This window comes from Neoarius graeffei, chromosome 15, assembly GCF_027579695.1.
Source record: "Neoarius graeffei isolate fNeoGra1 chromosome 15, fNeoGra1.pri, whole genome shotgun sequence".
NCBI classification, from domain to species: domain Eukaryota; kingdom Metazoa; phylum Chordata; class Actinopteri; order Siluriformes; family Ariidae; genus Neoarius; species Neoarius graeffei.
Genome location: NC_083583.1, coordinates 5,321,674 through 5,451,724, shown reverse-complemented (window position 1 = coordinate 5,451,724; position 130,051 = coordinate 5,321,674). Strand labels below are relative to the sequence as shown.

Here is a 130,051-nt window from a genome sequence, read left to right as displayed (position 1 = left end):
CTACATTTCACTGAAAATGGTCCAAAGACAGCATATCAAATGTTGAAACTGAAATTTTATTGTTTTTTGAAAAATATAAGCTCATTTTGAATTTGATGTCAGCAACATGTTTCAGAAAAGTTGAGACCGGAGCAACAAAAGACTGAAAAAGTTGTGTAATGCTAAAAAAAAAAAAAACCTTATTAGGTTAATTGTCAACAGGTCAGTAAGATGATTGGGTATAAAAAAAGCATCCCAGAGAGGCGGAGTCTCTCAGAAGTAAAGATGGGGCGGGGTTCATCGCTGTGTGAAAGACTGTGTGGGCAAACAGTGCAACAATTTAAGAATAACGAAACATTCTCAATGTAAAATTGCAAAGAATTTGTGGATCACATCATCTATAGTCCATAATATCATTAAAAGATTCAGAGAATCTGGAGAAATCTCTGTATGCAAGAGACAAGGCTGAAAACTGACACTGGATGCCTGTGATCTTCAGGCCCTCAGGAGACACTGCATTAAAAGCAGACACGTGTCTGTAGTGGAAATCACTGTATGGGCTCAGGAATACTTCAGAAAACCATCGTCTGTGAAAACACTTCATTACTGCATCCACAAATGCAAGTTAAAACCAGATATAAACAATATCCAGAAACCCCGCCCCCTTCTCTGGGCCCGAGCTCTTTTACGATGGACTGAGGCGAAGTGGAAAACTGTCCCGAGGTCTGATGAATCAAAAGTAGAAATTCTTTTTAGAAATCGTGGACACCATGTCCTCCAGGCTAAAGAGGAGAGGGACCATCCGGCTTATCATCAGTGCGCAGTTCAAAAGCAGCATCTGTGATGGTATGAGGGGGCGTTAGTGCACATGACATGGGGAGCTTGTACATCTGGGAAGACGTCATTAATGCTGAATGATAGTAACATGTTTCAGAGCAACATGCTGCCATCCAGACAAAATCTCTCCCCCCCCCCCCCCCCCCCACCCCACCCCTTCCGGGAAGGCCTTCCTTCTTTCAGCAAGATAATGCCAAACTGCTTTCTGCACGTATTAAAACTGCATGGCTCCATAGTAAAAGAGTCTGGGTGCTAAACTGGCCTGCTGCAATCCAGACCGGTCTCCCATTTAAAACATTTGGTGCATTATGAAGAGCAAAATACGACAAAGGAGACCCCGAACTGTTGAGCAACTGAAATTGTATATCAGGCATGAACAGAACAACGTTTCTCTTTCAAATCTACAGCAATTGGTCTCCTCAGTTCCCAACCGTTTACAGAGTGTAGTTAAAAGTAGAGGTGATGCAACACCATGGTAAACACGCCCCTGCCCTAACTTTTCTAAAATGTGTTGCTGGCATCGAATTCAAAATGAGCATACATTTTTCAAAAAAACAAAATTTCTCAGTTTCAACATTTGATGCGTTGTCTTTGTACTATTTTCAATGAAATATAGGGTTTCCATGACTCGCAAATCACTGCTTTCTGTTTTATTGACAGTTTACACAGCAGCCTTACTTTTTTGGAATTGGGGTTGTAAAGCTGAGGACTTCATGATGTAATTTAACACGTTACATTATTTCAATTCCTTGCTTATTATATAAGGAATAGAGTTTCATCCTCTTTTTCCACAGCAATTTGTTGACAATTATATTATTGTTATTAAGGAGCAGTGAGGTTGTCTTTTATATATAATAAAAATAAAAAAAAATTCCTGCTCTCACTTCTTATTATAGCAGGGCGGCACGGTGGTGTAGTGGTTAGCGCTGTCGCCTCACAGCAAGAAGGTCCGGGTTCGAGCCCCGTGGCCGGCGAGGGCCTTTCTGTGTGGAGTTTGCATGTTCTCCCCGTGTCCGTGTGGGTTTCCTCCGGGTGCTCCGGTTTCCCCCACAGTCCAAAGACATGCAGGTTAGGTTAACTGGTGACTCTAAATTGAGCGTAGGTGTGAATGTGAGTGTGAATGGTTGTCTGTGTCTATGTGTCAGCCCTGTGATGACCTGGCGACTTGTCCAGGGTGTACCCCGCCTTTCGCCTGTAGTCAGCTGGGATAGGCTCCAGCTCGCCTGCGACCCTGTAGAACAGGATAAAGCGGCTAGAGATAATGAGATGAGACTTATAGCAGCTATAAACGGTCGTTCCCTCACTATACGCCGCCCCCCCCCCCCCCCCCCCCAAAAAAAATACAGCTGAGAAACCTCAGTGTGTAAAGTCCTATTTTCTGAACATGTCCTAAAACTTGGTTCCAGCTTCATCTCTGACACTGGAGACTCCTTCCTTCCGTCAGTGTTCCATAAATTTAAGTCCATTAATTTAACCCTGTAATATTGCAGTTATAGAAGGTTAATTCACACCTGACCAATCGGAATGCAGAACTGAGCAGCGACGTAGATATTAAATGAGCTTCCTCAGCAAACGTACAAACTAGAAGTTTTGAAAGAGTCAAACTGCGTTTAACTGATTTTGTTCTTTCTTTCTTTCTTTCTTTCTTTCTTTCTTTCTTTCTTTCTTTCGTTCTTTCTTTCGTTCTTTCGTTCTTTCTTTCTTTCTTTCTCTCTCTCTCTCTCTCTCTCTCTCTCTCTCTCTCTCTCTCTCTCTCTCTCGGCAGTAACGCCGAGTGCAGCGTCTACCTCTTCTTCTACACCATGGCCTCCAAACCTCCCCCTCCTCTCATGAAGAAGCACAGTCAGACCGATTTAATTAGCCGCCTCAAGACTCGGAAAATCCTGGGTGTTGGAGGAGAAGATGATGATGGAGAAGTTCACAGATCAAAGGTAAAAAAAAAAATTTATAATAAAATTAAACCAAATAAAATGCACATTTATCTCCGAGCACAGTTTGAGCATAAACAGGGCACCGGATTGTTTATCCTGCACCGAACAAGCAGACATGCAGCACATGGTTCAAAACTCCACCACTGGAAGCAAGATCTTTCATCACAGACACGATTTAGTTCAAGCTTGGAGCATTCAGACAGACTTTAAAGACATGATAAAACATTCCAGGGTAGCAGAAGGTGCTGAGAAAAATACAGCTATAAATAAATAAGCAAGAAAAAAAATCGACATTAGAGACGTGTGAATTGTTAAACAAGGACTTGATCACTTCCTGATTGCTGCACCCAGATTTACTCTCTACAGCCAAAAGTATGTGGACATCTGACCCTCACACCAGATGTGGCTCTTCCACAAACTCTTCTCAAAAATTGTCTTGAATGTCTTTTAGCTTTACAATTTCCCTTCACTGGAACTAAGAGACCCAAACCTGCTCCAGCATGACGGTGCTGCTGTACACAAATCGAGCTCCATGAAGACCTGGAGTGGAAGAACTTGAGTGAGCCCTGACTGACCTCAACCTCACTGAAGACCTTTGGAATGAACTGGAACACCGACTGCACCCCAGACCTCCTCGACATCCCAACGTCAGTCCCTGAACTCGCAAATGAACACTCACCCCTACAGCCACGCCCAAAAATCTAATGGAAAGCCTTCCCAGATGAGAAGAGTGGAATGAATCTGGAATGGGGGTTGTGTGATGGTTAGGTGTCCACATACTTTTGGCTGTGTAATATATTACTGGAAAGGAAAAACCAAAATGCAGTCTTCATACCATGTTCGCTCACTGGGGCTGAAGAACTCTCAACAAAACTGAAAGAACATGCACTTTTTTTCCTTTTTCAGGAAGCTAAGAGCCATTAATGATCCAATCAACCCATAACGCTGGTGTTGAAGAACCGTTTTTCTAAAAGTGTCCCAAATGTTGAACCCCATGACAGGTTCTAGGTGTTGAAAAGAAGATAATGAGAGATAACTTGGACTGGATTTTACACTGCAAGAATAAATAAAGAATTATAAAGACGCTCTTAGAAAAAGGGTTCTTTCAGGGTTGGGAATGTTGACGGTGTGATGGTCAGGGGTGCACATATTATCGTATCATTTCTTTCAGTACGAGCCTCTGGATTTGAAATGTCTGTATATTGAGAGATGCGTTCAATACACTGCCTTATAAAGTCAGATATTCAGCATTAAATGGTGCTTTTATGAATAGAGCAGTGGTGGCTGGTAGTCTTTCAAACAGGGGAGGCTGGTCGGTTACGATATTTCCAGATTTTAAAAGAAAAAACATCAATTTTGCCCATACTCTTGCCTCTGATCTGGCTGATTGTTGGCAGCGTCACAAACTGTGAAATAACAGGTTCTTTTGGCCCATTAGCCTACTGTCCAATATACATGATGGTGGTGTTGGGGGGGAGGGGTATATTTTAACATTTTATATTTTAAAATTGTGGCATGTTGTTTAAAAATTGATCATTATTGAAAGCAGCTCTTTGTCAGGAACCTCAGCAGTAACAGCAGAGTGTTCTGGAATAGGCACAAGCACTGACCTTGGGGAGCCAAACATAGAGCCGGGTGCCACACATTTCATTCAATGACACTTTCCCTATATTTTACTTATTTTGACTGAGAAATGTTTTATTGACAATTTTGATAACCCTTCACTTTTAATCCAGGTCTGTAGTGTGAAATGTTCTCGGCTGTGTTTTTGTTTAAAAATGTTTTCCAAATTGTAGCTGTGTTTAATTTGTATCCAGAAAAATATATATTCCAATATAATATACTCAGCATAAACATTTTAAATAGATTCTATATTTTTGGTCCATCCATGACATATTACTAAAGTAGCCTATTTACTGTTGTTGATGTGGGTCACTTGCTGTTAGCCAATTCACTTTCTCGTACCAGGAGAGCTGAAAGGAACGAGTGTTATTCCCTACCTTTTTCACCAAGTCAATTTGAGGCGTTGGTCTACCCTGCTCTTTAATTTTAATTTTTTCCTCGAAAGGAAGACTGGCAAATGGCTTCACCAAAATTAAATCAGCAATGCTTGGCTTCCGTGCGCAGCTTTCTTGCTAGCTGACTAGCCCCCTCAAGTTCAAGTTTAGTCACTCAAATAAACGAAATTTCTGGAACTAAGAAAGCAAACTTGACAACACTATATTTACAATGGAAATATATACAAACTAAAAAAGCTGGTAGAAACCGTATGTAATGAATGAAATCGAAATGTAAGCTGATCTCTTACAATACACCACAGCACTCGCGAATCTGCATGGGACTGAACTGAAATTCACCGCTGCCTGTCTATATTTGAAACGAGCTGTCAATCAAAGAAAATATCCGGCCGCTTTCACCAATCACCAGTCTCCTCGCGGAAACTGCCATGTCCCTCCCATGTGAGGCTCGGAGTCCGTAGGCGGGCATTTTCGCAGTATTTGTCCAATAACCATCTTGCATTTTGAGATTGAAAAGCGCAGAGCTCCCAAATGCCATTGAAGTGCACTGAGGCTGCATTGCATCGCGCTGTCACGAGGGGGAAAAACTCACGCACACATTAAAGTTATAAGGGAATGATTTCGCACTGTAGTTGGGTTGAGCACATATATTTCTATGATTCTGGATCTGAAATAGCAATGTTATAAGGTCGGCTATAACATAAGCCTAGCGCAATTCATCCTACACGATGTTCGTCATTTTTAGAGGAGGCTGAGCCTCCCTCGTTGTCTTAGAGCAGTCGCCCGTGGAATAGAGGTGTAATAAACATGGCAGTCTCGTGGACTAACTCGAGGAAAACGAGTGATGGCTTCAGCTTGGAGGACTGGAAGTCTTTTAAAGTCTGGTGTTCAGCTTCCCAGTTAATTACAATGCTGCGGGTACCAGTTTTGGATCAAAACATTACGTTGTGCTGAATCTGAAATTCAAATGCTTTTAAAACCTATCCATTTTAATTCATTATGTAAAACACTCAGCTTAATGTGTTTCCATTAACGCCGTCAGGATGAATCACTCCTTTTGCTATTCAACGGCGGAGTGTTCGGTGTTTAAGATCCCAAGTTCTACTTTTAATCACGTAAAATAAGTTGACTGGAAGATGCTTCTTGATGGGTTTTATTTTAAATTTTAATTTATTTTTTTAAGGAATGACTCTCATTGCTTGACGTGCCACTAAAATGGCTCTTAAACTGTTTTATTTGACGTGCTTATATTTTCACATACTTGAAAATATGTGATGTTTTATTGCACTAACAGTGCACTGTGAATTTTCTTCATTTGACAGAATTCAAATAAATGATTTTGAAACAAAATGGCCGCCTGCGCTGCGCTCCCGAACACCCGAGTGAGCCAAGTTCAAGACTCGCAAATGCCTTTTTTTTTTTTTAATTAATGTGTTTATTAACTTAAATTAATAAGAGGCTCTGTTTTGTCAGTCATGTCCGAGTCCTCTGGCTTTAAAGCACATTTTATCGAAGTGCTCTAGTTTTAATGGCATCAGACAGCACTGTTTTCACTGAGGTCCTTTAGGAAGGTATTTGAAACAGTGTCCCCGAAAAAGATTTTTAGACACTTTTATCCCCAATTAATTTGAAATCGCATGGATTGGTTTCTGAACCTATTATTTTCACTGTTTTAAAATGTTTTTTATTCATTTCTGTGTTTAGCCCTTACTTGCAGACGGACAGACAGACATGGCCTTAAAAATTGAATACCTCGTGCCAATACTTTAATCCTTATTGGAAATACAGAGGAGATTGTGTGCAGTCCGTATCAAACAATATTAAAAATGTGCACAAATACACAGCTGTTCGTTTAAAAAATTTTTTTTTCCAAATCTTAGATATTTTTCCAGTAATAAAGGGCATCAGGAAGTGCACTCATCACATCCCGTATTTAGGGCACAAAATTAATTTGGGATTTGCTGGAACTAGATGGCAGGTTTGAATTGGATCAGTGGGATCAAATCTGATCAAAATAAAACAACTTTTTGGCGTAAATCTGACACTTCAGTTAAATTTGTGTTTAAAATTATATTTGTTAAATCCACAAAAAAAACCCTTTTTTTTTTGGACTGTGAGAGAAACTTTGGACTCGACACTCGATGAATCGGTGCGACTCTTTGGCGACCACCAGTTGTTCATTCGTTTTAGCTCCGCCCACCGGTCCTGACACGGAACAGAGTACACAGTGGTTAGTTTGGAGGTGATGATAGGAACACCGTGGAGGATGATGGGTAATTCAGTGATGGAAGAATTTATTTTCCCCCCCAGCTTTATTAGACGCGATCAGTGCGTCTGTCTCTGTGGCCGGTGAGAGACCCTGTGGCTGACACGGCAGGAACATCAACATGAAACGCGGGTCGTATTCGGAAGCAGCTGCTCTCCAACCTTTGTGTTGTGCATCATCTTCCTTCTCCTCGGGGCTCCAGGCGGCTTGAATGAAAGAGATCACCCGTTAAAGCTCGTCTCACTCGTCCCCTTGCTATTGAACAGCGATGCTGACCTCATGACTGGATATAAATACAGCTACAGAGAGCATTCACTACCTTTTAATAACATGAAGGAAGAAGAGCTAGCTCGCTCTCTCTCGCTCTCTCTGTCTCTCTCTCTCTCTCTCTCTCTCTCTCTGGTGTGTGAATTATTCCTGATATACTACTGGAAATCAGCTTCAACAATGGCAGGAAATTTATGTGGTTTGTGTTAGTTTTAATAGCAGTGTTTTTATGTACTTCCTGTCAATCTTTGTTTTTGGCTTTAATGTGCTTCGAACATGTAATCTTCATGGTTAAAAAAAAAACTTTTCGCTTGACCCGAGGTAAGGCCGAGAGAATGACCCTGATGGACCCTGAATTTGTTTTCAGTTTTACACTCAAGCTTTCCAGTGATGGTCTGGCTAACTACAGAGGGTCTGGACAATTTATAAGCTTTGAAGATTCGTCAGTGTTTCCGAATACTCGTTCTCAAAACCGCCGTTAAAAGAACATTTGTTACTGCAGTTAAAAATGTGTCCAGTAGGTGGCAGCGCTTGATGCAAATTAGCCATGCGGTGAAGAGTCGGTTTTAAAAATGTCGTCTTTATTCCCACACAAAGTCAAATTCAGAGTTTGAACAAATAACGTGAGATGCTGCATCTGACTGAGATATAAACCACGGAAATTATACCTTCTAGAACTAGACATGTTAAATAGTTTACTGTCTAAATTGTATTTTAATACGAGAACAGGAACATGTTCTGTTTAGTTGGTAAAGTTTGGCTCTTTGAGTCTGCCATTACACGAATGCGTTTCTGGGAGGTTATGGCTAATTAGAAGGAAGTGACTTGTGCAATGCTTGCAAGTTGGTGGCATTTCTGGCTTTGTCTGCTTTGCAAAGTGTAGCATTTTTTTTTTTTTAAATTTCGAAACAAAACTGAAACCAAAGCATGCCTCCTAAGAGGTGTGTCGTTCAAGTGGAGCAGATTTATTTTAAAGAAAAAACAAAACCCCAAATTTTGATCCCTTATAATCCAAAGTTGGCAGGACACCTTGCGGAATAAATAGGTTCGATTTGTACGGGCAAAGAGAGGTAACTTCAAGCCGACAGGATGGTTTGGTGTCTCCTCCGTGCATAAATTTGTGAGGCAGATTCACAAACGGGTCAGCCAAGATCGGATGGACCTTATAGGTTCCAAAATAACAAAAAACCCAAGGTTACCCAAAATGGTCAAAACTGTGATATTATGGGCTTGAACATATTGGGGTCCCATACCTAAAATTTCATGTAGCATTCTCTTTCCGTTTTGAAAATGTACCTCATTTTATACATGCCCCATTCTGCTAGGTTGTTGACGTTACGGACACTACATTAAAAGATATAACGGGATAGATCCACTTAAAACACCTCAAAAGCAAATGTTGATGGGGCAACGAACCGTTATGCCATAAAGTGCCCTGTCGAATGTTACAACTGAGTATAGTTACATATATTTGCTGGGTCTTCTAGTTATGTGACACGTTATCAGGGACCCCGATATTAGACAGAGAAACACAAAATTTCACAACACTTTATTAAAGCTCCAATTATTGGGCTCACAAAACATCATTTTATGCATAGTATCGGCTTATTATACTAGTTCCTTAATTAATTGACAGTTGGTTGTCCTTTCCATCAAAGATTACATAGCTTATATACTTGTTGAACAACGTTACACATAACGTTACGGACACTACACAATGTGTCTTGGGTTATTCCCAAAGTCACAACATGGGACGTGTTTCAGAGAAATGTTTTTAGTACAATTAGTCATGACACACTGTATCTACTACACATTACACCTTAACGAATTATTAAAAAAACAAGGGTGACTACTCGAACATTGCATCATGCAGCAGAGCGAAACCTACCGGGTAATACTAGTATATTAATATCAACACAGGATCAACACCACATGTTATACATACTTAAACACGCTTTTGGAAAATACTAGTAATTGTAATACCTCTCTAGAGAGGTCACTTATGTGAGCAGCCACCTCTTATGAAAGGCCACATTTGGCTGTCTCATGGATGCATTTGGACCTCTCGTGAACAGCCACCTCATTTATAAGGCCACTTTTGGCCGGCAATAGGGGAGGCCACTCAAACGAGGTTCAACTGTACATAAATAGCCGTCTCAAAAACAAAAATGTTAAAAAGCACATTATGTAAAAAAAATGGGTGGCACGGTGGTGTAGTGGTTAGCGCTGTCGCCTCACAGCAAGAAGGTCCGGGTTCGAGCCCCGTGGCCGGCGAGGGCCTTTCTGTGTGGAGTTTGCATGTTCTCCCCGTGTCCGCGTGGGTTTCCTCCGGGTGCTCCGGTTTCCCCCACAGTCCAAAGACATGCAGGTTAGGTTAACTGGTGACTCTAAATTGAGCGTAGGTGTGAATGTGAGTGTGAATGGTTGTCTGTGTCTATGTGTCAGCCCTGTGATGACCTGGCGACTTGTCCAGGGTGTACCCCGCCTTTCACCCGTAGTCAGCTGGGATAGGCTCCAGCTCGCCTGCGACCCTGTAGAACAGGATAAAGCGGCTACAGATAATGAGATGAGATGTAAAAAAATGTTATTAACAAGCCAGGGCTGTATCTTGAATGGTCAAAATACATTTTGGTAATATCTTGATTTTAATAATTTAATGTTCAAATAGTTGGCCTGTGGGGTCTTAATTCAATCAATTACAACTTTGAGAGAAGAATGATTAATTTGCGTCATTCTCACATGAAGGTTTCATTTAAATTTGTCAAGAAGTCTCAATTAACTGGCTTTACCAAAATATCAATTTGGCGTTACGGACACTACACCCGTTACGGACACTACATATTGCAAATATATCTATTAATATAACAACTAAAGACGTATGAATATGTAACTAGAGCCCTACATGAGGCCAACAGGACCAATGCATGTCATAATCACCAAAAATGGTAAAAAATTCTGCAGCATTCTGTTACAGCAAGACCGTTACGGACACTCCAGAAAACAACGGAAATGACACGCAAAATCTTTGGCATGTGAATTTTGCAAACATGTGCCCCCAGCAACAAGGTTTTTCTATCAAATCATATCACATACTACATAAAATGTCTGTATTTAATTTAAAGTGTTTATTAAAATGCATTAAATAAGATTTCTCAGGTCATTTTCAACTTTGCAGTGACGAAGAAAACAAATTAGGTTCAGCACCCCCCCATTGACAAAACTATTGTGAAAGATTTCATTTTTATCGGAATTCCGTGATTCAGCTGTCAATTTGTTCCTCAAAAATCTGCTGATTTACCAAAACAGTTAGTGTTTGACAAATTATTGCCAAGTTTAAGCAGCAATGATGCATTCTGGGGTATTAAATCAAATGAACACGCGTTACATGGTGAAAATGTGCAATATGAAGAGTTTGTCTGATTAAAAAAAAAAACTGAAACATGGATTCAGTGGTGGTAAATTATGATCTGGCTTTGAAACGTCATACATTGGCAATGATAGTCTACCATTACAACATAAATAGTTTAATAAACATAAATAGAAGGCTGTTACATAGTGTTACATGATCTCAAACAAGTAGGTACATCTGATTGTGGCTGACCCGAAAGGATTTGATTTGAGCGACGTCTGGGACGCGGAGCAGTTCCTGCGATCTGGAAACAAAAGTCAGAAGCGCCGTCTCAAAGAGCTCACCGCCGTACAGGAAGTGTCCAGCTTGTCTTTAGCCCGTTGCTTGAATTGATTATTGATCTGACGCAGGACAACTAATGTTCTAAGGTCATTTCTATGTGGCCAAATATAATACTTGGATAGACGACAGACCTGATCAGACTGATCTAAAAGCAAACCAAAACACGCTGACTCTGAGTCACTACTACTACTTCGTCCTTGTTGTTGTAAAGTTGTGTAGAGAGCTTTACAAAAGAAGGCAGCGGCGCAGATGATGTCACACATGCAGCACCACTGACCAATAAATTGCTGCGATCTAATGGCAGACAAGCTTGGTGGTTGTTTTTTTTTTGTTTTTTTTTTATTTATTTATTTAGGAACGCAAAAAATGTCTTCTTCGAACGGGGTGTGTTTAATTTATCTCTGAATTTGACAACCTATTTGAACATATCACACACAACCTGGGATTTTATGATGTCATTTTCGTAAGACTAGCACTTCAACCCTGTTGTCTGAAGATGGTGAGTTTGAATCCTGGCAGTGCTGCAGCCTGGGAGCGAAGATGGCAGTACTGTCGGTGTTCTGTCTGGGTGGGAGGGGTATACCTGGTCTCTCCAGTCAATCAGTGTCACCAGCCAATCGTACGCATCTGTGAGCTCCTGTATGAGGAAGAGGGTAGATAGTGCTTTCCTTCAAGTGTGTTACGTTGCCCTGTGATGCAGCATGAGCAGCAGTTTGAAGATGCGCACTGTGCTGACTTTGCAGGTCTCAAATGAAGCACGCATTCGTGTTCACCCAACTCACGGAGAGTGTGGGAGTCGTAGCTGATTAGGTTGGAAAAATACTGTAACAGGAACAAAATAAAAAAAGGGGTTGTCGGTGTTCAAGCTCGACTGCAGTGCCCATTTACTTTTTACTTTTTTTTAATATAAAAAGCTCCCTGGCCATAGCTGATGAGCTACTGCTGTCACGCGGCGTCCTTCCGTCCGTCCAGAGTTCACAAAAATCTCTCCTGTTCTCCAGCTTTTCAAAGGATTTTGATTTGTATTGTTTTGATCAATTTATTCTTCTAATTGTTCTCTTGAAGATCAGCTTTGCGAATTATAAACGAGTCTGGTTTCTGACGGTACAGCCGTGTGAGCTGCTGCACCACTGACGCTCTGGTCATCTCATCTCATCTGTAGCCGCTTTATCCTGTTCTACAGGGTCACAGGCAAGCTGGAGCCTATCCCAGCTGACTACGGGCGAAAGGCGGGGTACACCCTGGACAAGTCGCCAGGTCATCACAGGGCTGACACATAGACACAGACAACCATTCACACTCACACCTACGCTCAATTTAGAGTCACCAGTTAACCTAACCTGCATGTCTTTGGACTGTGGGGGAAACCGGAGCACCCGGAGGAAACCCACGCGGACACGGGGAGAACATGCAAACTCCGCACAGAAAGGCCCTCGCCGGCCACGGGGCTCGAACCCAGACCTTCTTGCTGTGAGGCGACAGCGCTAACCACTACACCACCGTGCCGCCCCGCTCTGGTTATGTTTTACATTATTTTAAAGCAGGAATACAGAATGCTCCTTCCCAAGTGCAGGACGAACAGACTTAAAAACTCCTTTGTCCCTCACGCCATCAGACTGTACAACTCCTCTCTGGGGGGGAGGAGGGGGAACAGGAGGACAGAGGACGGGAAGGAGCAGCAGCCTAGCCTGACAAAAACCAATACCGGACAATGTGCAATATAAAGTGCAATATCTCTCCTGCTGCCCCCCCTCCTGTCTTCCCCATATCTTTATTCTTTTTATATTTGTATATGTGAATACTTATTTTAATTTATCTAGAAGTTTTCTCTATTTCTTTTCTCTGTTTATCTGTAATGATGCTGCTGGAATCTTAATTTCCCTGATGGAACCCTCCCAAAGGGATCAATAAAGTTCTATCTAATCTAATTTGCTTTTATTAAAAAAAAGAAAAAAAAGAAATGGATTTTGGTGTTTAGATTAGTCTTCGGTCAGACTGCTCAAGAAAAGGAAGGGGGGGGACGACTCCCCCCCCCCCCCCCCTTTCTGGTACTTGCTGGATAAACTATGGAGAGATTTGGAAGAAAGTTGCGTGGCGTTGTCGTGATGATAGGACTTTAACAGCAAGCTGTGTCTAAATTTAACTTTTCTCTAAAGCTCTATCAACACTCTCACCCACAGGACGAGCACTAGGGAGCGTTCACATTCACCGTCCCGAAATATCCCACCACAACACCCGGGCCGAGGTGATGAAGGAATCCTTTATTTCTTTCCATCGTAAACTGCCTGAGCCTCCGTTTAGTAAAGCAGCACCATGTTTTTCCAGGACACCACTACTTTTCTCTTTTTTTGAAGCACTCTCCCTCACTGTTTTCAAAAAATTTTGAACCCTACTCAGATTTTCCTGGCTACAGTTTCACTAAAACCCCTTCAATCCTTGTGTACTACTTGCTCTCCTCCAATCAGCCCTTCCTAATTTCTCCACTTCTGCCAAAATCATCTTTACGCAAGAGCATTTAGCCAGCGTTTCAAAAACGTTCTCTCTCACTCACTCACACACACACACACACACACACACACACACACACACACACCCCAAAGCTTTTATCTGAGCTTGACAGAGCGAGACGCAAACCGTTCCTTCACTTTTATTGTTCTTGGAGAAATGGCGAGTCCACAACGACGTTTAATGATGCTTTAATACATCACTGAAATTAATTAGAGCTTTTAAAGCAACTCTCGCTTCCATCTTCAGAGAGCTAATCAGAAAATAATAGCTAGAACTTGCGTCAGGATTATCTTTTAATCTGTTATGGAACACATCCAAGGCATAGAATTAAATTTGAAGAACTGGTTACGAACAGAGTGTTTGTTTTGGTCCATTTAGTCGAGGCTTTATTCATTTATCTTTAATTTCTTCACCACACTGATGCCTGACGCCAAGATTGAACCAACATGTGCATGAGATATTTCGGCGCGCACCAACCATTTACTTGTATCGCATTTGTTTGAGGAATTGAAACCTAATTACGGTAAATGATGTGTGCATCTTTGAAAGGAACGTAAACACTCCACCAAGTATCTGGAGTCTTTTTAATGAGGGGAAATAAAGTTAATTTTGTCAGAAAAGAGGTCAGAATTGGGACTAGGGATGAGCGATATGACCAAAATCATATATCGCGATATTTCAGGACATTTCTATGATGCATGATATCGGTTTTCGAACAAACTGCCAGAAAAAATAGTCTCATTGCATTTTAAAAAGAAACCTTTATAAAATGAATTCAAAACAGGTGTTTATTTTTAAAAAAATATTTTAAATAAAGTCTGCTTCCAGAGTTTCTAGTTTAAAAAAAAAAAAATCAGGATCCCCATGATATCTCAGTGTATCGCAATTTGTCACGATATAAGCATCGTCATATCTTCCAGTGCCAATTCAAACACTGCTGAATTCTGGACTGTGATTGGTCCGAAGGTGGTGTTTCGTTCCCTGCTGTATCACAGGTTTATATACATTTAACACGCACATTCTAATACAGGATTGTTTCCATAGTAACAGCTCGTTCACACAGTCTCATGTAGCAGACGCTTTTTGGGCTTATTAACATCAAAAGAAAGTGATGAGCTGAAATGATAATGGGAACTTGCTTGTTTCACGGATGTCCCACAACTTTTAAATGTGGATAAAAAATGCATCAGTTCATTCTTTAAGAAGGCTTTCCCCAGGGGAGAAACATCAGAGCGGCGCTACTGAAGCAGAGCCTGGCCCAGAGAGCCCTGAAGGCTGCTCGGGGGGGTCCAGGAACATGTTCCCCTGGAAAATTTTGAAATTGGAGACTGCAAATGGTGCATTCTGGTGGCATCGAGGGCTGATTTACGGACGGTTCAGCTTGGAAATTTGCTCGGCGGTTTGTTTATTTATTTACTTATTACCTTGCCAAATATTTAAGGGGACAAATTTAAAGGCCAAAATTAGATTTTAAATGAAAACACTTAGGCGCTGTTTACACATGCCCGGGTATTTTTAAAAACGCATATTTTCTAAACTCCGTTTTCCAAAATAACTTCTTGCACACAGCGGGGTTTGTTTGTTTTTTTTTTTAAACTACATTTATATTGATCCGCATAAATACGCTGTCAAGAGCTGTTAAACTACGCCAGAGTGTGCAGGCAACTTTTTTGACGACATTGACAAAAGCGCGCATGTGAGTACACTCACCCTGTATGTACGGACGTACCAACTCTGCGAGTGACAGGAGTGAGGATCGCGACATTCTGAAATTTTCCTGCCATTCCTCCGGGACGACAACGCCATTCTCGAAATTCTCCCACCAGATAGCAGTCCGTCCAGGTCGAACCCAAAATCGCCGACGCTGGCGGTGGTACGGTCGGGCTCTTTTGGTCACCAGAAGCTCCGCAATTGCTGCCCTCCGAGCCCTAATGCGTCTCTGCTGGTCAATGAGCTTTATGAGCTTTATTCTCAAAAGCAAACAGGCGAATATAGCTCTTAACAGAAACGCTGCTACTCTGAGTGTTTCCATGCTTGTCATATGTACAATGGTCGCTCTTTTGTGGCGCGAAGATTGCCTAAAACTCCGTTTTGGTCTCTTTACACACAAACGCAAAACGGAGTTTTCAAAAAATCTCCACTTTTGCCGGGGTTTTTAGAAAGAATCGTTTTCAGAGGAAAAAACTCTTTGTGCATAAACGAAAGGCACAAACGAAGGCAAAGGTCTGCGTTTTTAAAAATACCCAGGTATGTGTAAACGGCGCCTTAGTAGCGTGCCTCTTCATTTTCCAATTCCAGGATTCCAGGAACAGAATAGAGGTCAAATCATGCAACAGCGCCATCTAGCAACCAGCACAGAGAATGCGGTTTTATGTCTGATTGTGAACAGCAATCAGTGCACGCACCGAAACCCTTTATTTTCACTTCTGAGTTGAGTTCCAGGATCGTCAAGACCTATATATTACAACATCGTCCTCTTTCTATAGTTATTAGTCATTTTCAGAGGGAATAGGAGATATTGAGATGCAGAAAGTACTCTGCATTGTTAACTTTATGATATTGATTGATTTTTTTTTTGGGGGGGTGCACAAGTGACAGCGTGGTGCCGACGTCTCTCAGCCCGGTGGAGCACCGCTAGGGTGCATCAGTTGCCCTCACTTTCATAAAATCCGATGCATTTTTGTTTGGGTGTTCCTTTTCACCAATAAAGACATCCTGTAAAATTTTTGGACCATATTCAAAAGTCTAATGGTGGCACCATGAGGTTCATTTTTTTTGCCAAAAAATGCTTATTTTATGTTTTCGCGTAAGGTTTGAATCACAATGTTGGACTCCATTTATTGATTTCCTGTGAGCCAGAGATCATGTTAAGAACCTTTGCAAGGGATTGAGAAGCATTAATGTGATTCATAATACATTTGTATTGTTTAAAAGTAGTTGAACAATGATTCAGTGAGCAGCTAAAACTCAAACTGTGCTTGATAATATATTTAGAATATGGACTAAAAATGTATATCTAAGATATTTGGTATACTCTATAAGGCGCCATAATGTTTCATGAAAAGTGATCGAAATTTTGTCATAAAAGTCATAAAATAGCAGCTTTTTCCATAACTTTGAGCTCCTGGTGCCACCATTAAACTTTTGAATTTTGTCAAAATATTTCACCCAGTGTGTTTTCTTACCAAAAGGAACATAAAAACAAAAATGCATCATGATCGGAGGAACTTTTCATTTTTAGGGGGCAACTCATGCACCCTAAGCACAGCGTATCTGCGCTTTAATACATTGTCATTATTGACAAATTGCTGTGATAGAAAAATAATCAGCTTCAGAGTTGGGAGCTGTCGCACCAGTCACTCGGCTTCATCGCACCACCTTACTGTTGATTTATTTTCCTCTTACAGTGTGACATGGAGTGTTTTTACTTGTATAATACGGTCAGATGATTAGGTTGCACGTATAAGAGTACTGTTTCTGGACAAACGCACAAGACCAGTTTGAAGTGTGTGTGTGTGTGTTGGTCTTGTGCTGTGTTGTCATCTTTTTTCCTAAAGGCGTTGCATTTCAGCAGCATCTCTCAATCTAGGCAGAGTTCCAAATACATAACGGGGCTTTTTATCCTTTTTTCACTTCCATCCCATCTTGACAAACAAATAAAACAAGATGGTTCTGTTCTTGGACTGGTTTTTAGCCTGACGTCAGCATGCTATCAGTCAATCTGTACTGTTTTGAAGTTTCGAAGCCCACTGAGGAGTGACACACTTCTTCTGTGTGTTTGGATTGTCTTCGTCTTGTGACAGGCTGCTGGAGAATATCTGACATTTTCTTCATCTTTTTTTTTGTGAAAATGCCAGAAATACCAGAAAAGCTTCAGAAAGTCTGTCAGAGTTTAGAAGCTGCCCAGCCCCTCCCCGCTTGTCCCCTTCCCACTCGGAGAAATCAACAGTACTTTGTGTTTGTGCTCGTGTCCCAGTTCGCAAAGATGTTGTACATCTGTTCCATCTCTGTGCCGGTGATTTTATTCTTAATCGGTTTCATTTCCACACAAATATTTATCTGAATGTCAAGATATCATCTCACAATTCTTCAACACGCAATATCCTTCACCTCGAGGCGGCACGGAACCACGTTTTCATTTGCGAGAACGATACTGAAACCTTGAGCAGAGGGTTTTCATTTTTTTTTTTTTTAAATTAAACCTAAAGTGTTTTAAAAATGCTGGAAAATACACAGCTAAAAACACAGGTTTGCACAAAATTAAGTTTTTTTTCTTTTAAATTCAGTTGCACTGTTTCACATGACTTGCATAACAAAAAAAATTTTTAAAGTATAAATATAATGCAAAATAAATTCTAACAAACAAGAACGAGCAAGTCTTTATATGTAAATATTTTTCAAAAAATTAAATTTTACTAAATTACCCCCCCAAAAAAATCTAATTTCAGTCTTTTCCATTTGTTAGAGGAGCAGATTGATGGATTTTATTTATTTATATATATTTATTTTCCCCCTAGTTTAACAAAAAAAAAATTTAATTGCATGCTGTTATCTGTCTGATACAGATCCTGGGTATCGGGTTGCTACCTTCTCTGATATCATGATGTACAGGTTTGTGAACAAACTGGGATAAAAATTTCATTTAAAAAAAAGTTTAATGATACAGTGGTGATTGAAAGTTTGTGAACCCTTTAGAATTTTCTATATTTCTGCATAAATATGACCTAAAACATCATCAGATTTTCACACAAGTCCTAAAAGTAGATAAAGAGAACCCAGCTAAACAAATGAGACAAAAATATTATACTTGGTCATTTATTTATTGAGGAAAATGATCCAAGGTTACATTTCTGTGAGTGGCAAAAGTATGTGAACCTCTAGGATTAGCAGTTAATTTGAAGGTGAAATTAGAGTCAGGTGATTTCAATCAATGGGATGACAATCAGGTGTGAGTGGGCACCCTGTTTTATTTAAAGAACAGGGATCTATCAAAGTCTGATCTTCACAACACATGTTTGTGGAAGTGTATCATGGCACAAACAAAGGAGATTTCTGAGGACCTCAGAAAAAGCATTGTTGATGCTCATCAGACTGGAAAAGGTTACAAAACCATCTCTAAAGAGTTTGGACTCCACCAATCCACAGTCAGACAGATTGTGTACAAATGGAGGAAATGCAAGACCATTGTTACCCTCCCCAGGAGTGGTCAACCAACAAAGATCACTCCAAGAGCAAGGCGTGTAATAGTCGGTGAGGTCACAAAGGACCTTAGGGTAACTTCTAAACAACTGAAGGCCTCTCTCACATTGGCTAATGTTCATGAGTCCACCATCAGGAGAACACTGAACAACAATGGTGTGCATGGCAGGGTTGCAAGGAGAAAGCCACTGCTCTCCAAAAAGAACATTGCTGCTCGTCTGCAGTTTGCTAAAGATCACGTGGATGAGCCAGAAAGCTGTTGGAAAAAATGTTTTGTGGATGGATGAGACCAAAATAGAACTTTTTGGTTTAAATGAGAAGCGTTATGATTGGAGAAAGGAAAACACTGCATTCCAGCATAAGAACCTTATCCCGTCTGTGAAACATGGTGGTGGTTTGGACCTGTTTTGCTGCATCTGGGCCAGGACGGCTTGCCATCATTGATGGAACAATGAATTCTGAATTATACCAGTGAATTCTAAAGGAAAATGTCAGGACATCTGTCCATGAACTGAATCTCAAGAGAAGGTGGGTCATGCAGCAAGACAACGACCCTAAGCACACAAGTCGTTCTACCAAAGAATGGTTAAAGAAGAATAAAGTCAATGTTTTGGAATGGCCAAGTCAAAGTCCTGACCTTAATCCAATGGAAATGTTGTGGAAGGACCTGAAGCGAGCAGTTCATGTGAGGAAACCCACCAACATCCCAGAGTTGAAGCTGTTCTGTACGGAGGAATGGGCTAAAATTCCTCCAAGCCGGTGTGCAGGACTGATCAACAGTTACCGCAAACGTTTAGTCGCAGTTGTTGCTGCACAAGCGGGTCACACCAGATACTGAAAGCAAAGGTTCGCATACTTTTGCCACTCAGAGATATGTAATATTGGATCATTTTCCTCAATAAATAAATGATCAAGTATAATATTTTTGTCTCATTTGTTTAACTGGGTTCTCTTTATCTACTTTTAGGACTTGTGTGAAAATCTGATGTTTTAGGTCATATTTATGCAGAAATATAGAAAATTCTAAAGGGTTCACAAACTTTCAAGCAACACTGTACACTATCTGTTTTTAAAAAAAAATACAGATTAAAGAAAAGTACACGTGAAAAATTACAAAAAGATAGGAAAACTTGAACACCACATCAGCTGCTTCCAGTCAGTGTGTAGTAATAAATCAAAATGGTATCGCGATATCCACGATATTTCAGGAAAGCATATCTTGACCGAAGTTATGACGATATTGGTTTTAAATAGTCACATCGTTCGTCTCAGATCTGACTAAGAAAAGTTCCTGACTCTGATGGTTTAGTGTTTTTGTCAACTTGTCTCGCACGTCACACCCAGGAGGTGGAGTTCTGTGGGCGTGGCTAAATGTAAATCGGCTGTACAGTGAACGTGCGAGAATTCATCGACTTACGCATTTGAATAATGACGAGGAAAATCAGCCAGACATTTGTGAATATGGAGGAAATTTAAAAAATGAGTTTTTGTGTAAAAATGTAAAAGATTCACGTTTTTAGTAAATTTGAAATAAATGAGTGTAAATAAATATAAGAAACTCTTGCTGATGAAATGACCTCATTATCTCTTTGTTTTATTTTCAGATCAGTCAGATGTTGGGGAATGAAATAAAGTTTGCAGTACGAGAACCCACAGGCCTCAGGTAAATTGAAACTAATGACTTGAAATGTCTTTTAAAATCATGACCATCTTTGCATGCGTGCTTGATACATATTCCAGTCCTCAATATATATTTTATCAAGAGTTAGGACATTCTGTGGGAAGTGAGGACTTTTTTTTTTTTTTTTGGGTCCTCACTTCTTCAGAGGACTGTTTTGAGGGTTAAAGGAGAACTGAAGGCTATTAATTTTTTTAAATAAAATTCTACTTCTCATTTTATTAAATATCGGAATGCATGTTTGATCACACTTTTGTCGCTGCTATAGCAAGTTATGAGTGTTTGAAATATGCTCTGTAATATATCAGTCCATATGTCAAAGCGATGGCCGGAAACGAGATTCGTTGAGACCTGTGCAAGACATCGTAGGACGGAAGTAAAACGTACGGCGGAAATCAAAGTGACCAACATCTGCCAACGTTCCCCGTGTCCGAAATCGCTCACTCGTTCACTACTCCTTACTCCCTATATAGGGAATTACTATATAGAGGACTATATATTGAGCTCATTGGTAAAATGAAAAAAACACTTCGGACACTAGTCCGTCGCGCTGGTATTTACGTCATTACTGTCGCACAAATAAAACGTGCCAGATCAGTCGGCTGGTGGGGTTTCAAAATAATAAATACATCCATGTATTTTTGTGATAAATCCATATTATACTGAGCGCATTTCCCACATTAATCAATACAAAGTACCTGCAGCTTTCAGGGTTTTTTTTGTTTTGTTTTGTTTTTAAAATCAAGGCTGAATAGTTCTTTGCTGCTGCCTTTTATTAAATCAAATTTGAGACTTTTAATTTGATTTCTTTCAGCGTGACTGCAAAAAAAGACACGCGCGCCCTCTTTCGAATGCTGATGTAATCAAGCCGGAAGTTTTGTTTGTTCTGATAGCAAATCAGGAAAGTTTGAAAGAAGTCGGCAGTAATCGTCATTTAAACTCGTTTTTGTGCAATATTTCGTTTGGAAAACAGTTTTCAAAATGGCGGCACTGACACCTGGCTGACGCTTCACGTTTCGAAGTCTCGCACAAGTCTCGTGAAGATCGCGTGGATAAGCGACGCCTGCCGTGGACCAAACGAACTAAATTCAACACGGCTAAAAACCGAATAGGCCGATAAGTATAATATTTAATCACAATTAGTTGCCAATACGAGTCACGATATAAGGTTACTAAAACCCAAAACGTAATTGAATAACACGTTAATTAAGAAATAAAGCAAGTTTAAAAATGACTTCAGTTCTCCTTTCAGACTGCGTTTTAGGGTTCAGGTTAGAATGAGGCTTAGGGTGCATCAGTTGCCCCCTAAAACTGAAAAGTTCCTCCGATCATGATGCATTTTTGTTTTTATGTTCCTTTTGGTAAGAAAACACACTGGGTGAAATATTTTGACAAAATTCAAAAGTTTAATGGTGGCACCAGGAGCTCAAAGTTACGGAAAAAGCTGCTATTTTATGACTTTTATGACAAAATTTCGATCACTTTTCATGAAACATTATGGCACCTTATAGAGTATACCAAATATCTTAGATACACATTTTTAGTCCATATTCTAAATATATTCTCAAGCACAGTTTGAGTTTTAGCTGTTCATTGAATCATTGTTCAACTACTTTTAAACAATACAAATGTATTATGAATCACATTAATGCTTCTCAATCCCTTGCAAAGGTTCTTAACATGATCTCTGGCTCACAAGAAATCAATAAATGGAGTCCAACATTGTGATTCAAACCTTACGCGAAAACATAAAATAAGCGTTTTTTGGCAAAAAATGAACCTCATGGTGCCACCATTAGACTTTTGAATATGGTCCAAAAATTTTACAGGATGTCTTTATTGGTGAAAAGGAAAACCCAGACAAAAATGCATCGGATTTTATGAAAGTGAGGGCGACTGATGCACCCTAATGAGGCTTGAGTTCGGGTAAAGGGTGGGGTTTGGCATCGAGTTGTGATGGTTAAGGTCAGTGGAAGGGGCTTGGAAATGTATGATGTTAATGAGTCCCTGCAAAGAAAGTGTGTGTGTGTGTGTTACTGAGGACCAAATAGGTCCCACAAGACGATGAAATCTGACAAATTTGACATTGTGGGAACCTTTGGATGGTCCCCACAAGGGGTGTGGTGGTGGTGTTAACTGAATTGCCTTCATCACTGTAAATGTATACAGCCAAATGAAAATTGCTTCTCTGTGATGCAAACATGGAAACACAGGGCATTGAAGACACAAAAAAAGCGCCGTAAAATGAGAATTAAGATACTAGAAATTAAATTAATTAATCTGTATAAAAAAAAAAGTGCAGGTGCTTCGCAGCATGAGTGAATTGTTGTTAAGTGTAAATTGCTTTTGGTGTAAAAAAAAAAAACACTCAATCTGGAGGTGCATGAGTTGGCTGACCTAGAACACCTTTTATTTATTAAGTAAATAAAGAAGAGCTGAAAAAGTTTCCTTTTCATTACTGAGGTTAAGGTTTGGTTTGGATGCAGACACAGGTTTGATTAACTACATTCATAATTGCCAATAGAAGGTCCTCAGAAGGAAAGGTGTGTGTGTGTGTGTGTGTGTGTGTGTGTGTGTGTTGGCTGAGTTTTTATGAAATCTTGAACGACGGCACTTTCCTCAGTAGTGGGTCTCTTCAAATCTCGAACACCTGAACGTCATCTCAGTCCTGTAATAACACGTCTTTATTTATTTATTTTTAACATGAAGTGTTTCTCATTATAGACTCTGGATCTTTGTCTCTGCAGTTCTGTTCACAGCTACAGCTTTAGTGGTGAGTTTTTGCACACAATGACCATTTCAGTTTAAAAAAAAAAAAGGCATATTTTGATCCAGTGAACAAATGAGTCAGTGGCGAGGCGTCTCCATCCACACCATTTAGCATCGAGTTCTCCTTGTTTGTCCACATTTGAGTCCAAAACTCTGATGCCACACTGACTACGTTTACATGCACGTCCAAATCGAGTTGCTGTTGGTAATCGAGCAAAGGGTCCCAGCAGGGGTGCCAGAGAAATCCAATCCTACATGCATAAGTGAAATCGGGCTATTATGCAAGGTGCATTGTGCACCCGAGCCACACGTGGCGCTACACGCCGCATTGTGTTGGTACACTTCCGGTTGTTGTCATGAAGAAGAGCTATAGTGTTGCCAGATACTGCTGACGTTTTCCAGCCCAAAACATGTTAAAATCCGCTAAAATGCACTTAAAACCCCCAATCTGGCAACACTGGCAGTTCCGTGTTCAAGCTGTTAGGCTTGCTCTAACAGACTGTATGGCTACAAACTGTCCGGCGCAGACCACTGTTTTGTAAGACAACTTATTTTGCACAATAATATTTTTCTAAAGTCCATTTTTTGCTTACAAAAAAATATTTTTTTTTCTTACAATTTAACTTATGTCTTAATAAACACACAAAAAGTTCAATTGTTTTGTTTTTATTGACGTTCTTCAGATGTTGGACATATATACACACACACACAAATACAATGACTTGTTTATGTACACAATTCACAGCTATGCAACAGCTGTACAGATGTATTTGGTGATACAGTAAGTGAGCTAAATTTTAACAGTGCAAACAATGCCACAGAAAGAAAAGATTCATGCCGTTGTCATGATTCGTTGTCATGCCGACCGAGGCTGTTGTGTTTCCCGCTTGTCACTTCCGGAAGTAGCTCGACAACTAGCTCGATAGGGTATACATGCACAAAGTAGCTCGGCAGAAATCGCATAAACTAGGTCGTGTAGCTCGATTCCGAGAAATCAAGTTCGGTTCAATTTCAGCCGAATTAAGGTGTATACATGGCATTTTTAACTTCGATTTCAGTCGAGCAACGGCAGAAATTCGATTCTCTCTATGCGCATGTAAACGTAGTGAATGAAACTCTAGGACACCCCCCCCCCCCCCCACCCACCCATTTAAAACTGGAAATAAACAATTGTGAAATATTTCAAACAAACAAAAAACATTCAGTATCTTAAATATTTTATTATTTCTTGGTCCCTATTTTAAGGTCAGAAAACGTGGTATTAATTTTGACCGTATTACAATAATTCTTTGTACGAAAGATCAGATGACCCTCCGATGGATTTGACCTAAAATGGATCATGAGGTTTTGGACCAGTTTGCGGAGTCCACGCAGCTCAACTGAAAACTAATTAAAGCAGAAAAGGAGACGAACCAAATACCAAGAGTCTGAAATTCTTGTAAATATTTCTCAGCTTGTAATTTTCACTCAAGTTATTGTCCTTTATCATTTTGTAATGAAAATCGTTGTCTTGAAATGGAAGTGTTTTCACGACTCAGACTTTTGGACGCCACTGTGTACCGAGCGATGCATGTTTCAGTTGACGACTCTGATGATGATGTGAGCAGTGTTGGTGCTGATGCTGTGCTGTGTGTTCCAGGCCCTTGTTTTCCCCGCCCAACTCTACGAGATGGTCTTTGAGCTCGCCACTACGAAGGTCTCCATCAGACTCTACGGAGGAGCTCTCTTGAGTATGTCAACTCTATTTTATTTTTATTTAATTTTTTCATCTGTTTGAACCTGCTGCATCTGCTCCTCACATGATTATACCAGAGTCTCTTTTGGCTGATGATGGTGCTGAACAGACGGTGGATCATATTTTGACAGATTTGCCTGCTGTTAAATAAATCACTGAGAAAATGATGACACAAGGCGTGACCCCGATACTGAAATCCCACTCGTGTTGATCTGTGAGGAAAGTGAGCTTGGTTAGAAGCTGGTTAAGGACAAAACTGATGCATCACAGGACAAAAATGATGAAGGATGGAAAGATCATAGAGCATTTAAACACTTCATGGTTTCCAAGGATACTATAAAGATACGTCATTTTTTATTATTATTATAATAATAATAATAATAATTATTATTATTATTATTATGTCTTTCAGTCCTCTCCAAGCCTAAAACAATAAAATAAATGTATGCATGCGACCAACCACCCACCCACCTGGGAGGTCCGTATGGTGAAATACCGTGACCGAGGTCTTGAAAGTACTGAGCGAGGCCCTCTGGGCCGAGGTCAGTCTTCAAGGCTATTTACCAGCTTATTTACCTTAAGTTGGTAAATATTTTATTTTTTTTCTTTACCAAATTCTAACAGAAAACGAGAACACCCGAAAGGGAAAACCGAGCCGAGCCGCCATTTTGAATCCTCATTCACGGCTGTAATGCAAATGGCTTCCTCCTCGGTATACAAGTGCACTTCCGTGGCAGGAAAACAACTACATTTTGCCACCTGTGTAGTCCCAAAATTGAGTCATTCAGGATTCAGCCATGTTTTTGCTTGGCGTGAGCAAATTACAGGTTTTTAGCTTTCTCCTGAAATGTTTTATTTTATTTCTTCTACCTCAGGGTAGTAAAACTCGCTTTTGCTGTGAACACTGTCGTTATCGCTATTCATGCTGTATAATTAATGCTATTCTCCTGAGAAATGCTGGCAAAAATTTATAAGATTTTTGATAGTCTTGTAAATAAATCTTGTTAAATAAATAAATAAATGTTGACACAAAATTCTACTATGTTTGTTGTTGTGAACGAGCGAGTTGCCAGAGGTCCGTAACCAGGGTCCGTCACCGGGGTCTGTACCATAGGATACGGACCCGCTCGCCAGCCAATCAGAGCACAGGATTTGGACCGCAAAAAAATAAATTGCTTTATTTTCTAAAACTTGAATAAATAGAAGAATAAGAAGAATGATAATGTTGATGTTTCTAGGCCATTTTACTACTTCTTAGTAGTAGTAATATTTTGTTTTATAGTTTTAGAAAACAAATTTTATTTTTTAGGCTTGGGGAATATTTTTGACTATTTATTTATTTATTTATGTGCTGTGGTGTATCTGTATAGTGTTCTTGGGTAACATGAAAAGTGCTTTAAATGTTTGCTGTCTATCCATCCAGCTAGGTGATTATTATTATTATTATTATTATTATTATAATAAAGAAGCGAAATTTATTTTATATATATATATATACACACATGAGTGATTCCACGCTTATGGGTACTGAAATGGGGACATGAACTTATTCACCTAAAACCATTTCTTTTTTTACCATCAGGTCACAAAACATGTAATCTTTAATGAATGATATGTTAAAAGATAACTTTAATTTTCTGAGATGTAATAAAAACATATTTATATGCCAAAGTCAGAACGTAACAGAAGTGTTGTGGACATATATATTCTCAATTTTAACAATGTAGAATTACTTTTTGAAGCATAGGAAGGTGATGTTTTAGCAAATATAATTAATAAACATGTGTAGTAGAATAAACATACACATTCTTTCAATAAGATTAACATGGTATAGAGCTAGACTGTAATTAATTTGTAACGGACGCGAGATGGACAATCGTAACAGAAGTAATGTAACAGACATCATTTTGGAACTCATAGGCTTGACTTTGGCATATAAATATGTTTTTATTACATCTCAGAAAATTAGTTATCTTTTAACATCTCATTCATTAAAGATTACATGTTTTGTGACCTGATGGTAAAAAAAGAAATGGTTTTAGGTGAATAAGTTCATGTCCCCATTTCAGTACCCATAAGCGTGGAATCACTCATATATATAAATTATTTATTTATTTTTATTTATTTTTAATGCTTGGAAAACATTTTTTAGACATGATCGTTTGTTAAGTCTAAAATATTTCTAAGCCTAATAAAAATTTTTTTGTTTTCTTTTTGCTTTCTAAAACTTTAATAGTAATTAATAATAGAAAGAGACAGAGGAATGATAAGTATAGAGGTGTTTTCTCGTCCATTTTGCTTTGTAGTAATGATTTGTAGTCGTAAAAATATCAATCAATAGCTTGTTGGATGGATGGATAGAAAATATAATTTTAAGTCCTTTTGATGGTACCTAAGGACACTATATAGATGTAATAGTGTAGGAATAAATTTAGGAACAGGAATAGAATTGGCAGTGACTGTCGGACTGGAAATGAATGAGGTCAGAGATTTTATTTAAAATAAAGTGCAAGTCTAGAGATGGAGTCTTTAAAAAAATATAGATATTTTCGTTGTTTTAAAATGACACATTTATGCATCCGATTGTTGCCTTTTCTAATTCACTTCCTACTGCTTGTGTGTAAATTTCCAAACATGTCTGGCTGTCTTGTTGGTATTGTGTCTCGTTGCTCTGGAGTTCCTCGCAGGATTTACAGGAGTGACGGTGAAACGTCGGCTCGTATCTTTACCCCTCACTGAGCGACCGACGCGCGCGCACGCACGCGCACACGGCATATAATTTCAGGCCTCCGCAGACATGAGCGCTGCCCTGGTTTTTATTTTCCCTGCTATAGAAATGCCGGAGTGGTGTAAATATTTGAAAGCCTGAGCTTTTTAAAAATGGATGACTGGTTCGGTTCCCACTTGCTCTCATGCAGAGTGGAGTTGCAGCAGTGGGTTTAATAACAGCTGCTCCCCTGCTAATCCCGGGTCATTTTAGGGAGACGATGCTAATCAAACCCGCAGGAGGGCCAGGAACTCTTCATGGAAGAACGATGAATACTGCCTGTGAGGAAAACTGGAGATCTGATTTATTAAAGCGAGTACATTGTTTGTGCAAGAGTGTGTGAGAGACAAAGAGACGGCAACACGGAGAGAGAGACAAACACAGAATGAGAGCGAGAGAGATGCACAGTGAGAGAGAGATATGTAATGCATTTTCCTCATCTGTTTAGATTTGGTTGTTCCTTTGGGTGCAGACACGGACTTGATCACTAATGGGATTATATGCACTATTTTCATCCGAGTGTTCCCGGGACACAGCAGGTCAACATGCACGCACTCGCTTATTTCACCCTTTCCTGCGTAGTGTCCCTGCTGAAAGCTGTTCTGAGGAAAATAAATATAATATTATAATTTTTTTTTTAAATGGAAAGGGCACATCAGCTTTTTCCTTTCTGATATTCGTGAGTATCGGCTGATAACGAAACCCATCGGAGATCATTTTAACTGCTTCAGAGACCAAGCTTATTTATTTATTTAAACTGAAACACTTCGCAGGTAAACTCTAAATGTAATAAAAAGGAGTCTTGACAAAAGACAAAGTCAGGTCTCTAAGTGTAAACATTTCCAAATAAAAAAAAATTTATAATAAATTTCTTTTTCAAACCTCGGTCCAGTCTTTGGCGTTTACTGTGTTACAGGATCCGATATCTGTTTTCTCTTGTTATCCATTCCAGTGTTATTTTTTTGGCTGGGTATCAGATAAGTAAAAAATAAAAACTTGAAAAATTCTCTCTGGATTGTTTGTTTGATTTTGTTCGGTCTTCTGGATTATCTTTGGGTTTGTTTTAAAACTTTCTACACAAATTCATAAATTAAACAGTTCACTGCACTCCAATGAACACTTCAGCTGGTGAGTTGTTTTGGTTGTGGTTTTTTTTTTTAAATAAATTATTTTCTTTAAGAATTTTATTGAAAGCTTTTTGTAACTTCCAAAGCACCAGTATGGAATATTGCTGTACTGTGTTTTGTTTAAGAATCTCATCTCATTACCTCTAGCCGCTTTATCCTGTTCTACAGGGTCGCAGGCGAGCTGGAGCCTATCCCAGCTGACTACGGGCGAAAGGCGGGGTACACCCTGGACAAGTCGCCAGGTCATCACAGGGCTGACACATAGACACAGACAACCATTCACATTCACACCTACGCTCAATTTAGAGTCACCAGTTAACCTAACCTGCATGTCTTTGGACTGTGGGGGAAACCGGAGCACCCGGAGGAAACCCACGCGGACACGGGGAGAACATGCAAACTCCGCACAGAAAGGCCCTCGCCGGCCACGGGGCTCGAACCCGGACCTTCTTGCTGTGAGGCGACAGCGCTAACCACTACACCACCGTGCCGCCCCTTGTTGAAGAATATTATGTAAAAAAAAAAAATTCTAGAAATGGATCAGTATATTTTACCCTGTGGGGTGGGTGGGTTTTTTAATTTTATTTTTTTTTGTGCGTGTGTGTATTTCAGATATAATCTCCTAATCTTTTTCTTGCTCTTTGTATTGCTTCACACAGATGATCCATTTGTTAATCTGTTTTTTGGACAAAGTGATGTTTGCACGTAGCTAAATGTGTATGAAGATTCTTATACTTAATGCATGAAGGGGTTAATTTATCCAGTCTGTACATGTTTGGATTTTTTTAGCTCTCGTTATATAACCCTCCCTCCGTGAGCCTTGGTGACTCCTCAGCCAGCTCGGATTATCTTTATTTCATAACTGGCACAAAGCAGGGAGGTGTATCTACTAATGGATTGGGTGAAAGTCGGCTGGAACGTCACGCGAGACGTTCAGGGGCCGAGATAATCTTTTATTACCAGATGGTTTATAGGAGGGGGCTGAGAAGCTGCAGCTGGTCTCCGTGTTCTTTATATCTGGTGTTATAGGAGGAGATCAGAGGGATTCTCGACGTGTTCCTCAGCTTCGGGGCAAAAATCATCAAAAAGCCCGGGCATCTAATACTCAAACACTCAGTCCGAGTCCTGTGTTTGTCCTGCTTTAACACGTACACTTCATAGTGCGTGTGTGAGAGAGAGACATATGATGATCTTTTCGGTAATGTAATCAGAGAGAGATTAAACGAGCGCTTGCCTTTTTCTCAACAGGTATCTCGTTAATCCTGTGGAATGGCCTCTACACGGCAGAGAAGGTCATCATCCAGTGGACTCTGCTCACTGAAGCGTGCTACCTGGGTGTACAGTTACTTGGTAAGACGAAGGTCCCACGTAGGCGTGTTTGCTATTTTAGTTTTCTTCCCTCAGACACGATTTCATCCAAACCAACCAGAGACAGCTTTCTAACATTCCTTCCACACGCTTCTAGAAGGAATAACACACGGTGTCATGCTGTTATAGGAAAATCATCAGCGGCAGGGTGGTGTGATGAAGCAGAGTTACTGTTACCACGCTGAAGTTGATTGTTTTACTTTGATAGCACGTCTTGAAGCACTTTATTCCTCTTCGATCGCAGCGGTTTGACGACTTTTATTACAGAAGGCAGAGATGGACAAAGTACCCAACTCCATTACTTCAGAGTACGGATCCCACTGGTCACATGTTCCCCTGATACAAGCGAAAGTTGTCCAGTCAGATTTTTACTGAAGTTAAAGGGCTGTAGTACTTGCTTTTTAAAAATACTTCAGTACATTTTCTGTCAAAATGGCGGTGGTGTTGTATTATTGCCACAACGCTGACGCAACCTCATGCCTCTGAAACAACCGACTGGATTATTTTTTGTGAATTCATGAACGCGTGCTGTGCCATCATGGTGGTTTAACGTTAAGCTAGCTAGTCAGTGACGCTCCACCTGACATGCTAGCGAACTCTTTCAAACCCGAAATCATATTGGGTAGCTAATGTTATGAGAAAGATTTCTACATTGTTTATTTGGCAAGATTACGCTAAAACATTTCTGAAAGGACTTTGGATAAGTTAACGTTATTCATGTTAGTATAACTCCGGTTTTACATGCTAACTAAGTGTCCAAGTTAACTAGCTATGCGTTAACGTTAGCCGTGGACAAGCACAGACAACTTCATTGCAAGTTTCCTCTTGGAATGAAACATTCACAGACCTCGATATGCTTCCGCAGGCTGGACTGTGAGTTTTTGTAGGCTGTGATGTGGTTTGTTTTAGGCAAACGTTGAAAATGAAACGAATCTTTAATCCTTTTGGAAAACCGAAACATGGCTTCATGGGCCGTGTGTGTGCGTGCCCCAGAAGAACCGCATCCTTCCATTCTGCCATCAACAGACTGTGTTCAAATAACACTGTTGAGAAATCACTGAGCTTGATTTGGTCCAGTCTATGGACGTGACGTGACCCGAGTGATTACTGACAGGTTGTCTCACTGTCACCTGTGGGGGGAAAAAACAATCGCATTTTAGAAAAGAAAAAGGGGAAAAAACCTCCACTTTCAAAGCTGCTTCATAGTAACGAGGACCTTGATATCGGCGTATCCAGTGAAAATTCAAGTTCGATCCTAATTGCTTGAAACTGCTCTCACTGAATGCAGAACAACATACTTTTTTACAGAATTAATGTTTATCCGTTCGTGAGATATTACAAGTCTAAGATTGAAGAAAGGGCTTAATTTTTCGAAAGCTGCTGTATGATTCTGTCCGAGGATCACATGATCCAAAATGGGCCTCATTAGCCAATGAGATCAAAGGTTTTTTTTTTAATTATTATTAACTTTATTTTTCAAGATATTTACACAGAAATTGGCAGCACGTAGATGGTTGTATGCTGAATACAAAGTTTGGAAAAATTAGTAAAAAGAAATTATGCAAATTAGTATTTAATTAGTATTAATTGTGCTAATTGGTTAAAAATGTTAAATCGGTACACTCCTTCAGAGTTTCACCAAATGGCTTTATTTGTGCAATATAAAACTGATCTTAACTCTCATTTATACATCACAAAGAAGGAGAAATCAATGTTAATTATAAAATCTGCATAAATAAGCACTGAATGTCTCACATCTACCGTTCTCTATCAAAATAAAGGAATAAAAGATTATTTCTAATCCCCTCTTTGTGCTCTGTAGGCCTTTGTGTTTCTCAGTAAGGCCTGCTAGTGTTTATATGAAAGAATATAAATGATTCTTATTTCGGTTAATATTCACAGCTTTCAAGGCGAACCTCGAAAAAACTGTCTGATCCACATCCAATAACCAATTCACATTAACTGAACTGAAATTGACACTCGCGTTTCTGACTTCTGGTTTTTTTAAATCTCATTCCGACTACGAAGATCTCAATATTTAATAATAATAATAATAATAATAATTGCGGCACGGTGGTGTAGTGGTTAGCACGGTCGCCTCACAGCAAGAAGGTTCCGGGTTTGAACCCAGCAGCCGGTGAGGGCCTTTCTGTGTGGAGTTTGCATGTTCTCCTCGTGTCTGCGTGGGTTTCCTCTAGGTGCTCTGGTTTCCCCCACAGTCCAAAGACATGCAGTTAGGTTGACGTGGGGCAGCCTTGGGCTGAGGTGCCTTTGAGCGAGGTACCGAACCCCTGACTGCTCCCCGGGTGCTCTGGTGTGGCTGCCCACTGCTCTGGGTGTGTGAGCGTGTGTTCACTGCTTCAGATGGGTTAAATCCAGAGGATGAATTTCACTGTCCTTGAAGTGTGCATGTGACAAATAAAGGTTTCTTCTTTTTCATCAAAACAACTCGTTATCTTCTCAAATAGTTATTTATTTACAGGAATCAGTTTGATTTGAAAAAATAAGTAGGTAAAGCTATGAAAACTCACTCCAAAGTCTGCCGTGAATCAGAACATCAAAACTAGCAGAGGGAAAATTTTACTGAATCCTTCATCAGAAACAGTGAGAGCGAGAGAACATCCCTATGAAAGTGATTTTGATTGATATTGACGTGTAATCCAGTGGGAAACCGATCAGGAGAGAGAGAGAGCCTGACCGCTTTCCCGTGACTCAAAAAGAAACGCGCCGGCAGTTTCCTGATGTCACGTGAGCAGAGTTTTTACTCTGTTGTACCGACTTCAACCCGCCGTTACTCCCAAAATACTGAACAGATCTTAACCAGATACATTTCTTTGGAAAGCAGAGATTATAAGCGTTTTAATGAGAATATTCACGATCTAAAATATTCGAGTTAAGTAATGACAGATTTGGAAACTTAAATGAGCGTCTGCATGGACGATTTTCACACCACGGCCAGCGAGAGTCTGATACGACTATTTGGTGGAAATGTAGTGGAGTGAGGGCGGCACGGTGGTGTAGTGGTTAGCGCTGTCGCCTCACAGCAAGAAGGTCCGGGTTCGAGCCCCATGGCCGGCGAGGGCCTTTCTGTGTGGAGTTTGCATGTTCTCCCCGTGTCCGTGTGGGTTTCCTCCGGGTGCTCCGGTTTCCCCCACAGTCCAAAGACATGCAGGTTAGGTTAACTGGTGACTCTAAATTGAGCGTAGGTGTGAATGTGAGTGTGAATGGTTGTCTGTGTCTATGTGTCAGCCCTGTGATGACCTGGCGACTTGTCCAGGGTGTACCCCGCCTTTCGCCCGTAGTCAGCTGGGATAGGCTCCAGCTTGCCTGCGACCCTGTAGAAGGATAAAGCGGCTACAGATAATGAGATGAGATGAGAATGAATGAGATGTAGTGGAGTGAAAAGTGCAATATTTTTCTCTTTCAAATGTCTTGAAGTTAGTCATAAGTTTCCAAGAAAAAAAAAAACCTCAAGTAAAGTACAGATACTCAAGTGAATTTACATGGTTACTGTCCACCTCTGACAAAAGGACGTTTTATCTGTTTATAGTTACATTCAGTGTTGTGGAACAGCAGCAGCAGGAGTGTTCTAGTAGCTGTAAACGCCATGATCTTTCTCTCTCTTTCTAAAGTTAGAAAACATTTAATTTCACCAAGAAACTGCAAAGTGTAAACTCTAAGATGTCCGGAAAAAGTTACATTGTCATCTTGGAGTCTCTTACAAAATGCTGACCCTGGAGTCCCTGTGAATGAGTTGTTAATCCAGAAAAGATAATGTTTTAAAATGAGCTATATATTAGGGTCCAGTCCCACAACACCGATAACTATAACTCTGACTCTCCCTCTGCCTAAATTTAGTTCCAGTCTGGAGCAGAAACACCACAGCTATAATCCCAGTTGGTCCTGACACTCAGGAAGGGAAGTTTTTTTTCTGAGTAGTAGCACATTATTCCGGGTCATACTGTACAGCTTGGACTTCAAAACAACCCATGCACACACTCCGGTGGTTAATAAAATACAGACAGATCACGGGTTACAGAAATATAAAAAAGGATAGAAAATACGGAGTGGTTACGGATTTTAATACGGATGCTAATAATTCACGGATTGGTCACGGACGTTTCAGTATATTACAGACTGCTTACGGATTTCAGAAGAGTGATGCATCACAAATAAAAAATAAAAAAATTAAGAATTCTAAAACAATTAAATGTTTGGACTGCTGAAATTCATAATTAAAATATCTTGCCTGCATTTATTTGTTTACTTTATTAATTTACTACTGATATTTCACAGAAAATAATCACACATCTGTGAATAAAAGATTTGTGCTTTGTATTTTTTTACACACACACACACATTATTTATATATATATATATAAAAAATAAAATACACAAACGTGTGTGTGTGTGTGTGTGTGTATATATATATGTGTGTGTGTGTATATATATATAATAAAAATGTTTTATAATGCAACAAAGATGCCTGGGGGGAAAAATAGCACGTGCTCAAAAATGTCACATGGAAATAATTCCCTGATGGGTCAGATGTTTTATCGGATCAGGTCCAGGTCTGGAAAAATGGCTCCAGAAGCAATCTCAGCGATATGGATAAAGCCGGGCCTGGGCTGGAGGGATCGAGGTATCGTTATCAGTCTGGTGTGAGCGCCGACCACATAATGCAAGGGCACTGATTTATTTATTGTTCTCATTGTAGTTATCGGTGTTGTGGGAGCGGGCCTTTAGCGTTTACAACTTTTATTTTTTGAAGATGAATAAAGTGCTTTCATTATAGGAGTTGTAATCTTGGACATGTTTAGTCTGAGTGCCTGATTCTGTCTCTCTCTCAGCTCTCACTTTGCCTCTCTGCGGAATGAAAACTAAATTGTGTTCTCTCTCTCACACACACACACACACACACACACACACACACACACACACACACACACAATATTCCACTATATTCATATCCAGGGAATTTACTGTAAACACCAGGACTGTGGCGCCCTCTGCTGGTTTCAGTGTTGATCGCAGTTGCACTTGATGATCACAAGGGGGCGGCATAATGATGTCATGACCCAAATTCACACAACACTTGGGCTCTCAGCCTTCTGGCTGCTGAACGTGTTTCATTTTCACTTGGCTTGTCGTTTTCCTGATGTGAGCCAGCATTGTGTCTAAAGCGATGATGTCTTCACAGTGACGTCTGTCTCGCTCCTGGAGATGGGCACGCTGTCCAACGGAGCCGCTCTCCTCCTCCTCAGCGACGGCGTCTTCCTCATCGTCACCCTGTCGTACTACGGTCAGCTCAGCCGTCGGCCCAAGAAGATCTGAGATGTACGTGTGTGTGTGTGTGTGAGTGAGTGATATGAGTATAATACGAAGTGCACGTTACAGGATTTGTCTTTCTTGACATGTTTACAAGATCAGTGACTCGGGTCACATGGTGGTGGTTTTATTTCATTATTACACAAATCTTTATTTTTTGCATCTACATAAATATTAGGAACATTCTCAGCTTGGATGCTCAGTTTAATGCTTCTGACCAATTCGTAATTTCGCTTCAGAACAGCTTTTGTTATTTATTTTTGTTGACATGAGCATTATGGTAGAATTCTATCATGACACTTTTTTTTTTATATAAAATATAGTTATAATAGACACTCATGGCCACTTTATTAGAAACACACATCCACCTAAACAGTTTTCTGCAGTTCTGTAATCAGCCGATCCCTCGACAGCAGCACGACGCATCAAATCCCGCAGATACAAATCAAGAGCTTCAGTTAACATTCACAGTGTTCAAACATCAGAATGGGAAACATTGTGATCTCACAGTGAAGTGTGACTTCCTTTCACTGTGGTATGGGTGTTGGTTTGAGCCACATGAGTATTTTTGGTTTGAGTGTAGCACAACTTTTATTCATCACACACTTGTGAAATTTCCTCTCTGCATTTAACCCATCTGAAGCAGTGAACACACACACACCCAGAGCAGTGGGCAGCCATGCTAACAGCGCCCGGGGAGCAATCAGGGGTTCGGTACCTCGCTCAAGGCCGTCTCATATTAACCTAACCTGCATGTCTTTGGACTGTGGGGGAAACCGGAGCACCCGGAGGAAACCCACACAGACACGGGAAGAACATGCAAACTCCGCACAGAAAGGCCCTCGCCGGCCCCTGGGTTCGAACCCAGAACCTTCTTGCTGTGAGGCGACAGTGCTAACCACTTACACAACTGCTGATCTCTTCCTGGGGTTTTCTCACACAACAAACAGCCTCTAGAGTTTACACAGAAAAAATGGTGCGAAAAACATTGAGTGAGCGAGCGACAGTTCTGTGGGTGGGGGAAAAGAAAAAAACGCCTTATTGATGAACGGTCAGAGGAAACTGGCCGGATTGGTTCGAACTTTTTATTTTATTTTCTATTTTATGCCAGGAAGGATATAGGTAGTAACAACTGCGGTGAGCAGAAAAGCATCTCAGCATGCAACTGCAGAACACCCCATTGGGTTCTGCTCCTGCAACCACAAACAAGTTCCTATTAAAGTGGCCGACGAGTGTATACGTCACAGTACTTGGTTTGGATAGAAAAATACCACCAAAGATTAAGCTTACAAAGTTCAGAGGTCATGTTTGCTTGCTTTTTTTTCCCTTTTTATCCAAAGGTTTATGAAAAATGAAAGTGTAATGTATGCATGTATATAACGAGGAAAGGGCAATGAATTAAAATTTCGGTACCAAAATTTTCGTCGAACCTTCATGCAGTTGCTTGGGAGAGTAGAGAGTTCTAAACACAAGCATTTCATAAAAGTTTATCAAAAAACAAACTTGCCTGAGTTTCCCAAAAGCATCGCAGCACAAATAACGCTCTCTGTCCTAGTTAAGATGCTCTTAGTGTTAAGAGGCTTTTGGGAAACCCATCCCAGTTTGTCTTGTTCATTTGGTGTGATTTGGTTTCAGGTTTCTGACCAAACTTGATCGTCTGTGATGCGGTCTTATTCACGCTAACGTATGAAGAAAAATATTTAAATGTTTCTAGAAAAATTAATCTTCTTAGAAATTTGCGTGGAGGTTTGAGCGACAGCTCTTTTTTTTGCCTCTCGTGATCAACACTGGCTCTTCGCTCCCTCGGCTCTAAGCAAGATCTGTTTTTAGGATTAACTCCAACATTGGCCTACTTCTAACTTCTGCTTCATCCAGCTGAGCGTTTCTGTCCTATCTGATGCACAACCATACGAATTCGATGTTGTTTCATGCACAAGAATGCATCACTGGCCTAATATCAGTGTTTATAAGCAAGATTGCAGCATGCTGTATTCCTTTTTTTTTTTTTCAACATCTATGTTTTGTCCAAAGTTGTATTTGTTGGTGTTGGGGACGTGAAAGAATTAATTGAGATCTCTTTCACATAGACGCAATAACAAGACAGCCTTCAGAAAGAAGCACATTATTTACAGCTTTTATTTTTTGTTTGTTTCTCTCTTTCTCTTTCTGGACCAAACAAAGATTCCCATCCCTCACTAGCAGCGCTTTATTGTCCAATATCAATAGTTTGAGCACCTGGACTCTGAGGTTTGCTTTCTGTGCTTCATGTCTGAGCAAAACACGACACAACACTGACTCCCACATTCCAGAGTGATGACTAAGGTGCGTGGGACCAAATCTGTGTCCGATCTGTTCATTGAAACACTTTGACCGGCCTGTAAAATCCGAAACGCTTCAATATTTTTTTTTCGAAGAGGAGTGAGAGAGTGAAACAAACCACTGACTCTTAGCCGAATTGTGCCCAGTCAGTGGAAAAGGGGGCCAAAACTTACAGGAACTCTCGCTCAAAACACTGTTGGCTTCCTGACTTTATAAAAATTGAAAGAGACGAAACTAAGTTTTAGGGAAGATTTTTTTTTTCGAGGCGCTTCTGAGACTGAAATCAAATCGACACTTTCAGCTGTGCCATCAGTTTTCAGACGGCTATTTCCTGATCTCTTCTTATTTTTTTATTTTTATTTTTAAATCAGTTGCGTAATCCTGTACTGTGTGCTCAGTTTGTTGAGGCTGTTTTAACACTTGGCACATTTATTTTCATCCCCCAGCATGTTTGTCATGTTTATCCCATGTGAATCAGCTGCTTTTAAAAGCCACTGATGCTGCTGGGAAATTTTTTTTTTTTTTTTCCCCCCCACAGTCAAGCTTCCACAAGTTGAGGAAAAAAAAAAGTCCTGGTGAAAGAGTTAAAGACTGAGTGAGTGAATATGAGGAGATTCGGACACAATCTGATCAGTTTATCTTGATTTTCTTCCTGCAAAGTGACAGTGAAGACAAACAGCCTCCTGATCTCCAGAGTTATTAATCCTGATTTCATCTGATTACTGAGAATCATGAATCTAATCTACAGAGCGAGGCTTAAAAAAAAAAAAAGTATGAAAGCAGCCATGGAGAGTTTTTGGTTTGTGAAATGACTTGGCAGAACGTTCTCTGTTTACTGTCGCTCTTCTGTCAGGAGCGAATGGAATATGGTTTGTGTAGCACCGCGTGTTTCTGTGGGCGCTTTCAGTTTCACTCTGTGACGCTCCGATACAGAGTGATGCGTTTGGGAATGCAGGGGGATTTCTGGTCAGGACTTCTTCAGGTGTTTTCCTCAACATGATCTCCTTTTGGTAATTTTGTGCACTGGGTTAAAAAAAACAAAACCTTGAGTTTTCGAGATTTATTTTTTCAATCGTAAACTTTGTATGTATATAGCAGTTTAACTAAAGATGTGTTATCCGTTGTGAAAACTTCAGACCTGTCAACCTTTACGCGTTTTGCGTCGGAGTGCCGCATCCCCAGGAAAACGCCATCCGCCCTCTTCCGCATACATAACCTCGCGTCGCGCTATTGCCGAAAGTCTCTGTGATTTGACAAGGCAGCAAGGGTATGCCCCGCCCATCCTGAGAGCACATTTTGCTCTCCTGGATTCCTGGCCGCAGATGGCTGTGGCATTATCAGGATTTGAAATCACGATCTCCGGAACACGGCATTTTAACATCCGAGTACTTTGGGTTATGAATCTCTGGAAAAATACAGCATCTTCTCCCACTCCACATGAGCCAATCAGCTCATCCAGGTGAATTTGGAATGAATGACAGTTGTAGAGGTGTTTTTGAACTCTCCGATATTAACTGATCCTCTCGAAACCCCACCCCCGTCCGTATTATCTTCCTTCTCTGACGGGACATGGAGAGAGATTTTATTCCACATGAATGAACCCAAAATAGTGTGCATTTGATTTGGCTAACATTACACATGAATAGTCAACATCACGAGAAGTTATTCCACGAAACGGAGTCGTACATGAGCCGATGGCTGACGAGGCGCGTAGCACTGAGTTGTCTACAATCCATGTACGATGAGATTGAGTGGAATAACTTTTTATTCTATCCACATTCACTGGATTTTGAGAAACAGATTTTTTTTTTCAAATTCGATTAATAAAAATTTTATACAAAACGTCTGACAAAATAACTTTTCTGCTTAGAATGTAAACAAACTGGTGAAATGACAGGAGCGGTTTGTGAAAAATGCGATAATAATTCTAGAAAAATAAATATGTTCTTGCCATCAAATACGCTCATTCCATTTTTTGGGGGAGGTGGTTGTTTTCAAGGAGAGTTTTTATTTCGTCCTTGTTTGGTTCAGCAAAACGCTCCGCCATTTTGTTTTTCTCTACTCATGGTATATGAGCTGATAGCCTAGTAGTAGAGTATCCAGTCAGAGTGCATGATTGCTCATATCCAGTGAATGTGGGTAGAATAAATATATATTGGATAGACGCGAGTGTTTTACTGAGAAATACGCCACTCGTATTTTTCATCCGGGACATGGAGAAGCAAAACCGGGACCTAAATCTCTCTGTGACTCGTGAGGAAATTGAGGAGTGAGTTTTTCGATAAATTTGGGGACTTTTTTTTTTTTGGTTTGTGAATGTGTCGATATAATAAGAAAATCACACGCTGGCTTGAAGATCTGAAGCTTATTTTCTCATGTTGGAAAAACTCACATTTTTCATGAGTGACATTTAAATAATATTGTCTGGCTTTTTTTTCGCAGTCTATCAGATATATTCCATTCAGCGAGCGTGATGCTGAATGGAATGTATCTGATAGATCACGAAAAAAGCCATTATTATTATTATTATTATTATTATTATTATTATAATACATTCCTTTCAGGTGTTCGACGCGTCTTTCTCTTTCAAAATTCTCTCAAAATCTTCCGTATTTCACGAAGCAAACCTGGCGGCCGTGTTTGTTTACAAATTGTCACAGTCGCTCACTCGCTAGTGCGGAAGTTTTACGTCTCCAACGTGTGACATCATGTCTTGACAACCGTGCAATATCATAGACCATATTCAACGCTCATTCTCCATTGGGTAGAGTGACGTAATACACGTAGGATAAGCGATATGCTAACAATATTGCATGCTATCAAACCAAATGAATGAAACTCGCTAGAAGGGAATAGAACACGTTTTTATTCCATCGAAAAAGTGTCCCGTATGGATAATAATCACTGATATTTCACTCCGTCACTCCCCAGTGTTTTCCCCACTGACTAGACGCGTGTTGTCAAAATGGCGAACCGGTTCAAAATTAAAATTCTTTTGACTAACTTGTGTGGGTTTATTTATTTATTTTGGTGGATGTGTCCATATAATATAAATTACATTATACATTCACCACTTGAAGATAAACTTCATATCTTTGTGCCACCATGTAATATCCTCTATATATATTATGGATGGCTCTGAATATTTTCAGACATTTTCATCACTTTTTTTTATTCCCCCCCTTCTCCCCAGGTCAGAATTGATTTTAAATAGGCTAAATCTAACGCATTTATAAATAGATTTAATGCTCACAATAAATAGAAAGTGATTTAAATATGATGTTTGCTCTCTTGTGGCAGAATTTAAGCATCATGGTCAAGCCTGCTGCAATCGTGTGTGTGTGTGTGTGTGTGATTTAAAAAAAAAAAGTTTTTGCGTAAACAACCAGGTGATTGTGGGGGCGCTTTTCATCTAATTGCTGTACGTAACATCTTTATCCTCGAATAGTTTCTACTTGGACGCATGATTGACTGACTCAATAACACATCGCTCCTCTTTAAGGTCGGCAGGTCCGATGTGTTGAAATGTCATTTTACGTTTGGAATTTGTTACTGTTACGGTCAGATTAATGATGTTATTTCTCATGAAAAATAGCAAAATGTTGATTGTCGAGCTGTTCTTATAAACGGTCAAAGTAAATAAGTAACACTTTGATGCCGTTTTATCATTTTAAAGCACAGTTTGGTAAAAAATAAGCTCGGAGTGGTGTTCCTGAACCCCGAGTGCAGGTTCTCGATCGTTTGGAAATTGTTGTATTGTTTGTGAAAAGAGCATTCAGTGCATTAACTGCGTTACTCGATTAGTGTTCAGACTGAGAACAGTTTGTCCTTTTAGTTTATCTGCGTTAATTAGTCAGGATATTTGTGATTAGCGTAGATCAGGATAGAGCTTCGATTATTTGTGTGAAATGTAAACAGATGGTTTTTTTTTTGGGGGGGGGGGTTGTGCTGCGTAGTCGTAGTGTAGCAGGACAAATGTAGCATTAACGAAATCTGTAAATGCACCAAATTAAAAAAAAATAATAATAAAGGTTTTGCCTTTGTGCTGTTATGTCAAATTTAATCCTGATTAATGTTAACGTTGACATTTAACACTTTTTTTTTTTTTTCCCCCAACTTCAACCTCATGTTCTGACTCGAGTAATACTTCAGTACTGGTAGTGTTTTGACGATAACCTGCTGCTCTTGCAGAATTAAGCAGGTTTTTGACTGTAATGATGTAATTAAGAGCATTCTACTCAACATGGATGGGTGATGATTAGATGTTATGCACTTATTTTAGGTCAGTATCAACTGATGTCAGGTTCATCAGGACTGAGTTTCAATAAAAAGCTGAAGTTTTTGTGTTTCATTAACACGTGGGTTTTTTTTTGTCCATTTATTGCTACTTAAACACATTATTTCCATTTTGTATAATACAGACATGGTCACTAATGTATTAACTTTTGTTAATTACAGGTTTTGTCTCACAGTTATGGTTATTTAGTTTTCACAAGAAAGGGGTTAAATCTCAGTAACTGAGTATAAATAATGTTAACTTTAGTCCAAGTACAATTTTAACAACCAGGAAGTGTTTCACTGTGTCTCAGATCTCCATCTGTGTGTGAAATGAAAAGCTTGAATAAATCAGCATGATGATACACGTTCGCATTATTGTTCTGAAAATGAAACGTTCTGTGATCATCATAAAGGCGTCCTCGGGAATGATCTCTGAAGTAACCAAAAGTTTCACCATGACCTCACCAAATTTTCAGTTCTGAACACATCTGGGTTATTGTTGTGTGTTGAGTTTGTGTTGTTTTGCACGGTGACGTCGCGTCTTGAGCACAGTGTGATTTCACAGAAACAGCACGACCTTCACTCTGCCTCTTTACTCCTGATTGCGTTGTTTTTCATACGAACATACTTAGAGTTCTGTATATACTTTTTGTAGCAAGAATGTGAAGTGCTTCGAAATAAATATACAGTTTTGCAAACGACTTCTGTTTAAGTCTGAGTTTTTTCCATCCAGGGTTTAAAAATGATGAATTCACAAAAGTTTGTGTGCGTGCGTGTGTGTGTGTGTAATTGAAATGTACACGGATCAGCCATAACATTAAAGTGCTGATGACACGTTTTTGACATCTTGGCGATGTTTGATAACATAAAAAGTAATTCCCGATGATCCATATATTAATTCACGAAGGCGCCTATTTTACAAGTTATGATAAAAAACGTGGCTATTTGGGCAAATTTGACGGAGCTGCAGCACCCAGGAGACGAAGGAGGAGGAGGAGCTATATGACGTCAGCGAAAGAACCTTCCTCCTAACTTACCAGTTTGTTGTTGATGCGACAGGTGTTCAGTTTATCATTATTAGTATTTTTATTAGACATTTTATATATATAGTTATTATGCCTTCGCGTTGTGTTGCCGGCTTTTGCTCCAAAACCCACAAGGATGGGGTAAGTTTATTCAAGTTTCCCAGAGATCCCGAGCTGCATGCGAAGTGGGTGAAGCAAGTCAGGCGCACTCGTGACAAGTGGGAGCCCTCACCAACATCCGTCCTGTGCTCTGAACACTTCGATTTGGATTGTTTTGACACCCTTCCCAGCTTAAAGAAATCTCTTGGGTGTTCAGTTCAGCACAAACGTGTGTTACTACCATCAGCAGTGCCTACACAGTGTTGCCAGATTGGTCAGCAGTATCTGTTGCCAGATACTGCTGAAGTTTTCCAGCCCAAAATATGTTCAAAACCCACCAAAATGCACTTGAAACCGCCCAACTGGGCGGGAAACCTCCCAATCTGGCAACACTGCCAGTATTCCGGAGGGGGTCTACTAGTAGCTATGCCGGATCCAAAGACAGTCCTCCTGTCAGAACATGTGTTGTGAAACGACATAAGATAAAGGTACGTAGAGCTATAGATTCTACATGATAATCATAAATGTAATCATAAAGTCGGCGTGATATCAGTCATGTATTTGCTTGTGAAAGCTTGCGGCTTTCATGTAACTGCCGCCTAGCAACGAGAGGCAAAGGGTAAAGAGGGTAGGCTATCATAGATTCTATTCGGAAGAGATCAACACAATTCTAGACTCCCAGAAGAGGAAGAGCTAGCACTAGAGAGTTCACCGGCGTTTTCATGCGCCATTTCCATTGAGTAGAACCAGAGTAGAACAGCCAATGAACCGCAGCGTGTTCTCCCGCTGACGTCACAACATGGCCGCGAGTCACGGACCCAGTTTTCTTGCGCTGTGCAATTAAAAGTTGGATATTCGCGTAACAACAGCTTCTTTTCACGTAATTATAACAGAAATCTAACATGTTTGCCATGTTGTATAGTTTATTTAAGAAATTGCATAGAGTCATGTTCGTGTCATCAGCACTTTAAAACCACTGAGCGGTGACATGATTAAGTTATTCTACAAAATCGAGTTGTACATGAGCTGATGGCGCTATAATCCGCTTACGACAAGATTGAGTGGAATAAATGTTTGATTCAATCCACATTCACTGGATTTTGAGAAACAGCATTTTTTATTTTTTGCAAATCCAAGAAATAAAACTTTATCCAAAACGTCCAATAAAATAATTTCCACTTAGAATGTAAACAAACCGGTGAAATGACAGGAGCAATTTGTGAAAAATGCAATAATTCTTGAAAAATATTTTTTAAAAAGATATGTTCTTACCATCATACTTTTATTCCATATTGTTGCTTTTTTTTTTTTTTTTAGTAGTTATTATTTCGTCCTTGGTTGGTTCAACATGCTCTGCCATTTTGTTTTTTTCTACTCATGGTACAGTATATGAGCTGATAGCCTAGTAGTAGAGGAGCCAATCAGAGCGTGCGATTGCTCATATCCAGTGAATGTGGATAGAATAATATTGACTATCTCATTCCAGTGGCACCTGCCAAGAGGTGGGATATATCAGGCAGCAAGAAAGAGAACAGTCAGTTCTTGAACTTGATGTGTTTGAAGCAGGAAAAATGGGCAAGTGTAAGGATCTGAGCAACTTTGAAAAGGGCCAAATTGTGACGGTGAGATGACTGGGTCTGAGCATGTCCAAAACGGCACACCTTTGGGCTGTTCCCAGTATGCAGTGGTTCATACCTACTAAAAGTGGTCCGTGGATCTGAAGGACAACTGGAGACAGGGCCATGGGTGTCGAAGGCTCGTTGATTCACATGGGGCATGAAGGTTAGCCCATATGCTCCAATCCCACAGAAGACAGGGTTCCCCCTGGGTTCTGAAAAATGTTCTCCACTTTTTTTTTTCCTTGAGAAATAAAATTCAATAAGTATTCATTTTTTTCTTAGTTTTAGTTACCAACTTATCAAACTGGACTTATTACAGGTTTATACCAACCAAACTGGTACAGTTCAAATGTTTGTAGAGCTGCAGCTCGGCCTCTCCATTACAGGTAAAATTTGGGCCCCATTCCAGACTCTAATGAGACAGACTTGATTCTGGGCAGCCTGTGCACCATCAAGCTAAAATAAACCTCTGGAGTTTGAGCTTACTTAAGGTTATTTTAGCATGAAATTATTAAACAGTGGTATGAGGACTCCCTTTAGCCTTCACTTCAACACAAAGCCTGTTTTACAATTGAACAGAGTCGAGAAGAATCTTGGAACAACCAGTAGTGAAGGAATCCGAATTTCCTGTCGATTTACGAACCGAATACAATCACACCGCGCTTTACATCATACGGTTCGTTAGACCAGAGCCGTTTCTCGCTGTTGAAGAGACCAGGGATAAGTCAAGTTTTCCTGAGGATTGGAGGTTTGGGGGTTTTTTTTTGTTTTTTTTTATAAATGGAGAACACCCATAATGTATCAGGAAACTGAAGCAAGACTAATTCCAAGCTACATTATTATACAGGCTTAGTCAAAATTATATTAACCAATCAGCTCTGTAGTGCAGCGGTCTCAAAAGTAGCCGGTCACCTGCGGCAAATCGCTGGCTATGGCTTGTTATGCCGCCGGCTATTGTCAGTCGAGTCACAAAATTTAATATTAAATATTTCTGACAGCAAAAAAAGTTGTGACCGTAAATTACATCCACCATGTCATGTATATTTTGAACATATTTTGGGCTGTAAAACGTCAGCAGTATCTGGCAACATATTTTTTTTACTTAATACAAGAAATGAATGGATGCCAACGTTTTTGCCAAAATGGTATTTTATTTTCCATTGTTTAGGCAGCTTCATCATCATACTGTGAGATTCTGTTCCAATTGTTTTTTTTCTTCTATGAAGCCTGAGCCATTTATTTTATTAGTTTATAATTATTGTTTAATTTAGTCTTCAGGAGAGACTGCCTGCACACAGTACTAGTATTAATAGTTTTTTTTCTTACATGAAAGCTGGGGCATTTATATTATATTTTAAGGTAACTTCATGTTGTGCTGTGAGGTTCTCTGCACTTTAACTTTTGAACCAACAGGTGCATTTGGATAAGTAAAGCCTATTTTTCTGCATTTTTGTAGTCCTGGCAATCTTTTATATTGGTAAAGTTATTTATAGGACCATTTCTCAGTGTCTGTTTTTTTAATCAATAGTTTTTCAGTAATAACTTAATATTTAACATATCACTCAATTTTAAACAACCCCCGCGCCTCCCCCATGGCTTGCCCCCATAGTCTCCAAAATTTCTGTGGGAAACACTGGCGTGCGTAACAACTCTAATCAAGCTTAAGCTAGACGACCCGCCTCAAATACCTGTCCCGGGTAAATGTTATCCCAATTTTAGACGACCTGTTCCAAACCATCCCGCCCCATGAAAAATTCGTACTTGCATATCTCTATCCATCCATCCATCCATCCATCCATGCACGCTTTGCGTGCATTATGTCTGCCGCTGGCAGACATTTTACCATTTTGCACCCTGCTGTAAATTATTTGTACCCTGCTATTCTCCCAAACTTTGAAGCCCCTGGTAGTGGAAGTTCATCAGTGGCGTACTATCTGTAAGCAGACTTCCGACGTCGCTGTTGGGGAGTCAAAAAAGTAGGGCCCAATTACACCAGCAGTGGTTACAGCGCACCACACGTTCAGGAGAAAAATAATCCATGAGTGTTTAACATAATTTTGACTAACCCTGTATTACAACATTCAAAATCCCAACTGGCATCCAAGTCAGCGGTTTTCTATTCATCTCTTACTTTTTTGAGGGTGAAAATACCCAGAGGCTACAGCTCTGAGTAATGGAGCCTAATGACGCCACTGCTTTAGCCACAGGGGCTCAACACATCACGCCGCCCAAAACATGGTTCCCTTCAGTCGCTCGCTGGCTGACTTTTTTTTTTTTTTTTTAATAACCGACCCCTGTCTTACTGATGTGCTGTCCGATGTGCTCGGGGACGGTCGGGGCTCTGAATGCACCTCCCCGTGGCTGTTTCAGCCCTTCAGTTATCTTTAGTGCTTGAAGAAGCCCAATAAACTTCATCTTCGATTGCGCCGCTGTTTGGTTCATGCAGAGATAATTACACCACCACGCCAGGCTGATCAAGACGCACTGCGATTGGTCAAAAGCTTGGTGCCCATTTGGTCATTGTGTCGTCAATTTTTATTGGTCACGAGCACACGCTTATTGTTGACACTCTGGCTTCCCGCTGTCTCTTCACTAGGATAGGATTTCAGCAACCGGAGGGATTTCTATAAAAGATGACAAATACATTCGTCACTGTGATGACTGCTAGTAATTTTCTCTTCATCACTGATGGATTATGTTCGTCAATGATGAGCGTGACGAGCGCCAGCGGGAACCCTGAGAAGAGCTACTGTAGCACAAACTACTGAAAAAGTTAATGGTGGCACTTTTTATTTATTTTTTTTAAGCCAGCATTGACTGTTTTTCAGCAGTTTGTTCAACAGTAGCTGTTCTGTGGGATTGGACCATATGGGCTAGCCTTCATGCCCCATGCAAATCAATGAACCATCAACACCCATGACCCTGTTGCCAGTTCACCGGTTGTCCTTTGGATCCTTGGAGAACTTTTGTTTGGTACTAACCACTGCATACTGGGAACACCCCACAAGATGTACTCAGACCCAGTCGTCTCACCATCACAATTTGTCAAAGTCGCTCAGATCCTTACACTCACCCATTTTTCCTGCTTTAAGAACTGACTGTTCTTTTGCTCCCTAATACAGTTAGGTCCATATATATTTGGACACTGACACAATTTTTTTTTTTTTTTTTTTTTTTACCTGTTTACTGAAACATCTTCAAGTTATAGTTATATAATGGACATGGACATAAAGTCCAGACTTTCAGCTTTCATTTGAGGGTATCCACATTAAAATTGGATGAAGGGTTTAGGAGTTTCAGCTCCTTAACATGTGCCACCCTGTTTTTAAAGGGACCAAAAGTAATTGGACAATTGACTCAAAGGCTATTTCATGGGCAGGTGCGGGCAATTCCTTCGTTATGTCATTCTCAATTAAGCAGAAAAAAGGCCTGGAGTTGATTTGAGGTGTGGTGCTTGCATTTGGAAGATTTTGCTGTGAAGAAAACATGGGGTCAAAGGAGCTCTCCATGTAGGTGAAACAAGCCATCCTTAAGCTGCGAAAACAGAAAAAACCCATCTGAGAAATTGCGACAATATTAGGAGTGGCAAAATCTACAGTTTGGTACATCCTGAGAAAGAAAGAAAGCACTGGTGAACTCATCAATGCAAAAAGACCTGGACACTCACAGAAGACAACAGTGGTGGATGATCCCAGAATAATTTCCATGGTGAAGAGAAACCCCTTCACAACAGCCAACCACACTCTCCAGGAGGTAGGCGTATCAATATCCAAATCTACCATAAAGAGAAGACTGCATTAAAGTAAATACAGAGGGTTCACTGCACGGTGCAAGCCACTCATAAGCCTCAAGAATAAAAAGGCTAAATTGGACTTTGCTAAAAAAAAAATCTAAAAAGCCAGCACAGTTCTGGAAGAACATTCTTTGGACAGATGAAACCAAGATCAACCTCTACCAGAATGATGGCAAGAAAAAAGTATGGCGAAGGCGTGGTACAGCTCATGATCCAAAGCATACCACATCATCTGTAAAACACGGCGGAGGCAGTGTGATGGCTTGGGCATGCATGGCTGCCAGTGGCACTGGGTCACTAGTGTTTATTGATGATGTGACACAGGACAGAAGCAGCCGGATGAATTCTGAGGTATTCAGAGACATACTGTGTGCTCAAATCCAGCCAAACTGATTGGTCGGCGTTTCGTAATCCGGATGGACAATGACCCAAAACATAAAGCCAAAGCAACCCAGGAGTTTATTAAAGCAAAAAAGTGGAATATTCTTGAATGGCCAAGTCAGTCACCTGATCTCAACCCAATTGAGCAGCATTTCACTTGTTAAAGACTAAACTTCAGACAGAAAGGCCCACAAACAAACAGCAACTGAAAACTGCTGCAGTAAAGGCCTGGCAGAGCATTAAAAAGGAGGAGAAACAGCGTCTGGTGATGCCCATGAGTTCAAGACTTCAGGCAGTCGTTGCCAACAAAGGGTTTTCAACCAAGTATTAGAAATGAACATTTTATTTACAGTTATTTAATTTGTCCAATTACTTTTGAGCCCCTGAAATGAAAGGATTGTGTTTAAAAAATGCTTTAGTTCCTCACATTTTTATGCAATCATTTTGTTCAACCCACTGAATTAAAGCCGAAAGTCTGAACTTCAACTGCATCTGAATTGTTTTGTTCAAAATTCATTGTGGTAATGTACAGAACCAAAATTAGAAAAATGTTGTCTCTGTCCAGATATTTATGGACCTAACTGTATATCCCACCCCTTGATAGGTGCCATTGTCATGAGAGAATCAATGTTATTCACTTCTTCACCTGTCAGTGGTTTTAATGTTCTGACTGATCAGTGTCTGTCCCCGAGTCTTGTGGTCTGTTCAACGTCCTGTGGATTTACAGGAACAGACTGTTTTCCTGAAATCACTCACTGTATTAATAGACATGGAGGAAACACCGAGCCACTGGGATTGATGTTATTTTCCCCAAACACTACCAGGAGGCACCAGTAGTTTCCCCAGGCCTGATGAACTTTCCAGCTATCGTGACAGAGCTCTTCCTCGTTCCCGATAACGGTGCTGTCAGGACGAACTCACTCAGCATGATGATCTCACAGGGTTTTTTTCCTCTTCCTGTCCTGCAGGGGTGGGGCCATCTGGCCAAAGAAAATCATACCACACTTCTCTGAGACATTTCTGTTATACATACTGTATGGGTCATGATATTGCTCATAATCTCAAACAATTCATAAACAATAATACATTTTGTTTATAAGTAAAAAATTTAACACTGAAATAAAAAAAAAATGTGTACAAAGTACAAAATTTTAACATCAGCTACTTCCAGTCAGTCTGGAATTTATTATTTAGCTTTGTGAGAGTTTTATGAATTTTTAAATATTGTACGCTGTGACAAAATTATAGCAATATCAATATGATGTCATTCAATCTTCCAGCACCGAAGCTTCAGAAACAACAGTCTTTACTCATACGAGGAAAAAATCCAGCGAGGTTTTCTTTATTTTCCATAAAATGTTAAAGAAGCAATTTGGTGGGTTTTTTTTTTCCTTTTTCATCTTTAACTATTTTGAAAATGCTCCAAAAGCAGTGTTTAATTTAGTTTAATTACATACAAATAAAGTTGTATGAAAAGGTATAAACCAAAGGTCACCTCTCCTTCAGCCTAACGTCTGAACCTTCATCACTTCTCTTATGAATCAAGTCATGTGACTCGACATGGAGACTAAAAAAAAATGTTCGCACTTACTGACGATATTTTTCTTTGGGTGAAAAAGAAAAATATCTGGATCTTTTTAAAAATGAAATGAAATAAACAAACCTTCTCCACTCTGGCTGAAAAAAAAATCTGATCATTTCTCTTTTTCTCTTAAAGAAGAAATTTATCATATACAGTGGTGCTTGAAAGTTTGTGAACCCTTTAGAATTTTCTATATTTCTGCATATTATGGCCTAATACATCATCAGATTTTCACACAAGTCCTAAAAGTAGATAAAGAGAACCCAGTTAAACAAATGAGACAAAAATATTATACTTGGTCATTTATTTATTGAGGAAAATGATCCAATATTACATATCTGTGAGTGGCAAAAGTATGTGAACCTTTGCTTTCAGTATCTGGTGTGACCCCCTTGTACAGCAATAACTGCGACTAAACGTTTGTGGTAACTGTTGATCAGTCCTGCACACCGGCTTGGAGGAATTTTAGCCCGTTCCTCCGTACAGAACAGCTTCAACTCTGGGATGTTGGTGGGTTTCCTCACATGAACTGCTCACTTCAGGTCCTTCCACAACATTTCGATTGGATTAAGGTCAGGACTTTGACTTGGCCATTCCAAAACATTAACTTTATTCTTCTTTAACCATTCTTTGGTAGAACGACTTGTGTGTTTAGGGTCGTTGTCTTGCTGCATGACCCACCTTCTCTTGAGATTCAGTTCATGGACAGATGTCCTGACATTTTCCTTTAGGATTTGCTGGTATAATTCAGAATTCGTTGTTCCATCAATGATGGCAAGCCGTCCTGGCCCAGATGCAGCAAAACAGGCCCAAACCATGATACTACCACCACCATGTTTCACAGATGGGATAAGGTTCTTATGCTGGAATGCAGTGTTTTCCTTTCTCCAAACATGACGCTTCTCATTTAAACCAGAAAGTTCTATTTTGGTCTCATCCGACCACAAAACAATTTTCCAATAGCCTTCTGGCTTGTCCACGTGATCTTTAGCAAACTGCAGACGAGCAGCAATGTTCTTTTTGGAGAGCAGTGGCTTTCTCCTTGCAACCCTGCCATGCACACCATTGTTGTTCAGTGTTCTCCTGATGGTGGACTCATGAACATTAACATTAGCCAATGTGAGAGAGGCCTTCAGTTGCTTAGAAGTTACCCTGGGGTCCTTTGTGACCTTGCCGACTATTACACGCCTTGCTCTTGGAGTGATCTTTGTTGGTCGACCACTCCTGGGGAGGGTAACAATGGTCTTGAATTTCCTCCATTTGTACACAATCTGTCTGACTGTGGATTGGTGGAGTCCAAACTCTTTAGAGATGGTTTTGTAACCTTTTCCAGCCTGATGAGCATCAACAACGCTTTTTCTGAGGTCCTCAGAAATCTCCTTTGGTGGGGTTTACATTAGACCGTATCAGCGGATCATCAGATTAACGTTTTTAAAACGATTAGTGTGCACACAGCAACACCAATACACGATTAGTGTGCACACAGCAACACCAATACACGATTTGCGTGCACACAGCAACACCAATACACGGATACGCTTGGCTCCGCAGGCATCCTGCACTCCAAATCACTCCGCCCTGAACAGCGAGTGCCCTCTGGAGGGTGCGCACTCCGGCCCTGCGCAGCTCACAGAGCACGCGAGTGTAGTGCACAAGCAGTGATTCGGGACTGAGCCGCTGTGTGTGTGATCCCAGCGCATATCACTTACCACTTGCAAGTGGAAGGATGGCAAGCCTAAAGACAATCATAACTACACAATGGGCAGTATTTGCATCAGTATTTGCAGTATTTTCATACTTTTATACTCTTTAATGAAAGGTGATACAAGGCGGAAGTCCGCGCCATTTTTCAGCAGTCGCGTCACATGACCAACGCCAGCGAATCAGGTAGGTGGATGTCACAGTGACGTTGTCCAATGACGATGCCAGCTAGAGCTCAGCACAGCGTATCCGCGTATTCTCAATGTTTACACAGCACCGGAGCTGACACGATCTGGATTGAATACGTGGACCCTGGCGGATTCCCGTTTCCCGGCGTTTCCAGGCGTTTTAATGTAAATGGACAGTGCATCCGTGAAGAAAACGAGACCGATACGGTCTAATGTAAACTTGGCCTTTGTTCGTGCCATGATACACTTCCACAAACATGTGTTGTGAAGATCAGACTTTGATAGATCCCTGTTCTTTAAATAAAACAGGGTGCCCACTCACACCTGATTGTCATCCCATTGATTGAAAACACCTGACTCTAATTTCACCTTCAAATTAACTGCTAATCCTAGAGGTTCACGTACTTTTGCCACTCACAGATATGTAATATTGGATCATTTTCCTCAATAAATAAATGACCAAGTATAATATTTCTGTCTCATGTGTTTAACTGGGTTCTTTTTATCTACTTTTAGGACTTGTGTGAAAATCTGATGATGTTTTCGGTCATATTTATGCAGAAATATAGAAAATTGTAAAGGGTTCACAAACTTTCAAGCACCACTGTACATCTTTGTTATATGGACACGAGTGTTTTTCGTCCAAGCTCCATCCGGGACATGGAGAACCAAAATCGTGACATAAATCTCTATTTGTGACCCATGAGGAAATCGATGAGTGAGTTGTTTTGATAAATTTGGGGACTTTTGGTTTGCGAATGTGCTGATATCGTAAAAAGAAAATCACACGTTGGCTTGAAGATGTGAAGTTTATCTTCTCATGTTAAAAAACTCGCATTTTTCATGAGTGACGTTTAAATAATATTGTCTGACTTTTTCATATTCCATCCAGCGAGCATGATACCGAATGAGTCGAAGACGAGTAGCTGAATGGAATGTATCTGATAGACCACGAAAAAAACCCATTATCTCATCTCATTATCTGTAGCCGCTTTATCCTTCTACAGGGTCGCAGGCGAGCTGGATCCTATCCCAGCTGACTACGGGCGAAAGGCAGGGTACACCCTGGACAAGTCGCCAGGTCATCACAGGGCTGACACATAGACACAGACAACCATTCACACTCACATTCACACCTACGCTCAATTTAGAGTCACCAGTTAACCTAACCTGCATGTCTTTGGACTGTGGGGGAAACCGGAGCACCCGGAGGAAACCCACGCGGACACGGGGAGAACATGCAAACTCCGCACAGAAAGGCCCTCGCCGGCCCCGGGGCTCGAACCCAGGACCTTCTTGCTGTGAGGCGACAGTGCTAACCACTACACCACCGTGCCGCCAAAAGCTATTATTATTATTATTATACATACACATTCCTTTCAGGTGTTCAACGCATCTTTCTCTTTCAAAATTCTCTCAAAATCTTCTGTATTTAACGAAGCAAACCTGGCGCCCTTGTTTGCTTACAAATTGTCACAGTCGCTCGCTCACTAGCATGAAAGTTTTACGTCTCCAACATGTGACTTCATGTTGTCTTGACAACTATGCAATATCGTAAACCATATTCAACGCTCATTACGTCGCTGCGTTTGTATAAACCTTGGCGGGAACATCGTAGCAACAACAACACGGAGAAGAAGCAGCAGCAGCAGCAGCAATAATAATAATAATGGATGACTTCGCGTTTGTACAGCTGCTGCTTCTTGGCGCTTAAAAATGGCGACCTTTCGCAATCTTGCTATTGTTGTTGGTCTTAACAACTCCGCCCTCCCGCTGATGTAAGCAGTTCTTTCTTCTGGCCCAGCAGAGAGTTGGTGCTAGCCTGGAACCGGTTTTTATGACCCCAGAGCCAGTTCTTTGTCAGTGGAAACAGAAAACCCGGTTCCAAACTAAGCACTGGCCCCGAACCAGCCCTGGAACTGCTTCGGTGGAAAAGGGGCAAGAGAGTTGCTCAACACAACTCGAAGAAGTGATTCATGGTCAGCTTTTTCCTTTAATAGCTGTCTCTGAGGTTGACCTTCTGTGAGCTGTGTGTAGGCGAGTGATGCAATGTGTCAGAAGTCGTGGAAAGCAGCGCGCGCCCTGATCCTTTTCCGGTTTTTTTGGGGCGGGGTTTGACGGTTAAAGCGTGGGCAGGTGAGTGCGCTCGAGATCACAGGAGCTTCCTCCGCTTCCGCCACGACCGTCTTGTACCGCTTGGTGGAGAGCGCGAGCGCCTCGACTCGTGCGTGGGCGTGAGTTCAAGTGCACAGCCGCTTTGTGCATGCGCGCGCGCACGCGCGTGGGTTTGTGTATGAGTGCGTGAGCGTGCACGAGCGCTTAGTCGTCACCCAGCAGCGCACTCCGAGCCGAGTTCAGCGCGCGACTCCCAGCTGTGGGACTCTTCTTCTTCTCCTCAGAGCGAGCACACCGCGAGTATCACTCCGTGAGTATCACTCCGTCACACCGGAGCGAGGAAATGCAGGGGTTGGTTGGTTGGTTGGTTTATTTGTTTGTTTTTGTACTTTTGGTTTTCAGCTCGTGCGTCCGTCGTTGATGTCGAAAACCGTGTGTCGCACGCGCTTCGTTTCGTCGCCTCAGAGGAGAGCGCGCGCGTGAACTCACGGGCATTTTTTGTTGTTGTTGTCGTTTGCGAGCGCGAGCACAAGAAAGCCGCTGATGTGGCGCGAGCGGCGCTCGAGACCCTCCGTGATTTCTGAGGTAAAATCCGTGAAACGGCAGAAGGCGAGTCTCTGACTGAAACCCGCACCGGAACTCCGGATCTCACACACAACCGTCTTTTAACTAAAACATCACACCATTACCACGTTTTGTGGAGCTTTTATTTTCATTTTATGACTTTTGTTTGACACCAAATTCGTGTTGAAGCGGCTGTGACTGAGGACGTCGTGTCAATCTCATCAGTGAGAGGAAAAAACCCATAAAACTAATCTTTTTAGTCAAACTACCAGTGTTTTCATTAACATTTGGACTAAAATTGTTCCACGATATCGTTTAAGCTGTCGATTATCCGTTAAACTCTTCATAAACCATCAATTTCTCGCTCTATAAGCACTGTATGTTGGCATTACGAAACGATATCGCCATAAAAGTTATTTCACGATACTTGGAGTCTTTGATACGATATTTGGTTTCTTAACATGATTACGGTCGGTTAATGTTAATGATTAGAGGGCATTTACGTTATGCAAGGACTTGGCTAGTATTTATTGTATTTCTTTTTAGTTAAGTGGATATCATGACTATTATATCGTGATACTTTGAGTCATCGATACGCAGCGATTATATCGTGATATTTCCGAGTAGTCGATACACGATACGAATCGTGATGATTTTGTTTTGCTGAGGATTTGCTAGCATTATTAGCCTCTATTGAAAACTGTAAATTAAAATGAGAATTAACGCTACGTATTACTAATATTTCTACATTATCATTTATAAGTTGTAAAATATATCTGATTTTTAAAAAAATATTAACATATCCAGATGATTTCAGGTTAATTTTAGCTTTCTGCTTGGTTTGAACATCACACTATAACCACGTTTTGTGGAGCTTTTATTTTCATTTTATGACTTTTGTTTGACACCAAATTCGTGTTGAAGCGGCTGTGACTGAGGACGTCGTGTCAATCTCATCAGTGAGAGGAAAAACCCATAAAACTAATCTTTTTAGTCAAACTACCAGTGTTTTCATTAACATTTGGACTAAAATTGTTCCACGATATCGTTTAAGCTGTCGATTATCCGTTAAACTCTTCATAAACCATCAATTTCTCGCTCTATAAGCACTGTATGTTGGCATGACGAAACGATATCGCCATAAAAGTTATTTCACGATACTTGGAGTCTTTGATACGATATTTGGTTTCTTAACATGATTACGGTCGGTTAATGTTAATGATTAGAGGGCATTTACGTTATGCAAGGACTTGGCTAGTATTTATTGTATTTCTTTTTAGTTAAGTGGATATCATGACTATTATATCGTGATACTTTGAGTCATCGATACGCAGCGATTATATCGTGATATTTCCGAGTAGTCGATACACGATACGAATCGTGATGATTTTGTTTTGCTGAGGATTTGCTAGCATTATTAGCCTCTATTGAAAACTGTAAATTAAAATGAGAATTAACGCTACGTATTACTAATATTTCTACATTATCATTTATAAGTTGTAAAATATATCTGATTTTTAAAAAAATATTAACATATCCAGATGATTTCAGGTTAATTTTAGCTTTCTGCTTGGTTTGAACATCACACTATAACCACGTTTTGTGGAGCTTTTATTTTCATTTTATGACTTTTGTTTGACACCAAATTCGTGTTGAAGCGGCTGTGACTGAGGACGTCGTGTCAATCTCATCAGTGAGAGGAAAAAACCCATAAAACTAATCTTTTTAGTCAAACTACCAGTGTTTTCATTAACATTTGGACTAAAATTGTTCCACGATATCGTTTAAGCTGTCGATTATCCGTTAAACTCTTCATAAACCATCAATTTCTCGCTCTATAAGCACTGTATGTTGGCATGACGAAACGATATCGCCATAAAAGTTATTTCACGATACTTGGAGTCTTTGATACGATATTTGGTTTCTTAACATGATTACGGTCGGTTAATGTTAATGATTAGAGGGCATTTACGTTATGCAAGGACTTGGCTAGTATTTATTGTATTTCTTTTTAGTTAAGTGGATATCATGACTATTATATCATGATACTTTGAGTCATCGATACGCAGCGATTATATCGTGATATTTCCGAGTAGTCGATACACGATACGAATCGTGATGATTTTGTTTTGCTGAGGATTTGCTAGCATTATTAGCCTTTATTGAAAACTGTAAATTAAAATGAGAATTAACGCTACGTATTACTAATATTTCTACATTATCATTTATAAGTTGTAAAATATATCTGATTTTTAAAAAAATATTAACATATCCAGATGATTTCAGGTTAATTTTAGCTTTCTGCTTGGTTTGAACATCACACTATAACCACGTTTTGTGGAGCTTTTATTTTCATTTTATGACTTTTGTTTGACGCCAAATTCGTGTTGAAGCGGCTGTGACTGAGGACGTCGTGTCAATCTCATCAGTGAGAGGAAAAAACCCATAAAACTAATCTTTTTAGTCAAACTACCAGTGTTTTCATTAACATTTGGACTAAAATTGTTCCACGATATCGTTTAAGCTGTCGATTATCCGTTAAACTCTTCATAAACCATCAATTTCTCGCTCTATAAGCACTGTATGTTGGCATGACGAAACGATATCGCCATAAAAGTTATTTCACGATACTTGGAGTCTTTGATACGATATTTGGTTTCTTAACATGATTACGGTCGGTTAATGTTAATGATTAGAGGGCATTTACGTTATGCAAGGACTTGGCTAGTATTTATTGTATTTCTTTTTAGTTAAGTGGATATCATGACTATTATATCATGATACTTTGAGTCATCGATACACAGCGATTATATCGTGATATTTCCGAGTAGTCGATACACGATACGAATCGTGATGATTTTGTTTTGCTGAGGATTTGCTAGCATTATTAGCCTCTATTGAAAACTGTAAATTAAAATGAGAATTAACGCTACGTATTACTAATATTTCTACATTATCATTTATAAGTTGTAAAATATATCTGATTTTTAAAAAAATATTAACATATCCAGATGATTTCAGGTTAATTTTAGCTTTCTGCTTGGTTTGAACATCACACTATAACCACGTTTTGTGGAGCTTTTATTTTCATTTTATGACTTTTGTTTGACACCAAATTCGTGTTGAAGCGGCTGTGACTGAGGACGTCGTGTCAATCTCATCAGTGAGAGGAAAAAACCCATAAAACTAATCTTTTTAGTCAAACTACCAGTGTTTTCATTAACATTTGGACTAAAATTGTTCCACGATATCGTTTAAGCTGTCGATTATCCGTTAAACTCTTCATAAACCATCAATTTCTCGCTCTATAAGCACTGTATGTTGGCATGACGAAACGATATCGCCATAAAAGTTATTTCACGATACTTGGAGTCTTTGATACGATATTTGGTTTCTTAACATGATTACGGTCGGTTAATGTTAATGATTAGAGGGCATTTACGTTATGCAAGGACTTGGCTAGTATTTATTGTATTTCTTTTTAGTTAAGTGGATATCATGACTATTATATCATGATACTTTGAGTCATCGATACGCAGCGATTATATCGTGATATTTCCGAGTAGTCGATACACGATACGAATCGTGATGATTTTGTTTTGCTGAGGATTTGCTAGCATTATTAGCCTCTATTGAAAACTGTAAATTAAAATGAGAATTAACGCTACGTATTACTAATATTTCTACATTATCATTTATAAGTTGTAAAATATATCTGATTTTTAAAAAAATATTAACATATCCAGATGATTTCAGGTTAATTTTAGCTTTCTGCTTGGTTTGAACATCACACTATAACCACGTTTTGTGGAGCTTTTATTTTCATTTTATGACTTTTGTTTGACACCAAATTCGTGTTGAAGCGGCTGTGACTGAGGACGTCGTGTCAATCTCATCAGTGAGAGGAAAAAACCCATAAAACTAATCTTTTTAGTCAAACTACCAGTGTTTTCATTAACATTTGGACTAAAATTGTTCCACGATATCGTTTAAGCTGTCGATTATCCGTTAAACTCTTCATAAACCATCAATTTCTCGCTCTATAAGCACTGTATGTTGGCATGACGAAACGATATCGCCATAAAAGTTATTTCACGATACTTGGAGTCTTTGATACGATATTTGGTTTCTTAACATGATTACGGTCGGTTAATGTTAATGATTAGAGGGCATTTACGTTATGCAAGGACTTGGCTAGTATTTATTGTATTTCTTTTTAGTTAAGTGGATATCATGACTATTATATCGTGATACTTTGAGTCATCGATACGCAGCGATTATATCGTGATATTTCCGAGTAGTCGATACACGATACGAATCGTGATGATTTTGTTTTGCTGAGGATTTGCTAGCATTATTAGCCTCTATTGAAAACTGTAAATTAAAATGAGAATTAACGCTACGTATTACTAATATTTCTACATTATCATTTATAAGTTGTAAAATATATCTGATTTTTAAAAAAATATTAACATATCCAGATGATTTCAGGTTAATTTTAGCTTTCTGCTTGGTTTGAACATCACACTATAACCACGTTTTGTGGAGCTTTTATTTTCATTTTATGACTTTTGTTTGACACCAAATTCGTGTTGAAGCAGCTGTGACTGAGGACGTCGTGTCAATCTCATCAGTGAGAGGAAAAACCCATAAAACTAATCTTTTTAGTCAAACTACCAGTGTTTTCATTAACATTTGGACTAAAATTGTTCCACGATATCGTTTAAGCTGTCGATTATCCGTTAAACTCTTCATAAACCATCAATTTCTCGCTCTATAAGCACTGTATGTTGGCATGACGAAACGATATCGCCATAAAAGTTATTTCACGATACTTGGAGTCTTTGATACGATATTTGGTTTCTTAACATGATTACGGTCGGTTAATGTTAATGATTAGAGGGCATTTACGTTATGCAAGGACTTGGCTAGTATTTATTGTATTTCTTTTTAGTTAAGTGGATATCATGACTATTATATCGTGATACTTTGAGTCATCGATACGCAGCGATTATATCGTGATATTTCCGAGTAGTCGATACACGATACGAATCGTGATGATTTTGTTTTGCTGAGGATTTGCTAGCATTATTAGCCTCTATTGAAAACTGTAAATTAAAATGAGAATTAACGCTACGTATTACTAATATTTCTACATTATCATTTATAAGTTGTAAAATATATCTGATTTTTAAAAAAATATTAACATATCCAGATGATTTCAGGTTAATTTTAGCTTTCTGCTTGGTTTGAACATCACACTGTAACCACGTTTTGTGGAGCTTTTATTTTCATTTTATGACTTTTGTTTGACACCAAATTCATGTTGAAGCAGCTGTGACTGAGGACGTCGTGTCAATCTCATCAGTGAGAGGAAAAACCCATAAAACTAATCTTTTTAGTCAAACTACCAGTGTTTTCATTAACATTTGGACTAAAATTGTTCCACGATATCGTTTAAGCTGTCGATTATCCGTTAAACTCTTCATAAACCATCAATTTCTCGCTCTATAAGCACTGTATGTTGGCATTACGAAACGATATCGCCATAAAAGTTATTTCACGATACTTGGAGTCTTTGATACGATATTTGGTTTCTTAACATGATTACGGTCGGTTAATGTTAATGATTAGAGGGCATTTACGTTATGCAAGGACTTGGCTAGTATTTATTGTATTTCTTTTTAGTTAAGTGGATATCATGACTATTATATCGTGATACTTTGAGTCATCGATACGCAGCGATTATATCGTGATATTTCCGGGTAGTAGATACACGATACGAATCGTGATGATTTTGGTTTTGCTGAGGATTTGCTAGCATTATTAGCCTCTATGGAAAACTGTAAATTAAAATGAGAATTAATGCTACATATTACTAATTTCTACATTATTATTATTATTATTATTATTATTTATAAGTGGCGGCACGGTGGTGTAGTGGTTAGCGCTGTCGCCTCACAGCAAGAAGGTCCTGGGTTCGAGCCCCGTGGCCGGCGAGGGCCTTTCTGTGTGGAGTTTGCATGTTCTCCCTGTGTCCGCATGGGTTTCCTCCGGGTGCTCCGGTTTCCCCCACAGTCCAAAGACATGCAGGTTAGGTTAACTGGTGACTCTAAATTGAGCGTAGGTGTGAATGTGAGTGTGAATGGTTGTCTGTGTCTATGTGTCAGCCCTGTGATGACCTGGCGACTTGTCCAGGGTGTACCCCGCCTTTCGCCCGTAGTCAGCTGGGATAGGCTCCAGCTTGCCTGCGACCCTGTAGAAGGATAAAGCGGCTAGAGGTAATGAGATGAGATGAGAGATTATTTATAAGTTGTAAAATATATGATTTTTTAAAAAAATATTGTTAACATATCCAGATGATTTCAGATTAATTTTAGCTTTCTGCTTGGTTTGAACATCACACCATAACCACATTTTGTGGAGCTTTTTTTTTTTTTCATTTTATGACTTTTGTTTGACACCAAATTCGTGTTGAAGCGGCTGTGACTGAGGACGTCGTGTCAATCTCATCAGTGAGGGGAAAAAAACCCATAAAACTAATCTTTTTAGTCAAACTACCAGTGTTTTCATTAACATTTGGACTAAAATTGTCCCACTATATCATTTAAGCTGTCGATTATCCGTTAAACTCTTCATAAACCATCAATTTCTCGCTCTATAAGCCCTGTATGTTGGCATGACGAAACGATATCACCTTAAGTCATTTCACGATACTTGGAGTCGTTGATGCACTTTACGGATCACGATATTTGGTTTCTTAACATGATTACGGTCAGTTAATGTTAATGATTAGAGGTCATTTACGTTATGCTAGGACTTAGCTAGTATTTACTGTATTTATTTTTAGTTAAGTGGATATCATGACTATTATATCGTGATACTTTGAGTCATCGATACGTAACTATTGTATCGTAATGATTATATCGTGATATTTCCGAGTAGTAGATACACGATACGAATCGTGATGATTTTGGTTTTGCTGAGGGTTTGCTAGCATTATTAGCCTCTATTGAAAACTGTAAATTAAAATGAGAATTAACGCTACGTATTACTAATATTTCTACATTATTATCATTTATAAGTTGTAAAATATATGATTTTTAAAAAAAATTGTTAACATATCCAGATGATTTCAGGTTAATTTTAGCTTTCTGCTTGGTTTGAACATCACACCATAACCACATTTTGTGGAGCTTTTATTTTCATTTTATGACTTTTGTTTGACACCAAATTCGTGTTGAAGCGGCTGTGACTGAGGACGTCGTGTCAATCTCATCAGTGAGGGGGGGAAACCATAAAACTAATCTTTTTAGTCAAACTACCAGTGTTTTCATTAACATTTGGACTAAAATTGTTCCACGATATCGTTTAAGCTGTCGATTATCCGTTAAACTCTTCATAAACCACCAATTTCTCGCTCTATAAGCCCTGTATGTTGGCATGACGAAACGATATCGCCATAAGTCATTTCACAATACTTGGAGTCGTTGATGCACTTTACGGATCACGATATTTGGTTTCTTAACATGATTACGGTCGGTTAATGTTAATGATTAGAGGTCATTTACGTTATGCTAGGACTTAGCTAGTATTTATTGTACAACCCCGATTCCAAAAAAGTTGGGTGATTTTTAAATTTCATGACAACACCACATCTCAAAAAAGTTGGGACAAGGCCATGTTTCCCACTGTGAGACATCCCCTTTTCTCTTTACAACAGTCTGTAAACGTCTGGGGACTGAGGAGACAAGTTGCTCAAGTTTAGGGATAGGAATGTTAACCCATTCTTGTCTAATGTAGGATTCTAGTTGCTCAACTGTCTTAGGTCTTTTTTGTCGTATCTTCTGTTTTATGATGCGCCAAGTGTTTTCTATGGGTGAAAGATCTGGACTGCAGGCTGGCCAGTTCAGTACCCGGACCCTTCTTCTACGCAGCCATGATGCTGTAATTGATGCAGTATGTGGTTTGGCATTGTCATGTTGGAAAATGCAAGGTCTTCCCTGAAAGAGACGTCGTCTGGATGGGAGTATATGTTGCTCTAGAACCTGGATATACCTTTCAGCATTGGTGGTGTCTTTCCAGATGTGTAAGCTGCCCATGCCACACGCACTAATGCAGCTCCATACCATCAGAGATGCAGGCTTCTGAACTGAGCGCCGATAACAACTCGGGTCGTCCTTCTCCTCTTTAGTCCGAATGACACGGCGTCCCTGATTTCCATAAAGAACTTCAAATTTTGATTCGTCTGACCACAGAACAGTTTTCCACTTTGCCACAGTCCATTTTAAATGAGCCTTGGCCCAGAGAAGACGTCTGCGCTTCTGGATCGTGTTTAGATACGGCTTCTTCTTTGAACTATAGAGTTTTAGCTGGCAACGGCGGATGGCACGGTGAATTGTGTTCACAGATAATGTTCTCTGGAAATATTCCTGAGCCCATTTTGTGATTTCCAATACAGAAGCATGCCTGTATGTGATGCAGTGCCGTCTAAGGGCCCGAAGATCACGGGCACCCAGTATGGTTTTCCGGCCTTGACCCTTACGCACAGAGATTCTTCCAGATTCTCTGAATCTTTTGATGATATTATGCACTGTAGATGATGATATGTTCAAACTCTTTGCAATTTTACACTGTCGAACTCCTTTCTGATATTGCTCCACTATTTGTCGGCGCAGAATTAGGGGGATTGGTGATCCTCTTCCCATCTTTACTTCTGAGAGCCGCTGCCACTCCAAGATGCTCTTTTTATACCCAGTCATGTTAATGACCTATTGCCAATTGACCTAATGAGTTGCAATTTGGTCCTCCAGCTGTTCCTTTTTTGTCCCTTTAACTTTTCCAGCCTCTTATTGCCCCTGTCCCAACTTTTTTGAGATGTGTTGCTGTCATGAAATTTCAAATGAGCCAATATTTGGTATGAAATTTCAGAATGTCTCACTTTCGACATTTGATATGTTGTCTATGTTCTATTGTGAATACAATATCAGTTTTTGAGATTTGTAAATTATTGCATTTTTTTTATTTACAATTTGTACTTTGTCCCAACTTTTTTGGAATCGGGGTTGTACGTTAACACACTCGTTCTGATTTGTTATCGTTTTTATCGTAACTGCTTGTTCACAGAGACTCGTTCACAGAGAATCCCCCTGAAAAATGTTTAATAATTTTGATAGATTTGTCTTTTTTTTTTTTTATTCACCTTTATTGATTAAAGTTAATAATGCAATCTGTAAACTTAAAAAAAAATTTTTTGTGTGAAATTGTGTTCGGAGAGTTTTTCTTTGACGGCTTGTTCAGGTTTATTTGTGGTCCTACAGGAGGTCGGAAGTATAAATGATGCTAGCTGAAAACTCCTAAAACTCTGTTTGCTGTTTGTGATCTCGTCAGGCTTTTGATTGAATCAACACCACAGATAAATACCAGCTCTGTGTGTGTGTGTGTCCGCTTCTTTCTTTCCCAGTGAGTTAATGGGACGTCTGTCACTGGGGGTTAATGCCCTACTTATGAGGTGGTGGTGGAGGGAATGCTTCTCCGAATGTAGGTCAACTCCGACTTCCCAGCAGAATCTGGCGTTGGTTTTGCTGTGAAGTTCTAACGTGAAACACATGTTTCGCTGTTGAACACAGTTCGCTGTATTTTAACTCCGTTCTCTCCCGCTGCATGATGTAAACTGTGTACATTTCAGTAAATGTTCCCTAAAATGGTGTACACGTTAAGCTCACGTTGTCATCTTTCACTCGAAATTGACACGACTGTCAACAAGCTTTCAACAGCGAGCATTCCGGTTCGACTGCATTCCACGTTTGCCTTTATTCCAACAGGAAGTGTAGATTCAGTGCCTCTTTTATATCATGGAACTGTAGCCTTCTTTGCTAAAAGACTTTCTTCTTCCAGAACTCGCATGTTTGTGTTGTCATTTTTTTTAAATGGTTCACTCTTTTTTTTTTCCTTGTATTTTGATTATGTAACAAAAAGCACAAAAATTGCACTTTTTTTTTTTGTTAAAGCTTTGATTAAAAGGGCGGGGCTAGAGTATGTAAAATCTCATTTAGTGATGTCACCAAGTAAACCCTACAGCTTTGTTCCAATCATGTCTAAGATTAAATTATGACGAAGTGACGCTCACAGAACCTTCACCGCAAACGTACTTGTAACTCACATGAACTAGTTTACTGTCAGTTACCTAATTGGTTCGGTAATGTTATTCACATTAGGCTGTTAGGGTTCACGATTCCTAATTTGCATATTCATCAATTAAAAAAATATATTGTGTGTTATTTTACAATTTAAAAAACTGACTAGCTTGATTTATAGCTAGCTTTGGCCTGTGTTCACATTCGCAAATGACAAAGCAACAGGCAACTGCTTTTTTATAATTCTTTTTTAAATGTACCCTAACAATGATTTCAGTGACGAACAGCATTTTTTTTTCAATTGTATGCAAATTAGGCATGATGCTGTAAAGCGAGAAAAAGTTAACTGTGGTTTCATGATGTCCTGTCACATCTCGTAAAACGTGTCTAGAAGCGTTACATTACAAAGGAAAGTAATGCTTGGAAGGAAGTCATGGAGATCATTGGGACCTCTGGTGAGTGTATAGTATGTAGCTAGTAGCCTACAGTTAGCTATTTTAGCACGTAACATACAAATAACCGATTTTCACATTGATGAGGTTTTTTATTTTTTTATTTTTTAAATTTGGGTTTAGCTTGTTCGTAAAGAAGTAATAAAGCCAGACGGTTGGTTTGAACGGTTCCTTGTACCGAGCCTATGGTGCATGTGGTCCAATATTTCTTCAGTTTCCTGCTCAAAACCTGCGTTTAATGTTTGTTTGACGGAAGAAAAACGTTTAACTCTGGTTTCGTTGTATCCTGTCATGTGTGACCTCTTGTTAATTAGGTATTAATTAGTAAACATTATGTTTGGAAGGAAGTCATCTGAGAGCAATGCTAAAACGTGACTTTGATACTCATGAATCTGTTATTAATTTGCATTTAGCTAGTTAGCTTCAGAAACATGTACGTGTTGGAATTAGAAAATGCTGGACCGTGAACGCGTAGCTACACACGACACAACAAACCACGAGTGTCTCGTCACCACAGTGCTCGTGTGAAAGGATGTCGGGTTAAGCTTTTCCTCTTGGCCTTTTGAGAACCCCACTTCATCAGCGTGACAAGTCGTTGTCTTCAGGTGCCAGACTGAACCCTTTGGGTCGGTTCCTGCTTCACGTGTGCCCCCCCGTCCTGTTTACATGCCACAGAGCGTGAGAGTGTTTGCTTTCTCAAGAGGATCCACTTCTGCACCTCGTTCTTTACCGTCCCGTTCCTATGGTTGCCGTAGGAACCTGTCTGGCATTCATGAGACTGAATTAAGTCGTCTGGGACGGAGAGAAAGAATGGACGGGCTTTATTTAAATGGCTGTGCAGTTGTCCGGCTTTAACCGGGAGTTGGGTCGGGCCGGGCCATCTGCGGCGGTGCGGTGCTGCTCAGTGTTTGAGTTCAGCGACTGATATTAAAGCAGTCTTGTTTAGCTCGATGGAGAAGCTTGTGTTCAGGATCCATGAATGATTTTACGCTGCTCATTTTGGAAAGGGGGAAAAAGGCAGAGCTTATTGTGTGGCCGGGGATGTTTAAGCCAGTGTGTGTGTGTCTTTAGTGTGTGTAGAGTTTCTCCTTTTGTAAACTGTGAAAAGCGTCGCTGAAAGCTGCCATTGTTGTTGTGGGAAATCAAAGCTGGCCCTGTCTCTCAGCGGGGTGTGTGTGTGTGTGTGTGTGTGTGTGTGTGTAGGGGGGTTGGAAAGAGGAAAGGCCTTGGGGTGTTAACCAGGGCCTCAGTGTACGTTGCATGCTGATGAACTTCAGCGCGTCTGCCCCCTTAGGGAACTTCTAACACTCCTTTCCAGATGTTTAAAAGTCCAGATGTTCTGACCTGTACACCTGAACCACATCACGTGTGCTTGAGGTCGCTTCATTAGTGCTTCATTACAGCCTTATAAACAACTATCAACCTAAACAGTGATCCGAGCAGAGAAACATAATCTCTCTCTCTCTCTCTCTCTCTCTCTCTCTCTCTCTCTCTCTCTCTCATATTTACCTTCTCTGTTATTAACCTTTTTCTTTCTTTCTCCTCTCTCTCTCTCTCTCTCTCGCTTTGTGCAATACCTCTCCTGCTGGCTTTTTTCTTTTTCCCCCCCATATCTTGTTGTTTTTTTTTTAATTTGTATATGTAAATACTTAATTTATCTAGAAGTTTTCTTTATTTTCTATTCTATGTTTATCTGTAATGATATTGCTGGAATTTTAATTTCCCTGAGGGAACCCTCCCAAAGGTATCAATAAAGTTCTACCTAATCTAATCTGATCTTTCTTTCTCTGTTATTAACCTCATTTCTCTCTCTCGCAGTCTCTCATTAACCTTTTCCCTCTGTTATGAACTTTCTTTTTCTCATTTTTCTTTTCTTTTCTTTTTCTCTCTTGCTTGCTTTCTCTCTTCATAACTTCATTTCTCTCATTAACCTTTTGTTATTCACCTTTTCTTTCTTTCTTTCTTTCTTTCTTTCTTTCTTTCTTTCTTTCTTTCTTTCTTTCTTTCTTTCTTTCTTTCTTTCTTTCTTTCTTTCTTTCTTTCTTTCTTTCTTTCTTTCTTTCTTTCTTTCTTTCTTTCTTTCTTTCTTTCTTTCTTTCTTTCTTTCTTTCTTTCTTTCTTTCTTTCTTTCTTTCTTTCTTTCTTTCTTTCTTTCTTTCTTTCTTTCTTTCTTTCTTTCTTTCTTTCTTTCTTTCTTTCTTTCTTTCTTTCTTTCTTTCTTTCTTTCTTTCTTTCTTTCTTTCTTTCTTTCTTTCTTTCTTTCTTTCTTTCTTTCTTTCTTTCTTTCTTTCTTTCTTTCTCTCTCTCTCTCTCTCTCTCTCTCTCTCTCTCTCTCTCTCTAATAAATTGATACAGACACATTTTCGAGTGAGTCAGTCCCAGAGCTCGGCTCAGTTTCGCCCGTCTGGTTTCTCCACTTTTGAAGAACACTGTTGTTCGTTTCTATTATTTTCAGCGTCTCAGCATCGACATGTTCAGGATTTCAGATTTGTTTAGTTGAGTCAGGGATTAGACATAGTGACGTGTGTGTGTGTCGTCTTTCCTTTTCCATGTCGTTTTCTTCATGTTGTGACTGGTATGGAAAATTATGATAAGGAGTAAGGAAAGTGTCTTTTCTCCTCTTGTGCAGGAGCGTCAGAGATAAGTGAGAAGATGAATTTGAGGTGGTAACATGATCCTTCAGACCTTCCCTCGCTCAGCATCTGGATAAAAATAGCAGCACTTTTAAAATTGTGACCGAGCCGAGGATATGAGCCAGGGAGGGTTTATCAGGTCCGAGGGGAGCAGTGTGGAGTCTGTTAACTCGACGTTATTGACACTTTTTGCTCAGAGCATCAGAATTTTGTGCACTGATGGGGATTTTGAGCATCCACAAGATGACCCAAATACACCATAAGGATTATGACTGATGATCTGCTTTTATCTTCTCACTCAAGTCGTCACATCAATCCCCAGATCGTCATCTCCACTCTTTCAGTCTCTTTCTGGTTTTGTTTTTATGAGAAGTGCTTTTTGTAAACCTTCACAAACAAGCCCTGATCGCTCCTCATATTTCAGACCAAGATTTTCACTGCCCATCAAACGAGGGGGCGGGCAGATAGGAAGGACTGGTGCGCGTCATGTCGTCGTGTCGCCATTTTTGTTGTTGTACTGTAAAACCTGTTAATTACTGTCTTCATTTTTCTGTTAACCAGTTAACATACTGCATTGCGGTGATGCCATCGGATCTTGTTTAAAAGCAATATAAACAGATTTAAAATTGACTCGATGACTTAATTTAAAAACGTTAAGGTACTGGTTCTGAAAAAAAAAAAAAAAAAGACGTCCTGTGCAGTCAAACAAATAAATCACTGACCGTCTTATTGAACTGTTTTAATAAATAAGTCGTGGATATAAATACTACATTATTCAAATGCAAAATTAATTCAGAAATCCTTGTAGCGTTTTGTCTTTAGCGAGAAATCGTTCATGATTTTGACACACTTGCAATTTAAAAGCCATGTTTCCATTTTTACATCAACAGCCTCGATGACTGAGTCAACAAAACGCCCCGGCGATGTCGGTCATAAATTTGCATTTGTTTTTTTCCTGGCTGCGTTCGTTCGTTCAGACATTTCTGCTGGCCAATCAGTGAGGAGGTGGGCGGGCACTTCGGTTTGGGTTACAGTGCTCCGCCTGATCCAGTGTGATTTTCTTTCCGCTTTAAAAACCTTTCTTTCCTGAGTAGCGTTTTTTGTATTTCTCGACAATAGTGTTAATTATCTATGCGCTTGTGAAGGGATTAAATAATCTCTTTAGTTACCACTTAGCTGCCTCCAGCTCTCATAAAACACTTGTACAAACTGGTTTCTTCCTGTTTAAGTTAATCTGGATTGGAGTATCTTTTAATGATCGTTAATCATGTTTAATAATAATAATAATAATAATGTTATATGTTCAGTGATTTTATTTATCGCTGAATAGCTGGGCGATACAGCAAAAAAATCGTATCCTGATTTTCAAAAGTGTTTTTATGATGCATGATGTGTATAAGGATATGAAGGTATGTTCACAAATTGTGAGCAGTGCAGCAGTGTTGGAAAATGTCCCTTTTTTTTTTTTTTAAAAGTTACTTTTTTATTTAAAAAAAACCCCAAAGAGAAATGAGGTATGAAGATCTGGAAAAATATCACTTTAAATATGAACTAAAAATTATAATTTGACCTCAGATTCTTCTGGTCAGTTTGTAATAAGAGATCATGATGTCTATTATGAAATTTATCAAATGATCCATATTATGTACCACAGTATGTCGTCCAGCCTGACTTTCACACGTACTATGGACAGACAGGAGACTTGGTCCGGTTTCTGAATTCGGTGGCTCGATTCAAAAACTAGCAACACGATGAAAAGCCTAAAAGCAGGAACACAAATGAAAAGAGAAATCGGAGAGATTTATGCCAAGGTCACACGTAGCTGGTTGATCCGAGAGAACCGTGGCTGGGGCTAACGTGGCCATTCCGACAGATTTTAGAGGTGATCTGTTGCATAAATTTGGGCGGAGTAAATATGCAAATGAAGCCACGATGGAAGACGTCAGTAAAACCAGTGGCGCCAGTGACGTATGGCCTTACGGCAACGATGGCAGTATGTCCGGTTTTCACAGCTGTAATACGGCATGGCGGCCACGGCAAGCCGAAATGAGCCACACCCCCTAGGCAAGCTTTTCACTTTCTGCAGAATGTTGTTCTGTGAGCATTTTGAGGTCAATGGTTGTGACGGAATGCTACGGTAGCCCGCACTAGTCCACATAAGCCTCAAGGATGCTCACAGATGTCTTCACGGTTGCGACAGATGAATTAATCTGGCGCTTGACCCACGACAATTTTCAACATAACTTTCTGGGAATGGAAGCCACACTCTACTGGTTGTCAAGAACATTCCAATGGAAGGACCTGGAACACCTGCTGGTTGACCCCTGGGAGGCTCAAAATAGTCTTTCGGCATCTACCGTGAAGTGATTCCGGCTACGTGAGACCTTAGGTTCATTTAATGAGCTCCACATTGTATGAGCACATATGGAGGTGTTTGTTTACTGGGACAGTGTGAAAGTGTGCATCCCGGTAAAATCCCATGTGAATGAGAGGTAAGGGTTAAAATGGCCATAATATCCCAGGTTTCGAGTGTCAACACTAAACACTCGACCGGAATGGCGGAACACATTTCGATTTTTGTCACATCTGCCAAGCGTTTGATGAATAATTTTGTTGCGAGATTTTTCTATTTGGACGCTTTTCCAGTGCAAACGTGACACATTGAATGTGTTCACAAGGGACACGACGATAAAAGTGTCAGGCTGTTTACGTGGTCTTCTGGGGCCTGCTGTCTTTCACTGATGACAGAAAAACACATTGTGAGGATGCTGAATGCATTTGTTTCGCACTTTGTGGCTCGTGCATACCCCTTATCCTCGCACCCGCATAAACACTCGTGTCTTGTCGCTTTCAGTTTTGCTACGAAGTCAATAAATGTGTTATCCAGCACTCAGACTTGCTTAAGGGCAATTCCATGTAAATGTCAACCTTACCATGCAAAAATAAAGCAACATGTAATACATCAAAACCACTCCCAGAGATATCACCTAGGCCTGTATTTTACAGATGTGAATAAGTTGAACCAATTTGTAACCAACCTAATACGTCACTATTAGTCTTTCTTTCTTATAATGTAAACCCCAAGCTAAAATCAACTTTGATCATGTACAATTCTGTATTATTGCCACAAGCCACAGAAATGTATGCTAAAATCCACAAAACAGCAAAACAATAGCCATCCTAAATATTATTTAAGAACTTTGATAGTTTTAGCTGATATTTAGAGAGTTTTTCAAAGGGTTATGGTGGTTAAATTGCTGATTTTCTAAACATATGCCATGTCTATTTCAGACGCGTCACATCCATAACGGAATTTCGTCGCATCCATAACGCTGACTTTTCCTTCCGAAACTCTGCATGAAATACAAAATATTTTAAACAAAGATTTTTTAATATTCACCTTGGACCCCTCTATCAAATGGATATCTCCATTTCGACATTAGGTTTACAATTTCAGAGAGTTTGATAAAAATGTACAGTCACCCAAGAAAAGTGATACTTTTTCTGTCGCATCCATAACGCATCTTTTATTGGCATTTTCTGGCATGCCCTAGATGTACTATGGGAATTGTTCTTGTTCTATCACTTCTCCAGTATGGTACAGCCTTAAAATATGCAACACCTGTTTAAATACTGGGAGACAATAAAACATGCACTGGGTCATTTGTTGCCATTTTGAGTTCAAGTGTCACGTCCATAACGCTGGAATTGCTCTTAATAACGCTAACTAAAGCATGTTATCAATCGGTGCGTGGCTTTAGTGTTACAGATGCACACCAGAAGGAAATGCTGATCCATCCTTTAAACTTCTGCATTCTGATCCATCTTAATTTTCAGGTTGCTCTCGTTTATCCACGTCTCATCGCCAAATCTTTCGAATTATAATGTTTTGAAAAGATGTTGCTTCAAGATGGCGCTGTAGACGCCAGCCTCGGCACTGCGCTCGCGAGCGTTTTGTTTGTTCTTTGTTTGTCCGGTGATTGAAACCCAATCACTTGCACCAGATAAGAACTGCTCAACACGAGGCAGTTCACTCTAAAGAATTTTTCACCAAACTTCACGAGCATGGGAAATTTTCTGAAGGAAATTTTAGTTGGAGGAGCGGCGCTCTATGGGACATGGAGGAAGAGCAGACAGGGTGAGTGGGCTGGTGTGCTTGTGAAACTGTATGCAGGGTTTTTGAATTCCACTTCCATCAATCCACCTGGCGAATCTTTGTTCCTTGCCCAACCAAATGGATGAGCTGCTTCTTCTCAACGGAACAAACAAGGACTTTACATGTTCTGTTGCATTCTGTTTCACTGAGACCTGGCTTAGTGATTCAATCCCCAACGGTGGTCTACTATCCCAAGCGGATCGTGTAGTAGAGCTATCGGAGGGGAAAAGAGAGATGGTAGAATTTGCTTCTACATCAATGAATGGTGGACACAAAGGCGTAAAAACGGTGTTTATATTGGTGGGGACATAATTTGGCCAAGCGCCCCAGTGCGCCATGGTTGTCGCACGAAATGTGGCCTACACTGTACGAATGATTTGGTTGTCCATTCCTTTGTGTTATTTTGATTTTTAGCACCAGGTACAGTTAGTCTTAGACTTGTGGCCCTTTTCCACTACCCTTTTTCAGCTCACTTCAGCCCGACACGGCTCGCGTTTCGACTATCCAAAAACAGCACGACTCAGCTCGCTTCAGCCCTGCTTAGCCCCCAAAACTCGCACCGTTTTGGAGTAGGGCTGAAGCGAGCCAAACCGAGCTGAGTGAGTCTAGGGCCGTGAGCAGACACTCCCCTGTGCACTGATTGGTGAGGAGGAGTGTCCTCACACGCCCCGCGAGCACGCTGGGATCTGTAAACACCGTAAACCCGGAAGAAGGAGAATTACGAGAATTATGAAGCCTTATGCGCCTCGCCTCATCTATACGCTCTTGCCAGTATCTGTTGGCGTTGTCGGTGACAACAAGCCACAGCACCAAGACCAGCAACACTAACGACTCCATGTCCTCCATGTTTGTTTACTCTCTGGGTTGTGAGACTACCGCTTAAAAGATCACTGATGTCACTGTTTGCGCCGCCTAACGACATTACCTGACGTCCACCCACTTTCGCTAACTCCACCCAATGTGTCCACCCACTTCCAGCCAGCACGGTTCAGCGCGGTTGTAGTTGAAATGCAACTCCAACAGCCCCGCTCAGCTCGACTCAGCATGGCACGGCTCAGCCGCGTTGGTAGTGGAAAAGCGGCATTAGGCTAACATCTGCATGTATACTGGCAATACATTATCACACAGAGAAAGTGGACATTGAAGTTGCTGTGAATTTCGCTGGAGTGGATGACCTACCCAAAATACTACAACACAATCAATCAAAATTATGTGCTGCTGCTTCATTTTCACACGTTTGAAACATCATGCGCTTCCTTTTGAGTTACTGCAATTTCAGAATCTGGAAGTAATGTAGGTATGGGTGGTAGAAGTGTGAAGAGTTTTGGTAGTTGTAGTGCATTTTGCAAAAATGTTTATTCATTAAGTTGAAAGGGTTAAGTGACAATTGTTTCACATTTTTACATTTTCACATTTTATTGCAGAGGTTACATACATACGCATATACATATGCATATATACATATGCATATACATGCAAACAATGAGCAAGAAAAAAGTAAATATAAGTAAACATTTAGCATTACCTACAAGCATTTATTTGTGTGTGTGTGTGAGAGAGAGGGAGGAAGAGAGAGATTGCAAACAGAAACTCCTTGCTGTTACAGTAAATATAAGTAAACATTTATCATTACCTACAAGCATTTATTAGTGTGTGAGTGAGAGAGAGACAGACAGACATAGAGAGAGAGATTGCAAACAGAAACTCCTTGCTGTTACAGGATCATATGACAAAAGGTGTTTTTGCCTTCTGAGGCAGAAGCTAAACAATAGAGATCTTGCAGTCACGTGACCGGAAAGTACACAGCCGCCATCTTGTCGGTAAAAAACACCGCTGAATACTGCTGCACTCGTGTACAGAATGGATCAATTTCAACCGACGGACTACACGGCTCATTTTTCTAATGAATAGATAACTAGATATATGTCTAAAATAAACGATCTACAGATTAGTGACCCTTATGGCTTACCGGACGTAGTTTTCACGACCGTGTCAGTGGATTTTGAACTGCCAGCGGAATACCCAGATGTGTATGATTACCTCAATAACTTTCCCTCGCTGTTCAGTGGTGAAGCACTGCGTGCTTATAAATCTCTGGACAGTTATCTTTACAGAAATTCAGGATTTGTCAGCCGCCCTCAGATGTGGCATCTTGTAAACAAGAAAATAACAATCCTCATTGGATGGGTAAGTCACTTAAGTATTGAGTATAGCACTGACCAGCCGATTATAGAATAGAATAAGGTAATTCCAGCTGTAATTCCAAATCGTCCGTCTTGTTTACCATGGATCTGGCGTTGGAGAGGTAGAGGCGGCAGTGGAGATTTGAGTAGCTGTTTTCTGAGCTTAGTCAACAGGCCGCTCTGCAGCCTCGCTTTTGCTTCCACTCCCGACGCCGCCTCCTTCGCTTTGCTTCTGATAACAATCCACGGAGACCCCGCTGGTCTCGCTATCTCGTCCGGAATGTTGTGCATGCGATGGAAATCGCTACAAACCGTCATTTTCTGCTGGAAACCAATGTTCAGTAAGTCCATACGGTTGTAGTGGATATTGAAGTCCGGTACAGACAAACAACACGCAAAAATACACACAAAAAACATAAACGTGCACAGGTAGGGAGAGCTTGTAGCCTAGGGTTTTCCAGAAGAAAAGGTAGTAGAAGTAGAAGGCGGAAATATGGCGTTTGACCGACAAGATGGCGTCTGTCACAATCTGGATCGGCTGTGACGTCACATGCAAGTGCTCCATTGGAGTCGAGCGCTTGGCAGAAGAAAACGTCACTGTCTGAAGAGGTTCTCTAACAAGGCTATTTTGTTTTGAATAGCTTACCGTTGACTGGGTAAAATAATGTCTTATGTCCTCCTTACGTTTTCTTTTATTGCCCGACATCACTGCCTGTGTGCTGTTTTGCTGTAGCAGCGAGCTGGATGCTGATTTTACCGCTTGCTAGTGCTTACAGCCAATGACAACAAAAAACCATAGCAACGTCAAGGCAAAGGGAGGTGGGCCAATCAAAGCTTCATAAAGCTTTTTTTCCTGTCCCCACCAATAGTCAGCCGTCTTTGAGAGGTCTGTTCACAACTGAAAATCAGCTGGAAGCGACACCGCATTTGGTGTTTTTATTCAGCGTTTCCCGCATCGCGGCTTCTCCATTCAAAAATGGTATGGACTAGGGTTGGGCGGTATCCAAATTTTGATACCTTTAAACCGTCTCTGTGTTTTCCCGGGGTATACGGTATTACCGAGAAAAAAATATTTTGTTTCGGCCTACTGTGTAACGTGCGCCTATGCCTCAAATGTACTATTTAAAAGCAGCATAGCGAATTGTGTGCATTGTGGTATGGATTAAGCAGCAAAGCGAATTTTGTGCATTGATGAATGGATTAAGAGATATTTCAAAGCATCACGCAACTCTTCCTTCATCTTGAAAATAGCATTCAACTGTCGTTTACACATGTCTACGTTGAAACGCCATTTGCAGCACTATTTCACCTACTCCATCAAAAAAAAGTACACGATGAGCAGGATCATACCCTTTCAAGCATGGGAAATAAAAAAAGAAAAAGAATCAACCAACACCCAAGTCCGTTTAGACTGCACGATAAACCATATTCTTCAGCGCAAATGAGGCGAACCTAATTCAAATGCGCGGTAGCTGCACAAGGCAAAATCATATGGGCCCATGTCATGCCATGGCGGGGAAATTAATAATCAAATGGCCTTACCTTGCTTAAAACGTTGTCTTGATCACATAACTCCTTACAATTATTCCACTTAAATCCATACGGTTTAACACACCCAACAAAGATAGCAAGCGCATTGCTAATTCCCACCAGAAACCTAACAGTTTACGCTACGATGTTTTCTTCCGTTTCTTCAGTAGATGACATTTCAAACGTTTATTACCCACATCCCAAATGTCATACGTTATATTATTTTACCTTGTTGTTACTCATGTAACCTACTCAAAACACAACTCATTGGAGAGATCTCGTGGAAGTGGAGTACCCCAGGCTATGGTGTGCCTTAGGGGACATATTAGATTTTTCGTTTGGTTTGAAACCAAAATACTGCCACACTGCTGATGTTTTTTTTTTTTTTGTTTTGTTTTTGTTTTTTTTTAGATAGGACAGTATAGAGAGACAGGAAATGAGCGGGGGAGAGAGAGACAGGATCGGGAAATAACCTCGGGTCGGAATCGAACCCGGGTCCCCGGATTTATGGTGCGGTGCCTTAGCCATCTGAGCCATGACACCCCCGGTCTCAGTCTCTTGCAAAGCTTTCTGTCAGACTCCAAAATGTCACGCAGGGTTGCCATGGCAACGACATAAACAACCCTGCACGCGATCAAAACTTCTTTAGGAAATTGATAGAATTAGTGAAAATACGATCACACAGTTATTTGGGATGATCTTCAATTTATTATTTTATATTATGACCTCATGTACTCCATATTTATTTAGATATTATATATTTTTTTAAAATGACGGTAATGAGACCGATACCGTTGGTACTTTTGGATACCTCGGGATACCTTCTTACCGTAATACCGCCCAACCCTAGTATGGACATTTTAAACTCGGCTGAATATTGGTATGGACAAGTCCATACGCATTTTTACGCCCATGGGTGGACAGGTGTCACGGTGCTTAATAAATACTGCAGCCTGAATTTGGAGTTGCTGTCCCTAAATCGCAAGCCATTTTATTCACTGCGGGAGTTTTCTTCCTTCATCCTGGTTGGTGTTTACATCCCACCCCAGGCCAGCGTTGATGCTCTGCAAATCCTGGCTGATCAGCCAGCCAGCTGGGAACAAGAGAACACAGATGCACTTTTTCATAATTCTTCGCGACTTTAACACGGCAAAATTAAACCTGGAACTACCAAAAAATATACAGCATATTAATTGTCCCACCAGGGATAATAGCATCCTGGATCACTGCTACACAAGCTGAAAGAATGCATATCGCTCTGTTCCCCGTGAAGCTATGGGGCTCTCTGATCACTGCTTACTCCATCGCATCCCAACCTACAGGCAGAAATTAAAATCTGCAAAATCCTGTGGTGAAAACTGGTGGTACGGTGGTGTCGTGGTTATCACTGTTGCCTCACAGCAAGAAAGTTCCAGGTTCAAGCCTCACGGTCTTTCTTTGTGGGGTTTGCATGTTCTCTCCGTGTCTGTGTGGGTTTCCTCTGGGTGCTCTGGTTTCCTCCATGATTCAAAGACCTGCAGATTCTGTAAAATACCCAGGCACTGGGGTTGGACAAGCCAGTGCATACTTCATGCCCAGATAGATTGGGAAGGGCTGAGTCAGGAAGGGCTGAGTCAGGAAGGGCATCCGGTGTAAAACCTATGCCAAATCAAATAAGCGGAACAGATCCGCTGTGGCGACCCCGTGATGAAAACTGAAGAAATGGACCAGCGAGGCAAAAGACGAATTGCAAGACTGTTTTGATTGGACTGATTTGAAGCTGCAACTGACACACCGTGAAGATGTGTGTACCAATCAAGATCTACTGCCCATCCAGTAATAATAAACCATGGTTCATATCCAGACTAAGGCAGCTCCGACAAGGAGCATGCCTACAGAAGTAATAATAAACCATGGTTCACATCCAGACTAGGGCACCTCCGACAAGGAGAATGCCTACAGAAGTACGGGATAGGGCCCGGTACAATCAGGCCAGAATCATACTGACTAAGGAAATCAGAGTAACTAAAGCTGTGTTCACATATATACTGGTACGATAGTGGTATAACTGTATCGATACAAAGTATACCGGTACAGTTTAGTGCATCTGTCCACACTAGCGAGAAATGTTTGCGGTTTTCTTTCACAGTAGTTGAAATGCGCGTGTGCGAAATGTTTCCGTGGTTACCGAGTAACTTCCTTCCAAGAATATGGCGGATGAAACAATGTGCGTGTGCTTTTTGTTGTCAGTGTACAGTCTGTATTTCTGGTGGTCACTTATTCAGTTGAATTGTATAAAACGCGCGAGGCAGTTGAGAAAGAAACAAAGAAAACGAATCGCCGTTCTTCACTAACTGTTCCTGGTATCGCTCGTCTCCCCAAAGCTCCAACAAACACACAACTTTGCTCCATGTACAGTGGTGCTTGAAAGTTTGTGAACCCTTTAAGATTTTCTATATTTCTGCATAAATATGACCTAAAACATCATCAGATTTTCACACAAATCCTAAAAATAGATAAAGAGAACCCAGTTAAACAAATGAGACAAAAATATTATACTTGGTCATTTATTTATTGAGAAAAATGATCCAATATTACATATCTGTGAGTGGCAAAAGTATGTGAACCTCTAGGATTAGCAGTTAATTTGAAGGTGAAATTAGAATCAGGTGTTTTCAATCAATGGGATGACAATCAGGTGCGAGTGGGCACCCTGTTTTATTTAAAGAACAGGGATCTATCAAAGTCTGATCTTCACAACACACATTTGTGGAAGTGGATCATGGCACGAACAAAGGAGATTTCTGAGGACCTCAGAAAAAGTGTTGTTGATGTTCATCAGGCTGGAAAAGGTTACAAAGCCATCTCTAAAGAGTTTGGACTCCACCAATCCACAGTCAGACAGATTGTGTACAAATGGAGGAAATTCAAGACCATTGTTACCCTCCCCAGGAGTGGTCAACCAACAAAGATCACTCCAAGAGCAAGGTGTGTAATAGTCGGCCAGGTCATAAAGGACCCCAGGGTAACTTCTAAGCAACTGAAGGCCTCTCTCACATTGGTTAATGTTAATGTTCATGAGTCCACCATCAGGAGAACACTGAACAACAATGGTGTGCATGGCAGGGTTGTGAGGAGAAAGCCACTGCTCTCCAAAAAGAACATTGCTGCTCGTCTGCAGTTTGCTAAAGATCACGTGGACAAGCCAGAAGGCTATTGGAAAAATATTTTGTGGATGGATGAGACCAAAATAGAACTTTTTGGTTTAAATGAGAAGCATCATGTTTGGAGAAAAGAAAACACTGCATTCCAGCATAAGAACCTCATCCCATCTGTGAAACATGGTGGTGGTAGTATTGTGGTTTGGGCCTATTTTGCTGCATCTGGGCCAGGACAGCTTGCCATCATTGATGGAACAATGAATTCTGAATTATACCAGCAAATTCTAAAGGAAAATGTCAGGACATCTGTCCATGAACTGAATCTCAAGAGAAGGTGGGTCATGCAGCAAGACAACGACCCTAAGCACACAAGTCGTTCTACCAAAGAATGGTTAAAGAAGAATAAAGTTAATGTTTTGGAATGGCCAAGTCAAAGTCCTGACCTTAATCCAATCGAAATGTTGTGGAAGGACCTGAAGCGAGCAGTTCATGTGAGGAAACCCACCAACATCCCAGAGTTGAAGCTGTTCTGTACGGAGGAACGGGCTAAAATTCCTCCAAGCCGGTGTGCAGGACTGATCAACAGTTACCGCAAACGTTTAGTTGCAGTTATTGCTGCACAAGGGGGTCACACCAGATACTGAAAGCAAAGGTTCACATACTTTTGCCACTCACAGATATGTAATATTGGATCATTTTCCTCAATAAATAAATGACCAAGTATAATATTTTTGTCTCATTTGTTTAACTGGGTTCTCTTTATCTACTTTTAGGACTTGTGTGAAAATCTGATGATGTTTTAGGTCATATTTATGCAGAAATATAGAAAATTCTAAAGGGTTCACAAACTTTCAAGCACCACTGTAGCTCCACGGTCGTTTTGAGCCATTTTGACGTTTTATTTACAGCTGGAGGGGCGGCACAGTGGTGTAGTGGTTAGCACTGTCGCCTCACAGCAAGAAGGTCCGGGTTCGAGCCCCGTGGCCGGCGAGGGCCTTTCTGTGCGGAGTTTGCATGTTCTCCCCGTGTCCGCGTGGGTTTCCTCCGGGTGCTCCGGTTTCCCCCACAGTCCAAAGACATGCAGGTTAGGTTAACTGGTGACTCTAAATTGAGCGTAGGTGTGAATGTGAGTGTGAATGGTTGTCTGTGTCTATGTGTCAGCCCTGTGATGACCTGGCGACTTGTCCAGGGTGTACCCTGCCTTTCGCCCATAGTCAGCTGGGATAGGCTCCAGCTTGCCTGCGACCCTGTAGGACAGGATAAAGCGGCTAGAGATAATGAGATGAGATGAGATTTACAGCTGGAAAGCACGTGCGTATTGTATTGTATGAATAACCCGGAAGAAGTAGGAATGGCTCATTGCGCATGCGCATTATATTTGTATCGATACAGAACCGCTTCATCTGTCCACACTACAGCGAAGCACTACAGTACCGATACTGTACCGGTACGAAACCCATACATTTGTGGGTTTCGTACCGATACAGTTATACCGCTACAGTACCGGTATAGTTGCTAGTGTGGACAGGTGTTGCGGTACGAAAGTAGTATCGTATCGGTACAAAATCCCTAGTGTAGACAGGGTATTAGAGAAGCTACACCGATAAGCTGAAAAACAGCTTTTCAGCCAATGACCCTGCATCAGTGTGTAGAGCCCAGCAGGACATCAACTACAGGAGACCATCCCCCCTGCTGAGGAAAACAAAGACCTGGCTGATGACCTGAATGCCTTCTACTGCAGGTTTGAGGAGAATACATTCACAGCCGCCCTTATCACACCCCCGATGCAAAGGCTCACCAAACCTAGATGGAGTCTCCCCCCTCCTGTCTTAAAGCCTGTGCTGACCAACTGGCTCTAGTCTTTATACATATCTTCATCAGATCCCTCGAGTTGCATCAAGTCCCCTTCTGCTTCAAGCACTCCATCATTCCGGTCCCTAAGAAACCCTCCATCACAGGACTAAATGGCTACAGGCCTGTTGCTGTGACGTCTGTGTTCATGAAGTCCTTTGAATGTCCCATTCTTTCCTGATGCACGGTTTCAAGATCAATGTATTTTTGTCATTTCAACCATATACAGTTGGTACAGTACACAGTTAAAACCAAACCGTTCCTCCAGGACCATGATGTTACATTCAACGTCACACGACTACAAGTCTATATATAACACACAGTGCAGGAGTGCAACACTGCAAACAGTAATGACACAACATAAAGTGCAGCGTTGAGTGTGCATATTGAGGTAATATATGAAAAGGGGAATAAATAAATGTAAACCGTGTGTGTGAAAGACATATAAACATTGTAAAGCAATCGTGCAATATTGTCCACTGTGCAAATACTGCAGTGAGAGTGGTGTGTTCAACAGTCTGTGAGAATCAGTCCCGTCCCTCAGAGTTGAGGAGTCTGATAGCATGTGGGAAGAAACTGTTAGTCTGGTTGTGAAGGTCCAAATGCTTTGATACCTTTCTCCAGATGGAAGGAGGGTGAAGAGACTGTGTGTGTGTGTGTGTGTGTGGGGTCATCCACAATGCTGGTAGCTTTCTGGAAGCAGCATGTGATGGAGGGAAGAGAGACTCGGATGATCATCTCCACTGTCCTCACTATCCGCTGTCGGGTCTTGCAATCCGAGACGGTGCAGTTCCAAAACCAGACCGTGATGCAGCTGCTCAGAATGCTCTCAGTAGTCCCTGTGGAGAATATTGTGAGGATGGGAGATGGGTTTTCCTCAGCCTCCACAGGAAGTAGAGGCACTGCTGGGTTATCTTGACGATGGAGCTGGTGTTGAGAGACCAGGTGAGGTTCTCTGCCAGATGAACACAGAGGAATTTGGTGCTTTTGACCATTCTCCACGAGTGAGCTGTTGATGTTCAGTGGAGAGTGGTCACTCAGTGGTGTTCTGAAGTCAACAACCATCTTTTTTTTTTTTTTTTTTTGTCCACGTTCAGAGAGTTGTTGTTGACGGCACCAGTCCGATAGCCGTTGCACCTCTTCTCTGTATGCTGACTCATCGTTTTTACTGATGAGACCCACCACAGTCATGTCATCAGCAAACTTGATGTGGTTTGAGCTGCGAGTTGCTGCACAGCCCTGGGGGGCCCCAGTGCTCAGTATGGTGGTGCTGGAAGTTCTGCTCCCAGTCTGGACTGACTGAGGTCTCTCAGGAAATCCAGGATCCAGTTGCAGAGGGAGGTGTTCAGGCCCAGCAGGTTCAACTTCCTCAGTTTCAGTTGTTCAACAGTTCAGGGTCTCCTTTGTTGCATTTTGCGCTTCATAATACACCAAATGTTTTAAATGGGAGACTGGGCTGTAGGCAGGCCAGTTTAGCACCCAGACTCTCTTATTACAGAGCCATGCAATATGTGCAGAAAGTTGTTTTGTTGTCTTGCTGAAAGAAAGGCATTCACTGAAAAAACGTCATCTGGATGGCAGCATGTTGTTCCAAAACCTGTATATATCATTCAGCATTAATGATGCTTTCCCAGATGTACAAGCTCCCCATGTCATGTGCACTAATGCACCCTCATACTATCACAGATGCTGCTTTTGAACTGTGCACTGATAAGCCGGATGGTCCCTCTCCTCTTTAGCCTGGAGGACGTGGTGTCCGTGATTTCTAAAAAGAATTTCTACTTTTGACTCATCAGGCCTCGGGACAGTTTCCCACTTCGCCTCAGTCCATCGTAAAAGAGCTCAGGCCCAGAGAAGGGGGCGGTGTTTCTGGATATTGTTTATGTCTGGTTTTAACTTGTATTTATAGACGCAGTAATGAAGTGTTTTCACAGACGATGGTTTTCTGAAGTGTTCCTGAGCCCATACAGTGATTTCCACTACAGACACGTGTCTGCTTTTAATGCAGTGTCTCCTGAGGGCCTGAAGATCACAGGCTTCCAGTGTCAGTTTTCAGCCTTGTCTCTTGCATACAGAGATTTCTCCAGATTCTCTGAATCTTTTAATGATATTAAAGAAAGAAAGTACAACTTTATTCATCACACACTTGTGAAAATTCCTCTCTGCATTTAACCCATCTGAAGCAATGAACACACACGTGAGCAATAAGTGTGCGCGCGCGCGGACACACACACACACACACACACACACACACACACACACACACACACACGTATCCAGAGCAGTGGGCAGCCATGCTAACAGCGCCCGGGGAGCAGTTGGGAGTTCGGTGCCTCACTCAAGGGCACCTCAGCCCAAGGCCGTCTCATATTAACCTAACCGCATGTCTTTGGACTGTGGGGGAAACCGGAGCACCCGGAGGAAACCCACGCAAACACGGGGAGAACATGCAAACTCCACACAGAAAGGCCCTCGCTGGCCACTGGGTTTGAACCCAGAACCTTCTTGCTATGAGGCGACCGTGCTTTTTTTTTTTTTTATTATGGACCATAGATGATGTGATCCTCAAATTCTTTACAAATTTTACATGGAGAATGTTTTCGTTATTCTTAAATTGTTGCACTGTTTGCCCACGCAGTCTTTCACAGAGCGGTGAACCCCGCCCCATCTTTACTTCTGAGAGACCCCGCCTCCCCGGGATGCTCTTTTTATACCCAATCCTCTTACTGACCTGTTGCCAAGCAACCTATTTATTTATTTATTTATTTATTTATTTATTTATTATTTTAAAGCATTGCACAACTTTTTCAGTCTTTTGTTGTGCCTGTCTCAACTTTTCTGAAACATGTTGCTGACATCAAATTCAAAATAAGCATACATTTTTCAAAAAAACAATCAAATTTCTGAGTTTTGATATGTTGTCTTTGGACTATTTTCAGTGAAATGTAGGGTTTCCATGATTTGCAAATTTTCACATTGTGTTTTTTATTTGTTTTACACAGCGTCCCAACTTTTTTGGAATTGGGGTTGTATGTAATAGTTACACTAGTTATTGTAGATTACATATTTATTATATTGTCATGTCCATATTGTAGATTACATTTGCATAACTTGCATGTATTCACTTGTAAATTTTTTTTTTCCTGTATCGCTAGAGACACCAACTGCCAGAACCAAACTCCTTGTGTGTTGAAGTTCTTGGCCAGTTATCATGATGCTGATTCTGAAAATACAATGTTCTGAAGTCTGTTCTGTTCTTTTTTTTTTTCTTCCCCCTCCATTTTAGAGCCAGCAAAATGGGCAAAGGTTGCATCACGGCCACCAAGTACTTTCTGTTTCTCTTCAACCTCCTGTTCTTTGTGAGTATGCTTCTCTTTGTCTTTGAGACTCCATGACTCAACCTTGACTTTGATAAATAAGGCAGTGCTGGAGCTGTGGGTTGGCGTGGCGTTACAGGGGTGTGTTTATGGTTGCAGTGTCCTTAATGGACAATATTAAATAAGGGCTAATGAATGCAGGCACTTTTTAAATGTTAGCGTTACTACTAGTGATTCATTCTATTATTATTATTATTATTATTATTATTATTATTATCAATAATAGCTTTTGATTGAGCATTTTGTGTCTTTTAACTGGTTTCAGGTGGGTGGAGCTGTATGAGCGAGGTCATGTAATAGCATGTCTGAATCAGAGTTAATGTGTTTTTATGTCAGTTGCAGAAACTGGTCTCTCTCTCTCTCCACCTTTTTGGACGATTGTGACTTGCTAACATTTTCATGCTCTCCTTCTTTAGCCGCCGGCGAGACTGCTAACCATGTTCATGCTAGTCCTCTGATTATGTAAAAATATTGATCATGTGATTGTAAGCACTGTCACTTTATTTTTGTCACTGCTTATACGTTATTAAGCACTTACACTCCCCGGCCACTTTAATAGGAACTTGTTCTTAATTCTAAGCTCCCTGTTCTTGGCTGCAGGAGTGGAACCCAATGTGTTCTTCTCTCTTTGTTGCATGCTGAGATGCTTTTTTGCTCACCACGGTTGTAAAGAGTGATTGTGAGTTACTTTGTCCTTCCTGGCAAAAAAAAACAAACAAAAAACAAAGCTCTAACCAATCTGGCAGTGTTCTTCTGACCTCACATCAATAAGGCTTTTTTTTTTTTTTTTTTTCCTCCTTCCTTTTTTTCATCCACAAAACTGTCACTCACTCACTTGTTGTGTGTGAAAAACCCAGGAGATCAGCAGTTTCTGAAATACTCAGGCCCTGTTTACATTATTTCGAATCAGTGGATCATCAGATTAACGTTTTTAAAACGATTCGCGTACACACACAAATAGCAGGAAGTGAAGTCCGTGCCGTTTTTCAGCAGTCGCGTCACATGACCAACGCCAGCGAATCAGGAAGGTGGATGTCACAGTGACGTTGTCCAATGACGACGTCAGCTAGAGCTCAGCACTGCGTATCCTCGTTCCTCAATGTTTACACAGCACCGGATCAGATACGTACCGGGTTGAATACGTGGGCCCTGGCGGATTCAAACTGTTCCGCCTGTGGAGTCGTTTCCCGGCGTTTTAATGTGCACGGACAGTGCATCCGCAACGAAAACGATACGGTCTAATGTAAACACCACCTCAAACCAGTCCATCTGGCTCAAACCAACACCCATTCCACAGTGAAAGAAAGTCACACTTTCACTGAGATCACAATTTTTCACATTCTGATGTTTGAACATTTGTGAACGTTAACCGAAGCTCTTGATTTGTATCTGCGTGATTTGATGCATCGTGCTGCTGTCGAGAGATCGGCTGATGAGAGACCTGCAGAAAATAAAACAGCAGGTGGATGTAGGGGTGTTCCTAATAAAGTGGCCAGTGAGTGTATATTATATTGCATCACAATCCAACACACCCGGACATTTCTGATCAGAGTTTATATCGAGTTTAACTTGAAGCTGTAGTTAAGCACAGAGACTTAAAATAAATAAAACCACCTCCATCCTGAAACACAAACGTGTTCATCATGAAATCTTTCCGACGTGTTCCGTGATTTCTGGTGTGAATGTGTTACATTCTGCTGTATTTCTGTTCTTCCACTTAGCACGTGTCACACTGATGTCATGTGTTTTGCTTGCACAGTTACAAACGTGTTTAATAAGAACAAAAAAACCCCAGAGATTTTTCTCAGTCGCGTTTCAATTTCAAGCAGCGTTCAGTGTCTGATTAATGAGAAATCCAGTGTAGAAGTAGCAATGGTTCTCCAGAAAATCTGAAGTAGCCGGCTTTAAAAAAAAAAAAAAAAAAGTAGATGGCTTTGGAATTTGTGGTCGTGAAGCTGCTGTGGCATGCCAAAAGCGTGCTAATGCTAGGGAGGTCTGGGGGTATGCCCGCCCCCAGAAAATTTTGAAATTTGCATGCCATCTGGTGCCCTCTGGTGCACTCTCAGCTAATAAATTACTCACCATTTCTCTGTAAAATATTTGCAAAATATGTATGCAATTTCCTTCCAGATGTGTGTGTGTGCTTGGCTTTCTCAGTTACCCTCTGTAGTACGCTGCCTGGCTCTGTAACATAACTACCGTAAAATACCAAATAATAGCCCGGGCTATTATTTGTCTCAATCACGTAAGAGACCCGGCGCGTATTAGAGACTAGGCGGCTATTTGGAACAGGCGATTAATTCCTTCTTCACAAACACCTTCCCCAAAATCTACCTCAAAACGGAGGAAAAAATCATTCTCAGATAGGCCTACTTTTAACCAGTATAACTTACAGTTTGTTTAGAGTTAGATTACAGATAGCACAGTGCTGACTTCGGGGAATTTTGAAGACGCAGAATGCATCTTCGCATGGCACAGTCGGGGTGGATAAAGGATAAATCACACACCTTTTCCTGTTAATGACTAGTTAAGCGCATGCTTTACAAAATAATCAAGAAACCACACCATTGTCTGTGCGCAGCACTGTGATTTAATTACTCTGCAAAGTTATGGTCACTTGCTATCACCCTCACCCATGCAGCCTCCACCCTTTGCGCTTCGCGATGTCTGTCAATCTGAAATTGCATGGAGGGCGCGACGTTGAAGCAACATAATTAGGGTGCGAAGTGTCAAACCAAAGGGTTTTTTCTTATGCTGAAAAATAAGTGACCTGCAGTGGCTACATACTGTCATCTTGCATCACGTTTCTCTCCAAGACGTCTCCCTATTTGGCGGATATGAGCCTATTCCCCGAGTGAGTTGGTACGGTGGCTCGACCCCGTAGAAAACTTAAAGTTCGGATGAAAGTTAGTTGAATAGGTTACTGACTTGTAGGCCTACATGTTGCCTGCCTGACGCGTGCTTCTGCCCAACTTGCACGACAGATTACTTGTTGAAAAGGCCCCTTGGATTAGATTGGCCGCGAGCAGACTGAAATGCATGTTAGAACGCTCTCACCTTTTTTGTAAAGCGTCTTCCAGATCCGAATGGGTAAGGGCAAGTGAAATGGTATAAGGTCTTTAATAAAACTCAGTGTGTGCTTTGACGCATGCATTCGGCAATTTAGGTCGTTTAACAGAAGCAGCAGTCCAACCTTGGAAACCCGCAGTCCTCAATGTCACCACACACGCTGGCTTTCGTTGGGTATACCCAAAGGGGTATTCCTCATTCGATGACGTAAGTGATATCCCACACACTCATCTCGTCTCGTCTCGTCTTCTTCCGCTTTATCCGGGACCGGGTCGCGGAGGCAGCAGTCTAAGCAGGGAAGCCCAAACTTCCCTTTCCCCAGACACCTCGGCCAGCTCCTCGGGAAGAACACCGAGGCGTTCCCAGGCCAGCCGAGAGACATAGTCCCTCCAGCGTGTCCTGGGTCTTCCCCGGGGCCTCCTCCCGGGGGGACATGCCTGGAACACCTCCCCAGGGAGGCGTCCAGGAGGCATCCGAAAAAGATGCCCGAGCCACCTCAGCTGATTCCTCTCGATGTGGAGCAGCAGCGGCTCTACTCCGAGCTCCTCCCGAGTGACTGTGCTTCTCACCCTATCTCTAAGGGAGCGCCCAGCCACCCTGCGAAGGAAACTCATTTCGGCCGCTTGTATCCGCGATCTTGTCCTTTCGGTCATTACCCAAAGCTCATGACCATAGGTGAGAGTCGGAACGTAGATCGACCGGTAAATTGAGAGCTTCGCCTTTTGGCTCAGCTCCTTCTTCACCACAACGGACCGGTAAAGCGACCGCATCACTGCGGAGGCTGCACCGATCCGCCTGTCGATCTCACGCTCCATCCTTCCCTCACTCGTGAACAAGATCCCGAGATACTTAAACTCCTCCACTTGAGGCAGAACTTCTCCACCAACCTGGAGAGGGCAAGCCACCCTTTTCCGGTCGAGAACCATGGCCTCGGACTTGGAGGTGCTGATTCTCATCCCAGCCGCTTCACACTCGACTGCAAACCGCCCCAGTGCATGCTGAAGGTCCTGGTTTGAAGAAGCCAACAGGACAACATCATCCGCAAAAAGCAGAGATGAAATCCTGTGGTTCCCAAACAGGATTCCTTCTGGCCCCTGGCTGCGCCTAGAAATTCTGTCCATAAAAATTATGAACAGAACCGGTGACAAAGGGCAGCCCTGCCCTGCCACACACTCATGTCAAACGTAATTGGCTAAGACATCTGTCAAAAGTTACGGAGTTGCATTCCTCAAGAAATATTACGGTAGACCAAGATTATAATATTGAAATGGCATGTTTATTATCACGTAAGTTACGTGTAAGTTACGTGTTATTCTGAGATGCTCAGATAGACAGTAAAGGGAATTCCGAATTCCCTTTACTGTCTATCTGCGCATCTCAGAATGACACAGGACAATGGGCGAACTAGATTTTTTTTTTTTTCCCCAGCCACGGCGCGCCGGAACGCTATCACCCCTGCGTAACAAAATGTTGTAAACAGTATTATAGAAATAATTTCATTTTTCATTCATTCATTCATTCATTCATTCATTCATTCATTCATATTGTTTCGGTAGAAAACTATGCAATGCAAAATCGTTTAAACACCAGAAAACCAGAAAAGTGCTGGGCCTCAAGATTCTAGATAGAACGTTCAGACGCTTTTTTTTTTTTTTTAAGACCCCGGCGAGTATTCGGAACCGGCCTTTATTTGTCACAACACACGCGTACACCCGGCCGTTAAAGGGAACTCGGCGGTTAATTGGAACTCGGCTATTATTTGGTATTTTACGGTACATACAATACGACGTGGTCTGGCTTAGCCAATCAGAGCGCGAGAATCGGTTAACGAATACGGTGCTGCTAGATCCGAATCGAAGACCGTTTCATGGTGGAATAATTGGATTTGCAGCAAATTACGGGCAGCAGCGATCGAGTAGCCGGTGCAGACCGTCTGTGTAGGTGGAGAAAGCCACCGGTTGCCAGTGCTTGTGGACATGTCTGAAGAACTGGACTCGAAGTCCCAGAATGCACCACTGCTCAACGTCAACGGAGACTCTATCAACTCGGCTAGATAGCGATTCACGAGATGATGAGCGCGACAACGTTCGCAGCAGTTTCTCACACCGATCTCTTTGAACAGAGTGAACGGATCGGGGGTAAGAGAGCTGGACGGAATAAAACACTAAAGCGCCGCCGCATTGAACTGGTTAAGTAAAGATGAATAAGGCGAAGGTGAAATCGCACTGCACCACCATCAGCAGGTCATCAGACTGCACTGTGGGTAACGTTGGAACCCGTTCACCAAAATGACAACTCTGAGTTGAATTATGAAATAAATCTTGGCCGCTGTTAATTATGCAAATTAATATGCGAATCTTTCCAGGTGGATTTTTTTCTGTCATCCATCTCAGTTATATGTTTTGCATAATGAAATTTATTTACTTTATTTTTTGGCATGGAGGGGGATGGTTCTTGAGTTGGTACAACTGCTGTATTTTTAGGAACCACTTTTTTTGAGAAGACGACGTTAGTCACGATTGATTGATAGTTTTACGATCTCTTTATCAGCCTCATCCGTGTATCTCTCTCTCTCTCTCTCTCTCTCTCTCTCTCTCTCTCTCTGTTCCTCTAATTACGGTGATGATAACCTCTCGGTTCTCTGCGGGTCCCTGCGTCTGCCCCCACCCTGAGTAAATGAAACCTCTTACCCAAGCATCCGCCCTCTAAATCACAGGCCTCCATCATCAGGTCCAAACAAATTCTGCAGGAGCTGTAGCATTATCCCTCGCACATGTGTTCGGATCAAAGCGGTGCCGCAGGAGGACGATAAAAGCCCCGAGCTGTTTGGGCTTGAAGTCGTACTGTGAATGAAAGAGCGAAACGGCGGAGAAGTGACGGATTACAGTCTTCATTACTTCAATACGAGGTGCAGCCCCGGTTATTTCAGGAGCAGGCGTTTTATTTTTAGCGGCTGGGATCTGATACACAATTTCAGAGCAGAGTCCCTCCTGGATCACTGGATCGGGACTGGAATAATACAGACTCGGAATATTGTCCCAGATCCTTTACTGAATGTATAGTTGCCGTGTGGGTTAATTAAGTTTTCTGAGCAGCAGCTCTGACAGTCGTTCAGCTGCAAATCACAGGTCTATAAACATGAAAGCGCGCTCTCTCTCTCTCTCTCTCTGTCTCTCAAATGCATTTTTGTTTCTATAGTAACGACTTGTTTATACGCCTGATGTTCGACGTAAGCTAACGCTAATGATAAACATATAGGTTTTGGTTTTTTTTTTTAATTTAACAAAGGAAAACTTTTATATAATTGTTGATCTGGTGAAGTTTAAAGAGCCTGGTGAGGGAGCGACTGTTTGTTTGTAGCTGTTGTAGTGCAAGTGAAAACAGGAAGTAGCGAAAGAAAAAAAACTGAATTATTGGCAAATTGCTGTGGCGTAAAAGGAATCAAACACATTGAGATGGGGCATTAGGGGGAAATAATCAACAACTAATCTACCAGTCTGGCACAGGATACAGCAGAGCTCTTCCAGCCTGAAACAGGAAGTGGTGAGTGCAGGATCTGGTGCTGAGCTGAACTGCGAACTGAATACCAAGATTGATGGTGTGCGCTGAGGGCACGTTTTGGTGTTCTCGAGAAGAGGCCACATCCGCTGCAACCTCCTCCTCCTTCTGCTGCTGCTGCCACGCAGAGACATGGCCTGATCAATCCCAGATGTTTAGTGTTGTACTACAGGGGAGAGAGAGAGACAGAGACAGAGAGCGCGAGCTCCTGGAAAAACCTAGGGTTAGAACTTAACTTATTCGTGTCTCCAGTAAACTCTGGCAGAGTACACACACACACACACACACTTTTTCCTCATTTCATCCCGTCCAAGTGATTTGGAGCGACTGGCTTGTAAATTTAGGCCTGTGAGACATGAGGCCCTGCTTTTCCCCCTTTCTCTCCAGTTTGTGATTAATTCTCTCTCTCTCTCTCTCTCTCTCTCTCTCTCTCTCTCTCTCTCTGCAGATCTTTGGAGCCCTGATTATGGGCTTTGGACTCTGGATCCTCCTGGACAGTCAGAGCTTCATTGCAGTCTTGCGTAAGTATTTTCAGTGAACTCTAAACGTAATCAAACATATGATGTTGAAGAAATCCAGTCGTTCGTGTGGATCGGCTCCGCGTCGGAGAGAAAATATTTCATTTCTATTTCAAATCAGCTCATGTTCTGTTAACGCGACTCAAATCGGCCTTTACTCTGGACGTCACTTTGAACATGCTTTTCGGCATTTCAGTCTCAATAAGCCGTCTTTCTTTCTTTCTTTTATCCTTCAGGGGGCTATACTTTTTTTTTTTTTAAACCTCTGTCCGTCTGTCTGTATCTCCATCTGAAACAGCCTTTTTCTCAGCAACCACAAATCGTAGTCACTTGATATTTGGTACCGAGCTTCAGCTTGGGGTTCTGTACACTACCGTGCTTACCGTTTCCAGGTCTGTCACACATCAGCTTCCTGTTTACCGACTGAATGTATTTACGAAGCATATTAGGTGGATTTTGACGCTATTTCAGAGTGACGGTTTAGCAGGATGCTGTTTGAAACCCCTGGGGAGAGACACGGCTCTGTACTTACTTGTTTCAGGGTTTATTGTTTGTTGCAGTCAACATTCATCATAAGTGTCCAATTCCTTCGATCGCTTGTGTTCTGATATAAGCGAGAGCAGGGGGGAGGGGGGGATACGTAAGTGAGCAGTAGCTCACAGTTGTTCTTGTTAGTTCTTTCGTTCTGTCTCTCTTTATGCTCCGATTCACCGCAGCTCTCATCCTGCCTCTGACTCACGATGTTGTGACTCAGTCGTGTTGGACCTTTTTACACGACCATCTGGTTCTGATTTGGCTTTTTTCCTTTGATGAACGATGTTACTCTGGTGTCTTTGAGACGTCACGTGATGTAGACCGTTCAACGGTTTTCTCATCACCGTCTCATTCGTATTCTCACACACACACACACACACACACACACACAGAGACAGATGTTTTCTCCATGGTGAGGCTGCTGCAGAGAGGTCAGTGAGTGTGTGTTCTGAGAAGGCTGTGGAATAGAACCCATGTTCACAAGTGGCGCGGATAACCGGGCTGGCAGCACGAGGGTGACGTAACGCTCCCCGAAAGAGCGCGCAGGTGCTGCGGCCGCGCCACACTGGTCTCATTTAACTGCTCGCTCATTAGCACGCATCACGTCAGCTCTCGAGTCATCAGTATGAATGAATTTGGTGAGCGACTCACTGTAAGTGAGCAGGAGAAGAATAGAGCCGTCTCTTTCCACACATCAGCTACGTCAAGGATTCCAAATGGCTGAAGGCTCAGTTGGCACGAGGTTACACTTTTGATGATGGCTCTGGACTCAAACTGACGTTTATACAGAACACCTCGGAGATGGAAGCGCGCTCACTGGAACCACAGCCAGGGATTCAAGCCTGACGTCTTTTACACATTTGCACAGGAATAGCGACATATCATTTTGGAATGATCGATGGCTTTGTGGGTGTATCGAGCTCTTAGAGACTGCAGGGCTGTGAAAAATTCACGGAATTTTACAGATTTGATGGCAAAAACACCATTTTTGCAAAAAAAAAAAAATGTCGGGAGTGGAGGAACTCTGCTAATGGTTGGGGACCGTAATCGCCGACGAGTACATGGTTTACTGGATTGGGGGGTGGAGATCTAATGGCAGGTGTCTCTATATTTTATGACATTGTACAAGTTATATATCCGACATCGTAGACTGTTTGTGCGACACAGCGCTGTTTCTTTCTTGCCATTTTCGGGTTACTCTTTTCAAACACGTGTTGACAATATAGCTCGCGATTTAAGTGAGAATAAAAGGTTTTTTGGTATGTCTGTGTCGCAGAGAGACTGTACAGAGGGAGGATCGCGATAATGACAAGGTGAAAAAAGTAGACAAGGCAAACCGTATCAAGAATCCGTGGAATTGATGGTGGTGGCTGGAATTTCAAGTCAGAAACGAATATCGTTTATGAACACATCCGAAAGATCCAGGCTGTGCCCCACAGACCCCCCACTCGGATTTTACTTTTTTCCATTTCGCAGCCCTGGTACTGCGATCCATTGTACTCGGAACTCCAGGAAAAAAAACAAAACAAAACAGTAATTGTGTGCTGACGCACGCGTGCCCCCACCACAACACACCTCTACTTAACGTTGTAGCACAAAATAGAAAGGGTCTAGAACTTTCGTCATCTTTTTTTCAAAAGAATCAGTATCAAGAATGCACACCACTGCGGAGAATACTATAGAGTCTGTTGCCCCTTTTCCACCAAAGCAGTTCCAGGGCTGGTTCGGGGCCAGTGCTTAGTTTGGAACCGGGCTTTCTGTTTCCACTGACAAAGAACTGGCTCTGGGGCCAGAAAAACCGGTTCCAGGCTAGCACCAACTCTCTGCTGGGCCAGAGGAAAGAACCGCTTACGTCAGCGGGGGGGTGGAGTTGTTAAGACCAACAACAATCGGTAGACCGCGAAAGATCGCCATTTTTAAGCGACAAGAAGCAGCAGCTGTACAAACGCGAAGTCATTTATTGTTGTTGTTGATGCTGCTGCTGCTTCTTCCATGTTTTCGCTTCGATATTCGCGCCAAGGTTTATGCAAACGTAGCGACGTAACTGACGTACACAGCGACGTAATGACGTGGCTCCCCTTAGCACCGCGAGCTATGGAAAAGCAAACTGGTTCTCAGCTGGCTCGCAGGTTGAACGAGTTGTGAACCAGCACCAGCACTGGCCCCGAACCGGCCCTGGAACTGATTTGGTGGAAAAGGTGTACGTGTGGACACAAAGCACATGACGTCACACATGCAGCGCCGCTGACCTGTAAATCGCTGCGATCTAGTAATGGCGGACAAGCTTTTAGTGATTTTTGGAACAGAATTCAGACACAAAATAATTTTCAAACCAGTTTTTTTTTTTTATTTATCGGTGAACTTTACAACCTATTTGAGCAGATCACACACACAAAACCTGGGATTTTATGATGTCATTGTCGTTAGACTGGCACTTTAACGTATAGACGCTAGAAAGGTTTACATGCACACTTTCTTACTGATGACACATTTTTTTTTTTTTCCTCCAAGAGAAAGCAAGCGTGTCTGTAAACTGTAAACTTTTCCCCTCCTTTCCTGCGCGTCCACCAAAACAGACGAGCTGGCTGTAAATACGTGCACACCGAACCGTGGACAGGCAATTTGTGAAAGGGCGATATCGAACTATTTCTACTCACCATTTTGATTCAGGTTCCTCTCAAGAATTCTTCCTCATGTCATCTCAGGGAGTTTCCAGCTCCGGTTTGTTTTATTAGAGATCTAAATTTGCATGCCGGGTTTCTGTGAAGCTGCTTTGTGGCAGTGTGTGTTGTTGGACGCGTTGTACAAACCAAACTGAAATTGAAAATGCATGACGATGATGGCGCATGTGTTAAAATCAGAGCAACAGAGATTGCTTTGGTGAAGCAGATGTTGAGGTTCCACAAGAGAGAAAAACGCAAAACATCTGCTCAGAACTCGACAGGGTTTTTTTTTTTTTCTTGAGGTTGATTTATTTTCAGTCATCAAGTACTAGCGTAGGTCAGAGTGCACTTGACAAATCGCAAGTTGACACGACGGTGAAGAGTGATCGTTTTGCTATGACGAGCAGAGATTGAGGTGTCTAAATCTGATAATGGAGGGGGAAATCCTTTTCTTTAATCATTTGAATAGAGGGTTTTTTTTTTTCACTTCTCAGCAAATTGGGTGAGTAAAGAAGTGAGAAATTCGAAGGATTTCTCGGCCCAATCCTATGGTCCTAATGTGTTTCTTCGGTTCCTGGATCACAATGGTTGTGCATTTGAAGCATTACAAAAATCTTGGAAGAATCAACAAGCTTGGATGGCGAGAAGTTTGTGCATTGCTGTTATTATGAGCTTCCACTCTTCTCTTCTCTTCTCTTCTGGGAAGGCTTTCCACTAGATTTTGGGCAATTCGTATTTATTACTGAGGTCAGGTACTGATTTTTGGGGTCCAGTTCATCCCAGACGTCTTCAGTCAGGGCTCTGTGCAGGACACTCGAGTTCTTCCACTCCAACCTTCACACACCACGTCTTCATTGGAGCTCCTTGCTTTGTGCACAGATTCATGGTCATGCTGGGCCTCTTGGTTCCAGTGAAGGAAAATTGTAACACTACAGCATACAAAGACCTTCTCTACAATTGTGTCCTTCAGACCTTGTGGTACCAGTTTGGAGAAGAACCTCGTGTCTGCATACTTCATGCCATATCGTGGGAGCAGTTGGAGGTGAGGTGCCTTGCTCAAAGGCACTTCAGCCATTCTTGCTGGTTCAGGGAATTGAACCGGCAACCTTTTGGTCCCGAAGCTGCTTCTCTATCTGTGAAGCCATCAGTGATTCCTGTTTCCTATCACACTCTGAGCACGGCCTGTTCACAGCCACGAGCAACAAACTATACGTGACTCGAATGAACATGTGTGCCGTAACACATCTCTCCACCATCCTGTCTGGAGAGCGACACTCCAACCAACTGGGCGTCTAAATGACACCAGAACAGCCCTCGGGGTTCATATTTGGCACAGTGAAATGCAGCTCTGAGTGAAATCCGAGCTGTTTTTCAGTTGCGCGTGTTGCTTAGCGCAGTAACCTAGAACTCTTTAACCCTTATTTCACAATCGCTCAGAGTTTCATTTTGATCGTTAACATTTTATTTTTTTCCCTCCTCTACTTTTGTTGCTTAATTTGGTGTCGGTGTCATGGAACGCTTCATGAACCACATACATCTGGGTGGTGAACGCGTCTCATGTTTCCTGTCCCCACGCGCCGTATTTCACCACACGGACACATTCCTACGGTTAGTGATAGCTGACGAACAGACATTTGTTGGTTCTTTTAGGGATCCCTCGTCCGTCTGTCATCTCCACCCCCTTTATTTATCTCTCTATCTCTCTCTTTCCATGAGAGGAAAAGAAAGCAAGTTTATAGAACGCTATTGTTTCTCTGATCCAGCCACTCGCGGCCTTCGCCGTCCTGCTGATCCCCAGAGAATCGCCATGCTTCCGCTCCGAGGCTGAACATACACAATGCAAAGAACATTGGCGTGAAACTGCATACAGCTTGGGAACACGGTCACGTCTGCACGTCTCCCTTTACACGTTCTCTCAGCAGTAAATCAAAGAGCGAGCCCTGCTTTCGTTTTCCATTCAAGCAGGTTGCTCTGATGCTTTGAGGTTGTTGTGTTGAATTCAGCAGTTAAACTCACGGAAAGCAAATCGCTTTGTTGAGCCAGTTCTCAAAAGGCTTTAACATGCATTTGGATCTGGTGGCTGGAATTTTATGGAGGAAGACTGTTGAATAATTAGGACCAGGTTTGTTTTGCGGTTAGTTCAGACAGTAATACGTCCTTTGATCCGTAATGAACTGTGACTAACAGCTGGGTCATAATTGATGACATGACGATATAATATTGATATCGTGATCCATCGTCATGATGATATAAAACTTTGAGATCATGATAACTCAAAGTGCGCTGTGAAAAGTAGGGGTACAGCAGGAGTCTCTGTCCCCCAAGGTACAATCGACACTAACGTACCCTTTAGGGCTCATTATTGGACCTCATGTCTTTTTTAGGGTCAAAATGTTGCATACATGTTCCCAAGTAGTATATAAAAGGTACAGATGAATACTTTGGGAGGTACTGCCCCATGTACACGCTGCTGTTCCCCTAAGGCCACACCAATTTAATTAGTTGGTTCTCGGATTTTTTCAGGAAAAATATGAAGCGAGCGCGCGAAATAAAATTAAAAAAATGCTCTGATGGTAAAATTAGCAGTGGAAATAGAGGGCTTTCATAATGGAGAAACAAAACAGACAATACATTTATTGTTACACATTTCATATGGCTCTTTTAATAGCTTATCTTATTTCCACCCATATGCATAGCTCTGGCTGCACGTTAGGGTGGTCCCCCAATTTTTTTTATTTTTTTTTTTAGGATTTTGTTACGACCACCTTACCTTTTTCTTACATTGCTTAAAAAGTTATTGTGCAAAATTTGGTTAAGATTGAACAATGTTTAGAGGTGCCACAAAGCCATTAAAGTTTTCACTCAAGACACAATATAAAATAATGTGGCTTATTAACTGTTTCATATTAATACAAACAATACAGTAATATAACTTCCTGTGTTCAAAGTAACAATAGCTATTACTTGTCTGATTTTCTAAACCTTTTGGTATTCTGGTATCTTGTGGAGATAAAAGAACACACTAAGGACTTCCCGAGCAGAAGGAAGCTTTCTCCCAGACAGTTCCTTGGAAGTGGGACCAATTAACCAAACATAATCGTCCTTTCTGGTTTTGTGCTTTGCACCACCGGTACTACTTGTATTACTGTTGCTAGCCGTCTGAAAAACATAGAAAGAAAAACATTCACAACTTCATCAGCATATTACAGGGATGTGATTTTTTTTTTCCACGAATTCGCGGAATTCCGCTTTTTTCACCTCAAAATTTGAAAATTTTTCTGATTTTTCGCTCAAAAATCTGTATTCATATCCTATTCGTTCCAACTTTCAGTATTTCCGTCATTGAGATGAAACGAGGTACGTGATTGGCCCATCGGTCTGTAACAACCAATGAACGCGCTTGTTAGATAGCTGTACGTAAGCTCGCTTCAGACAAAGAATTGAAAGATGGCAGCCTCCGCGATCGAGCGTAAAGATGCAAATCGAGTTAAAGAAATCGACAGAATAGTGAAAAACAAGTTCCGCTGGGAATGGTTGGAGAAAGAGGTTGCTACAGACGTTGGACATAAGACTGTGAGACATTTGTTCAGCGATTTCGTTCTTTGGGGAGAGGGCAGAGGTCTCTGGCTGTCAGGTTTGGGGATGCCGGGACCTCCCCTGCCCGAGCTACGAGCGTCCAAAGTCGGGCTGGAGCCCGGGATAGAAACGAAACCTAAGCAGAGCACCGCGGCTCGCCTCGGGGCGAATTACGTCCCGAGGCGCGGGGCTAGCGGGCCCTGCCCGCGCTGGTTCTTTGGGGGGGGGGAGTGAGTGAGTGAGTCAGAGTTGCATGTTGACCATTAAATTGGCTTGAATTTGTTAATCATGACAGGTTTTTTTTCTAGTGTGTTTGCTTGCCATTTTAGTACAATTTTTAAGTCAGAAAACCCCAGAACCCAGGAGCTTCGCCCCCCCCCTTGTCCCCCCACCAGGGCGCTGCCTTGGACCAGCTGGGAAGTAGAAGTAGAATCAGAAGTAGAAGCTTCTAGCTTCTGATTCTGGTTCTACTTCTACCTTTTTCTTCTGGAAAAACCCACTACCACAATTGTGCTATAACGTCAGCTCCACTGAAAACCAATAAAATACAAGACGAGTGGAATCCTGTGTCCGAGTCCTTCCCTTTCAAGTGTGGGAAACCTTGATGCTCACATACACTTGACACTCATCGTACATGGATTATAGCGCTATCAGCTCATGTACGACTCGATTTTGTGGAATAACTGTTAAATAATCCACACTTATGAATAAAAGGGCTACATTTAGTCCCTTGTTAAAATATTCACAGCATGTGTCGAGCCAAATAAATAAATAAATAAATAAATAAATGGATGCGTTGTAGCTTGTTATAAAGGTGTTGTGATGAAATGGAGTTACTGTTACCACCTTGAAGTAGATTATTTTCCCAGGATATGATGATAGCACATCGGGAAATGTTTTCCTCTTAGACCACAGCAGTTTTCCCAGCGGTTACTGTTTTTAATATATTAAACATGTCATACTTTTTTAAATCCATTTATATTTAATAATAAAAGCTAGCGATATCATGAACTGACGTTTTGACGTCACTGACATCATCAGAGTAAAATAAACATTGTTTAAGGCGATTTTAAGAGTCAGTTCAAGTTTTTCTAAAGTCCCAAGAGTAAAAACTGTAGCACGTACAGAATCGGATTGGATGTTTAATTTGGGCTTTTTTGCTTGGATGAGTAACATCTCATAAATCAGACAGTCCAACTTCCCAGGGCATTTTCGTAGAATAGTAAATCGATTGCTCAGTTCATGAGCGTCCAGGAGACCGCGCTCAATCTTCAGGTGTTTACCAACAGCTGAGTGGCAACATTCTTCAATTCGTTGGTACAGGTCCATTTACAGTAATATTTAATGTCTGTGAAAGATGTTACTTCCTGTGACGTTGCAGCCTGTCTTTATTCTCTGTCTCGAAGGTTAAAGACAAAAACGACACGTAGCTTGTCATCTTTAGTTAGCGAGAAACTGCGACGCGTCCTGAAAATCGTCCCGAGTTGCAGCTTTACTTCTGACACTGTAGATTCTGTCTGTAAATGTTAAAATAAGAATGAATAAATAAACGCATCCTTACAGAAAAGTTTGCCTTCGCAGCAGTTACAGGTTTGTCTTTATTCAACAGCAGGACGTTTTTAAAATGAGTTAATTAGCTTTCTGTTGATTCCTGTGAATGAGCTGTTGCTATAGAAACTAAAGCGTATTAGAAAAAGCACTGCTGCAAAAACTGCGAACGAATCCTCCCCTTCTGACCAATCAGAACTGAGAGTTTAACAGTGCTGTGGTGGAACAGGTCACATGGCCTCGATGGAAAGCGTCACCAAGCTGTGTTGTCTTTTAAATCCCAAATCTGTTTCGTCAGAGTGTGGAATGTGCTGATCAGGCTGTTGTGATCCATCTCCTTGATTGATTGAGTCATGAACGTCTCCTGCGTTTGTGCGCTCATCAGTGGGATCTCACACACACACACTTTGGACTGGTACTGCTGATTACATCAGGTGGTTGTCACACTGTTGTGTCGTAGCTCTGTTTTAGCGAGACTGTACACTGCGCTCTTGTTTATGGTGGTGATGGTGATCTCACCGCAGAGCAGGCATATGGGGAGGGTAAGCCGGGGCAGCTGCCAACGCAACACGAAAGTATGATATCATTGGTGTTTAGAAAGCGCTTCAGGGGCAGCCCCACACCTTTTGCTGTGGAACCACCGTTGTGTCATCAGCCGGTACGTTTGAGTCACAGAGGTTCCTCTATCTGGAGCTCCAGCAACCCCTGATTAGATGATGACCTCATCACTGACTGGCTACTGGTCCCAGTTGCGACCAAACCCTTTTTTTTTTTTTTTTTTTCTTCTCCTTCCTTACAACCTCTGTCCTGTCTGTCGTTCAGCTTATGATCACCCTGTGATGAATACTGACATTTAGTGATGCCACGATGCTGCATTTTCTTTACTGATATTGAGACTGAAACCTTGAGAACCAGCCGATGGTGAGACCCAGCCCTTTAAAAATGACTGAGTTAAAAAGTTGTCCCCCCCCCCCCCCCCCCCAATAACTGAATCATTTTACAGTAAAACTCTCTAGATAGATAGCTTTAAACACGAGATCCACTCATCTGGCGCTGGTTTCCATTGGAGATGTGTACAAACTTATGCTAATAATCTATATCTACATTATTAAATTCATAAAATAAATAATATTCAACATACTGAAACAAAAATATTATGATTAAAAACAAAATTTATATTCCATTTATAAAAAATGTCTAAATACCAGAAAAGTGTTTCCAATAGTTAACTCTTTCACACACAAATCACTTGCAAATATTACAAAGTGTAAAAATAATCATAAATCAATCTGTACAGCAAAACTGTCAAGTCTCTTTATGCGTAAAAATTTCCAGTTGGACAAATAAACCTTTCAAATGCAAATAGATTTTCCAAATGCAATTCCAATTTCTGCAATTTCTTCCAACATTCAATATCTGGTGATATATATATTTTCAATATCTGATACTGGGTATTTAATCCATTCCATCTCTACTAACAGTTTAAAAAGTTACACAAAGATAAAGTCATTCACAGAATATCTTTTTAAAGCTGTACTGCCTTTCAGATTTTTCAGTTGTGGGTTATAAAAAGAATTTTCCCTGGCATCCAATTATTTGTTTAGTGACCAAAAGCTACTGAATTCGAATTGGAGACTTCCTATTTTATTAAAAATAGAACAATTAATTAATTTATTTCCACGTGGCCGTAAATTCTCCGCTATTTTTTTCCTGCTTCACCATGACGCAATTCAAGATACTCCGTCATGCATCACGTGGTGGGCTTTCCCCATTCACGCAAGGCATTGTGGGACACAAATTTGAAACAGGAGAGAACTAGAAAAGCACTTGGAGAGCGCAGACCTCTGCCAAGAATCCCTTAAAAAATTCCGGGATCCAGAAGGTGATCCGGATCACCGCCAAAATTTAATGAATTGTTACTTGTGCTCAGTCACACCTCTGGAAAAAATTTCGGAGCAATCTGTTCATTACTTTTTCCGTAATGTTGCTAACAGACAAACCAACGCTACTGAAAACATAACCACCTTGGCGGAGGTAAAAATGGAGGACGTGAGTGTGCGAATGAAACGTGAAAGACCGACTACAGTAACGGAAAGAAAGCGAGAAGAAAAGACGTTATGTTCTATACGAAGGAAAGGAAACGCAGGACCAAATTAATAAATATCGGCGCTCAGCGAGCACCTCGGTGTGATCAGCTGTTCGTTTAGCGACAGAATGATGGAACTGTCAGTGCACGCTCAAAGGGAAACCTGTAGATGGCAGTAATGCAGCACTGTGGATGCCAGCTGCCGTAAAACCCAAAAGAAGGTAAACCTGCGCATGCGCACACGGACTTCCTCTGTCTGCTTGACTGCGCCAAGCGAGCGATTTCATGCACATTTGCTTTAATCCCCTCAAATTAAATAACTTCCCAGCCACAGAATGGCCTGATATTTTGTGAGATATTACAGAAATAAACACATCACAATCACCACATTTCAGACGGAACTAAATTTCACTGATTTTATGAACTCGAAAGGCCGTCTCGCTTTAATCTGAAAAGTGCTCTCTTATGGACTGTGCTGCTCAGATACAATTTTTTATTTTTCCTTGTAACGTTTAATTTTGTGTTGGGGGGGGGGGATGAATGTTTGGAACTCTAAAATGTTTTTGTAATGTTTTGACTCGGTCATGTAGAAGTCATAAAATAGAAATCTATAACAGTTTGTATGGGGAAAAAAATGGGGGGGCTAAGACTTTTGCACAGTAGTGTATATAGATGCGCGCGCACAATGTTGAAAGATTTGTTTTTGTGAAATAGTTTCCTTGTGTGTTTATAAATGAATTAATCCCCTGATGTTTTTGATATACAGTTAGGTCCATATATATTTGGACACTGACACAAATGTGTTTTTTTTTTTTAACCTGTTTACTGAAACATATTCAGGTTATAGTTATATAATGGACATAAAGTCCAGACTTTCAGCTTTCATTTGAGGGTATCCACATTAAAACTGGATAAAGGGTTTTTCAGCTCCTTAACATGTGCCACCCTGTGTTTAAAGGGACCAAAAGTAATTGTACAATTGACTCAAAGGCTATTTCATGGGCAGGTGTGGGCAATTCCTTCGTTATGTCATTCTCAATTAAGCAGATAAAAGGCCTGGAGTTGATCTGAGGTGTGGTGCTTGCATTTGGAAGATTTTGCTGTGAAGAAAACATGCGGTCAAAGGAGCTCTCCATGCAGGTGAAACAAGCCATCCTTAAGCTGTGAAAGCAGAAAAAACCCATCCGAGAAATTGCTACAATATTAGGAGTGGCAAAATCTACAGTTTGGTACATCCTGAGAAAGAAAGAAAGCACTGGTGAGCTCATCAATGCAAAAAGACCTGGACGCCCACAGAAGACAACAGTGGTGGATGATCGCAGAATAATTTCCATGGTGAAGAGAAACCTCTTCACAACAGCCAACCACACTCTCCAGGAGGTAGGCGTATCAATATCCAAATCTACCATAAAGAGAAGACTGCGTTAAAGTAAATACAGAGGGTTCACTGCACGGTGCAAGCCACTCATAAGCCTCAAGAATAAAAAGGCTAGATTGGACTTTGCTAAAAAAACATCTAAAAAGCCAGCACAGTTCTGGAAGAACATTCTTTGGACAGATGAAACCAAGATCAACCTCTACCAGAATGATGGCAAGAAAAAAGTATGGCGAAGGCATGGTACAGCTCATGATCCAAAGCATACCACATCATCTGTAAAACACGGCGGAGGCAGTGTGATGGCTTGGGCATGCATGGCTGCCAGTGGCACTGGGTCACTAGTGTTTATTGATGATGTGACAGGACAGAAGCAGCCGGATGAATTCTGAGGTATTCAGAGACATACTGTGTGCTCAAATCCAGCCAAACTGATTGGTCGGCGTTTCGTAATACAGATGGACAATGACCCAAAACATAAAGCCAAACCAACCCAGGAGTTTATTAAAGCAAAGAAGTGGAATATTCTTGAATGGCCAAGTCAGTCACCTGATCTCAACCCAATTGAGCAGCATTTCACTTGTTAAAGACTAAACTTCAGACAGAAAGGCCCACAAACAAACAGCAACTGAAAACCGCTGCAGTAAAGGCCTGGCAGAGCATTAAAAAGGAGGAAACACAGCGTCTGGTGATGTCCATGAGTTCAAGACTTCAGGCAGTCATTGCCAACAAAGGGTTTTCAACCAAGTATTAGAAATGAACATTTTATTTACAGTTATTTAATTTGTCCAATTACTTTTGAGCCCCTGAAATGAAGGGATTGTGTTTAAAAAATGCTTTAGTTCCTCACATTTTTATGCAATCATTTTGTTCAACCCACTGAATTAAAGCTGAAAGTCTGAACTTCAACTGCATCTGAATTGTTTTGTTCAAAATTCATTGTGGTAATGTACAGAACCAAAATTAGAAAAATGTTGTCTCTGTCCAGATATTTATGGACCTAACTGTAATTGTTCAGCGAGATCATAATACGGTGATATTGAACTATAACAGTCGAACGTTACGACTGGAGAACATTCTGGATCTGAACTTTCCTACTTCATTCTGCAAAGTGCTTTACAGCTTTAAAGAATAAAATTAAGATCAAGAATAAGACAATAAACAGCATGGCTTTTAATATTCTTCATACAAGGTTTTTCAAAAAGAATTTTAAACAAAACTAAGAATCACAGGGAAGATAAATGGTTTGGTTCGGGATGTTGGACAATTAATAAAACAATCCACGGTTATTAAAATAAAATCCGTGAAAAATTTCAGTAGATTTATCTTGAATAACAGCCGATTAACCCTGAGGTACTGATGATAAACCCGTCTCAGCTTAATGAACTTCACCTGGAGCGCCGGTTAAATCCTCACCACACACTCAGCGTTCGTTAATCCGAGCTCGGATTAAACACACATTAATATTCTCGGTCATCATTATCTCCTCGGAGTGTACGGTTTAATTTTCCGCACCGTCCATGACCACCTGATCCGAACCTGAGCGTGTTTTTGTATTATAACTGAACCAGATGTGGACAGCAGAATAAAATGGTTTTAAGTGAAGTTGAAATGACTGCCGTAAAACTGTGACTGTAAGATGATCATCTGGTCCTTCAGAAAAGTCACTTGGAAACGGATTTCTTTTCCACAGTTGCTCCAGAGAGCCTCAGGCTTGGCTTTTTGTTGGTCAGACAGAGAAATGTATCACCACAGTGGTTAAAAACTGACTCGTCATCAATATCTGTTGCTGGGAAACATCCAAGGTGTGATTTCAGCATGTTTGGTGTCATGTGTTCATGTGTCAGATCTGTGTGGTGTCTCAACATCTCTCTCTCACTCACTCTCACACACACACACACACACACACACACAGAGACAGATGTGAAAACGTGTCCGCTATGACTTGGCGAGTCGGCCTTCTGTACTCGTATAACTGCCACTCTTGTATTTCAGTTACATCAAACGTTAATATTCAAATATATTTGAATATTAGGGCGGCACGGTGGTGTAGTGGTTAGCGCTGTTGCCTCACAGCAAGAAGGTCTGGGTTCGAGCCCCGTGGCCGGCGAGGGCCTTTCTGTGCGGAGTTTGCATGTTCTCCCCGTGTCCGCGTGGGTTTCCTCCGGGTGCTCCGGTTTCCCCCACAGTCCAAAGACATGCAGGTTAGGTTAACTGGTGACTCTAAATTGAGCGTAGGTGTGAATGTGAGTGTGAATGGTTGTCTGTGTCTATGTGTCAGCCCTGTGATGACCTGGCGACTTGTCCAGGGTGTACCCCGCCTTTTGCCCGTAGTCAGCTGGGATAGGCTCCAGCTCGCCTGCGACCCTGTAGAAGGATAAAGCGGCTACAGATAATGAGATGAGATATTTGAATATTAATTCAGGATAAAATTTGCATGAATGTTCTGAGCATCAGGCGAGCAAACGTAACACATTGGAGGGCTAAACTGGATGTTTATCCACGTTTTTGTTCTCATTTTAGCAAATAAAAGTGAAATGTGTGATCTTAAATAATTTGATTGTAGGTTATTATACAAATTTGAATAATGTTAAATGGAAAACTACAGCTTTGACAACTAGGCATGTCATGGTTTGCCCAATTCACTTTTTGATTCGATTCACGATACTGGGTTCACAGTTAGATTTTCTCATGATTTTTTTTTTTTCCTTAAAAAAAAAAGTTTTATTACCAAACAAGAAATGTTCCTTTTGTTATTTGTATCAGTCCACCAGATTTTCATGCTAGATGCTCAGATTATGGATTTTGAGTTCTACCTGCTGCTTTAAACTACCAAGCCTGCGTCCGTATGCAGGAAATACAAACCCAAGTGAAACTGGACCAAGGGAAGTGACTGTAAATCTGACATCATGTGGACCCGACCCAAAATGGTTCATTTTCCAGGCAGAAAGCCTTAAATGTCCATGATGTACAGGATGTTTCTAGCCTGGGCCCGCCCATCCTAAGTGTGACGCAACACGGGGGGCTGTTGCGAGCTTAGTCTGGCAAGGCAAGCTATCTCCAGCTCTTCCAAGCTCCCGAAAAATCGGGAGCCAATCAACTTTGAGCATCTCCAACGGCCCTGGGTAGAGGCGTGTTCAAGGCAGTGATGTAGTAGAACTGCGACCGGAAGCCATAGATTGTTTACAGAATCTATGCCGGAAGCGCTTCATTCACTAGAAACATTACGAACATGGAGCAGCGGCAAGCCTTTGACACAGCGGTAGATGCTGTATTGAAAGCATTCAACAGGAAGTTCTCACTGAAAACGGAGCAAAGAGCAGCCCTGGAGGTATTTATCTTCTTCCTGTTACTCAAGCAGTTTCCGTTGCGTCACATACGTCAGAGGAAAGAGTGATGTGATTGGTTTAAGCTTCGTCACAGCCTTTTCTGGCTTCGACCAGTAGCAAACTGAGGCATTTCAGGGAGGCGGGTCAACCACGCGCTTTGGGAAATGGTTGGGCTTAATATCTTTGCCAGACCAAATGCTCGCAGAGCTTTGAAGTTGCGTTAGCCAGACTAGGATGTTTCAGCTCGGTCTAAAGGTGTATATTTGGACCAGAATGACACGACTTTTACTTTGGATTTGCAAAACAGCTATCGGTAACTTAATTTGATGCCTCATTGATTTGGTTGGCACCAGGCCAAATTCATTTTTATACCCCTGCTTCAAAGGAAGGGGGCTATACTAGTTTGCTTCTGTCCGTCCATCCGCCCACCCATCCGTATCTCCGTCCGTCCAAAACACCCTTTTTCTCAGCAATTACAAATCATAGTCACTTGATATTGGGTACTGAGCTTCAGCTTGGGGTTCTATACCGTGTTTACTGTTTTCAGGTCTGTCGCACATCGACTTCCTGTTTACCGACTGAATGTATTTACGAAACGTATTGTGTGGTTTTTGACGCAATTTCAAGAAGCAAAATGCTGTTTCAAAATGATAAAGAAAGCAAGCACAAATTTATTCATCACACACTTGCGAAATTTCCTCTCTGCATTAAACCCATCTGAAGCAGTGAACGCACACACCCATGAGCAATGAGCGCGCGCACACATACCCAGAGCAGTGGGCAGCCATGCTAACAGCGCCCGGGGAGCAGTTGGGAGTTCGGTGCCTCGCTCAAGGCCACCTCATATTAACCGAACCGCATGTCTTTGGAGCACCTGGAAGAAACCCATGCAGACACGGGGAGAACATGCAAACTCCACACAAAAAGGCCCCCGCCGGCCACTGGGTTTGAACCCAGAACCTTCTTGCTGTGAGGCGACCGTGCTAACCACTGCACCACCGTGCTGCCCCAGTTTACCAGGATGCTATTTGAAATCCCTCGTGAGAACACTGCTCTTTACTTGTTTCAGGCTTCATTGTTTGTTGCAGTCAATATTTGTAATAAGTGTCCGATTCCTTTGATCGCTTGCATTCTAATAGAAACGGGGGGGGGGATACGTAAACGAGCAGTAGCTCACAGTTGATCTTGTTGGCACTGCGCCAATTATATCAGAATCTTAGTCACCGACACTCTGTTTCTAACACGAGACCAACTTTAACCTGCACCAACAAAGAGAGAACTGTTGTTGATGCAAAAGTCAGTTATAAAATGTGTTTTTATTCTTTCTCACCTCTGAAAATGCAGTGTTGAAAACACAGAGACCAGGACTCAGAATCAGTATGTGTACAATGAATGGACGCCGTCCCTCATTTCTGGTTCTAGTACGCACGATCGATGCATTTTCACTACAAATCAAAATGTCAGTCGCTGATTATTTTTATTATTATTATTTTTTTTATGGCAGAAGTAAGATCTATACTTGTCCCAGTCATGGATGATGTTAAAAGTGGTAAATGTATCCCATAGGGGGCGCTATGGAGGTGATTATTCATTCATATGTAGTTACTGGATCAGCCAGTGAAAACGGTGCAAAATATTGCACACTTTTCAACGCCGTTTCTCCACATTCTGTAAACAGAGCATCTAGTACAAAAGTCCCGTGGTGCGACTCACTTTCTGAATAACCAGCAATAAATATTTACCCACGTTTTGTAAAGGTTGGGGTAAAATATAACAGCCTATTAACTCAAATATTCCTTTTATTAAAAATGAAAAAACTTAACAAAGGGCTTTTCTTAATAAACTTTTATCAACATTTTACGCCTTCCCTCTATTTGCTTCTCTTTTCTTTATCTTTCAGCAGTCTGTAAAAAGAAAGAGCTCTGATTTCTGGTTAAATCTATTTATAGTCAATCACACAGCAGCTCTTTCATATTTTAGATGTTTTTGTGGCATTAGAGCTGTGTTACTTCCAACTATAGTGAAGTCACTTATGCATTCCCATGATTGGATGTTCTTTTGCCCTCTACTGTCTAAACAATGCAATTACAGCGATGAAAAACTAAGATTGCGTAGCCTGATGATCACGATTTGAATCATCATAAATTTGTATCGAGTTGCATCGTTTAATGCCTAGTGACAACACGTACTATAAACAACTCAATATATTATGAAATCTCAGTAAAACATTACATACTGACTAATTTAACACTTTGCTATTAATTAGATGTAAAATTTGTGTAAAAATCAGCTGGATAAATGATCGAAATGCACTCGGCACTTTTCAACTTTTCAGGAGTTGAGGGGTCAGAATAGTTGTGATTTTTCCGAAGTAAAACAGCTAATGATGGATGGATGGATGGATGGATATTTCTGTAACCTTGTGTTGAATTACTAGAAGACGAGTCGAAGCAATGTTCATGTTCGAATGCATAAATTCAAATAGCTTTCAAATAGTCAAATTAACTTTGACCGCACTGATATAATGAAATAAAATGTAAATAAATACAATTAACTTTCATGGGCTTTCTGGAAATTTTGCGGCAGTCGTGCAACTGTGCGGGAAATTTCATAATACTCCCCCTACTGACAGAACAGAGCATTTCAGAAACGTGCATTTCTATGGATGTGTTATGCGACTAAATGGAATCTTAAACAATTCGAATGTGTTTCACCTTTTGAATGTGTAGATATTATGAGAATCGAATAGTCCTTGAAAAGTGAAAATGATTTTGATCCTGAAGTACATGACGCTCCATTGAAAAATAATCTGTTATGACAGGAAATTAAATCAAAGCTAAAATAAATCAATAAAATTAAGTAATGTGAATTTACTCGCATTTAGTATGGATCAGCATGCATTCAATTATTAATTCAATAAAACATTTGCTTGAATTTTATCCAAGAACACAACTAAGACGAAATCTAAACAGTCAAATGTTACAATCGAATCGAATGTGAGTAGTTTAATAGTTACTTGCTCACGTTTTATTTTTTATTGACTTGCTGTAACATCAGCACTTTTGGTAACCATGCTCGCAAACTGGAAAATATCGTACATGGACAACTTGCGTTTGCCTTGTGACCGATACTGCCCCCTGGTGACGGACCACTTTAGCTGCATCACAAATGACAAGGGGCTCGTGGAAGGAAAGTAGAAGTAAAACACAGGACCTGAAACGTTTTTGAACATTATTTGCATATGGAAATGAGTTGGAACAGCCCTGTTATCTGCTGATTTACATCTTGGTTTGGTTTTGTATTTTTGTAGAGGACTCATCTATAGAACTGAAGGTGGGCTCCTATATTGTGATCACTGTCGGTGCTTTCACCATGCTGATGGGATTCCTGGGCTGTCTGGGAGCGATCTACGAGATCCGCTGTCTGCTTGGACTGGTAACACAAACACACACACAAAAAAAAGTTTGTCTCACTATACTTGTGAGGACCTTCCATTGACATAATTATTGTTGCAGTTAGTTAATGCTGTGCTGCACCTCAACCCTAACAAACCTTAACCTCAGGAATGAAAAGGAAACTTTTTGGCTGTTTTACTTACTTACTTACTTAGGTGGTGTTTACATTAGACCGTATCGTTGTCGTTGCGGATGCACTGTCCGTGCACATTAAAACGCCGGGAAACGACTCCACAGGCAGAACAGTTTGAATCCGCCAGGGCCCACGTATTCAACCCAGTACGTATCTGATCCGGTGCTGTGTAAACATTGAGGAACGAGGATACGCAGTGCTGAGCTCTAGCTAACGTTGTCACTGGACAACGTCACTGTGACATCCACCTTCCTGATTCGCTGGCGTTGGTCATGCCACGTTGGTCATGTGACGTGACTGCTGAAAAACCTTCTCCTCTTTAGTCCCAATGACACGGCGTCCCTGATTTCCATAAAGAACTTCAAATTTTGATTCTTATGCTCTTACATTCGCTCGCTCGCTTGCTCTCTCTCTCTCCCTCTCTCCTCTCTCACACTCTCTTGCTCTCTCTCTCTCTCTCTCTCTCTCTCACTCGCTCACTCAATCTCTCACTCACTTTGTGCTTGCAAGTGGTGAGTGACTTGCGCATGCCCGATATGCACTGGGATCATGTGACATGCCGTCTAATTAGTCATGTGATTAGCGTATCCGTGTATTGGCGTTGCTGTGTGCACGGGGAACGGTTTTGTTGCGGGCACAGAAATTTTGTGTGTACGCGAATCGTTTTAAAAACGTTAATCTGATGATTTGCTGATTCGAAATAATGTAAACAGGGCCTTACTTACTTAGTTACCTACCTACCTACTTACTGTAGGTACTTAATTACTTACCTACCCACAATAATTAGTTACTCATGTACTTAATTAATTATTTACCTACCTACTTAGGTACTTACTTACTTACTTACTTATCTATCTATCTATCTATCTATCTATCTATCTATCTATCTATCTATCTATCTATCTATCTATCTATACACACACGTGCGCACACATGCAAACAAATGTTTCGTAATGTTAAAAAAAATCACTTTCTCTCGAAACCTTTTGTTAAAAAATTTCAGCTTGAAGTTGAACACTGAATGATGCATGTCTCCCCCCCCACACACACACACACTGTTTAGTGTGTTTGAACAGAACCATAATGTGTTCTTGGACTCGGTGTCGTTCTTTAGGCAGGTGAGAACACACTCGTGCGATCATGTTCAAGTCTCAGACCGTAGTGTAAAGAGTTCTCGCTCCTTGACTGAGAAGGTGATTTGACTCTGAATCGACTCCTTGCAGGAAGTGAATCAATTTTGGATTGCTGTGGCTTTTTTGTAGATTTTTTTTTTTTTTTTCCCCCCAAAGTGAGACAAAGGACAGAGCTGTAGAGCTGGACACGAAAAAAAATGGCAGGAGGGGAAAAAAAGAAAAGAAATACTGAATGCGTTACACAAACCACTGAAACTCATTATTGTATTTATATCATCATTTCCTGAGCTCAAGCTCCATGTTCTGTCTATTTTTGTGATTTCTACACGTCCTTAATTGGTAAAAGTTTGCTGTTCTGTTTCCGTCATCGTATACAGTATTTCTGCCCATATCCACACCTCGGACCACTTTATTTTTGTTTTGTTTGGGTTTGGTTCTGTAACCCAACTAGCAAACACATCAAAAGAATCATATTACTTTTAAAATCACAGTTAGTGATCTGACCGGTTTATACACAGAAATTGTATTAATTATTGATCAATCGATCATCAATCATGGCTTTATTTATCTTCGATATGCACAATGAGTCAAAGACTCGTAATAAATAACATGAGCTGATAGCTGACAAGTCGCGAAGCACTGAGTTGTCTATAAGCCATGTACGCTGAGATTGAGTGGAATAACTTTTATTCTATCCACATTCACTGGATTTTGAAAAACGGAGCATTTTTTATTTTTTTGCAAATTCGATAAATAAAAACTTTGTATAAAACGTCCGACAAAATAATTTCCGCTTAGAATGTAAACAAACCGGCGAAATAATAGGCACAATTTGTGAAAAATGTGATAAGAATTCTTGAAAAAAAAAAGTTCTTACCATCAAATACTTTTTATTCCATATTTAGTTGCTTTTTTTCATAATTTTTGGGGGTTTTGTTTTTGCAAAAAGCTTTTATTTCGTCCTCTGTTGGTTCAGCAACACGCTTCCACCATTTTGTTTTTCTCTACTCATGGTATATGAGCCGATATCCTAGTAGTAGAGTAGCCAATCAGAGTGCACGATTGCTCATATCCAGTGAACATACATATATATATATCGATCGAGGCGGTCTTATACAGGATATAATATTAAAATAAAAAAATTTTAATGTTAATATAATGAGGATATAACTAAATGCAATTTAATTCTATTGATCACAAATATTACATTTCCACAATGTGCCACGAGTAAGATTCGTTCTGTTTATGGTGCTTTTAAACTTGATTAGAGATGTTAAGATACCGTCATTTATAAATGATGGCCCGTTTGTGGTCATGTGATTACAACTCTGAAAAAATAATTTTATTTAATAGCTGGTAGAAAGTCTTTCAGCAGCAATAACATCCACTGGATGATGCATGGAGCAGCTGATCAGACTTGTACGGGGAATAATGAGGGGAATTTCAGATCTCTCCTGCTTTAATCAAGTTTAATTTCATTAGTGTGGATTTAAATGTTACTTATTAATATTAATAAGCGTATCATAAAAACACACGTGGCTTTATGCTGTCTGTCTGTGGAAAAATGGCTTCAAGGGAATCTAAAAGTGGAACATTCAAAGAGATCTCACCTGACGTTCTACATATAATTTTTCAGACTATTCATGTCGGTATGAATGTGATGCGACGCATGTGACCTGTTTGTAATCGAACCCTGAGTGGATTGGATTACACATCAGACTTTGTTTCAGACGTTCATGTTTTAATCTCCTGATGTTCTCTGTTCTGCAGTACTTCACTCTCCTGCTGCTGCTCCTCATCGCTCAGGTGACTGCCGCCATCCTCATCTTTCTGCAGCGTGATGTGGTGAGTGACGTCATCACCCAGGCATCTGTTCTGCCTTAGGTTTTTTTTTTTTTTAAGATCCACAAAAAACATACCACATGGACATCTGGTTCACATGTTCCTCAGCTGGAGATGTGGAAGAGTAAGGACTGGATTTTCCAGTATGGCTTTTGTTACTTGGGTTTATTCAGGTTACCAGAACAATCAAGAAAAAAAAAAAAACTGCTTTAGGGAAAATGATCTCGCTCAGAACTTGTCAGCACACTGCCCCCTACTGGACACATGGTGAAATTACACTAATGCTTCATGTGTGGGAGTTGAACAGAACTTGTGACTTGATCAGTGTAAATTTCCGCACTGTGGGCTTTAGTCAAACTTCCACTTTCAGCTCGTGTTAAGTATGAGGTTGGTATTTTTTTTTAATCACCTTTTTTTTTTTTTTCTTCCCCTTTTCAAGAGTCAGCTCTGAATAAATCCCGTAAACAAAGATATCAACATACACCGATCCCACTTTATCTCTGATTATCAGGCGATATCGATAATTTTTTTTTCTTTAAAAGCTATTGTCAAAATAAAAAAAAAATGGAAAAACTTTTTAAAGGAAGAGTCGAATTGTTAATTTTATTACAGTTGTATGACAGACCTGTTTGTCATGAGACACAAAATGTCTTCAGGAATCGTGATCTTTGTTGCATCGTCCTTCTCGAATACGACAGTAATTTTGTTCCTGAACTCCAGAAGATTCCCCTGTGCCTCTTTGTTAACTTCTTATTTTGGTGGTGTTTTAAAATCAGGCGACTCCGATCGGGTTGGGATAATGGAGTCGGATCCATATTCCTATTTCCTGGTTATAAACTGGTTTCTGTTCAGACACGAGCTTCCCAGGAATCGTCTGTGTGGGAATTGAGTTTGGTGAGATTTACATTCATGGTGTTTCAACTCTGCACTGAACGGCAGCTTCTGATGAATTAATCACAACTGAGGTTTCAGGAACATCTCTCTCACACACACGCGCGCGCACACGTTCTCTCTCTCTCTCTCTCTCTCTCTCTCTCTCACACACACACACACACACACACACACACACACACACACACACACATTCTCTCTCTCTCTCACACGCAGGCCCGCCAACAGGGGGGGACAAACGGGTATGTTGTCCCGGGCCCAGAACTGGGCTCTCATGAAGTTGCGATTAAATTATTTTATTTCATTTCAAAATGTGTTGATTTGGGGGAGAAATGTACTATATTTGCATTCAATAAATGATTTCTAGATCTTTTGCCTTTATTGTCTTTGAAAAAGGCGTCAAGAACCCCCTACCACCCCTAATGCAAAAATGGTTTGGTCTGACTCTTTGATTAAGGGGAAAAAAATGACATCGTTCGATCATAGCGCTTCGACAATCAGCGTGCGTGCCATTTGCCAACATGCACAAGTCAGGAGCAAAGAAAAGAGAAAAAGAGAGGAAGAAACCAAGAGACTCAGGGGCTCACTGCATAAATATTTTAAAAAAGATTGGGATGATGCAGCAGGTACTAGCAAAGGCAGTGGGGCAGCTGAGCCAGGTAAGACACAGCCAACTTTTATCAGCCCCGTAAAGTAACCCCAACCAAGGCACGCGCGGCACGCAATTCATGTTACAAACGAGGGGAAAGCAAGTCACACTGGACACCATATCAAACGCACAGGGCACTGAATCATTTCATAACCACAACGGCTTAATAACATTGTGTTTCATATATCTGATTGAAGCTAAGAATATTCACATTAGCCCGCAATCATATCCCGCCGTTTCTCGAGCGGTGTGTTCTTCTCTGCTTTTCACACTGGACAGTATGCAGGCACAGTATACTATGTTCGCCCCCAGCCCTGCCCGAAATCCCCCGTCCATCGCTGCTCCTTCAAGAGCACCCCAATCGCGTGATTATAGTAGACTATCCACGAGTTTCGGAATACCTTTTTGAATACCTGTCATTTAAGGGTTGGAGTGAGTAGAGACTGGGATAAGAGAGGTGGGTTGGCCGGGGGGGGCCCATTCAGAGCATTTTGTCCCGGGCCCAGCCAAAGCTGTCAGCGGCCCTGCGCACGCGCGCACACGAGCGTATTCTCTCTCTCTCTCTCTCTCTCACACACGCGCGCGCGTGCATTCTCTCACTCACTCACACAACAGAGACACACTTATTCTCTCTCTCTCACTCACACACACACACACACACACACACACACACACGTGTATTCTCTCTCTCTCTCTCACACACACACACACACACACACACACACACACACACACACACACACACACACGTATTCTCTCTCTCTCTCTCTCTCTCTCTCTCTCTCACTCACACACACACACACACACACACACACGTATTCTCTCTCTCTCTCTCTCTCACACACACACACACACACACACACACACACACACACACACACACACACACACACGTGTATTCTCTCTCTCTCTCTCTCTCTCTCTCTCTCTCTCACACACACACACACACACACACACACGTATTCTCTCTCTCTCTCTCTCTCTCTCACACACACACACACGTATTCTCTCTCTCTCTCACACACACGCACTTATTCTCTCTCACACACACGTATTCTCTCTCTCTCTCACACACACACACGTGCGCACACTCTCGCTCGCTCTGTCTCTATCACTCGCACCCCCCCACACACTTACTCACTCTCTCTCACACACGTGCACCCCCACACACACACACACTCGTATTCTTTCTCTCACACAGACGCGCGCGCACCCCACACACACACTCCCCGTCCATGTGGACAGTTGGGGGTCGCGCCTGGAGGACGCTCTGGACTCTTGCAGTGGTGCTTTTGTGGCTGGGGACTGCAGTTGACTTGCTGACTTTGGGACTGCAGTTGTCGTGAACGTTTTTGCGCTCGGGTTTCCGTCGGTGGGGGTTTATAGCATCAACAAAGCCGACTTTGTTAGGACTTAATGTTATAGTCATGTTGTCTGTTGTTGCCCAGATGAGGATGGGCAAGCTCTCCCTTTCGAGTCTGGTTCCTCTTGAGGTTTCTTCCTCATGTCATCTGAGGGAGTTTTTCCTTGCCACTGTCGCCACAGGGGATAGATTAGGGATAAAATTAGCTCATGTTTTAAGTCGTTCAAATTCTGTAAAGCTGTTTTGTGACAATGTTTATTGTTAAAAGTGCGATCCAAATAAACTTGACTCTCACACTCACACACACTGATCGTGAGATTCTGCCATCTTTCTCTCTCTCCTCATGTATGAAGAGAAACATGTGACCAGATTCCCCAGTAAAGCCAGAACTCGTCTTGGAGTCAGATATAATTCCAGATTTATTTAGTTATTCCAGAAAGATTTGGATTAAATTGTAAAATCTTCTGCCAGTTGGAGGCTGAACGCGTCGCTGCAGCGCAGGAGATTTTCCAGTGTAAATATCCTTCCACTGCTTATTTTCTCTTCTGTTCACATCGCACAGAGGTTTCTGTGGTTCAGAGCGAGTTCATCTTAGGCCAGAGGTTTTTTTTTTTTTAAATTTATTTATATTTTTGCAGTTTCTGAGTTTCGTGTCGACAGTCAGCTCCAATTTTTCTGCAACCTTTAAAAGCATGGAAAGGGTTTTTTGTGTTTTGGGGGGGGGGAACAAAACCAGTGTTTTTGATTCATTCTGAGAAAATAACTTTCTCATCACTTTTAAGAAACTACTTTTTTTGTATTTTCTTTCAAAAGTGAAAAACGAGTCAAAAAGAGAGGTCACGCGTTTAAAAGCAAATAAATGCTCTGAATGTTCTTTCTTATAAAAAAAAAAACGTACAACTTTAAAACTGCCTGAGGAACTGATTTTTAAACCTGTATTCTGCAAAACAAACAAATACATTAATGGACAGATAAATAAACACAAATAGTGTTTATTTTCATGACGGGTGACAATAATTCCAGAGTTGGCTCCATTCTAGCCCACAGTTTGTTTTGGATTCTCTCTCTCTCTCTCTCTCTCTCTCTCTCTCTCTCTCTCTCTCTCTCTCTCCCTGCCCCGTGCAGTGTTTCCACTGACTCTTGGTCCTGGGTTTGATTTTCTCATGAAAAAATTTTGCTCTTGTTCAGGACAGTAAACTCTGGCAGGCTCTCAACACACTGTTAGTTTTGAACATGAACTAAAAGCCGAAGGAGTTTGAGAGAGGAACGCAGCTGGTGCAGGTCTGTGAAGTCACTTTTGGTTTTTCCTGTTCTTACAGCTGAGGACCACGGCGTCCAAAATTGTGACCAAACTTGTGGAGAACTACCAGGGACAGAACAAGAGTGCAGAGCAGGCCTGGGACTACGTTCAGAGGAGTGTGAGTAAAGAATAAAGAACGAGGAAATGTCCGTTTCAGTGATGAGCAACGATGAAGTGACGCTTTTCTGTCTCTCGCATCGTGGAATTTTAATGAGCAATTAACAAGATGCGTTTAACTCCTGAAGCGAATCTTCAGAACACTCACCGAACACTTCGCGAATCAAACCCAACTTTCGTACTCCGTTTTAATTGCTTTGTGCCTGAATTCTATGGAGAATAAATTTTAAAAAATGCAATGAAACAAAATCCATAAACTGTGTTACTTTTCATTAGAGATGTGCAGAAAACACGCCACACTGAAAAGCAACACCACCGCGTTGTTCTTCAATCACTTCATCACTACAATAGAAATAATCACCACGGGATGGATTGTTGTTTAAGAATTAAAGGCTGACTTTGTGTCCAAAGTGAATGTTTCATTAGTGTGTTGTAGTCGTGCCATACTGAAACGCAATCGCTGTCCAATCACAGCAGTCAGAGAAATGCAGAAGCTCTCAAACACAAGGTGTGATTTTTTTTTTTTTTTTTTCCCCCCAAGGGCTGCATAATTAGTTCAACCAAGCAAGTCAAAAAGCACCGTTTTTCTCAAAGATATTACATTTTTATTTTGATGTTTTGACTTCATAACTCACTTATTATATATAATTATTCTCAGTCAGAAATAAGATAATAGATTGAGGAATGAGTTAGTAGTTCAAAATAATGACTTCAAGTCAAAATAATGAGTTATTAAATAAAAATAAGTTAGCAAGTCAAAATAAGTTAGTAAGTTTAAATAATGACTTCGGACGTCAAAGTGATGAGATCCTTAAGTTAGCTAGTTAAAAGTGAGATAATAAATCAAAATTGAGTATCTCAATTTTGATTTCATATCTCACTTTTAACAAAATCAAAATTGAGGTATTTTCGCTAAAAATGAGATACTAACCACAATAAGATATACTTAAGTTAAGTGAGATACAAAATCAAAATTTTGAGATAGTTAAGTGAGATACAAGCCCAAAATTACAGGATGCTTAATTTAAAAAACAGATACTAATCACAATGATAATATACTTAGCAAGTTAAAAGCGAGCTACTAAATCAAAATTGAAATACTTAAGCTAAAAACGAGATACCAATCAAAATAAGATGCATAGTAAGTTAAAAGTGAGACACTAAATCAAAATTCCAGATACTTAAGCTAAAAACGAGATACCGATCAAAATTACAAGATATGTAGTAAGTTAAAAGTGAGATACGAAATCAAAATTACGAGATGCTTAAGTTTAAAAACAAGATACTAATCACAATTATAAGATACTTAGTCAGTTAAAAGTGAGATACTGAGTCAAAACTACAAGATGGATAGATAAAAAGTGAGAAACTAAATCAAAACTAGAATACACTAAGTAAGTGAAAAGTGAGATACTAAGTCAGTTAAGGTACTCTTAAGTTAGAATTATGAGAATGTCTTGAAATGGTGAGTTACTAAGTCAGAGTAACGAAAACACACTTGAGAAAGTCGAGATTCCAGTAACAAAAAAGACAACGAGCTTGAGACTTTCACAGCTTGATAAGTTTTGACTGATCATAGAAGTTGACTTTGTCTAAACCTTTACTCTGTTTTCTGTGTGTGCGTGTGTGTCCATGTCCCAGATGCACTGCTGTGGCTGGACAGGCCCCAGTGACTGGCAGAAGAACCCCGTGATCACGAACAGCTCTCAGACGTTGTACCCCTGCTCCTGTCATAACACCTCCGTCGTGGGAGAGAACAACACCGACGGCAATTTCTGCATGGGTCCGTCGTCGTCTTTTTCTGATTGGCCCACTTATGACACGGTATATCTCTCTCTCTCTCTCACTCACTCACTCACTCTCTCACACACACACACACACACACACACACACACACACCTCGTAACCCTCTCTTCAGTTATTTTATTAATAATAATAATAATAATCTACAAACATCCCTCTCACTGATGTGGTTTTCATGTATTTTTGCTCCGTTTCAGTTCAGTTTTAAATGAATGTTTTGTTTTTCACTGACTGCTGCAGCGTTTCTGTTCCTGATCGTAATGTAATGTCTCCTTAAAGTCACGGCTTTACCACTGACACTGGAGACTCTTTCCAGAAACATCTCCGTACAGAAAACTGTACAATTTCATATCAACAATGACATATGTCACTGTGAGTGAGCTGTTACTATAGAAACGATAACACAATTAATATAAACCGGTGTTGTGCAGCGGCACAACTGTCAGAGCTGCTGTTATAGAACATTAATCAACACCTTCTGACCAATCAGAATCCAGCAGCGCTGTGGGAGATTGTTTGAGAGATTTTGTATTTACCCTGTTGTTGTGGTGTGTGTGTGTGTGTGCTCTGTGCCCCTGTCAGGGTTGTGCGCACAGTGTGGAGAGCTGGCTCTTCACCAACTACGGAGTCATTCTAGGAATCTGCCTTGGGGTGGCTGTTATCGAGGTATTTCATACATCCTGTACACACACACACACACACACACACACACACACTAACTATTCAGTTCAACTTTGTCATTGTAATTAGCTCACCTCAGGTGTAAACAGAGAACTAACACGTGTTGGTGCAAAAAGACACGACATTAAATCAGTAGTTTAGAACACTAACGCAGTACAAGATGCAGGTTCAGAGGGTTTGTGGAATCTGATCATCTTCACTCCCACTGTTCAGGTCTGTAAAGTGCGGAGGAGGAGAATCACACACGATTATATAAAAACTAAACTGTTAATCACAGCATGTACACACTCCAACAGTTTGTGGTTCCAGTCATGGAAAATCACTGTGTGTTTGTGAGTGAGGAGAGTTTGTGTGTGTGTGTGTGTGTGTGTGTGTGTGTGTGTGTGTGTGTGTGTGTGTGTGTGAGAGAGAGAGAGAGAGAGAGTTGTGTGAGAGACACACAGATAGTGTGTGTGTGTGTGAGAGGAATGTGTTTTGTGTGTGAGAGAGAGCGCAAGTGTGTGTGTGTGTGTGTGTGTGTGAGAGAGAGAGAGGAATGTGTTGTGTGTGTGTGTGTGTGTGAGAGAGAGAGCAAGTGTGTGTGTGTGTGAGGAATGTGTTTTGTGTGTGTGAGAGTGTGTGTGTGAGAAGAATGTATTTTGTGTGTGTGCGCGAGAGAGCGAGAGCGTGTGCGCGAGAGAGCGCGAGAGAGCGTGTGCGCGAGAGAGCGTGTGCGCGAGAGAGCGTGTGCGCGAGAGAGCGTGTGCGCGAGCGCATGTAAGAGAGAGAGCAAGCGCGTGTGTGTGAGGAATGTGTTGTGTGCGAGAGAGCGAGAGCGTGTGCGTGCGTGCGAGAGAGCGTGCGTGCGAGAGAGCGTGCGTGCGTGTGGCGAGAGCGCATGAGAGCGAGCGCGTGTAAGAGAGAGAGCAAGCAAGAGTGTGTGTGTGTGTGTGTGTGTGTGTGAGGAATGTGTTGTGTGCGAGAGTGAGAGCGTGTGTGCGAGAGAGCGAGCAAGAGTGCGTAAGAGAGAGAGCGCGTGTGCACGCAAGAAAGAGTGAGAGCGCGTGTGTGCAAGAGAGTGCGTGTGCGCGAGTGTGTAAGAAAGAGAGAGCAAGAGAGTGTGTGTGTGAGAGAGAGAGTGTTAAATTTCTGAGCTCGGTTCTTGTGGTCTTGGTGAATAACGCTTGTTTCTCCTGCAGCTGCTCGCCATGATCCTGTCCATGGGCCTGTGTAAGAGCGTACACCAAGAAGAGTACACCAAAGTGCCGAAGTATTGAAGAAACACACACACTAAAATATATTGAGCTTCTCTACAAAGTATTTTTTTTTTTTAAACAAAGAATCTTGCCCAAAAAAACTTAAAGAAAGCTTTATAAACGGTGTGAAGTCGTTATCCTGTGGAAAACCCGGCGCAGTGTCACATGACCTGCTTTCTTCATCTCTCCACGTTCTCCTCCCGTCAGATCAAACCTGCACCTTTCCCTTTGTGAAGGAATGAAAAGCGTCGGAGCGTTTCTCTCCGCGCTCCCCTTCACACACACTCGCGCCTCACGACGTCGATTGCATGACGCTTCTTCTCTTCCTTTTTTCATTTGTACACCGTTTATTTGTTTGTATATAATTTAGTGATGCTTTAATGAGCACATTTCGTGGATCTGATGGACTGTCACTCCTAAAAATCTTTTCTCCAGTTATAGTTGGGGCTTTTTTTTTTTTGTCTCTCTTATGTACAGATTGCATATTTTTTACATTTTTTGTTTTTTGGGGGGCTTTTTTTTTTTTTTAAACAGGGTGCAAACCTGATTCTGGTGATATCTATTTTTTCTTTTATTATTATTTTTAATCGCCTTATTTTTTAATCTGAATGCTTTCATGTCGCTCACTTGTGACTCCTTTTGGTGTTTTATGAAAGATGTTTTGAAAATTAATCTCTTTAATTGTAACCCGTAAACTAGGACATTGATATATATATTATATGCAGTTAGTTTTGAGGGAAAGAAAAAATATAAGCAAACTTTATATGGAAAAAAAAAAAAAAAACCTCTGATGAACCTTATGGTGAAGTCTTATTGTTTTAGAGTTCCTTTTTCTAGATTTTTTTTTTTTGTATATTTGAAGAAGGAAAATGAACCGGAAACAGTCAGAACAACTCATGTTTGGTTTGTATTGAAGCTGAAATAGTCCTGAGAATTAAATCATAAGTTGTTGGGGTTATTATTTTTTTTTTAGTGGTACAAGGAGGAAACTCATCTTTTTATAAACCTGGAGTGCATTTTTGACCGAGTGTGACTTAAACAAGTCGTACGTGTGTTTAAAAAAAAAAAAAATCTGTTACAATAAAGTGAACTCACCCAGTTTTTGTGGTGATGGATGTTGTGTTGCTGTTTTCACTGACACACACTAGATGGCAGTAGTGGATTTCAGAGACATTTAAACAAGCCACTGAAAATTATTTACTCACCAGCCACTTTATTAGGAACACCCCTACATCCACCTGTTCTGTTTTTTGCAGTTCTGTAATCAGCCGATCCCTCGACAGCAGCACGATGCATCAAATCACGCAGATACAAATCAAGAGCTTCCGTTAATGTTCACAATGTTCAAACATCAGAATGGGAAACACTGTGATCTCACAGTGAAGTGTGACTTTCTTTCACTGTGGTATGGGTGTTGGTTTGAGCCAGATGAGTATTTTTGGTTTGAGTATTTCAGAAACTGCTGATCTCCGGGGGTTTTCACACACGACAGTCTCTAGAGTTTATACAGAATGGTGCAGAAAACAAAAAACACCGAGTAAGTGAGCGACCGTTCTGTGGATGGAAACAAACGCCCTGTTGATGAGAGGCTCAGAGGAACATGGACAGATTTGGAGCTGGTATGAGCTTTTTTGCCAGGAACGATACAGTAACTCGTATAATCACTCTTTACAACCGTGGTGAGCAGAAAAGCATCTCAGCATGCAACAGAGAGAGAACACATTGCGTTCCACTCCTGCAGCCAAGAACAGGGAGCTTAGACTCAACAACTTGTTCTTACAGTGGTGCTTGAAAGTTTGTGAACCCTTTAGAGTTTTCTATATTTCTGCATAAATATGACCTAAAACATCATCAGATTTTCACACGAGTCCTAAAAGTAGATAAAGAGAACCCAGTTAAACAAATGAGACAAAAATATTATACTTGGTCATTTATTTATTGAGGAAAATGATCCAATATTACATATCTGTGAGTGGCAAAAGTATGTGAACCTCTAGGATTGAGCAGTTAATTTGAAGGTGAAATTAGAGTCAGGTGTTTTCAATCAATGGGATGACAATCAGGTGTGAGTGGGCACCCTGTTTTATTTAAAGAACAGGGATCTATCAAAGTCTGATCTTCACAACACACGTTTGTGGAAGTGTATCATGGCACGAACAAAGGAGATTTCTGAGGACCTCAGAAAAAGCGTTGTTGATGCTCATCAGGCTGGAAAAGGTTACAAAGCCATCTCTAAAGAGTTTGGACTCCACCAATCCACAGTCAGACAGATTGTGTACAAATGGAGGAAATTCAAGACCATTGTTACCCTCCCCAGGAGTGGTTGACCAACAAAGATCACTCCAAGAGCAAGGTGTGTAATAGTCGGTGAGGTCACAAAGGACCCCAGGGTAACTTCTAAGCAACTGAAGGCCTCTCTCACATTGGCTAATGTTAATGTTCATGTGTCTATCACCAGGAGAACACTGAACAACAATGGTGTGCATGGCAGGGTTGCAAGGAGAAAGCCACTAGTCTCCAAAAAGAACATTGCTGCTCGCCTGCAGTTTGCTAAAGATCACATGGACAAGCCAGAAGGCTATTGGAAAAATGTTTTGTGGACGGATGAGACCAAAATAGAACTTCTTGGTTTAAATGAGAAGCGTCATGTTTGGAGAAAGGAAAACACTGCATTCCAGCATAAGAACCTTATCCCATCTGTGAAACATGGTGGTGGTAGTCTCATGGTTTGGGCCTGTTTTGCTGCATCTGGGCCAGGACGGCTTGCCATCATTGATGGAACAATGAATTCTGAATTATACCAGCAAATTCTAAAGGACAATGTCAGGACATCTGTCCATGAACTGAATCTCAAGAGAAGGTGGGTCATGCAGCAAGACAACGACCCTAAGCACACAAGTCGTTCTACCAAAGAATGGTTAAAGAAAAATACAGTTAATGTTTTCGAATGGCCAAGTCAAAGTCCTGACCTTAATCCAATCGAAATGTTGTGGAAGGACCTGAAGCGAGCAGTTCATATGAGGAAACCCACCAACATCCCAGAGTTGAAGCTGTTCTGTATGGAGGAACGGGCTAAAATTCCTCCAAGCCGGTGTGCAGGACTGATCAACAGTTACCGCAAACGTTTAGTTGCAGTTATTGCTGCACAAGCGGGTCACACCAGATACTGAAAGCAAAGGTTCACATACTTTTGCCACTCACAGATATGTAATATTGGATCATTTTCCTCAATAAATAAATGACCAAGTATAATATTTTTGTCTCATTTGTTTAACTGGATTCTCTTTATCTACTTTTAGGACTTGTGTGAAAATCTGATGCTGTTTTAGGTCATATTTATGCAGAAATATAGAAAATTCTAAAGGGTTCACAAACTTTCAAGCACCACTGAATTAAAGTGGCTGGTGAGTGCATTCCTCTTATGATAGAAATGGTTCTGTACATCAGACACTGTGTCTGCACTTGCACCTGATCTTGGTGGTTGTTGAGTGTTTCTAAACTTGTTCAATCTGGCAACCCAGTTATCAAAAGTCCATTATGCTCCTGTTCCGAGATTGAAAATGTTTCTTGATCGAGTGTGAGGCAGGATGTTTCAGGATGCATCCTGAATTTCAGGATATCTCCAGGATTTCAGGTAGGATATTTTCATCACTGCACCTAGTGGTTGAAAATGGGAACTGCAACAAGTGCTAATAATAGATCCATAGGGGCAGGACGTTTCCTGCCCCGATGGATCCCTGTTCACACTTATTGCAGTTCCCATTTTTGACCACTAGGTGCAGTGATGAAAATAGTCTTGTATCTGTTAAACAAGACAGTCAGTGATGGCGTAGCTCACTCCGGCCCCGTCTAGTCCAGAAGGAACGATCTAAAGTGGGCCACCTTGTGCAATAAATGTTGCAAGCGATATACACTCTAGAAGCGGTATTCACCCTAGGAATACCGACCTATTTACCAAAAAGCATCCAAAATGGCGAGGAATTGACCGAGAAGCGATTTTTGTTGAACTGCTCACTAAGGATTAATTAGTCCATAACTTCATTAATAATTGTAATGAAGCAAATCTGGGTAGAAGTTCTAGGTACCCCTACCTTCATGCCAGAAAGAATAAAAATCAGTGAAGATTTCAGGGAGAAGAAGCGATTTGTGTGGAAACTGCTCATTGGGGATTGCTTAATTACTCCATATCTTCATTATTAATTGCAATTATGCAAATTTGGGTAGAAGCTATATGCACCCCAGGCAGACCTACCTTCTTGCCAAAAAGAATAAAAAATCACTGAAGATTTGAGAGAGAAGAAGCAATTTTCATGAAATGTGGCCGACGGACAACACATGATGGCATAAACTCATCACCTGTCGACCTGATGAGCTAATAATTGTTGATGTGTGTAAATGTCAAACCTTTGAATCACTGCCTCTATGGATGAGCTGCCACTGGATAACATTCATTCATTCATTCATTCATTCATTTATCTATCCATCATCTGTTCCACTTATCTGTCAGGGTTGCAGTGAAAGCTAGAGCCAATCACAGCAGACTTCAGGTGAGGGGCGGGGCTTCAGACTTCAGGTGAGGAGGCAGGTCTCCAATCTATCACAGGGTGAAAACAGAGACAAACATACATCACATTCGCAATGATGTGGGATTTTGAATCGCCAGTAAACCGAATCCACATGTCTTTGGACTGTCGGAGGAAACCAGACGACCTGAAAGAAACCCATACAGGTACGAGGAGAGAACATGGACGCAACACACAGAAAGACCTCAGTCGACCGCGAGGTTCGAACCCGGAACCTTATTGCAGTGAGGCGACAGTGAGAACCAAGTCAAGTTTATTTGTATAGCGCTTTTAACAACAGACATCGTTGCAAAGCAGCTTTACAGAATTTGAATGACTTTAAACGAGTTAATTTTATCCCTAATCTATCCCCGATGATGAAGCCTGTAGCGACGGTGGCAAGAAAAAACTCCCTCAGACAACATGAGGAAGAAACCTCGAGAGGAACCAGACTCAAAAGGGAACCCATCCTCATCTGGGTGATAACGGACACCGTGATTATAACATTTTTAACAGCTTGAACAGGAAGTCTGTTTTGTTGAAGTTATAAACTGTTCATGACAACTGCAGTCCTAAAGTTAGCAAGTCAGCTGTAGTCCTCAGCCATAAACGCATTACTGTAAGAGTCCAGAGCGTCCTCCAAGTGCGACTTTCAACTGTCCGTATGTGGCCGTCCTCCACAGGAGCGATGTGATGAGACTCCAGCCAGACGTAGGGCATCAGGATGGATCGGGCAGGTCCGAGGAGCAGAAGAGGTTCAGTGTCTCGATCTCAGGAGTGACATGTAACTCAGAGGGACAGACGGGGCGATGAAACACAGGTTGTTAGGTGATGCCCGATGTCACCTGATGAGTCAGAACAGGATACCACTGAACCGAACAGAACAACATATTCAGCTTATTTTTATTTTTTTTGGCTTGTAGTTTGACGACTCTGGCGTGTAAAATGATGACCGAGATGATTTGAGAACAGCGCCTGCCCCTCTGCATCTCCGTCTGGAAGTCATTAAGTAGCGCGGCTCTTCCTCTCATTCTGCTGCAACAATAAATGTCCACCTGCTCGCACCCTTCAGCTCCGTCCTGCACACTCTTCCACATCCTGTTTTCAGACAAGAGTGGCCTTGCACATGTGCATGCACACACACGTTTCCAAACACACACACGTGTTTGCTGACAGTTTTTGTGTCTTGCAGGTTTGAGACTGAAATCTTTTCCAGATTTCAAAACTCAGCCGAGTTCGATCAACTTGTTTATGATAAAAATGCAGAAAATCTGTTTCCTCAGATCAGGATCAGGATTCGAGTTCACTCTTTTGTGTTGACGTTTTGTTGGGATGGAACGGGATCAGAGTTTTTCTCTGTTTTTGTTTTTGTATTTTCTTAATGAAAGGAAATAAATGTCGACAAATGAAAAATATCAACTTGGAAAACGTAAAAGTGTCCGGAAACAGGAAACAGGCTGGATCATCTTAATAATCCTGTATGAGAAAAATGAGCTGATTAGTTAATTAATCAACTAATTAATTAATGAATAGTTTAAATTCAATTATATTTTCACATTTAAGAAACTTTTTGATGTGTAAATTTCGGCGCCGTGGTGTAGTGGCTAGCGCTGTTTGATGTTTGGGTTTTTTTTACTGCTGTGCTGTGCATCTAATGGCCCTCCAGGGATAAAGAAACCTTGAACCTTAAACCAGCGCTAATATGACGATTAGCTAATCTATAGCTTGCCGGCTAGTCAACTACGTTGCATTACTAGCATCACATGAGTGACATTTCACAGATATGAGTCTCAAGTTTTGAGTGACATCATAATTTTCTGAGTCATTTATTTATCAGCAGCCAAATCTGTTAATGTATAATGTTGCCATGGCAACCACCATGTGTGCTTTGCTAACTTCGTGTCAGTGGATTAACGCGTACAGGTACTACCAAGTTGTCTTCAAGTAATTAGCATGTTGTATGTGATTGGTCGAAAGCTGTAGAGTTTATTTTGTGACATCATAAATTAAGCTCATACATACATAGCTCCGCCACAAATCCCGAGTTTTATACTGAAGTAATGAGGATTTTTTTTGTTTTAAATGGAAAAACACAGGCGGCACGGTGGTGTAGTGGTTAGCACTGTCGCCTCACAGCAAGAAGGTCCGGGTTCGAGCCCCGGGGCCGACGAGGGCCTTTCTGTGCGGAGTTTGCATGTTCTCCCCGTGTCCGCGTGGGTTTCCTCCGGGTGCTCCGGTTTCCCCCACAGTCCAAAGACATGCAGGTTAGGTTAACTGGTGACTCTAAATTGAGTGTAGGTGTGAATGTGAGTGTGAATGGTTGTCTGTGTCTATGTGTCAGCCCTGTGATGACCTGGCGACTTGTCCAGGGTGAACCCCGCCTTTCGCCCGTAGTCAGCTGGGATAGGCTCCAGCTTGCCTGCGACCCTGTAGGACAGGATAAAGCGGCTAGAGATAATGAGATGAGATGACATGAGAACATTTAAATGAAAAAATAATTTTTGTACTCTATTTTATTCATTTTGACTAATTCACACTTTCTTTGTTTTATTATTATTCATCACATGCACACTTCAAGCACAGTGAAATTCATCCTCTGTATTTAACCCATCTGAAGCAGTGAACACACACCCAGCCACACCAGAGCGCCCAGGGAGCAGTCAGGGGTTCGGTACCTTGCTCAAGGCCACCTCAGCCCAAAGCCATCCCATATTAACCTAACCTGCATGTCTTTGGGGGAAACCAGAGCACCCCCACACAGGGAGAACATGCAAACTCTACACAGAAAGGCCCTCGCCGGCCACTGGGTTCGAACCCGGAACCTTCTTGCTGTGAGGCGATCGTGCTAACCACTACACTGCCATGCTGCCCATGAAAATGGAAACTGCTTAAAATAGTTAGCATAATAATAAAAAAATCAAGACATATCAAATTCCAACCTTTATTAAATCATTACCATATCAAAACCGTGGCAATGAGCTGGACAGTATGAACACTCAACATCCATATTTAGTGCATAGAATGCATGACCTCAACTTTTTAAAGTGCTGCATAGAACACATTCACAGTACAGTTTTCTTTCTTTAACCGTATACATATTATTAAAACATTTTCACAAGCCATATCCAAACCGTGTCAATAATCTGGACAGTATTAACAGTCAAGAACATCAGTATTTGGTGCATACAAGAATGCATGACCTCAGATTATTATGTGCTGCTTAGTAGAACATTCAGAGTACAGTTTTTTTTTTTACTGTGTACATCATATTAAAGCATCTTAACTTAAACAACTCACAGATCCACATTCAGGAACATTCGACAGTGAAGCCTGCCTACCCGGGCTTGTTCTTCCGTTGCTGCAGGTGGGCGGGTCGTGACGTTTTACGTCTGATAGAAACGTTTAAACTGAGTTTTGTTAAATCAATTTATGTTGAAGTCCAATAAAATTCATTTTATCACATAAAAAAGTAAGTTATGAAAATATTCACACTTTTTACTTATAGATAACTCAAAAAACTCATCTCATCTCATTATCTCTAGCCGCTTTATCCTTCTTACAGGGTCGCAGGCAAGCTGGAGCCTATCCCAGCTGACTACGGGCGAAAGGCGGGGTTCACCCTGGACAAGTCGCCAGGTCATCACAGGGCTGACACATAGACACAGACAACCATTCACACTCACATTCACACCTACGGTCAATTTAGAGTCACCAGTTAACCTAACCTGCATGTCTTTGGACTGTGGGGGAAACCGGAGCACCCGGAGGAAACCCACGCGGACACGGGGAGAACATGCAAACTCCGCACAGAAAGGCCCTCGCCGGCCACGGGGCTCGAACCCAGGACCTTCTTGCTGTGAGGCGACAGCGCTAATGGAATAAATATACTTTTAAAAATAAAGTAAAATGGACAATACCACTGAAAGACTTCTTACAGTGTAGTTCTGTGGGTGGGAAAAAAAACGTCTTGTTGAGAAGAGAGGTCAGAGGAAAATGGAGAGATTGGCTTGAGATTTCTTTTTTGCCAGGAAGGATACAGTA

General features: G+C 41.1%; 2 protein-coding genes across 6 annotated transcripts in view; both read left to right on the top strand.

The window, feature by feature from the left end:
• The window catches only part of tp53i11a (tumor protein p53 inducible protein 11a), a 113,737-nt gene extending 70,971 nt beyond the window's left edge, over positions 1–42,766 (top strand). For 2 of the 3 annotated variants that reach the window (XM_060940796.1, XM_060940797.1), the window contains exons 2-7: positions 2,582–2,747; positions 20,301–20,359; positions 23,099–23,147; positions 24,783–24,873; positions 30,021–30,122; positions 35,341–42,766. In XM_060940796.1, the coding sequence (XP_060796779.1) occupies positions 2,619–2,747; positions 20,301–20,359; positions 23,099–23,147; positions 24,783–24,873; positions 30,021–30,122; positions 35,341–35,474 (564 nt within the window). In that variant the 5' untranslated portion in view covers positions 2,582–2,618 and the 3' untranslated portion in view covers positions 35,475–42,766. The remainder of the gene's footprint in view (positions 1–2,581; positions 2,748–20,300; positions 20,360–23,098; positions 23,148–24,782; positions 24,874–30,020; positions 30,123–35,340) is intronic. The other variant, XM_060940798.1, reaches the window with a different exon arrangement.
• Positions 42,767–54,762: 11,996 nt separating this feature from the next.
• On the top strand, positions 54,763–122,547 carry cd82a (CD82 molecule a). Of its 3 annotated transcripts, none has more exons than XM_060940793.1 (9): positions 54,763–54,878; positions 84,500–84,572; positions 91,666–91,738; positions 110,157–110,281; positions 113,338–113,412; positions 117,632–117,730; positions 119,371–119,553; positions 120,115–120,198; positions 121,392–122,547. In XM_060940793.1, the coding sequence occupies exons 2-9, from the start codon at positions 84,510–84,512 to the stop codon at positions 121,467–121,469; spliced, it is 780 nt and encodes a 259-aa protein (XP_060796776.1). In that variant the 5' UTR covers positions 54,763–54,878; positions 84,500–84,509; the 3' UTR covers positions 121,470–122,547. The 3 variants fall into 3 exon arrangements, with proteins under 3 accessions (XP_060796776.1, XP_060796778.1, XP_060796777.1); XM_060940795.1 differs by having other exon boundaries at positions 54,876–54,892; XM_060940794.1 differs by lacking the exon at positions 54,763–54,878 and adding an exon at positions 55,023–55,153.
• The last annotated feature ends 7,504 nt before the right edge of the window (positions 122,548–130,051 follow it).

Bases quoted from the DNA above. Each gene is read 5' to 3' on its own strand.
- cd82a (XM_060940793.1), top strand. From the start codon at position 84,510: ATGGGCAAAGGTTGCATCACGGCCACCAAGTACTTTCTGTTTCTCTTC. The intron at 84,573-91,665 runs GTGAGTATGCTT...CTCTCTCTGCAG, and splicing joins TCTTCAACCTCCTGTTCTTT to ATCTTTGGAGCCCTGATTAT. The intron at 91,739-110,156 runs GTAAGTATTTTC...GTATTTTTGTAG, and splicing joins GAGCTTCATTGCAGTCTTGC to AGGACTCATCTATAGAACTG.